Genomic DNA, 137,844 nt, shown 5'->3' on the forward strand with positions numbered 1-137,844 from the left:
TTCCATCCTAGTTGTACACAGTCTGGTAACCTTGTACCCTGCAAACACAAACAGCAACCGGGCCTTGTCAACTTTAACCTATGCCTTGAGCTGGGAGACTACTAAGCGGTAAACAAATCTGACCTCGGTCTCAGCTCATAAGGGTGATAAGAATGGTGTTGAGTCAGTATGCACTCACCCGGTAAACAACTTTAGTATAATTAGTGTAGGGAGTCCCTTGCCTGGTGAGTCTCACGAGGGACCTAGATCTTGGAGGGTGCCCTGGATTCCCCCAGCTGGAGCCACTTCCACTCTGGCCTGGTACAAGGTGACAGGAATGGGATTCCCCACAGATTGAAAGGGTGTAAGCATTTCTAAGTGCCTGTTATTCTCTTATGCATGGCTCTGCCTTTGCTTATTGATGTGTCACTTTGCAGTAGCTGTGTAACCATTTGGCAGTATTAAGCCTGTAATAGTAGTGACATAGTGAGATTAATAAAAGCAACTATCCCTAATCAACTCTGTTGTGAAGTGAATCCATAATCCTGTTTGGCTGTGCCCCTGTGAATTGACATGGATGAGGAGCCAGGGCCATATATGGGCTACCGCAGACAGATGGGGGCCAGGCCCAGGTCACCACAGCCAGATGGGGGCCATCTCCAGCCCCTCCCATGGGAGATAGAGGCCGGATCATGAGGCCTACCCTAGATAGGGGCCAGGGACAGGTCACCACAGCTAGATCAGGGCTGGGCCCAGATCAGGTCTATAGCAGCTCGACGGAGGCCCGGCTGGGCCATTGCAGTCGCATGGGGTCTGGGCCAGGATCACCATGGCTGGACAGGGGCCAGTTCCACCCCCCACTACGGCAGGAGCAGGGCTGGAGCCAGGCCACCGCAGACAGATGGGGGCCACTGCAAGCTCTTCGCAGTAGCCCAGATGGAAGTGTGTTCATGCCTCCCCTACAGCGCACCCACAGCTGACCCCTTTAACCTGCCTGCCTCCTGGCTGCTGTTGCCAGCGCCAGCCAGCCTGCAGCAGAGCAGAGTGCCTCAGCTGGCTCAAGCACCCCAGTTGGTTCTTGCTAGAGTGCAGCTGGTTCTTACCAGAACAGCGCACCAGGGCACATAGCTTTACTTTCATCTGTGCCTGCACCTTATTCTGCTCCATCCCTGAGCTCATCTCAAGTTCCAAACCCCTCAACCCCACCCCCACTGCTTGAATTTTATAAGTGCCAATACGAAGGTGCAGTGTTGCACATCACCTCCATACTGGTGCACATAAAATTCATTCTGCACATGGCAGGGGGGAAGACTGGTTGGCAAACCTAATTTTTGCATTTATCTCCCACATTTCCACTGTGAAAGTTTCCAACTATGGTTCTACAGGGACATCTTTTCGAGTGTAGACAAGGCCTGAGCGTGTCCACACGGTGATGGAGGGGAGGAGGCTGCATCGCTTTCACGCGACGTGTAGAATGCAAAGGGGGACAACGTCCGGCTGCCCCGAACGGCGAGTCCGCACCCTTAGGACTACAACTCCCGTGATGCTTGGGGCTGCCCTGGGCTCAGAGAGAGGGCGCGCAGGCGCAATGACCGGGTGGCGGAGCCTGAGGAAGCAGCTTCGCTGAGGAGCGGCGGAGGACGCTGGGTGCCTGCGGTGCCGGGGTGAGTCTGTGGGGCAGGTGGCGGCGGGCGCGGGTTGTTTGTGGGCTGGGCCCGGCCCTGGTGGGGAGGGGCCCAGCTGGGGGCAGCGGACAGAGCCCCCCGGCGCTGGAGACGCGGGGTGGGCAGCGCCGAGCCTCGGGCGCGGCTCTCGGGCGGGAGCGGCGCGCCCCGCAGGCCGGGGCAGGAGGAGCGTCTCGGGGCGTCCCCACAGGCGGGGGAAGGGTTAGGTCGGGCGGGGGAGCTGCCCCTTCGCTGGGCTCCGGCAGCGTCGCCGCTCCACGCCCCGGGGAACTTCCTCCTTCCTTTGTCAGTGCGCCCAGCCCCGCGGGGAGTCCCTGCCGCGCTGCCTTATCTGCCCCCCGGCTCCTCCGCCTGCCCCGGCCACTGGATTTCCTCTGGCGCTGGCAGCGCAGCAACGTGCCCGCTCTCTCCTCCTCCCGCCCCTGCCCAGCCCTCTGCGGCTCGCCTTGTAACTTGCTCTTGTTCGAACATGCAGCCTTGAGGAGCCCGGGGTTGTGCTGTGTGCTCGTTTCTGAAGCCACTCGGGCCCTCTCCTGGCCTCGGATGTCTTCAGGCATGGCCCCCTGGTCTGCTGCTTTCAGATCTGCTGCTGAGTTCTGTTAGCTAGTGGGAAATAAACGTCCTGTCTGCAAAGTTTCTCCAGGTTGATAAGTTTCTAGCGAGGTAGCCAGCACCGTTAGCCTTGTTTCGGCGAAAACAACAAGGAGTCTGAAGGCACCTAAAAGACTAACAAATAGTCTTTAAGATGCCACTAGATTCCTTGATGTTTCATGTTGATTATCAAATACTCAATAAACCAGGATATGTGCAAAACTGAGGGGGGGGGGGGCGGGAATCATGAAGTTCCTGTGTCATTCACACCTGCATTTTGGAAGTGTATTGCTTTTGTGTACTAGTCTTGGATGCATGTGTGTGTTACTTACAAATGTAATAAAATAATCATTACAGGTCAAAACATTAGGCTTGTGCTTGGTGTAATATTTTCCTGAGATGTAAAGAAGGCCTTGAAATGACTTTTGTGAGAGAAGTTTGTGGGGTGACTTTTAAATTTTTTTTCTTTAGAAAAATTTGAGTCCTGTTTAGCTTAACTCCTTTTTCATGGTGCTCTGAAATCTTGGTGTTTTAAAATATCTATTTAGCTTAGTAGCATTTTGAAGAAAGTAAGCCTTGGTTAAAAAATTAGGCCTCCTCCATCCCTTCAGGTCAATCATTGGAAGCTAAACAATGTCTTGAGCCACTTGTCCACCAAAACTATGGAAAGGGCATATCACAATTTTTAAAAATACTCTTTAGATTATATTTAATATATGTGAGTACCAGTACTGAAGTTAGCTTTCTTATTGTTTTGAAGACCTGAATTCAAACACTTATTTTTCTACCTTCCCAAATAGCAGGTATGTGTTACCATCAGTCGGACTACTGACAGAAAGGTATAAAATCATTACAATTTACACACCCATAGTACAGAGGTTCCAGTATCTAGGAACACCTGTAGTACGAAGGAGGAAGCAGCTCTGCCTGTTGTTGCCATCTTCCAGTTGAAGGAATAGTATGGTGCAGAGCTGCTTCTATAGTCGGGGGGGAGGGGGAGGCAGAGTGGGACAGTGCCCAGGGGTGTTGGGGGATGCAGCACCGCATCTGCCCCAGAAGCAGTGTGTCAGGTTAGCACCTTACCCCCTCAAGCTCAGACTCTGCAGTTTTCCCCTAAAGACCTGGCAAAATCTTAAATCTGGTATACTGTAGTATTTCCTTGGGTTGGCAGATTAAAGAGGTTTAAGTGTTCTTGATAAAAGTTGGCCTGCAGAATCAGAACTTTCCAAACTTGTTTTGTACATGTTCTATGATTTAAAAACTACGCTTATAGTTACTTTTTAGAAGGCTGTTTTCCAGTGAATGCTTTTCTGGAATACTCATGACTAACAAAAGGTTAGGTACTATGTAGAGTGTCAATGTAAGTCTTCCTGCAACGAAAACTTAGTCTCATGAGGCTGTGTTCAAACAGGAAATAGGTCCATTATAAAGGTATGTTTACATCAAGACAAACTTGAATGACAAGGCTCAGTGGGCCCCTTTGCTGTGTAAATGTACATGTGTGTTTCTGTATGCTCTAATATTCTCATGAACAAAATTTACTGTGTTGGCTTCCAAAAGATAAAATGTGACCTTTAATATATACTGAAACATGCTATTAAGTTTGTTAGAAAAAAATAATTCTAGAGGAAGGCAAAAATAAATATTTAAGATCTTTTTTTTAAACAATTGTCGTGTGGCAAAGTTTGATGATATTTGGGTAATCCTAGAATGTCATTTAAAGCTGGAAAAGAGAGAGTAAAAAATTCAGGTAGTAGTATTCAAACAGCTGTGTTTACAATACCTTGTTGCAATAGAAACAAGAAAAGAGTATCTGGGGAAACAAACATTATTCTAGAAGAGGTAATTTCACAATGATATGCCTTAGAGCAAATTTACTTGAATGCTGTTAATGTATCTTATACCATTACATTTTGCGAACTGTGTATATAGATTTTTGATATACGGAAGCCTTAATGGGATGGATAATTTGGCATGAGGTAGTCCTTTAGAATTTGAAAGGCATCGTCTTTTGCTTTTCATTCTGTTGTTGGGCTACTAAGCATGTAGGATGAATTTTAAATAGTTTGGTAACTGCTAAAACTTGTCTTGATATTCTAGATGAAAAGATAAAAAGGGAGCTTCTTAAAATGAATTTCCTTCCCTCCCTCCTTTTTTTTTCAGGCTGTGTGTGAATTGTCAACACTAAATAAAAAGGAAAATACAATATAATGTCTGTCCGGAGAATGAAAACTAAAGCATAGTGTCTTTTCTGTTTTTGTTAGAGGATAACATTGCTTCTGAAAATGCTACAGTATATGAGCAGGAAGTCTTTAAGTGTGTTACACACCTGTAACCTTAGCATGGGATTTCTGTCACAGGTGCTCCTACCTTCACAGGGCAGTTGGTAGCTGCAGGATTTTAGGTAGTTTTGTGTCAGGGCTTTTAAGGAAAAATTTCTGGTATGCTTATCTTTCTATTCCCCAGTTCAATGTCTGGCATTTATCTATGATCATACCTTTGCCCTTTGGCTAACAAAGGCTTACAAATCTGGAAATTTGTAGTGGGTTGTGCTGAAGAGCACAGCTCCTTCACTTGCTTTCTCCAGAAGCTGTGTGTGTGTCATTTCTATAGTGTTTTCAGCCCAATAAAGGAAACCCAGACTACGTCTAGACTGCCCCCTCTTGTGCAATAAAATGCTAATGAGGCAAAGCATGGAATATCGCCACGTCTCATTTGCATAGATAATGAGTCTCTGTTTTTGCACAGGAGGCTTTTGCGCAAAAAGGAGCCGTCTAGATGAAGTTGTGTAGATGGCTCCTTCCTGTTCAAAAGCCTCTTGCGCAAAAAAGACCCCAATTAATTATGCAAATGAGGCACGGTGATATTCTACGCTTTGCCTCATTTGCGTATTTTTTGCACTAGAGGGGGCAGTCTAGACATAGCCCCAGTGTTCTTGAAGCAGTTTTCTGTGGGACTTTTCATATCTGTAATGCTATCTGCTAGGTTATTTTGCTGTTCCGTCCTATTTATATGATTCTATGGAATGGGTGATTGCATTTTTAAGAAATAAGCGTCCAGGTATAGGATCTTATTGGACAAAATTATCTGAATTATGTAAAACAACCCAGTACTGTGCTCACTTGACATCTTTATTAATGCTGTGTATTTATGGACTGAAAACACAAGCACAAAGGCTATGTCTAGACTGGCATGATTTTCCAGAAATGCTTTTAACGGAAAACATTTCCGTTAAAAGCATTTTCGGAAAAGCACGTCTAGTTTGGCCACGGACGCTTTTCCGCAAAAAAGCCCCGATCACCATTTTCACGATTGGGGCTTTTTTGCGGAAAACAAATCTCAGCTGTTTACACTGGCCATTTTGTGCAAAAGTTTTGCGCAAAAGGGACTTTTGCCCAAACGGAAACAGCATAGTATTTCCTCAAAAAGCACTGATTTCTTACAGTAGGAAGTCAGTGCTTTTGCGGAAATTCAAGCGGCCAGTGTAGACAGCTGGCAAGTTTTTCTGGAAAAGCAGCTGATCTTCCGGGAAAAACTGGCCAGTCTAGACACAGCCAAAAAGTAAAAAGTGTTATGCTGAAGAGCCAGTAGCTCTTATTAATGCACAGAAATAAATAGCAGCTGTTGGGCAATACAGATGGTTCCAAATGTAATCTTTGGTGGAAATTAATGTGCCACAGGACTACTTGTTAGTAAAATTACAGACTGACATGGCTACCCCTCAGAGTTTTTGTAACATCTGAGTTTGCGATTACATGTGAGGGATTCCATTTGCTCACAAAGGTATCTGTTAGTTTGAACAAAGATGTATATACTCTTGCCTGAGGTCATTTGACAGGATCGATGGCATAATGTGTGTAAGTTTCATTATAAGGTGAATTGCATTTTCTTCAACTATGTCAAAATTTTGAATGAGAAAAACCCCAACTTGCACTGTAGACAAACTAGAGTGCTATAATCCAATCTGGGAATCCATCTAATGCAGGGCTACTCAACACATGGCCCATTTGTTTGCAGCCCGCAGTGTGGCTTGGGTTTACACGGCTCAAGACGCGGCCCTCAGGTGGGAGCCAAAACAAAAAAAATAGCCATTATAATGGTTTTCTGTTGACATGTGTTTTAATAGTTAAATTCCTGGACTATTATTTCCTATTAAAAGTGCAGTCATATGGGTGGAAATCAAGTAAATATTGCATTTTATTAATATAAGCAGAATTGACCTTAAATGGGGGCCTGTGTGTTGTGTAGTCTTGCCTTAATCTTTGTATTCGTGCCGGTCAGTGTGAAAGAAGCTATTTGCATGTACAGGCAGTCCCCGAGTTACGCGGATCCGACTTATGTCGGATCCGTTGTTACGAACGGGGCTTTTCTCGCCGCGGAGGACTGGAGCGGCGGGACGCCCAGATAAGCCACGGTCCTGCTGCCCGTGTCCTCCAGGGCGAGAAAAGCTGCTCCCCATCTCCCTGGTCTGCTGGTCAGCAAAGCCTCAGAGGACGCCCGCAGCGGGACAGCCGTGGCATGTCTGGGCTGTCCCGCTGCAGGCGTCCTCCGCGACTTTGCTCCGCGTCTCCCTGGTCTGCTGGGGGGGAGGGGCGCAGCTAGTGCCGCCTCACCCCCAGCAGACCAGGCTTTTCTGCCCACGACGCCTGGGGTAGAGCAGCTGGGGCGCTGCTGGGTTGGTCCCACAGCACTGCTCCTCGGCACTACTGGACCAACCCGGCAACACCCCAGCTGCTCTGCCCCAGGTGTCCTGATTCAGCCACTGCTGGTCAGTTTCAGCAGCGGCTGAATCAGGACACCTGGGGCAGAGCAGCTTGGGTGCTGCTGGGTTGCTCCAGTAGCGCCGAGGAGCGGTGCTACTGGAGCAACCCAGCGGCTATGCCCCGGGCGTCCCCAAGTCAGCCGCTGCTGAAACTGACCAGCGGCTGATTACAGGAAGCCCGAGGCAGAGTTGCTCTGCCCCCGGCTTTCTGGAATCAGCCGCTGATCAGTTTCAGCAGCAGCTGACTTGGGGATGCCTGGGGTTCTTAAGTTGAATCTGTATGTAAGTCAGAATTGGCGTCCAGATTCAGCCGCTGTTGAAACTGATCAGTTTCAGCAGCTGCTGAATCTGGATGCCGGTTCCGACTTGCATACAGATTCAACTTAGGGACTGTAGGTTTGTTCTTATCTTGTACATAACCCGGGGACTGCCTGTATATGCAACCACATTTAAGTTGCAGCCCTCGGCATGTGTTGTGAGTATCATTGAGCCCCCAGGGCTTCCAAATTTGAGTAGCCCTGATCTAATGGATATATATCTCTTCAGACCTTTAAGTGATTCTGGATTGGACTGGCAATGAAGAGAAAATGATTGCCATTTTGGGGCAGGGCACGTGAAAAACATTGGTTGACAGTTTAATTCTTAGTAATAGTAAGTGGTTCTATCACAATCATAGATTTACCATAACTCTCCAAAAAATGGCATTCTGGATGATTCAGCTGAAAGGCTAAGGCTTGAATGGCTCTAAGTAATAGTACATAGTACTATTAATGAGGGATCACACAACGAGAATCTTCAACTAAGAATGTGCTGGAATTCATATTGCCCTTATGTCACTTTAAAATAGACTTCTTGTTTCTTCTAGTTTTGCAAATGAAGAAGTTAATAAATTTTGTTTAAAGAGTTAATGTGGCGTTCATAAATGGTTATGCGTATTCGGTATTCCTATGTGTTGAGAGTTAAAGTTGCTGGTATTGTAAGATTTCCATGGGGAAAAACTTTAGATTAGGCCCCATTAAGCAGCTGGAAATTATTTCAGTCTCTGATTGATGGTGGAATGCTGATAAACTCTGCATGTGAACCTCCCTCTTCCTGGCAATTTAGATTGTCCAGGGGCTGATTTGGAAGAAGACTCTGGAGTAAAGTGAACTCTGCAAGCTTGCTGGCCAAATCCAGCCCTGTTTGTTTTTGTGTTACTTCTTCTATTTTAAAATCTGAGCTTAAAAAAAATAGTGGACTTCAGTAAAGCTTCAGATTTAATTTTCAACTCACCCTCACAAAACTCTGATTAGTTTCTCAGGGCCCTAATATTTTTCTATCTTTAAAGGTACTGGAAGTAAATTTCTCTTGTTTTTCTTTGAAGGAAAAACAAAATATAAGGTCTTGTTAAGCATTTTGTTCCAATCCACACTTAACGAGAATACACTTGAAGAATAATTCACATGTTGATGTGAAAGTGGCTGAAAGTCCTTCAGAGATTGATGACTCCACTAATTAAAGTAGTATAACAAGAATATTTCTCTCCAGTACTTATTTCTGTTGTTGCTCATCAATCTCCAGGGCTAGATTAAGGCATAGGCATGCCATCAGGTGCCCCAACCTATGGGGGGCATCTGATGGCAGTTGTAAGAGGTGCGCAGCGCCCCTTATAGCTGCCATCAGGCGCTGTGCACCCGGCGCCCGGATTGTGAGCTGCAGCGGCTCCCAGCAGCCACCCGGGGTGGGGGCTGTGTTAACCCCCTCAGCGCCGTCCAGCAGCGCCCTTCCCCACTCGACTGCAGGGCCCTGCACGGCTAGGCTTGGCCCGGCCCGCCCCAGGCTGAGCACCAGTGGCGGTAGTTGGGCCGGGCCGGGCATGTAAGTCCTGCCGCCACCAGTTCCGCGTGCCCTCCACCACATGCTAGCACGGGAGTGGGGCCGCGCATGTGCCCTCCCCCAACCCAGGGCACAATTAAACTGTCTCCCCGGGGCCGGGGCCAGGGCCACATTATGACTTTCGTGGGCCCTAGGCACTTTTGCCTTCGTGGGCCTCTCCCACCATAATAATATCAATATTAAAAATTATTTTTGATATAACATTAAATACTTCAACATTTTATTATTTTCTGTTTTAGGCAAAATTTAGTAGATTTTCGTGGGCCCTAAAAGTTTTGTTTTATTTCTGATGTGGGAAAAAAAATTAAAACATTTCCTTCAACCCTAAAAGTTCTTTTTTTTTTCTTCTTCTGATTTTAAAAGAAATTAAAACATTTTCGTGGACCTCTAAAAGTATTGTGGGCCCTAGGCACTGTGCCTAATGGATAAGTCGGCCCTGCCCAGGGCGCCGGAATGGCTCTGTCCGGCCTTGTCAATCTCCAAGGCAGTAGCAGAGTGGCCTGATTCTTCTCTCTTTCGCTCCTGTCCATAATGTTCTAACCAGTTTCACATTTTAACTCTCCTAATGCTTAGTAAATCTATGTGCAGCAGAGGAGACATTGAGAGTTGTCTAAATTGAGACTAGGACAAGCAGTATATTAATTCACATTTGAAATGTAATACTTTTAGTGATGAATGCTAAAAATTATTTTTAAATGAAAGATTTAATTTGTCAAAAATCATGCTTTGTTCCTTCTCCTCCTTCTCCACTGCCACCTCCAACTTAAGTTTCCTACTTGACTGGCAAACGGGAGAATAAATTACTCAAGTCCAGCCTGTTCTGTCTAGTATCTTAGTTATATACTTTTGGGATAGTGACCTTGCAGACTTTTACGTGCAAAGTTTAAGCTGTAAATTATAAAGTTAGATCCCTAGATAACAGGGGAACTTTGAGATGTGATCTGGAATGATTAATTTTAATAACAATGGCATTAACATTGCTGTAGTTCAGAGCTTTTGTGAAAATGAAGTTATTTACTGTAGTAAGTTTGGATGCTGCTGTGCAGAAAAGGGCACTATGTGCCCCAAAGAGCTTATAGTCTAAATACTTCTGTGATGGAGTGGGAATTTTTTGTAATATGTTGATTGAATATGGTGTGTATTTCAGTTTTCCCTATATTCTATATTGTTAACTAGATATCAGGAAAAGATTGTGTACTCTTCAGAGGTACAGGTGTGACAATGGATTCCCAGGAACAAGAACAAAGGACTGGAGATGTGGGTGGGGGCTTGTGTGTGGGCTGCTGGAACTAAGGCAAAAGAGAGGCTCTGAGCTGACTAAGATGGTACCATGTTTAACTTTCTGTTCTCCTTGCTAACTAAGGACTTTCTACACTGTGTTCCAGACAGCTAATTAGCTTTACTGCTTTTACAATGGCAGCTAAGAGTCGCTGAAGTTGGGGGTGCATTGCTCCCTTTGGCTGTTCATGCGTTCTTGTTAGTCTTTAAAGTGCTACATAGTCCTGTTTTTTGTTTTGGCTGTTCAGTCTGCTTTAACTCTGCTGCCATCAGTGTACGTGTCCAGGCTGAGAAGAGTGGATGGGCAGGGGAAAGTTATGGGCTCCTTCTGTTAAGAAGGTGGTGGAACCCAAGTGGTTTTTCCTAGTGAAAGAGTGAGACCCTAAGGGGCTCTGGAACTCTGAAGGGATTCTCTCAGGGACTGTTCCAGAGCCCTAGACTTAGGGCTCTGTGACACCTTCTCACAAAATTCTATAGTGAATCAAATAGGAATATTAGATAGCGTGTAATTGAATAGTGGTGTAACTGCATCAAATTTTAGTGGTTATACAACTATTTGATAGTTGCTGGGGGTGGAGCCAGCAGCCAGTGTGCTCCCAGCCCCACTCCCAGGGAGCCCCCTGTTATCCCGCACTGCTGCCTCTCTATCAGAAGCAGCAGTGTGGGGTGGCAGCAGCCCCTGTCTCTGGGGAGCTAGGACGCCCATGGACAGAGGCTGTTGCCACGGAGCGGTCTCTGTTCATAGTGAGCCCAGCTCCACTGTAGACAGACCCCCACCTAGCACTGGCTCCTGCATGCCCCTGCCCTGCTGCCTTTGTAGGGAGAGGGGAGGGGGGGCGGGCAGGAGGGTCCATGGAACTGGCACGTGAGAGAGCTGACTTAAAAGCTGGCTCCCATCTGCTCCCTCCCTTACCTTCCGTGTTGCTGCCTCTCTGTCAGAGGCAGCAGCGTGGATGGGGGCCTCTGGCTTCTGACCCCCTCCACATGGGGGAATGTGTATAGTAAACAGGATTGACCAGTAAACCCAGGCTTATCGGTTAATGGTGTAGTCCTCTATATGTTGACATCCCTAGAATCAAATAGCACATAAACACCTTTTCAAAAACTAGTTGGTTGTATTGAACAATGGAAAGCAAATGAGTGCTTTTAAAAGTAAATGTCTATATGTAGAAAAAAGCTTTTTCTGCCACACGACAGAATGACATCATCAGCATATATGATGCCATCAGTGTACATATCCAGGCTGAGAAGAGTGGATGGACAGGGGAAGCTAAGATGGTCCCCTCTCTTACTCAGGGGACAGCATGTGAAGTCAGCGACTCTCTCCCACAAAACCATCTTGTTAGTCTTTAAAGTGCTACATTGTCCTGCATTTTGCCACAAACCCAGACAGCGAGACTGGGCAGGGGAAGATGAGGTTTTGACACAACTCCAGGACATGCTGGGTGGCCCCATATGGAAAAGAGGTGGGTGGCTGGTCCCTTCCCCACTGATACCCCAGGTGGGCGGGGCATGTTTGACTGTGTCTCCCCTTGCCCCTCCCCCCGACCTGGGACATCCGTTCTCTGTTGGGTTCCGTGCCAGAAGCCCTCTCTTGGATCCTGCTGATACCTGTGTGCAGCAGTCCCCTGCCCCGAGCTCAGTTCGTCCTGCTCCCTCTGGCCTGGATTTGTAGCTGGGTTGGAGTCTTATCTGGGCCTTGGAGAATCTATCTGAGCCAGCCAGCAAACCAGCACCCCCTGCTGGCTGGACCACCATCGGTCTGCTCAGGCAGCCACTCAGCGTCGTTCTTCCTCTCACAGAAATAGCACTGGCAGGAGGGGAGGGGCAGGAGCAGGAAGAGTGTGGCGTGGGGGGAGAACTGAATGGTGATTGAAGGGTACAAGCAGGCAGGATGAGCCGTGAGCATTTGGATAGAGAGGCCTGTCCAGAGGTGTAGTGGGCCAGGAGCGGAGAAGGGTCCAAGTGACTTGGGGCCATGGAGAGTGCAGCCAGGTTTTGCTCTTGGCTGTAAATTACAACGCGGGAAGGGTGTCTGTAATTGTGTGTGTGTAATGATGTCATCAGTTAACTGTGCAGAATGTTTATTGAATTGAGCGGCACTATAAAATGTCTATAGACAGAGTATTATTCGATGTAATGAATGAAGACCGGGTGGAGAGTAGAAGAGGGAGAAATTGTCATCTTAATTTAATGGAGGAAGAATGAAGAGAGCAGCAGAGAGAATAATGAATGTGGTAGCAAAGGCATAGAGAACAAGTTTTGGCAAGAAAGTGTGTGGAAAACTTGGGTGAAGAACATGTGTAGTATGAATGGAAATGACGTAGTGTAGAAAACTTGAGTGAAGATCAAGTGGCTGAACGGCATGCTTCTGACAGATGGGGCAGTCAGACTGTTAATCGAGTGTAGACAAAATTTATTCCTTGGCTCAGTGTCTACTTCACTCAAAACCATTGAGATTTTTTTATATTGGTGACATATAGACAAGCATCACATAGCTGCTGTCATGGCAGTACGGTATGGCTACCCCTCTTACTGATTAATTGAAGGAGTTACAGCAATTATTCTTCCGAGCATGTGCTCTTGGCATGCATTTTTGCAGTAGTATTGATGTGTATGACAATGCTTATGCTTTCACATCATTTAATGCCAAGAACGCTGATATTACAAGAAGGAACTGTACGCCATGTGGGTCATAGGGGAAGCTTCACTTCAAGCTACTACATCTTGTTTGTTGCCTGTGTCTGATTTCAAGGTACGTCAGATCTATTTTTATAATGACGAGGCCTCTAATTACCAGTTATGAAGCAGGAAATTCAGGACATAACAAACTTCATAATGGCCACAAATCCATATATGAGAGCCTACAAACGTAGTTAGAGATACCAGGCTTTCTGGCCGCAAAAGCGGCCAGCGAGAGGGGGGTTGGCAAGTGTAGCAAGCGGGGTGTGCAGCCCCCTACTAGCTCCTTAATGTAGTTATTGAAGAGCTCTCATTTAGCAGAAATAACCGAATAGAGATGTTCTTTGGCCTGTCGTAAGAGTACTGGAAACCCTGCCAGCTTTTTGGAGCTGAATATGTTTTGTATAGATACAGATTTTCTTTTGCAGACCACATTCTTCTGCAGGCCATTATGATGGTGAGGAACTCCTTTTCTTAATTTTTCCACAGTACCTAACATGGAGTCCTAGTCCATGAGTAGTATAAACAATTAATTGTCACAACAATCAGTGTTACAGTCTTGGTAATCTTTTATTGAAGATGCCTTTTATTAAAATTAAAGCATTCTTTTAAAACTTGTCTAATACTGCTCCATAGATATTTACATAACCTCAGAACAGTTTTAAATGCTAGCTTCATCCCAAATCTTAGGCGGACTCTTACTTGTCTTAAGCAAGAGTGTGTCACTTAACATGCTGAGAGAGATTCATGATTCTACTCAAGTGTTCTACTTCCCCATTTTATTTTAGTATGTTTTTTAAGTGTATTTTATTCCAAATCCTGTATGCTAGTAGGTGCAACTATGATACTAAATCTGCAGTAGGTTGGGCAGGTGTTCTCCCACTGTGTTCTTTAATGGGTCTCTGTAGTGTTCTACAAATGGATGAAAAGTTTTACATCTCTTCCGTATGCTGAAAACCTTTTGGTCTCTCAGATGACCTACTCACTTGTGAACATTGATTGATTCAGTGATATACTAGCAATAGAGCCATCAGGCTAGCTAGAACAGTTTCTGAGATCCATATAATGATTATATAGCATCTTATATAAGACAGTGGGGTCCATGGACTGCAAGTAGAATCTTGAGACCTACTATATATTTGAGAAAGTTTGTGTGTTTTTGGCTGTTCCTCTGTCCATCTGGGAGTCTGTTAGTTCAAGAACTCCTCCTAAATGGTAAGTGCTAGAACCACCAAATTTGGTGTGCAGCTTCCTCGTAACTAAAAGTAAAGTAAGGATTTGGTTGTGTCAGGACAATGGGATGTGTGTGGAATGTGATTTTTCTCATCAAATGGAAAGGGAGGAGTGTGATAGCAGGGACACTTATACTCCAGAAAGACTGCAGGGAGCAGCCAGACAGCACTCTCTCCTCCCCTGACTTCTCCCCCCACCTCTCAGCCCCCTCCTGCCATGAAGGACCTAAACAACACCAGGTAAACCATCTCATATTACCAATATTTGTAATGATATGTGGGCATTCTGGAGTATGACTGTCCAGCTTACTTTCTCCAGGTGTAAGAATTAAACATAGTAGATAGTAGGGAATTACGAGAGACTGCTTGCAAGTATCACAAAGCCTAGAAGTGGATCACATTGTTTTGGTGGAGGAGTTAGTTACTGAGCAATGAGCACATCAGGATATTGTTTAATGGATTTGAATCAATGAGAGCATTGTAGAATATTTCAAATTATAAATTTCTTGTGATATTTGAGTAAACTTGGCACTCTGAACATGCAGCTTGTTGGCTGACAATGCTGTGGAATTAGTTGCAGGAAATGTTTTCTTTTAAGATATAATAGTTAATGGCTTAAATTGAAAGCAAGGGGGAAAGCTTTCCTGTTACAGAGACAGAAGTTTATATGCATATTGTGTGAGTTCTAAGGATGTTAAGTAATGGTTAATTTACTAGTCAAGTAGTCGATGGAATTTCCATCGACTACTTGACTAGTCAATAGGCATTTCCGCATTCCTCCTTTGAAAGGTACAAGAGCCCCAGAAAGGCCCTTTCTGGGGCTCTTGTACCTTTCAAAGGGGTAAGGCAGAACTCTGTGTGCAGCCCGAGACCAGTGGGAAGTCCCACTGACTCTGGGCTGCACACAGGTGCCAGCTTTGAAATGTACAAGAGTCCCCAGTGGGGCCTCTTGTGCGTTTCAAAGTGGCAGCTCCGCATAGACTCGGTAGGGGACTCGGAGTCCCCTGTTGTCCCTGGGCTCCATGCTGTGCTGCTGATTTGAAATGCCACACAGAGCCTGGGATCAGTGGCGGAGTCCCAGGTTCCGCTGGGCATTTCCCCAGAACCCAGGGTTAGTGGGGGAGTCCCCAGCTGATCCTGGGTTCCATGGAAATGCCGCAGGGAACCCCGGGGTTAGCAGAATAATCCCTAGCTGACCCCAGGCTCCATGTGTGGCAGCACCACACATCTGATCCTGGCTCAGCTGTGCGGTGCTGTCCCTTTCAGATGCCAAGGCAGTGTTTCAAAGGGACAGCACTGCACAGCTTATCCTGGGCTCAGCTGTGCAGTGCTGCCACTTTGAAGTCCCCTTTTTCCGCCACCTCTATCTGATAAATGCAGCAAGGGGAGGAGGCGGATCAACTAGTCGACTGACTATCTGATAAGCATTTGCTTATCGGATAGTCGACTAGTCCTTAACATCCCTAGTGAGTTCCACTATAGTTGCATTTATTTACTCTGCAAATACTATGAATCCTTTACAAAACATTTCATAAATATCATAAGGCTATGACAGTGGAAGCAGTCTGTGGTAGAATATGGATGTTAAATTTAAATTGATTAATAAAATAGTTGATGGTATTTCCATTAACTATTTGATTAGTCTATAAGGGCACCTCTGCCTTTGAACTGTAGCAGAGCCCTACTGGGCTCTTGCTACAGTTCAGAAGTGGAAGCCTCACAGGGAGCTGAGGGCTGGCCCCACACTCCCTGCTGCACATGAGCCTTTGAAAGGAAAGCCCCTGTGCTCCCTGCAGGGCTTCTCCTTTTGAAATAACTGTGGATAACATCAACTTAGGTTAATTTTGCATTACCATTTTTAAGCACATACAGACATAAACCTGTACTTTCATAGAAATATAGGGGTGGCAAGTTACCTCAAGAAATCCATTCCCTCCTCCTACACTGAGGCAGGACCAAGTAAACTTAGATGACAGGTGCTTGATTCAACCTACTCTTAAAAACCTCCACAACCTCCTTTGTTAAGCCTATTCCAGAGCTTAACTACCCTTACGTTTTTCCAAATATCAAACATAAATCTCCCTGTGGCAGATGAAGATCATTTATTTCTTGTCCTACCTTCAGTGAACCTGGAGAACAATTGATCATGGTTATCTTTAGAATAGCTCTTAATGCATTTGAAGACTGTTACTAGCAATCCCCCTCTTCACCTGTAGTCTTTTCTCAAGACTAAACATTCCCTGGGTTTTTTTAACCTTTCCTTGTAGGTCAGAATTTCTAACCATTTACCATTAGCTATGTCTATACTACATGGATGTTTTGGAAAAAGGTACACAAATTTTGCCCTCCTTTTTTTTTATAGTTCTTTCAGAAGAGGCTTTTCCAAAATTTGGCCCATCTACACTGGGCCAATTTTAATTTTAATATAGCGAGATCACTCAGAGTAGTTGTCGTAAGTATTTAAAGCAGCATGTATCTTTGTTTCATTAGACTAGGTTGGTAGCAATCAAAAAGAAAATCTGACTTAACAGAACTTGCTTGTAGTACTATTGTGGACTATTCTCTAAATATATGAAACGTACATTGAAATTTTAGCTTACATTCCCATTGTTTGCTTAGTCTGTGAGTGAAAAACAGCATACTAACAGCGACACTTGCAGTGATCAAATAGTCAGCAGGAGACTTCCCTTACTGTAGACCAGTGGTCACCAACTGTGACAGGTCACCAACCTGTCAAAGGCACCAAAGGTAAATCTTTGAGCCTTTGACAGGTGATCCTGACTGGTTTGGCCAAGAGGATATCAAATGCCAGCACTTCAGCTGCCTCTCCCTCCACTGCTGCTCATCTCCTGCCCTTTGCCTCATAGCTGCCTTTCTCCCTGGGGAGCCTCCTGTTTGCTGTGCAGGGCAGAAGAGGGAGAAGAAGGGGCACTGATGTCTGGGTGCCCCCTCCCACTCTGTATCCTTTCTCCACAGAGAAGAGATGGGGCACACCAGGACGTGGGAGGGAGTTGCTAGCTGCTTTAGGGAGTGCTCCAGGGCTAGAGTGGGGGTGAGCCTGCCTTAGTCCCACTGCATCACCACCCAGCAGCCACCTGAGGTAAGCAGTGCCCAGCTGGAGCCCACATCTTGAAACCCTACCCCAGTCATGAACCCCTTCCTCTCCCCAAGCACCCCTGTATCCAAACATGGTCCCAGAATCTGCACCTAGAACCCCCTTCTACATCCCAACCGCCTGCCCCAAGAACAGATCAGAGCCCCTCGCATACTCCAGAACCCTTAATCCAAGACCAAAGCCTGTACTCAACCCTCTGCCCCAGCCTGAGGAAAGTGAGTGAGCGGGGCAGGACCTCAGAGAAGGAGAGGAAAGGAGGAGGGGCAAGGGTATTTATATTTGAGGTAGATCTTGGATTGCACTTAAATTCAAAAAGTGATCTCGTGCTTAAAAAGGTTGGAGACCCCTGCTATAGACAAATGAGATGGAGTTCAGTAAACAGAGCTGTAGACTAGCCAGGAGAGTGGTTTGTTTTTTGTTTTTTTAATGTTGGTTAGTATCGTGTGGGGAAACAATGACATATTGGCCTGCCAAAGATCATGTGGCCTGGAAATGACTTTAATTGCAGAAATGAAATAATGAATGCAGTGTGTTATGCAAGCTCCTGCAACAACACTTTGTGCTTGCATTGGATAAATAAAACCAACATTGACAGGTTGACTCTGGTCACTTGCACAACTTGTTCATAGATCATTCCTACTAGAAGCAGCAGTGGGGTTCATGTTGGGCCAGTGGGTTTTGGTCCTATTCCCAAAGTCTGCTATGGTAGTGGTTCTCAACTAGGGGTCCAGTGCTCCCTTTGGGGATGCAAGCAAGTTTCAGGGGGTCCACCAATTAGGGCCAGCATTAGACTCCCTGTGGCTCTTGGCAGAAAGCTGAAGCCCCACTGCATGGGACTGAAGCTCAAGTTCCTGAAACCCACCACCCAGGGCGGAAGACAAAGCCTGAATAGCTTAACTTCCAGGGGTCCCTCTGGCATGAGGCCCTGGGCAATTGCTCTGCTTTTTGGTTGCTACCTTAATGCCTATCTTCCCTGGCTTTGATATGCAGAAAAGTAGTTGTTGTATCACAGAGTTTTTATAGGGTGTTGCGGGGAGGAAAGAGAAAGGTTGAGAACCCCTGTACTATCAACTCTATTGGAAAAAAATCAAGTAGAATGCCCCTTTCCTTCCACCTTCAGTTGTGTGTGCGTGCGCACAGCTGGAGCCAAGAATTTGGCCAAAAGATAGCAACATCCAGGGCATCCTTTTAGTTTATTTCCCTTTAAAAATGTTTTAATTTTACCCCTTTTATATTCCTTAATGCCCTGAAAAAAACTTGGACTCCAGAATATGTGGGTATGTCTACTTTAGAATGCTACAGGGACCCTGTTGCTGCACTGTTGTCATGTATACACTTAGTACAGAGGTAGAAAGGGTTCATCTGTCACTGTGGTTCAGCTGAGCTGTGGGGCTGTGGTGGGGAGCTGGGGACCAGTGTTTAGCTCAGCTGAGCTGCAGCAGGTGGGAGGAAGTCTGGTGGGTGGCAAAGGATGGAGCCAGAGGTGGGGGAGGAGGAAGAGGGGAATGACCATCCCGATTGGCAAAATCCCTCATCCAGGACCAGTTCAATCCTGAGGATGCCATACCAGGGAGGTGCAACCTGTAGGCTCCCACCCAACCTAGCAGTATTTACATTGAGGAGTAGGTTGGCTTTATATTGCATAAGGTATGAAATTTTCACAGCCCCGAGGGATATAGTTAAGATGACCTCATTTTGTCATGTAGACCAGACATATCTCATAAACAAGCTTTATATTTATATTTCATAAACTATGGTTCCTTATTGTATGAGGTACTCAGTAACTCTTACTAGTTAGAATGGACAGGTCTGTAGCCTGTTCAAAAAACCTCATGTTTTCAGAATATGAATAGAGAATGTCATCTCTTGTATGTAATTTGTTCAGATTATGTACTACAGGCAGTCCCCGGGTTACGTACAAGATAGGGACTATAGGTTTGTTCTTAAGTTAAATTTGTATGTAAGTCGGAACTGGCTCCAGATTCAGCCGCTGCTGCTGAAACTAACCAGGGGCTGACTTCAGGAAGCTGGAGGCAGAATTGCACTGCCCCCAGCTTCCTGGAGTCAGCCACTGATCAGTTTCAACAGCGGCTGAATCTCGAGCCTGGGACAGAACATCTGGGCTGCCAGGTAAGTCCCTGCAGGACCAACCCGGCAGCACCCCAGCTGCTCTACCCCAGGGTCCACAACAAAAGCCTGGTCTGCTGGGGGGGGCGGGGCGCACTAGCTGCGCGCCCCCCCCCCAGCAGACCAGGGACACGGGGAGCAAAGCCGCAGCGGCGGCGGGGTGCCACGCCTCTGAGGCTTTGCTCTGTCAAAGCCTCAGAGGCACGGGACCCCGCCGCCGCTGCGGCTTTGCTCCCGGTGCCTCTGGTTTGCTGGGGACCGTCTCCAGCAGACCAGGGACACGGGGAGCAAAGCCGCAGCAGCGTCGGAGTCCCGCGCCTCCCCAGCTTTGCCAGAGCAAAGCCTCAGAGGCGCGGGACCCCTCCACCTCCCCGGCTTTGCTCCAGGTGTCCCTGGTCTGCTGGAGACGGTCCCCAGCAGACCAGGGGCACCCGGAGCAGCTTTTCTCGCCCCGGAGGTCGAGGTGGCAGGACCGCTGCGCTCTGGGCGGTCCCGCTGCCTGCCAGCTCCGGGGCGAGAGAGCCCTGTTCGTAAGTGCGGATCCGACATAAGTCGGATCCACGTAACTCGGGGACTGCCTGTATATTAAAGAACATTTTTAACTGTTTTGCTGGACAGATATTTTTTTGTTTTTTACTTACTCTATTTAAACCGTTTACATTTATTTTTAACTAGGGCTTGTATTCATTCCATGGGATTTTTTTTTAATTCACAGATAACACATACTTGAATCAAAATGAAATGAGACAGTTTGTCACCGGGCCTAAATTGGCCTCTGTCAAGTTATAGGAAGTACAAAAGCTGACCCAGGGAATGCTTAATTCCTGATTCTCTCAGTCTCTGGCCTCTGGCAGACACCCAGGAAGTAAATATTGAATGGGCATCTCATGATCCAGCTACTAGTATTTAGGAACTTAAAAAGAAAAAGTTGCTAAGCATTTTGACTATGTATTTGTCTTTAATCTGACAGTCCAATGTTACTTGTCATATATAACTCGCTCAGCAGAAGCAGATGACCAATTTCCTTTGCTGTTATTGCTGACTCATCTCCTTGTTTATTACCCAATTAGTTTGCAATTTTGTGTCCTTTATATAATGCCTCTTCTAATCAAGCTGTAAATATGTCCTTGAACAAAAAAAAATAAAAGATTTAGGTCATTCCTAATGACCTACTGAACACTTTTTTGACTTTAGTTGCTTGCAAAAATTTGTCAACAGGTGGGGCTTAAACTAGAGAAATACTGTTTATAACTATTTTTGCTTTTTCCCTAATCCTTTAGTACTGTAGCTTTCAGTGTCCTATCAATGTCAATGGAATAAGTAAAATTGACACTATCAAATTTATAAGCTGAAACTTGATTTTTTCCGTGATGCAAAGTGGTTTGCTCTGGGGGTTTAGAGATCTCTTTTAAATGGATGCCGATAGCCTAGCCATGCTTAGATAGCACGGTGATGGATGCTGTATTAAAAACTTGAGAGCACTTATGATATGACCTATTGTAGAATAACAAAAATTGATCTGTTCATATGACAAAAGGGAAAATCTTTTCCTGAGGACTTGCACACATGGAAGCTTGAAAATGTGTAGTGATTTTTGAAACTGTCCTTATTTGCGCCTTTCCTTTTAAAATTCTTTTTATAGCTCGATTTAAGAACAGAAGTCAGCCTCTATTAGAAATCTGAAAAGCTTTCTACTATTCAAACCATGACACTTCCATTCCGAAAAGATTTGGACAAGTACAAGGATCTTGATGAGGATGAAATTCTTGGCAAGCTGTCAGAAGAAGAGCTAAAACAACTGGAAACTGTTTTGGATGACCTTGATCCTGAGGTGGGTATTGGGCAGACAACAGCCCTTTTTGGTGGTACTGGTTAGAAACTATGCTAACAAACTAGTGCCTTTTTACTTCATTTTGTACGTACAGAAGTTTTCTAATCTAGTAAAGACACAAAACTAACAATAAAAGAAATTGTATCTCAAAGCTGTTTTTCTTCTTTGCAACTTGAAAACAACCACTATAAAGCAAAATGACCATGAAGGTCTTTTTGGGAATGATTTGTAATTATAGGAAAAAAAATACAGTTGGTAGTGTTCCTGAAGGAAATTTTTTGTTTGAACGTATTTCTACCTTTATTATCCCGTTTGCAACATTTATTGATCACAGTCTTTTTCTGTTGCATGTTCTGATGTAATATGATGAGGGAAAGAGAAGGGGACTTCTGCCTCCCATTCCTGTTCTTTAGCTAGATATGGGTTCTAGTCCCAGTTATCAGTTTAGGTTTAAACTTGATATAATCTCTGTAGTCTTATGACACTGTCCATATTATAACACACTATATAGCAGAATATTCTTGTGAGATACTAGTAGTTAAATATATTAGGGATGTTAAATATCAGTTAATTGAGTAGTCGAATAACCTCATGAATTCTTATCGGTTACTCGACTATTCTATAGTCCCTAGGGGTGGGGCTGGCAGCCAGTGCTCTCCAGCCGCACTCCAAAGGAGCCCTCTGCCACTCTGCACTGCTGCCTCTGTATCAGAAGCAGTAGTGCGGGGTGCCAGGCAGGAGCAAGTCCAATTTAAAAACCAGCTCCCCTTGCAGAATGGCTGTCTGTACAGAGACGGGGCTGTCTGGCACAAGCCGGAACTGAGCCGGGATGCCTGCCCACTTGGCTCCTAATACACTTAAAATGCAGAGCTGCAGCGGGGGTAGATCCCGGATCTGGCGTGAGCCGGGCTGCTGGTCAGCCTTCTAAAAAATTTACTATTGGGGAGAGAAAAGGGGAAATGCATGTACTCTATAGCATTAACTGATAAGCTTTCTCAGCTATACTATTACATCCCTAAAATATATATGGTTGCTTACCTCTCACTTTGGTGATGTGCATAATTTTTAACCTTGGGAAAACTGTCAAAATAAGCTTTTAAGAAATGTCCATCAGAAATCTCCCTTTCTTATGTACTGCTTTCTAGCCACATTTTTTTCCTCCACTTTTCCTATGACTTTTCTATATTAGCAGTTGCAGTAGATCTCGAGTAAGATTAAATCTTCTGCACAAAAGTGCCTTCCATGTTGGTTGCTAACTGAGTTAGCTAGAATAGACCATTGTCTTATGAATTTGGAAAGGTCTCATCCTAACTGAGCATCCAACATGTAAGTAGGGTGAGTGTATTTTTACACTTCTCCATGCAAGTGAAGGGGGCATTAATATTGAAAAGGAAATGTGAAATAACTACTGTGTGGGTCTAGTACTACAAGCTCTGGTACTTCTCAAGCTTAATTGTTTCAGTAATTTATTTGTGTTTTTAATGCACAATATACAACCTGCTGTATGTAGATTTGGCCTCCAAAAGTATATTAAAGGAGGTTCAAGATTATCTAAAAAGTACAATAGAATGAATTTGATTTTCAAAAATACTGATTTGAAGCTGACAACTGTATATATCAGGACCCTCTTCAACTATGTTATAATTCTTTCTTTTGTTTTGTAGAATGCACTTTTGCCAGCAGGCTTCCGACAAAAGGATCAGACTACTAAAAAGTCCGCAGGCCCTTTTAACAGAGAGCAACTCCTTGCTTATTTGGAGAAGCAAGCACTGGAACATAAAGACAGGGAGGATTTTGTTCCTTTTACAGGGGAAAAGAAAGGTAAGAATGTCTTTAGCCAGCATGTTGACATTCATTCAGGAATGTACTTTACTGTTGTAATGTGTGGGCTGTTTTGTCATGCTGGCTATTCCATCAAAAGAAGAAACTCCCCTCAGCCAGTTTATTTGAAGTGTCATTCTCCCTGTCAATAGCTGGAAATGTTGCTGTTGCTTACACAACTGGTGTGCAAGTAATTGCTTCTGGCCGATTCCATTAATAATTTGATATTGCATTAGAACATGACAAAAGAGTTCCATTGAAACAACATGATGTAGTAGTTTAAGCACAGTATCGGGAGTCAGGAAGTCCTGAATTCATGTTCCAGGTCTCCCACGGAACTGCTGGGAACAGCTCTCTGCTTCCCCATCTTTAATACAGGAATGCTTAATAACCACAAAAGGGTGTCATCATTAGCTATTGTTTGTATAGTGGTCTGAAAATGTGTACCGTATTTTCCGGCGTATAAGACGACTTTTTATGCTATAAAACATCCCCCAAAAATCGGAGGTCGTCTTACACACCGGGGCTTTTCTCGCCCCGGAGGACACAGACTGCGGGACCTCGCGGTCCCGCCGCCCGTGTACTCTGGGGCGAGAAAAGCTGCTCCGCGTCTCCCTGGTCTGCAGACCAGGAAGACGCGGAGCAAAGCCGCGGAGGGGCTCCGGTAGCGGGGCAGCCCAAGCGCGGCACCCTGCCGCCGCTTCGGCTTTGCTCCCGGTGCCTCTGGTCTGCTGGGGACCGTCTTCAGCAGACCAGGGACACCGGGAGCAAAGCTGGGGAGGCAGAGGGGCGCTGGGGCGCTGCCGGTTGGCCTCTTAAGGGGGGGTAGTCTTATACGGCGAGTATAAGACAAAAACCTATCTTTTAACTAGAAAATTGGGGGTCGTCTTATACGCCCAGTCGCCTTATACGCTGGAAAATACGGTATGTATTGTAGAATAATAAAACAAACTGTATATATCACAAATAAAGCCACTCTTATAAAATCCTGGGGCTGGGACTCCCCTGCAACTGCCTGGCCCCGCTGATGCTGGGGGTTCTGGGCCAGAGTAGGGGCACCCCAGATGCCGCTTGGCCCAGCTGGGGCTCTCCAGCCCCTGCATTGGTCCAGGGCTCTTTGGTCCAGCAACATACCCAGCCCTACCAGACCACAGATGTTGCTGGACCAGAGAATCCCAGATTTGGGAGGTTCAACCTTTAGTGATAAAAGTTTTTACCTAGCTAAAACAATAGTTCTTAGTGTTTTTCATCCCTAAGTATCTACATTAGTACTATGTCTAAATTACTGCAGTAAGTTGACATAAGTTATGCAACTTCAGCTATGTGAATAACATAGCTGGGATTGATGTAGCTAGGTCGACTTACTGCAGTGTCTATACTTCACTATGTAGCACTTTAAAGACTAACAAGATGGTTTATTAGATGATGAGCTTTCGTGGGCCAGACCCACTTCCTCAGATCAAATAGTGGAAGAAAATAGTCACAACCATATATACCAAAGGATACAATTAAAAAAAATGAACACATATGAAAAGGACAAATCACTTTTCAGAACAGAAGGGGAATGTGGGGGAAGGGGGGGAAGGAAGGTAAGTGTCTGTGAGCTAATGGTATTAGAGGTGATAATTGGGGAAGCTATCTTGGTAATGGGTAAGGTAGTTGGGGTCTTTGTTCAGTTCCCCCCGGGAGAGTGTCGAATTTTAACATGAATGACAGTTCAGAGGATTCCCTTTCAAGTGCAGATGTAAAAGGTCTTTGTAGCAGAATGCAGGTGGTTAAGTCGTTGAGACAGTGTCCTTTCTGGTTGAAATGGCAAGAAATAGTTTTTTCTTTGATCTTGTCTGATATCTGTTTTGTGGGCGTTAATCCTTTGGCGAAGTGTCTGAGACGTTTGTCCAATGTACATAGCAGACGGACACTTTCGGCACATGATAGCATAAATTATATTTCTGGATGCGCAGGAATATGTGTTCTTGATCTTATAACTCACTTGGTTAGGTCCAATAATGGTATCAGCAGAATGAATATGTGGACAAAGCTGGCAATGGGGTTTGTTGCAAGGGAAGGTACCAGGGTTGGTATTAATGTGGTATGTCCTGTGGTTGTTGGTAAGAATCATCTTGAGGTTAGGTGGTTGTCTATAGGAGACTATGGGTCTGTCTCCCAGAGCCTCTTGGAGTATGGTATCCTGTTCCAGTATAGGCTGTAGTTTATTGATAATGTGTTGGACAGGTTTAAAATTGGAAAATTAAAATGGAAAATTAGACACCACTCTCTACAGAAAACCCACTGATTCATACAGTTACCTACATGCTTCCAGCTCCCATCCAGAACACACCATGCGATCCATCGTCTGTAGCCAAGCCCTTCGATACAACCGCATCTGCTCTAATCCCACTGACAGAGACCAGAAGCTTCAGGATCTCTACCAAGCATTTATAAATCTCAACTACCCACCCGGAGAAATAAAAAAGCAAATTGAAAGAGCCAGATGAATACCTAGAAACCATCTACTTCAAGATAGACCCAAGAAAACCAACAATAGAACACCACTTGTCATCACCTACAACCCCCAACTTAAACCTGTTCAACACATTATCAATAAACTACAGCCTATACTCTAATATCATTAACTCACAGACACTTACCTTCCTTCCTCCCACCCCCCCCGCATCCCCCTTCTGTTCTGAAATGTGATTTGTCCTTTTCATATGTGTTCATTTTTTTAATTGTATCCTTTGGTATATATGGTTGTGACTATTTTCTTCCACTATTGGAGCTGAGGAAGTGGGTCTGGCCCACAAAAGCTCATCATCTAATAAATCATCTTGTTAGTCTTTAAAGTGCTACATAGTCCTGCATTTTGCTTCAGCTACACCAGACTAACAGGCTACATTTCTATTACTATACTTCACTACACTTTCTAGTGTCTTTACTAGACCCACTAAATTGACCCCCCGGGGGATTGATTGCCTCAGCACTGATCTCTCAGTAAGCATAGATCTGTGCTGATTCTTCTGGTTCAAGGTGGAGTGCCAGGGTCAACTGGAGAGTGATCTGCAGTCAATTTAGCAGATCTTCACTAGACTCACTAAATTGATGCCTCCCTCCCCTTTCAGTTCATCAATTGCCAGGACATCAATCCAGCTGTAGTGTAGGCATAGCCTTGGGCTTGATCTATCAACTTACGTCAGTATAGCTACATCACTTGGGATGTGGAAAATCCATACCTTTGAGCCACATCATTGTACTAACCTAATTCCTGGTGTAGGTATTATCTTCACCATGTGCACAATAAGTGTAGGCAAGCCCTCAGAGCAATTTAGAACTTGAGTGAAGTTAGTCTGAATAAATGGAAATTAGGTGTGGGGTGGGGAGGAATGGAAATCTTGCTTTGCTGTTTAGTTAGCCCAGCTTAACAATATTTCCTGCTCATCTTTTGACAAATCATTTTTGTTTAATGTGAAGAAATTCTGATCTGAGCTGCTTCTGTTTTCCTATGTGCTGTTGTGCTATTTTGCAGGGACAGAGAATTTACTACCAAATACAATAAAATAGAAACAGGTCTGAGCCTTATGTCTAACTCTACACTGTTACATTTTTCCTTAATTATGTGGGAAATCTATGTAGCTCTGTCTCCCAAAAATACAAACCACATCTATCCTATTTTTATATACATCTCCTTTACCTTTGCCAATAAGCTGTCTTGATCATGGGAAGTTTTACAAAAAGCCTATTTTCTATGGGATGCTTATTTTGATGATGCCACCTTGTGCTGTAATCTTAGTGGCTCTTGTAGGTTAAGCAGAGAACATGTGGCCACTCAATGAAATGGTATTGGTGAACCAATCTTGAGTCAGTTCTGAACTGATTTTCAGCATGATTTTATGGGTGTGTCTGGTGATCCTGAGAATTTGAGATTATTCAAGTAGTACACAGTGCGATATGTTAAATACTATAGCTACACACAAACTCTGGTAACTTTTACATGCTGCTTGCCTAAATTCCCCTGTTGTTGGAATTGAATATGGCTCTCTCCTTCTCTTGTATCTGAAATAATTTATGGTTGTGCACGTCTAAACAACTGTGTGATTAACCCCAGGGTTGCTACGTGTTACTATCATGTTATGATTCCTCTACATCTTAGGATCTGTAATTACCTCACTTTCTTGTGAAACTCAGCTTGAAATTGAATTGTAAAATATTGTGAGTACAGAGAAAAACAGAGCTATAGATGTGTGGTGGATAACAAATCTCATGTAAAATGAGGACCGTATACTCTTTCCAGAGCTTGGCTTTGTTTCTAAAAGCATGCTATCAAATGTACACCACTTCTGAAAAAAAACAACTTTGTTTCTGACCAGTTTTAAGACCTTTAGTCACATTCTGTTCTGATTAAGTTTTGAAACATACAGTAAGCCATTGTTGCCTGAAGAAAAATTATTCAGGCAAAAGATTGATGTAATACATTCTTCTTTCATGAAATGTCACTTTAAAAAGCAGCACAAATCTGAGAGAAATTATCTGTGTGTTTCCCTCCTAAAAGGGCCTTTTGGGAAAACCAGAAGGCTGGTAGTGAGGGGATCTGGGTTTTGTTCCTGGCTCTGAAACTAGTACGTCTTTGGACAAGTCACTTAACCTCTCATTGCCTGCTTCCCTAACTATGAAATTGTGATACTTTCCTACCCTCATGGGGTAATGTGAAGATTAATTTATTAATTCTTGTAGCCCCTCTGAAATCCTCATGTAGAAGCTGCTGTGGTTTTACAAAATATTAACTAAATATTAATTAAATTAGATTTTGCGTCTCAAAGCATTACACTGTTCTAGTCCTTCTCTCCCACCCCTTCCTTCTGCATTGCATTCTTATGATGGCTTCTTCACCTTGTGGATTGGCTGTTCATAAAACATTGTTTCTGCTTTAACATAACAGTAAATGGACTAAAAACTCTATTATTATTATTTATCTGGATTGATCCAGATCATTTGGCTTATTTTAATTTAAAATGAGTGTTGGCAACAAGAGTTATCTTGCAGGAAATTCCCCCAATTGAAGTTATACTCAATTTTGCCTTTTGGACAAATGGCTGGTTTTCAGTAGAAATTTTAGGGAACCATTATGTGAAATGATAGAATAACGAGAATTGATAAGGCACGGTTGTTGGAAGGTCAAGGTATATGACTAAAGATGCTTTGAGGTTAAGAGGAGATGAAAATTTAACAAAATGATACATGGTTAAGTGCTTTTGTACATGAAAGCATCTGCATTTACGTAAAAGCATGAGAAAATAGATTTATGCAGCTATGAATTGAAAAACTGCATAAGTGTCTTTCAGAATTTTATTCTAATGAATTTTATTCTAATGAACAATAAGTAGTAAGTATTGTTTCTGAATGCCCATGGATCTGTGAGGAAGAGATTTATCACCAGTATTTTACAAAACTGGCATTCATTTATGCTCAAAAGACAAGTAAAAGAGAACACTGACAAGCCAAAGCTTTTTTCCATTATGAAAATCAAAGAAAATGGTGGATAGTCTTGAACATTGTTTTGATATATTTAATCTTGGCGGACATGAAGATATGTTCAGTTTTATAGCCCTTATTTTTCTTTGTTCTGCAAAGGAACGGGCAGAAGATAAATACTATTCAATTGTCTTCAGTTCCAAACAGATGCTTTCATCCCTGGATTAGTAGACAACAAAATTGATTTGGAGACCAATGTTCTTGATTTGCAGTTAGTGGTAATGGACAAATTTCAATGAGTTGATAATGTTTGGTGCCTTAGAGGATTGGCACTTAATGAGTGCACAAATGATAACATTTATAAACTGTTTTAATGTGGTGCACACATTTGAGTATTGATCAATACACTAGTTTAAAAAAACAGAGCAAATATAACATGTCTGGTTTTTGGCTAAGATCAAGTGTAGTCCCCTAAAACCAGGGCAATACACACTCCCTGTGTTCTATGGGTATTTCAAAAAAAAAACACCTGTTGTAATTCTCTCCCTTTCCCTCCCATCATCCACCAGAATTTGTATATGCACTTCACAAGCCAAATATGGCACTACTTGTATATTCTGGGAGATGTGGGCTTATTGTATGCGTGGGTCTCTCCCATGGGGTACATGAGGTAATGTGGCATAAAGGCATGTAATTAGCGCACTGGGCTTGGGCGTCACATTACTGAAATGTAAATTATTTACCTACCCTTCCCCCAAGCCAGAAATCTGTATACTATACTATATACTCCATTGCTGTTAAACTTGTGCTTTAAACTTGCTCACAAACATTCACTTAATAAACTTTGTCAATCTGTTCTATCAGTTTGTAAACTAGAGTATTTGCCATCATGCACACAATTATAGTACATAAAATATGATTAGGTGGCTTGGAGAAGTCTATTAAGATTGAGTTACAACTGATCCTATATGCAATAGAAGGAAACAAAGTAGATTTATTAAGACAACTTTTTATTTAATATTTTTTCAATCGTGTTCAAGTACTAACAATTTCTGTCTACTGCCTTTTTATATCATATTATTTATTAAATACAGTACTGAAGTATCCTTCTGAGTTCCAAATAAGCGAAGTCTGTCACATTTTGTCATGTGATCAAATCTTTAAAAAACAAAATGTTCCCAAACAGTAAAAGAAATGGTTTTCATAGCCCTCGTAGCTTGTGCAGATGTGTCCTTTTAAAAGTGCTTGTGTTGGTATGTGTATAAAGAAAAAATATCCCCAAAGCTCTCTTGGCAACAGTCCTCTAGTGAGATCATTGTTTCCGAAGACAGAGGTCTTATCCATGAAGTAACTGAACAAGGCACTAAATCGTTTTGAAGTATTTGTTCATTACCTGAACAAAATATAAAGCTGCTTTCACATATTGAGTGTACATGTGAACAGACATGATTACTGATCTTGGCAAGATGAGATTGTTGAAAACATTCTCATAAAGCTCAACCTACTCAAGGCTTATACTTGATTTACACCCAAAACTGTTTTTACCACAGTTAAGCCAGATGGAGTGGACTGGACCTAATGCTGAAGCATAAGGAAGAAGCCTGAGGCCTCAAGTAAAGGGCGTGAGGAGTACTGCAGATTTACATTGTTTTTGACCAGTCCAACCTGGCACATCTTTATTTATAAAAAGAGATTTTGTTTTTCACAAACATGCCCCTACTTTCCTATTCCTCCCCTGCTGTAGTAGGGCTCAAGTGGGGTACAGGAGGCATAGAGGGTCATCTTCACCCTCTGCTAGAGTGAATGCCATCATGTGAATCACAAGAGCCAAAGTTTGGGAGGTATAAGGGGAGAATTACAACACTTACTGCATTAAAGGCAGCTAAACTTCCTTTCCTTCTGTTACTCTCCATGTAATTGCTGCAGGGATATATGAAGCAAAATGCAGGACAATGTAGCACTTTAAAGACTAACAAGATGGTTTATTAGATGATGAGCTTTCGTGGGCCAGACCCACTTCCTCAGATCAAATAATGGAAGAAAACAGTCACAACCATATATACCAAAGGATACAATTTAAAAAAAAATGAACACGCATGAAAAGGACAAATCACATTACAGAACAGAAGGGGGATGTGGGGGGGGGGGGGGGGGGAAGGAAGGTGAATGCCAGTGAGTTAATGATATTAGAGGTGGGGAAGGGGAAATGTCTGTGAGTTAATAGTATTAGAGGTGATAATTGGGGAAGCTATCTTTGTAATGTGTAAGATAGTTGGGGTCTTTATTAAGTCTGGTGTGGAGGGTGTCGAATTTTAGCATGAATGCCAGTTCAGAGGATTCCCTTTCAAGTGCAGATTTGAATGTCTTCTGAAGTAGGATGCAGGTTAGCAGGTCATTAAGACATCTCTACCACTATTCTGCAGGGATATAGACATTCATGAAAGTTCAATAAAACCTGTTACTCTGTTAAAGAAATGGTCTAAACCAATGGTTTTCAAACTTTTTTTCCTTACGCCCCAGTTGAAGAAAATTTTTGGTGCTCATGACCCAGCATAATTATATCTTTAAAGTGCAGGGTCTAGAGGGGCAAGAATGATGGGACTGGGGTGCAGGAGAGGACTACAAGTGAGGGGGTCACTCAGGGCTGGGGAAAGGGGTTGATGCTTGTGATTGGGCATGAGCTTATGTCTAGTGGTTCCTGGTCAGTGGTGTAGTAGGGGTGCTAAGGCAGGCTTCCTGCCTCTCCTGGCACCACAGACCACGCTGTGCTCCGGAAGCGGTCAGCAGCTGGTCTGGCTCCTCGGCAGAGCCACACAAGCAGCTCTGCACATTCCTCTTGCCTGCAGGCACAGATTCCCCCCCTCCCCCCTGCTCCGCAGTTCCTGTAGGTTAGTGGGAGTGTGGAACTAGTGCTCAGGGTGGGGGCAGTACACGGAGCCCCATGCCACCCTGACTAAGAGCCAGACCTGCTACTGTCCATTTCTGGGATACAGAGTAGTCCCCAATGCCAAGACAGGCAGGAAGCCTGCCTTAGCACTCCTGCTAGTCGCTGTGTCACCCTACAGCAAGGTGACCTAATGTTGGGTTATGACCCATAGTTTGAAAACCACTGGTCTAAACTATGGAAGTCTAAGAAACCATGACTTAAGCGATAAGCAAACTAACCAAAGACTGGCCACACACAGGCAAGGGTGCTGGAATAGGGGGAATCAAGAGGCCAAACCTGCATCCCCCCACTTCTTACTGGTTGTGAGGGCCAGTGAGGGGGAAGAGGTGGATCATTGGTGAAGAGTGTCTCAGAGTTGGGGCCTTGGAGAGAGGGGAAGGAGTGGCACAGGGGTGGTGCCATGGCTTGGGCACCTGTTGTGGGACACCTTTAGGGCACTTCCATTGTTCCTGCATGCAGGTGCAATTTCTAGGTTTGTTCTTAAACCTAGTAACAAAAGCCGTTGTTTGTACCTTCATTTAAAAACTTTAATGAAGCATGTTTTCTGAACTTAATAGACACAGAAATGTACATTCATCCCCCCACAAAGCTATTCCATCTCACAAACCTTTGTCTGCTTTTCACCCATTTAGGTCAAATCCCTGATTTCTACCTTAAAAAGTAGATGAGAGCGCTGACTTCCAGAGTTTTGTGATAGAACCCAATGGGAAGATTGACAGAGGAACAGTCTATACTGGCAGGTTTCAGAATGTGCAGAATTAAACTTAAATAGTTTTGTAAGCTCGTTTCATATCACCTTACAGCAGGGGTGTCCAAACTTTTTTCAAAGAGGGCCAGATTTGAAGAAGTGAACATGCGTGAGGGCCGTCCCTGCACTCTCAGCCCCAAGGCGGAGGGCCCGCAGGGTCGGAGGCGGGTGGAGAGTGCAGGGCACGCCGGGGGCAGGGCGAACCCGCAGCTGAGTGGGGGAGCGGGGCTGCGGACGTGCCCTACAGGGCAGGCTCTAGGACCGCGGAGGCCATGGGCGGCGGTGGCGGCGCGGCCGGAAGCGGCGCGCTGGGCGCGCCAGTTCAAAAGAGTGCCAGGGAGCCAGGAGAGGAAGCGGGGGCCATATTAAATCGGAACACGGGCCGCAATTGGCCCGCGGGCCGGACTTTGGACATGCCTGCCTTACATCTATACCATTATGGACTTTTGCACTGATAAAACTGGCTCCAGAATTGAATGAAGTCGTGGCTAAGGATTTTAAATTTTGATTAATCAGCTAATTGGGTAGTTGACTCCACGACTAGTCGCTTACATCTCTAGTCCTGACATGCCCTGGAGATTGTGGGTTTTAGCAGGAAATCATACAGCTCACAGTAAAAACGCACTTAATGAAGGGGGAGAAATTAACAGGAAACCTGCTGACTCTGCAGATCAAATGTGACATGTTTATGCATGCAGACTTCTTTAATAGGCTTGCAGTTGCTTATAAAACAAAATCTTCCTTTTTTTCAGTTTTCACATTTTTCCTTTCTGTATTCTGAAATTCTGAGCCTTATTTACCAATCTGTCAAAGTTATCAAGTTGTGTAATATTAATAAATATTTATGTGAAACAACTGCAAGAGTAGGTATCAGATGCTCTACAAAATCTAGCATATCCTACCCTGGAGGCTCCAGAGGTTACTTAAAGTGTGAACAGGTAAGTGACGCTTGTTTCCATATATCAACATTTATTAGTAGACCAGTACTAACAAACAGTCATTTTGGTTCTCACCATGTGATTCTGACAAAAATCAAATCAGGGGTTTTCCAATATCTAATATCCCTAATCCCCCAAATCTCCTATTCATTCAAAGATTCTGTTCAATATGAATCAGGAATATAACATCACTTTTTGTTGATTGCTCTGTGGGCATCAAGGATCACATGACATCTGTTAGGAGCCAGGAGGAGTGTGTTGCCAGTTTCCATCGTGATTATATTCAGTACAGCAATGTAACATGGGTTTGCTTTCTGCTTTCAGATGGGCACAGAACTTACCCTATTGCTCAACTCTCTAAAATGAAGATACTTATGAAAATGCTTCATGATACTGGCATTACAGGTTGGACCTCCCTAATCCAGCACCCTCAGGACCTGATTGGTCCCAGATGAGGGATTTTGCCAGTCCACTGTAGGTCATATTCTCTCCCCCCCTTCATCCCCAATGTTATCAGCCCTCCAGCCCTTGCCCCACCGCAGGCCCACCCTGCTCTATCAGTCTCCATCCCCCCCTTGCCTGCCATGCTGTGCAGCCCTGCTGGGACGTTCCAGGCAGCCCCACCAGCCAGCCCTGCTGTGGCACTGGCAGCCCTGGAGGGGGGTTCCGGGCCTGGCGAGCAGCCCTGCTGGGGCATGCCTGCCTCCTAGCTCTGTTGGGCAGCCCTGCTGGCCTGCCAGCCCACAGAGCGCTCCACTGGTACTCTCTGGTCCTGGAATATGCATGGTCCTCCTGGATGCTTACAGAGGCTCAACCTGTAGATTGTGTTTTACACCAACTGCAGGTCAGTGGAGGAGAAGCAAAAATAGACAGACTGCTCTTTAACATGTTGCTGTTGTGGTGTATGAATGCATTGTAGAGAGCACAGGAAACAACCATTATTGTCTGTGGCAGTTTTATTGCTGCCCGTGTAGTCTGTGGGTTCAGTAATCATGCATTAGATTCTGAACTTTAAAATCAAGATTTTTTTTAAATCCCAAAATTCAAAACAAAATTGCCCTAATAATTCCTATGACATTATGTGGTATTTAAAAATTCTAACCATAGCTTTCAACTCAAACAAATTACAAATATTTGAGGAAAATATCTCAGATGTTTGGCTTGTTGACCTAGCTAGCCTGCTGGTGGTGCTCAAAGTGCTGTCATAGTGAAACTGGGACTAGCTAGCATGATTGAGGAATCTGAAAAAAATAACAGATTGAATTAGGCACATATTGCTGATGTAGAATTGAGATCTTTACGGTGGACCATCTAAAACGTATAATCACTGTTTGCAGAAAGGAATTTAGCAGAAAGGCTCCCAATCTTTTTCAGCATATGGACCCCTTTGCAATCTATTAACATTTTACAGACCCCCAAACAATATAGCTGTGCCTGCAGCTTGCATGTCCCTCAGCCCGCGCTACTTCCCAAGCTGTATCCCTCAGCCCGCTTGGGAAACAGCTCTGCCTATCCGCTCCCAACTTTCTGCAAACCCCTAAAGCACTTCTCATCCTAAAGCAATGAAGATACACCTTTAAGATGGAAGGTGGCAACTGTTAAATGCATCATAGCGACTCTACACAAGAGTTTACAACTAGTGAAGAACCATAGTATTTAATCCTGCCAGCAAAGAATATTTTGCAATAGGCAGAATTTAGGCAATTAATCAGCATCTTTTGTCATTCATAAGTGCTTAATTCTCATTTCCTCCTCCCTTGCCTTCAACAACACAAGTTTTGCTACAGCAGATCTGAATGCTGCTTTGTCAGCAGGAGCACTCTCCTGACAAAGCAAAAGCCACGCATGGGGGCTAAAAGTAATCTGTGGACAGAAAATGGCTGTGTTGACGCAGTCTATTGCTAAAAGCTGCATAGTGTAGACGTAGCCTTAGTAATCCAAATAGGAATGTGGCCAAGACATTAGAGCTTTCTCTCTCCTCTTTCTGTGATATGAGGAAAATTCCAAAATCATTATTTCTGTTTTATCGGCAAGGAGTCCTGTGGCACCTTCTAGACTAACCGAAGTGTTGGAGCATAAGCTTTCGTGGGCAAAGACCTACTTCAGACGAAAGCTTATGCTCCAACACTTCGGTTAGTCTAGAAGGTGCCACAGGACTCCTCGCCGCTTTTGCAGATTCAGACTAACACGGCTACCCCTCTGATACTCGATTTCTGTTTTATGTCTCTCCTGGAAAAACTACAGCAGCACACTGCCCCCGTTCATTTTGCTTAGACATTGATTCAGTAGTGACTCGGGTGGAAGAATGCCACCAGCTCACTTATGCTACCGTGTTATGGTAAAGAGCCACACATTTAAATTCATAACTTTGCTTGTCACGAAAAATAATGGACTGAATAGAGAGATGCTAGAGTTATGGCATATTACAATAGACTGGGAATGGCTCATTACAATAAATTTTCCACTTCAGGTAAATTCACTTTCTTATCCACATCAACCCTGATGAAATAGCTTTGATGTAACACTCTTGTCTCTGTATCCCTGTTTCTTTCTCTGTTTCTTTTTCTTTCACTTCATCTGATGTAGTGAGTTGTAGCTTATGAAAACTTATACCATAGTAAAATTGTTAGTCTTTAGAATATCACCGGACTCCTTGTTTTTGCTGAAACAGAAGTGTCTACCTCTGAAACCTTACAACAGTCTGCAACCCACTATCAGCTTACCTCCCTGCCCCCTTCCTTTTCTGCTTGTGACTGGAGATGTTAATGGGCCACTTCACCTTGAATGATCCCTTGAAATATGTGTGAACTACTTATGCTGAACAATTGATTCCAAATTGTAGCTAAAAGGTTAATTTTTGTCAGTTATTTTTAGTAAAAGTCACACAGGGGTCATGGGCAATAAACAAATTTATAGAGCAGTGACCAACATGTCCCTGACTATTATGAAAACAGTCGTGGGAGAGAGGGGGGGAAAGGCAGAATTATGGGAAAAAGAAAAATGATAGTCCATGCTCCATGGGAAGGGGGGGAACGGATAGCCCCAGCCCCACTGCTGGGGGGAGGGAGAACTAGGGTGCACATCCCTTGCCAAAGTGGCTGAGAGGGAACAAAAGCTGCTGTTCTGGCTGAAGCTGCAGAATGGGGATGCACTGGCAGTTTCTGGCTGAAGCTGAGAGGTAGGTGAAGCCACAGGATTGGGACGCATGGCTGCTGCTGATAGCTGAAGTCAGTCATGGAGGTCCATGTCCTCCACGACCAAATTATAACCTTAAAAAAACAGTCCCACATAATCAACCCTCCTTTGCGCTGAAAGGAGGGGAATGGGTGGTCAGAACTTGCTGTATTCTACCAGTTTTTTCCACATTATGATGGTTAATGGTTTTTTTTCCATTAATATTTCGGTGGTAAGGAAATATACTCTTGCTAAGTTGTAAAAATAAAGTTTTATATAAATGTTAGAGATGTCCACTCTAGGATTAGTTTTTAAGAATGATTTCAGGTTGGTTAGAAGGAAAAAAATGTCACTGAAGACATAAATCACTATATGTGTTCAAGTTACGTTTGTTTCCTTTTTCATTTAGCTCCAGAAAATTAAATGAACGTCTATATTAAATATTGGCGAGTTGCATTAGGTATATTAATGAGCACTTTAGCCTTTGCACCCTCAAATGTCATGTTCCAAAGAGACTCATTCCTTTTAGGTGTGTGTTTCTTGCTCGGTGTTCTGAAACTGATTAATTCAGTGAAAAGCAATTCAGGCTTAATTTAATGAATGAACAGGTTTGTTTTTTAGTTTGTTTTTTGGTAAAAGCAAAAACAAAGATTTCCAGCATTTTAAGAAAAATTGTGTTTTAACTCTGAAAATATTAACTGGCGTTTAGAACTGTACAGTGACCATTTGTGGGTGAGAGCCAACTTCCTTCCAACAAAAAAATGGCTTTTAGATATTATCCTAGTGAATATAAATGACAGCTGCAAGTTGGCGGTAACTTTGTTCAGCACTATCCCATCTTATTTTTTTCTGTCTTGCTATGTATGCAGGAAACAGTGGGAATGACCATACTCTGCTGTTGACTGTACAAAGTAAACAAACTGAAAAATGAGTGTCTTGCGCAATTAGTCATTTTAGGTGTAACTTGAAACAAGAGTAGAAAGGCTCAACATAGAAATTCCTTTTCATTTAAAATTGAATGTCTGTTTAAGCATGAACTCTTATAATATATTGTGTGTTTTCCGTAAAGAAACCTTATGGCTGTTAAAGAATATCAACTTTTGCTTACAGTATCCATTTGTGCCTGCTGTCCTGGTTGTCAGGAACTGAGCCCCTTACTTGTCTCTCTAATGTGATAAGCACTGGGTGCCTATAACTCCATCAGAAATCAAGTCCTAAAACTTTGATAAATGTTAGATAAATGTTAGAATAAGATTTGCTGCATTCTTTGATTTCTTAGTTTGACTTGTCAATTACTGATATATTCAAAATGCTGTGTGTACTACCCAGAGTACTAGTTATATTGCATGTCCTCTAAAAATAACTTCTGCCATCTTCTGTCTGCAATAACTGAGAGACTGCGCTATCAGTAGTTGCTTATTTTAACTCCAGTGTATTTTCATTGACTGTGCTACAATGCCTACCTCGGCTTAGAAAAGAGCATCCTTGGGTATGCAAATATCTAACAAATATAGTTTGCCTTTTCTCTTTCTTCGGAAGCTATTCACGTACATTCCACTTGGTTTGGATAGCTTTTTTTCATTTTAAAGCCCTTCATCCAAAACTGGAAGCAGAATGTATATCACTAAAAATGAAAATGAAAACATTTTAATCCGAATCCTCAAAGAATTGTTTGGTATCTCTCCAACCTGAGGAGTCCAAGTTAGAACTCTTCCAGTAGTGGTGTCTCGTAGTGCAGTTAGTGACCTCAGTCACTGTATATCCTGAAGCACAGAAAAGTGCATGTAGAGAAAATTTAATATAAATGGATATGTTTACAAAATATTTATCTTGCTTTAAGAGATGAATATTGAGGGTTGGAATACCATATTTCTTACAGACTACTTACCAGATCTTCACATTTGTACATTCTTCAATGCACACCCTCTTTTTCACCTCCAACCCTCTAAAAACAAATTAGGCAGAAATTAATTCCACCATACTTGACAAAACCAGTCCCTTTGCTATTAGCATTTTTGGATTTGGTGGGCTGATTTCAGTCTCCTAGCTAGTGGTGGCTCATGGTTGGGGGGGATGTTCCAGCTGGAGAGCTAAACCTGTATTTGTATATATGTAATACAGTGAGGTGAGTGAAACTGAATATATAATACAAAGGAATTTCAGACTCTTTATTTCCTTTCTACACAGGGAAAATATTTATCCCCAAGCAGAAGCCTGTACAGTCTTTCATAGAAGAAAAAGTCTCTCTTGATCCAGAACTGGAGGAAGCTTTAACAAGTGCTACAGATACAGAACTGTGTGATCTTGCAGGTTAGTTTTTAAAGCATGGGTGTGTTTGTGCATATTCATAAATACATTGTAATTCTGTAGTAACTATTACTATATCTTTGTCACCTGAAAACTGGCAAAGCCTGAAGGTCTAGTTGTTTTAGAAAGTGAACCATGTCACGTTACACATTTTTGGAGGTTTGCAGAAAAAGCATTGTACAAATTATCTCCCCCATACAAAATTATTCACCATTTTATTGTTCTTGGATGTAAATAAGTAAGAAATGTGTTAAGAGCTCCCCTAAACGGGCTGCCCTTTTTTTATTATTATTGTTTAAGTAAATGTGTGCTACATCCCTTCCTCAACTGTAGAGATGTGACATTGCGTGCCTTGTAAAACTAGCTTCAGACTGACAAAGCAGCAAAGGGTATGGTTTACACAGGTTGAAACTCTGTAATCCAGGCTTCCCTACTCCAGCAACTCCGTGGGTGCTCTGTGGCTGTAGAACTCATGGAAGAAAAAACAGCAGGGTGAGGTAGGAGCATTGCCAGACTGGGAAAGACTGAAGCCCCGGACACTGGAGCAGCGGTGACCTGGTGTCCCAGGGGCCAGGGATGAAGCTGGCATTGATGTCCTCTGGTCTGGCAGATTCCCTGGCTTGGGACTGGTGGATTGTGGAATATGGTTTAAACTGCACACTTGACTCTGGGTCATGGTGTCTATTGGTGGGGTTTTGATGATGGTTTTGGAAAAGGGCAGGCTAAATAGAACATTAATTACTTTAATGTTATTAGAATTAGTACACAAATGGTGAATGCTTTTCATTAAACAACTGACATTTTCCAGCCAGATGCAATTATTCATCTCTCAAATATTCTTCAACGTCTGAATTTAAAGAGCAGGGAACAGTAAAATTCTTCTCTTACAGCTATCCTGGGAATGCACAACTTGATACCCAACTCTCAGTTCTGTGATGTAGTAGGAAGCAGTAATGGTGTCAGCAATGAAAGCTTCACAGGTGAGTATAGTCCAGATCCAAATGAAAGCCTGTGTACAATTTCAAGTGTCCAGTCATTTTGCTACTGCAACATGAACTATGTAATATGTTACATTTATATTCTTGATACAGAAAAAGCATTTAGTTTCCTAGTCAAAATTAAGATTTTTACATCAAATAATAAATTAGATGAGCCGTGGAAAGAGTGGAAATTAATAAAAAGAGATTAAATATATTCACTTTATATAATAGGAGAATGAGTGAACATGGGTGTTTGTGATTGAGTCTGGGTTTTAATATTTCTTCTTTGAGTGCTTGTTCATGGCGATTCCAATCAGGTGTATGCACACCATGTGCCTGAGCATCAGAAACTTTTTCCCCCTAGCAACTCCCATTGGGTTGGCTGTGGAGACCCCTAGAATAGCACTGCCATATCAGGGCACATATACCACTGCTGACCCAACCCCTCCCTCAGTTCCTTCTTATCTGTTGCGGCATTAGAACTTTCAAGCCTCTAGTCCCTAGCAGTTGATTGTTGATTTTATTTTTTCTTCCTAATGGCATTTTTCTTTAAAGAATTCATAGGAGGTGGGCAGTTGCCTACAGAGAGTTAGCCCCTCTGGGCTCTGGGGCATGCCTAATGTCCTAGGGTTTAGGTCGTGCACCAAGTAGAAACAGCCTGTGCCCAACAACTATCCACATGGTACATGTCTCTGTTGCTTAGGTGAAGAACATCACACTGAAAAGTGTGAAATCTTTATTGGTTTTAAGCCCTGTACAAGAAAAGACCAGTAGTACCAACTCCAGCAGCTTCTTATGGAGGCAGCATTGAGACCTCCCCAGACAGAGAAGATGGAACCAGGTGCAAGCCTGATGCAGAGTGCCCTGGCCTCTGTGTGCGAGACCACACCAAAAGCAGGTGCTGCTTAAGACTCTTGGTGCCATAGCCCACTGGCTCTGATTGACTTCGCTGACACTGCATAGACTTCAAGAGAGCAGAGGCAGATCACCCCACAAGACATGACCGTGGCAAGACCCGGCACAGCACAGGCAAACCCCCATGTATGAGGCCTAGGACTTGCCATCGACTCTGGCCCCAGAAGCGGTGCCTACCTTAACACTTGTAATAGATGCCTCGGGCCTGGAGTGGGGCTCCCACTTGGGGAACCTAAGGACCCAGGGTTTATGATCCTCTATGGACGTGGCTGTTGACATCAATCTGAAGGAGCTAAGGGCAGTCAGACTGGCCTGCCTGGTATTCTACCTTCAGATGGAGGGTCTCTACATGTTGGTGTGCACAGAAAATACAACCCTGATGTTTATATTAACAAGCAAGGGAGTACAGTGTGTCTCACCTTTTGCCTCGAAGCCCAAAACAGGCACAAGATCCACTTGGAGGCTCAGTACCTCCCCGGCCTGCAGAATACGCTTGTAGATGCCTTCAGCAGGACCTTTGTGGTCCACAAGTGGTCAGTCAGAAGAGATGTTTTACACTCAATTTTCTGCGGGTGGGAGACTCCCTGTCTAGACCTATTTACCACATGGAAGAAGAATTGCAAAGACTTCCGCTTCTTCCAGAATCGCAGTCCAGGTTCCACAGTGAATGCATTTGCAATCCATTGGGGGAGGAGGCAACTATTGTATGTATTTCCCCCGATCCTCCTACTACATCAGGTTCTGCTCAAGGCACACCTGGACAAGGCGTGCATGATCCTACTTGTGCCGGCATGGCCATGTCAGAATTGCTTCTCCATCCTTCTCACCCTGTCAGTGGAGGCCCCAATACCCTTTCCCCTGTACCCAGACCTCCTCGTACAACACCAGGGGCATCTCAGACACCCAGACCTGCACTCACTCAATCTCATGGCATGGAAGCTGGATGGCTCAATCCATTAGAGCTTCAATGCACAACCCAAGTTTGGGAAGTTCTTTTGAGAAGCAGAAAACCCTCTACTAGGAGAGCGTGCTTGGCCAAGTGGAGGGGATTTTCCTTCTGGTACACAGAGCAGGATGCTTCCCCAAGGAAGGCACCCATTCCAGTGGTACTTGATTACCTGTTGCACTTATGAACACAGGGCCTACCACCCTCCTCTGTTAAGGTCCATTTAGTGTCTGTGTCCGCTTTCCACCGAGAGTGCTCCCAATGTTCCCTTTTTTTCACCCAATGGTAACCCATTTTAGGAAAAGGCTGGAAGGGTTGTAGCCATACTCACCTGTATCCGCATGAGAGATTAACTTAGTGCTCAATTTATGGGACCCTCTTTGAATCAATGGCTGAGTGTTCATTGCTTCGTCTGTCCATGAAGGTGGCTTTCCTGGTGGCCATCATGTTGGCAAAGAGGGTATCCAAACTATGAGCTCTTTGATCGGAGCCCCCATACACGGTGTTCCACGAGGACCAAGTGCAGCTGACCTTTTTACCAAAGGTGGTCTCCCAATTCCACCTTGGTCAAGGTATCTTCTTCTCGGTTTTCTACCCAAAACTGCACTCTAGCACTAGGCAATGGGTGTTACACACATTAGATGTGAGAAGGACCCTAGCTTTCTACATAGCCCGCATGAGATCATTTAAAAAAAATGCACTCAGTTCGTAGCAATAGCAGAGCGGATGAAAAGAGATCCAGTCTCCGCGAAGTGTATATCTTCGTGGATAGTATGGTGCATACACACCTGGTATGATCTGGCAGGGGTGGTGCCCTCTCCAGTGATGGATCATTCGACTAGGGCACATGCCTCGTCCACTGCGTTTGTAGCACAGGTTCCACTCCAAGAAATATGTAGGGTGGCTGTGTGGTCCTCCATACATACATACATTGATGGCACACTATGCCATTGATAGGCTGTCTAGGGAGGATGCAGCTGTCGGTAGAGCAGTGCTCCATCTGTGATTCCTAACTAACCTCACCTCAATGGGGTAGTGGCTTTGGAGTCACCTGTTTGCAATCGCTGTGAACTAGTACTCAAAGAAGAAAAGACTGTTTTCTGTTCTTGTAACTGGTGTTCTTCGAGATGTGTTGTTCATGTCCATTCCAATACTCACCCTCCTTCCCCACTGTTGAAACCGAGGGAGGGATAGGGTCAGCGGTAGTATAAAAGCACTGATAGTGGTATAAAACCACTCTAGGCATATCCACAGCTTACTCTACGGGAGCTGCTAAGGGAAAAATTTTCCAGTGTTCATACACATGGTGCACATACACCTGATTGGAATGGACGTGAGCAACACATCTTGAAGAACACCAGTTAGGAGAACAGGTAACTGTTTCTTTTGTAATCCAATTCCCCCTTTTTTTTTTGAACAGCTGTGGATGTGACCAAAGGAGTTATTTTTAAAAAGTTGCTGAGTGAAAGCATGGCTGGAAAAGGACAGCATCTTTTTTTTTTTTTTTTTTTTTTTTGCTTTTTGGCAGGATGGGCAGAGGACAAGTTGACTAGATGTGGCAGATGACTAGATGTAATAACTTAATATATCTGATGGGTTCTCTTGATTCGTGTTCCTCCTCTTATATTTCAGATATTGTAAAAGGTGAAAGGATTATACCAGTTTTAGATGAACCACCAAATCCCACAAATGTGGAGGAGAGTTTGCAAAGAATTAAAGTTAATGACTCTCGCCTTGGTGAAGTTAATCTGAACAATATCAAGGTAACTGTTGGGAAACTACAATAAGTGCATTGTTTTTCTCACCTAAAAATAACTTTTCAGTGTGTCTTTTGTACAGGTTAAACCTCTGTGGTCTGGCAACATCAGTTGTCTGGCAAGACCACGGATGTCGCTAGACTAGAGAGTCCCAGTCATAGAAGTTCCTGGCAGCTGGGAGCTCAGCCGGCAGGCAGCCTGGAGGGAGGAAACCCACCCAGGCAGCGGCTAGCAGCCAGAGCAGGGCCAGGCAGGGAGCTCCACCAGCTGGGGGGACAGAGCCCCTGTCAGGTGGGGGACATGGATTCGCTGTCAGACGGGGGCAGAGAAGACCCTGCCAGCTGGGAGCGTGGAGCTACCACTGGCCAGACCCTGCTGTCTGGGGGAGTGGAGCTATCACTGGCATGGGGGCAAGGAAGCCTCTGTCAGTTGGGAGTGCAGAACTGCTGCCAGCCAGGGGCAGGGAGACCCTGCAGCCAGAGAAGCAGAGCCCACTGGCTGCTGGAGGAAGGGAACCCCATGGACCAGAGCGAGGCGGCAGCTGAGAAGCCCCACTTTTTACAGATAACTATTCTAGTCTAAATCTAATGTGGCACAGGTTTGAGTACAGTAAAGACATTGTATAGGATAGGTGATTTGAACAGACAGTCGAGGATACAGTTTTGCCCTTCATCCACATCCAACCCTGTGCTGTGGGACTTGGTTATTGATATCAGTAAGGTAGACCTGGTATCCCATTATATTTCTATGTAGAATAGGGAGGAGCTTAGTAGAGAAAAAATCACTATAATGTATAAAGTGTAATGTTCAAAAAGTGCACATTTCATCTTTAATTCAAGAACATCCCAATTCCAACGCTGAAAGAATTTGCCAAGGCTTTGGAAACCAACACTCATGTGAAGAATTTCAGCCTTGCAGCCACTAGAAGTAATGACCCTGTTGCTGTTGTAAGTAAGCTCCTCTTTTGGGTTTGGAAGTGGGTTAATTTGAACTGAAAGCTGTTTAAACACCCTTGTAATCCAGATCATGAAAACAGGATGTAAGGGTTAAAAATGAAGTTAAAGAAGCTTTCTGAAAACACTTACTGGAGGACAAGGTGGGTGAGGCAATATATTTTATTGGACCAACTTCTTTAAAAGATAATGCCTCACCCACCTTGCCTCTCTAATATCCTGGACAGACCTAGCTACAGTAACACTGTTTTAAAACTACTAGGTGAATGGGAAGTGGTTCTTCAACTATTTCATTTTAGACCACTTTGAGAGAGAAAGCATGGAGACCTCCTCCCTTCCAAAAAAAAAAAAGTCTACTGCTGAATAGTTGTCAGTTTCATTCCATCAGTTTCATTTCCTGTATATACCACAGGTTCAAGAACCATTTTATTAAGATGTCTTAGTTCAGGACAACTATACTTTTCCTTGGTCCACCAAGAACTCCCACTCTACGCTTCAGGTTGGCTGCCATCAATCTTGCATTTTCTTCAGGCACTAATAATAAAGTAATTATCCACAGTTATAAGGTACCATACAGCACTTCCAATGCAAGCCTTTTATTTTTAAGGTAAAAACAGTACAGAAAAAAATGTTAAAAAAAATAAGCTGTAGGTAAGCTTACCAAGATCATTCCCTCCAACATGGCCTTTTGTAGGAGCAGTTCTTCAGAAATTCATCAAAGGGGTTTCCTTGTGGTTTCAAAGTTCATCACAGCTTCAACTCAGAACAAGCATACAAGTCTTATGGGGCCCCAGTCAGCCCAGTCATTCCAGCTCTTCACTAAGGATTTGGGACCCTCATGGACCAAGCAGTTCTGTCCGTTTACTGGACCAAGAAAGCCTGTCCTTGCTATTTGTCCAAATCCTCTTTTTTTTGTGTGTGGTCTATCCAGTCCCTGGACAATCCAGTTTGAACTAGTATATGCCTTTTTCTGGGAGGAGGTAGCTTCAAAGGACTGATAACTGGAGGGATTACCTTAGCACCCCTTCTTAGAGGAATTGCATACAATTACATCATAACACATACACATCTGCATTTTTAATACAATGGGCTCCAAAGCTCCTAATACACGAAGGTTTAACTTAATGTAATGTTTTGACCTAAATGAAATTCTGTTCCAATTTTTTCTACTTGAAATGTTGTCAAAATAGATGCATTCCTATGGAAAGTTTAATTTTGACAAAATGGCATTTTCCAACCAGCCATCATTTTGTGTACTTCATTGACAGTTGGTGGCTAAAAGCAAGTCTCTTGTATTTTACTGTCTGATCAAATGGACAGAAATTATTGGTATTTTGGAAGTCAAATCTGGCTATACATCACCAAAAACTAATTTCACAGGCAAACAAGAAGTCAATTAGTTACCTTTTTAATTTTTACTATTGTATGCTGTGAAGGGTTTTCTGCAAAGGCTTATAAAGTGGATTTGGGCCAGTGTGCTAATTAAAGACAATTTACATTCTATGAAGGTTTTTAGTTTGCAGCAATGTAAGACGCAGGCAGTTTCCTAATTGTGTACTACAGAAATGAAACTTTTTTGCATTAGAAAAGTCTGTCAAATTACATTAAGCATCTATAAAGTGTTGCCAATTTTGGGCCACATTCACAGATGTTATAAATTTGGTAGAGCGCTGTCTGGTCCTGTTTAAGTTTATGGTAGTATAATTTGCTCTTTCATTTTAATTATTTTTTTCCTGATTTCAAGGCTTTTGCAGACATGCTGAGAGTGAACAAAACATTGAAAAGTCTAAATATAGAATCCAATTTCATCACCGGAGTTGGCATTCTGACAATGATCGATGCTCTAAAAGAGAATGAAACCCTAACAGAGGTCAAAATCGATAACCAGGTGAGGCTATAATAGAATTATAGCGGAATTACTGTATTCTCATTCTAACTAATTGAACAAACAGATCCACCTTTGAGAAAACAGTTGCTGATTAGTGACAATTTCAAAAATAATAAAAACAAACCAATTTTGTACCTAAATAAATTTGAATGTTAATCTTTTCCCAATCTTTCCTATCCTGGTCACTTACTTCCATTAAAAAAAAAAGCAGACAAAATGCCTCTTGGGACATGATGGGCTGCTTTTTTTGTCACTTATTCATTATTTTTTGTCATTCAGATAATTTCCCCAGCAAGCAGGAAGAGATGAACTCACGAAAAATAAATCTTCCATTGCTATTTAGTGCATATAATGATAAAGGATGGGGAAAGAGGAAAAATAGAATGTAGACATTAATTTATGTACAATTTTTAAAAAACTGTCTGGAGGTCAGGGCTAGCTAGGTAGAAATCTCCCTGATCACCCAAAATAAAAAGATTAAAGGGAGGCGGGGAATTAGCAATACTTAAAGAAGCTGAGAGATGCTTTTTAAACATAGATGAAATGGAAGAAGTCTGGCATGATCATGGCACACAGCTTCCCTTTCTACATTCCAGTGGGGCTGGTCAAGGTACTTCAGATGGCCATCTCACTGGAGCCAAAGCCTGTTTTTTAACATGTATTAACTGGTCAGGGTAAACACTAGAGGCTGGAGTAGTTTGAATCTGTGATTTTCTCTGACCAGCTAAGACTTGTTAAAGTGGTTTTTCTTTCTGTGTTTTTTTTTTTTTTTAACCAGACCTTTTTATCCTCCTCTGAGAGGTCCTTGGATATCAGAGCAAGAGATGGGGCTTATTCCTTTTCTGAGGCACAATTTCCTAGGAACTCTTAACCTCTCCAAAACAGGTTACCCAAGAAGGTTCTGGAATCCCTATCATTGGTAATCTTTTAAGAACAGGTTAGATAGAATAGTAATGTATCTGTGTTAGTCTGGTCTAGCTGAAACAAAAAACAGGAATATGTAGCACTTTAAAGACTAACGATGGTTTATTAGGTGATGAGCTTTCGTGGGCCAGACCCACTTCCTCAGATTAAATTGTGGAAGAAAATTGGCATGACCATATGTACCAAAGGATACAAACAAAAAAATGAACACATATGAAAAGAACAAATCAAATTTCAGAACAGAAGGGGGATGAGGCGGGGAGGTAAATGTCTGTGAGCTAATGATATTAGAGGTGATAATTGGGGAAGCTATCTTTGTAATGGGTAAGGTAATTAGCGTCCTTGTCAAGACCTATGTGTAAAGTGTCAAATTTAAGCATGAATGACAGTTCAGAGAATCCCTAGGGTTGCCTTATGACTGGTAGACCAGTACTTGGTGCCTTCTGCCTTTTTTTTTTCTCTCCCTCAACAAACAATCTGGGAACCCTATGTGGTCCTGAAAGCTATCGGTTTTCATTTGTGTGGCCCTTAGTAGGCTTCAAGTTTGACATCCCTGGACTAGATGATCTGTTGAGGCCTCTTCTGGCTTTACATGTCTATGATTTCTGTATTGTTCTATTCATTTAAGAATATACTTCCTTTTCAGGTAACTGCTGAGCTTGACATCCTCAAGTGAGGATCATGGAAAATTGTGGTTAACTGCCCTGTAGATTCCATTGCTTTGAATAAAAAGAACCAAATATTTTTAAATATTTTAGTTTAGAATGTGTTGATGGACTTGTAAACAAGCTTGTATAACTAATAAGCAATATAAAGACTTTAACCATGAAATCTATTCTTCAGTTCCTATATGAAGAGTTTTAGTCCAGAACTGTCCATGTGCCTACGCGGTCTTATAATTTAAATGTTATTACAGCAGAAAAACATAATTTGATATATGCCTCTTTATTTTCATTAAGATGCAAAAACAAAGTCTTTTTTGCTGCTTAAAATTTTGTTGGCATTCTTTCTTGCCAGATTTGCTTAGCATTCTACATAAACAATGAGAGATTCTGACAGAATTTGTTAAATATTGTTAATAATTATGCTCTTACTCAGTGGTGGCAAAGGGAGAAAACTTGCTTTTAATGGGTGAGACTATATAAAACCCTTTAACTGAATTTTCATGCTGATTTAAGTAAGGGATTTTTTAATGTTCCAGTTTACCTTTAAAATGTTAGTCCAGCAGGTCCAGAAATGTCTCTGGCCATTAGTATCAAGCAGACTTGATAGTATTCTGGGGCTGTCCTATTTGCTGTGCTCTAGGATGCACAGTACCTTTTAGGAAACCCAAGAGTGTGGGGAAACTTGCAAGAGTGCTACCATTAGAGACATCAGATAGGCCACACACAATAAAATATACAGGGAACCAACAATGGGGAGGAGGAAAAAAGCATATAACTGAAAGGTATGAAGATGGGTGTTTCAAAGGTTCAATATAATATTCCGGTAGGTAACCACGTGACATTGGTGCCAGGTTAATTTTTGATGATTGGTGCTTTTAAAATAGAAACCAGCCAGTACTCTGAATTTGTCATGTCTTTCAAATCAGTGTTGTAATGTTTGTTAACAGAGGCAGCAGTTGGGAACAGCTGTAGAAATGGAAATTGCCAAAATGCTTGAGGAGAACACAAATATCCTTAAATTTGGATACCATTTCACACAACAGGGACCACGAACCAGGGCAGCTGCAGCTATCACAAAAAACAATGATTTGGGTAAGACCTCTCTGTAGACTGTTCAATGGCACAGCTAATGTTTTTGCTTTGTGTTTTAATTGTGAGATGAAACATGATTAGTGCTCTTTCAGTTTTCTCCTTTACATGAGTCCTATTCTACTTTTTTTCCCCTCTTTTAATTTCCTTCTTTTATTCAATTTTCACAGATTTTTCCATGTTGCCAAGCTAGAGTCTAGAATTCTTCAGTACCCTTTAAAATAGATGTTGAGAACCTGCAACCTGCTGCTTCATTTCATCTGGCATGCAGCATATCTCCCCACGGTGGGCTGGAAGTCCCAAGCCTTTTTCCCCCTCTCACCCATCCCCGGCTGGAGCAGTGAGTGCTTGCTCATCAGCATGTCCCTGAAGGCCCCCAGGCAGAAGGGTAATCAGGGAAATGCCATGTGCTGCTCCCCACTCCCAGACTGGCTCTGCAGCTTCCATTTACTGGGAATTACAGCCAATAGGATCTGTGGGGGCAGTGCTTGTTGGTTATGCGCAGCTTGCCTATGAGCCTGACCTGGCAGATGCTTCTGGGAGCAGAGCAGAAGCAGGAAAGGTGGGGAGCCTGCCTAGCCTTGCTGTGTCATTGACCAGTAGACATCTGAGGTAAGCATCACCTTCCTGCTCCTTAATCCCCTGCTTCAGGTTGGAACCCCCTCGCAAGCTCAATTCCCTTCCAGATCCTGCACCCTCACCCCAACCCTGAGCCCCTTTCTGAACCCAAACTCCCTCCCAGAGCCCACATCCCATGACATACCCCAGTCCTGAGCCTGTTCTACACTCCAAACCCCTGGACCTCAGCCAAGAGCCCCTTCTTGCACCCTGAACCCCTCATTTCAACCCCTGCCCCAGAGCCCATAATACCAGCCCAGAGCCCTCATGCACTCCTGCACCTTCCACCCCTCATTTCTGGCCCCAAACCAGAATCTAGGGAGAAGCCCCAATATGGTGCACACTCTCCCCCACAGGTCTCTATGTGGCCCATGACGCGTGTGCGTGTGCGTGCGTGTGCGTGCGCGTGCGTGTGCGTGCGCGCGTGCGCGTGTGTGAGAGAGAGAGAGGATGGAGATATATATATATATATATATATATATAATCTCCATCCCTGATGGGGGGGGGGGAAAGGATCCTACCACTCCCCTGCTCTAAAACTAGAAAGAATAATAAAGAGATGGGAAATAACGAGCAGACTATGCCTAATAAGTTTCAATATAGATCTGGCTTTGACTTGCATAAGATTCAGTATTTCTTTTAAAAGGATACATTAAAATTATGAATTTTTAAAATAGTCAAATTACCTTGTCTCTTAGTAGATGTTAATTCCCGGATTCCAAAAGGATTAAGAATATTTGGTGGTTTTGCTTTGATGTACAGAAAGGAAAAATCTACCAGAATCTTGTTACTGTATCATCCCAATCAATTGACTTGATATAATGGATAGTTGCTTAAATTCAAGTGAAGGGCATATCCCTTATCTTGCAGCCAGTGTGAGATGGGAGGCCAGCCAGTCCACCTGCTGATTAGTACTCCAATGGAGAGACTAAATTAATCCACACTGCCAGTACACAGTACCACAGATGCAGCTAACTGAAATAATGAGGCAACTTGAAGCCTAGTTATGAGTGTAACTAGAAGATTTACTCAGCGTTGCTTGGGTCCTTAACTCAAATACGATTTTTGTTTTTCTTCATATAAATCATTGTTCTGGGATTGGGGCTTGGGACGAGGGTTCAGCACGTAGGCTGCCCTGGGAAGAGAAGATTGCCCAAGCTCTGTCACCACAGCAGCTTGGGATCAGATGCAGCTGCAGTGGGCACAGCGGGGGCAAAGGTGTATGACCCCAGCTGGGTGACAGACAAACTTTGTGAAATATATAGTAGATAGCTGTCCCTTTCTCCATCCTTGCCCCCTGCTGGCCCAGTGTGGTTATAGCTGTTCCAGTTCCCATCTCTGCCCCCCCACTCCAGTCATTTTACAGGCAGTCCCCGGGTTACGTATAAGATAGGGACTGTAGGTTTGTTCTTAGGTCGAATCTGTATGTAAGTCGGAACTGGCATCCAGATTCAGCTGCTGCTGAAACTGACCAGCAGCTGACTACAGGAAGCCCGAGGCAGAGTTGCCCTGCCCCGGGCTTCCTGGAATCAGCCGCTGGTCAGTTTCAACAGGCTGAATCTGGATGCCAGTTCTTACATACAGATTCAACTTAAGAACCCCAGGCGTCCCCAAGTCAGCTGCTGCTGAAACTGATCAGCAGCTGATTCCAGGAAGCCCCGGGCAGAGCAACTCTGCTTCGGGCTTCCTGTAGTCAGTGCTGGTCAGTTTCAGCAGTGGCTGACTTGGGGACACCTGGGGCAGAGCAGCTTGGGTGCTGCTGGGTTGCTCCAGTAGCGCCGCTCCTCCCCAGCAGACCAGGGAGACGTGGAGCAGCTTTTCTCGCCCCGGAGGATGGGGGCGGCGGGACTGCAGCGCATCTGGGCGTCCCGCCGCTCCAGTCCTCCGGGGCGAGAAAAGCCCCGTTCGTAACTGCGGATCCGACATAAGTCTGCCTGTAGTTCATTAAGCCTTCAGCTAAATAACAATAGTTAATTTCTCCATATTAAACAGTTAGGTTTTTAAAGTTGGTTTTTTTCCCCTCACTATGTTGTTCCTTTTTCTGGTTATGCATAGATATACCCACTCTGTGGTGTAAGAGGGGCATCTCTTCAGGACTGGAAGCAAAGCAGGTGCTTGCCAGAATAGTTTCCAAGGGACCAAAGAAACTTAGTGGATGTAACCTGTTGAAAGCAGAGGGCTGAGGTTTGAGCAGCTGTTGACAGGTCCAAAGGTTCTCATTGACGAAAGCTCTTTGTGGGGAAGATGAGAGCTGTGAAAATCCAGGGAGAGAGGAACAGGAGGAAAGAAATTGTCATTTGAAGGGAATAGGAAGCCACCTGACATACTACATAACTACCTCTGAAATGGCCTACATTTGAGAACAATTGACTCGATCTTTTCTCTTGCATCATCATATTTCAAGCACTTCTCTGCTTGTTGTGACCTTTCCTGTTTTGACCTGTTCTGATTTTAGCATTTAATTGCTGAAAATCTATTTCTATGTTTTTCTATTGATATCTTGCCTTTTTTTCTTGCTTTCTTAGTCTGGAGTATACGAGTAAAATTTTCTGCAAATGCCTTTTCATCTCTCCAGCCCTGACGCTACAGAGACAGGTTATTGTGAATACCCAGTTGGGTATTGAGCACTGAAATGGAAATGTTTAGTCTCGCATCACTGTCTTTGTACGTTTCTCCTGACAAATTGTTTACAACTTTTCTCCCCTTGCTTCTCTCATGCTGTCCTGCACCCCTGTACTTGTTTGCCCAAGACCCTGTGCCAGTTTATTTCTAACTGTGTGATTGGATTACAGTGAGAAGGCCCAGTAGATAAAGTATGAACCACTTTATCTACTTTTGCAATCAAACTTAAAAAAAAATTAGTGAGTGAGAGAGTCTAAGCATGTAACTGTTTAAAGATCTGTAGGTTACTACTCATTTGAGAAGTAACATTTTAGGCTTTGATGGTAGGTGTCTATAAGACTTGTCAACTCCAAATCAGAGCATCAGTGGAGTATCATTTCTAGCAGTGAAAAACAATTATCCCACTCTGATTGTACAAAATAGCATTAAAATTTTAAAGTCCGTTTATTTGAACAAAGCAGAAGACAGGCAACTTAATTTATGTAGAACTAACAGATACTTAATCACATGATATAGCAATATAAATTATAAATGTATTTAAACTACTGTTAATATTGGGTTTGTTTTTTGCAAATATATAGTAACTTCTAATTTAAAAAATGTGGAAACATCTTATCTAACTTGAGGCTTTTAAACTCGTAATCCACTTTCAAATTTCTGTATGTGCTCAGAAAAGAAGTTAATTTGCACGTGAAAGAGACCACAAGAAAAACTCATTATTTTATTTGTACATTAAACATGAAGTGTACTCCAGTCATTCAGTCACTATTACATATTCTTTTAATTGTAAACAGCATGTGAGTTTCAGTAACTTTATTCACCAATCTTTGGTTCATTCCTTCTGTAATTTAGTCTTTTAAGAGATCTGAAAATGTATTCATTCTAATAATAGAAGATTATCATATTATAATATTAACACATGTTCAGTGCAATTTTTTACTATTACTTAAAGTGTTCTGAAGCTTTTTGTATATTCCTAATTAACTATAATTAAGCACAGTGATAGAGAATGGTATATATGAAGTCAAGAATAACTGTTAAATCTGTTCACCAAATTTCAACTCATATGACATCATATATTCTTTAATTCTTGCCATATAAATCTTAAATTCTTCATGAGTACAGGCAGTCCCCGGGTTACGTACAAGATAAGGACTATAGGTTTGTTCTTAAGTTGAATTTATACGTAACTCGGAACTGGCTCCAGATTCAGCCGCTGCTGCTGAAACTGACCAGGGGCTGACTACAGGAAGCCCGAGGCAGAGTTGCTCTGCCCCCAGCTTCCTGGAATCAGCCACTGATCAGTTTCAACAGCGGCTGATTCTGGAGCCTGGGACAGAACAGCTGGGGCGCTGCCGAGTAGGTCCCCCCAGGACCAACCCGGCAGCACCCCAGCTGCTCTTCCCCAGGCATCCACAACAAAAGCCTGGTCTGCTGGGGGGGGGGGCACTAGCTGCGCCCCCCCCTCCCCCCAGCAGACCAGGGAGACCCGGAGCAAAGCCGCAGAGGCGGCGGGGTCCCGTGCCTCTGCGGCTTTGCTCCTGTCTCCCTGCTGTGCTGGGAGGCAGTCCCCCCCAGCACAGCAGGGAGACCCGAGCAAAGCCGCACAGGCAGCGGGACCCCGCTGCCCGTGCGGCTTTGCTCCTTTGCCCCGGAGCAAAGCCGCACAGGTGGCGGGGTCCCCCGCCTCTGCGGCTTTGCTCCTGTTTCCCTGCTGTGCTGGGGAGTCCCCTCCAGCACACCAGGGAGACCCGGAGCGGCTTTTCTCACCCGGAGGACGCGGTGGCGGGACCGCTGCACTCTGGGCGGTCCCGCTGCCCGCGACGTCCGGGGCGAGAAAAGCCCCATTCGTAAGTGCGGATCCGGCATAAGTCGGATCCGCGTAAGTCGGGGACTGCCTGTATTGGAATAAGTTACTCAGTTACTAATGAGCACATTTGAAATTATGAACAGAATTAAATGTTAATTAACTGCTTTTCTTGGAATTAAATGGTTAAAAAGTTAATGACTATTAATTGTCCCATTAGCTATTACGATATTGTGCAGATTCTTAAGACAGTCATTACAGTTTTTATAATTGTATTTTCTCTTTCCTTATGAACACAGTTCGCAAGAGAAGGGTTGAAGGAGACTACCACTAAACTTTGTGGCTGCTAGAATTGTATTGTGTGAAGATTTCAAAAGTCCTCAAGGCTCATTGTGGACGTTGGCAATCTCAGACTTCATTTACCTGGGTAGAAGGGAAAAGACTGGAAACCCCATTCCTTTTTAGTAAAGTTATATTTAGATCTGTATGATATGCATCACATTTTTCAGTTTGAGACATAGTAACAGCACCAGACTGCAAAATCAGTTTGAGAACTTTTTTGTATTTCAAAACTTTAGGTATACTTTCCACTAAAATAATGTAAATTGTGAAATCAGTGTAATTCTTGTCTATATTCAAAGAATGACTCATGAAGGGATCAGTGAGCAAACAGTGGAGTATGTTTCTGATAGGAAAGCTGGGGATGTTTATTTAAATGGAGGGATTTATATATTTTTGGGAACAATGTTTCAGAGAAAAGGGATTCTTCACACAGAACAATTGGACTCTTATTTTGTAGCTATTACTTGAGCTCTCTTGTTCACATACACTGAACATAAATCTTTCACAGCTGTCAGTTGCAGTTCTTCCTTTTAAATTTTTTTATTGATTGATTGGCTAATATGCTTTCTTGATACTTCAATAAAGCTTAAAAGTCATCTCTTTTTTTATGTAAACAGGAATTGAATAAGGGCTCCATTATATTTTGGAGAGCTAATTAAAATACGAGGATGTGTGTCCTGAAAAATCTACATCTGTACTAAACTAAACAAAAAAAAAGAGAAAAAGCGTCCAAAGTAGCTTACCTTTCTGAATAGTTAGAGACAGTACTTTGTTCTGATGTCTCTTAACTGGACTTCAGATTGATTTGGTATGTTCATCAGCATTGTTTATATTCTTGTATAAAAATTTGTATCTAAATACCTTAAGTGACATAGGTGTTTTCTAGCAGTAGTGGACATGCATTCTTTAAGAAATGCTGGTAGTGTGCATAGGAAAAGCAGTTTCATGCATTTTAAATCAGGCTCCTGTGGCAGCTTGCAACTAAGAAATCCTGTTTTAAAGCTAGTAAACTGAAAATAGCTGTCAACCATACTTTCTGTGAAATAGTGACCACTGTGTTAGATGGATCTTTACCTTCCACTGTGAAAAAAGGTCCTCTTGTCCCATCATCACAACAAACTTTACAGAAACTTAAAAAAGGTAGTGTTTAATCCGCAGGGGGTACATTCTTGCTGTTATTTCGAGCCATTTGTTTTAAAAAGAAATATTTAGAGCTCTGTTTCTAGGAAAACAAATTAGTGAACAAAAGTCACTTCTGTTTCTGTACATAACAGCATAGACTCTTAGGTTTTATTTGTGCTACTTTTGAATTGCACTATACTTGATTACACAGTATTGACCATTAGACCATAGCAGAACATGTTCCAAGGAATTGGACAGTTTATTTACAGTAACTTTTATAATTCAACTAATGTAACTTTCCAGTGTCCATAAAATGAACATAATTACAGTATATTTTTGTAAAAGCCATATAGGTGATGTGGAGAAAAAATGGGATTTTTGCATCATGTTTAAGTAGAGTCTTAATTGTAAAACTTGTTCTTTAGAAAGGTCCCCTATTGTGTCTATTTCTGTGTTACTCCAAATCACATTTTAGGTCTTTAGAAAGTACAGACTTCAGTCTGAAAATGAATTAAAATTGTACGGCAAATACAGTGCAACTTTTACACTATATATAGCACCTTCAATGAAGAGATAACTAAGTTTTATAAGGGTGGAAAAATGAATTACCATTTCAAAAGTGGAAATGTTGTGATTAATTCTGAATAAACATCAGTGTATTGTGGCCTAAAAGACATGGATGTAACCATGTGAAAATGAAAGGAAGTTGAAATGAATGTTATTGAAAAACCAAAGATTTCCTACTCTGCACATTTTTTAATAGACAGAAATGTGAATTGTTGGTCATAAGAGATTCCTTTTGCCTTAGTTTACAATATTTAATTTTTTACATAATTTAAGCAGTCTTTGTGAGAATGCTATCCTAAAGTTTAAGTTCTTGTACATGTACATGCAAACTCATTTTAAAAGCTAAATGTCTTTTCAAGAGATGGTGCTATAGAGGTGTGGCCAAAGCATGGTATACAATTGAGTTTTCTGAAGCTATTTTACGGTGCCTAATGTTTAAAACACCAGGTAATAATTTTGTGTCAAATCAGCAAAAAGCAGAAAAACCTTCTCTTCCTTCTGTTGTCTAAAGTGTGCATATTTACAAAATCTCATTTTTGTAATACCTGTTTTATCTGCATCTAGGCATATTAGCCGGTTGCTTTATACTTGTAATTGAAGATAGAGGAGGAAAGTGAAATGCAATGATGTGGGGGGAGAATTGGTAACGAAAAGCATTTCTTGTTCTCTATGCTACTTGTTTGAATTCTGTCCGGCTCATCAGTGGCGTAAGTGGAAATCAATGGTTGGTTGAAGACACTGTGGTCAGGAGTCCTGTCACAGTTGAAAGTTGTGCCAGATTCTTAATGGCATAGCACCAGTGAAATCAGTTTGATAGTTCTGTTATGAACGGCTGAGGGGCCACATGGCGGCAGCAACCTTAGCAAAGAAATCAGACAGAGTGAACATAGAGAATGAACCATTCAGGCTTGTTCCCTCCAACTTAGGTTTGAGATACATTTGGAAGACCAATATAAAGATGCTTTAATAATTGCTGCTTTTGTGTGTGGATAAATAAAGGAATCCAGTCTCCAGAACTGTCAAGTTACCGTAATCAAACTCAGCAAGCAAAGCTGACTTCTTGATTTATGGACTTCAAATATATAGTAAGCTCTTGGATATGATGAGCTCATATTTTATCAGTGGTATTTCTATAGCAATAAATGACTATAAAAAACAGGGTACTTTTCCAAAAAAGGTGGTGATTATGTGCTTTCTTTAGTCTAATTGATTCATAGTTAAATCACTTTGCTTTTTAAAATATGCATTAAATCTGGAAATCAAGTAACCACACACTTTGATAGTTTGGGGTTCCATTTTTAATATACAGAATCATAGACTAAATATGTACCCCAAACATTCTACAAATTATCTACTTACAATTATACTCTAGAAAAATGTCCTCATCATCTCCACAGCTTTTAAGTATGAATAATGCTGATTGTAAGCTATGAATTACAGAGTCTGTTAAATTTAAGTTTCTGTTGAGGAAACATGAACTGAGTATTTTAGCATATCAGCACTGTAGGCTGTCAAGTTGCATTACATTAAATTTTCTGAAACATATATTGCTTGCTTGTTTTTAACAGAGCATTATTTAGCAGAAAGACTAAGCTGGTGTACACTTTGTGCTCCTGCTTGTATTTTTGTATTTTGAGAATGTTTATGCCCAAGCAGCTCTTCTGGGAATCAACAGCTGTCATTGGCTAGGATTTAATTTTCCCGGGGGGGGGGGAGCCGTAAGCACATGGCAGAAAATAACTAATAGTATCAAACTGTTGTCAGTCCAGTTCCATGCACACAGCCATTTAAGCCTATAAACTAGATTTGTTTTAGCTTCTGCTCATTCTGGTTAAAAGGGGTTAAAAAACAAGCATGGTGTCATGCTAAGAGTCTACTATAGACTACCTACCCAGGCAGAAGAGGTGGATGAGGCTTTTTTATAAAATAACTAACAAAATCATCCAAAGTGCAGGATTTGGTGGTGATGGGAAAATTCAGCTATCCAGACATATGTTGGAAAACTAACACAGCAGGGCACAGATTATCTAATAAGTTCTTGGACTGCTTTGGAGACAATTTTTTATTTCAGAAGATAGAGAGAACTACTGGGGGGAAGCTGTTCTAGATGTGATTTTAACAAATAGGGAGGAACTGGTTGAGAATTTGAAAGTGGAAGGCAGCTTGGGTGAAAGTGATCACGAAATCATAGAATTCATGATTCTAAGGCGTGATAAAAGGGAGAATAGCAAAATAGAGACAATGGATTTCAGAAAGGCAGATTTTAGTAAACTCAGAGCTAGTAGGTAAGGTCCCACAGGTAGCAAGGCTAAAAGGAAAAACAACTGAAGAGTTGGCTGTTTTTCAAAGGGACATTAAGGGCCCAAAAGCAAACAATACCACTGCATAGAAAAGATAGAAAGTATGGCAAGAGACCACCTTGGCTTAACCAGGAGATCTTACATGATCTAAAAATCAAGAAGGAGTTATATAAAAAGTGGAAACTAGATCAAATTGCGAAGGCTGAATATAAGCAAATAACACAATTATACAGGGGTAAGATTAGAATGGTGAAGCACAAAACGAGCTCAGTCTAGCTAGTGACTATCACGGCTCACACATCGGACTCCAGGCAGAACTTCCCCCTTCAGTGTGACAGCCCCTTATCAGGGAACCCACTCCAGTATAATAGCAGTGTGACTCCTTTCTCAGGGAGTCCACTCCAGTGCGACAGCCCTTTCTCAGGGAGTCCTCTTTCCGCCACTCTGCCTTCAAGATGGTGCCTCTCAGGACCTGTCTCTGCCATGAGCCCCTAGGAGAGTCCACTTCCTCTGGACTTTCAGGGCCTCCTCTCCCAGAGGAAATAGTGCAACTCTGTTCTCCATACCAGAGCATCTCTCAGCCAGCACAAAACAGGAGGGTTCATTGAGCTTTGATTGCAGCAAAGGATCTCTCAGGCCTGTAGGCTTGCCACTCCCCCCCTCAGCCCAGCACATCTGAATCTCCCCTGCAGCCAAGTGGGCTCTGCCTGCTCTCTCCCTGTTCTGTTCAGAACCCCCCTACAGCAGCCCCTCCCCTTTCCATTGTTTTCTATCCAGGTAAACAGGGTCACCTGGGCCCCTCTCTTCTTGCCTCTCCTCTCCATCCATTGTTCTCCCCTGGCTGAAACCAGCGGGGCATATCACCAAGGTCTCCTATCTGCAGCCCATTGTTCTCCCTCTGGCCAGAACCAGCTGTGTCATCCGAGCAAGGGTCTCCCAGTCATCAGTCTCTGGAGCTCCAGGTGTGTGCTGTTCCCTGCAACAACTTCTCCCTTTCCCCTTACCACATTAAACTAGTAACACCCAGGGACACTGAGTGCCCTCCTGCATGCAATCTCCCTACCTTTCAACACCCAAAACTCCCCCACTTCACAGAGACATAGTGACAAGAAGACATTCTATACATATTAGAAGCAAGAAGAAGACCAAGGACAAGGTAGGTCCATTGTTCAATGAAGAGGGGGAAACAATAACAGGAAATTTGGAAATGGCAGAGGTGCTTAATGACTTACGTGTTTTGGTTTTTGTCAAGAAGTTTGATGGTGATGGGATGCCTAACATAGTGAATGCAAGTGGGAATGGGATGGGTTTAGAAGTTAAAATAAAAAAAGACAAGTTAAAAATCACTTAGAGAAGTTAGATGTCTTTGAGTGTGCATCTACACACTTCATTTAAATTTACATGGCTGCCATGCTGAGCCGATCAGCTGTTTGTCGGCTCAGCGCGGTAGTCTGGACGCTCCTCGGTCGACATCAAAGGCATTTGTCGACCTCACAGGTAATGCCTTTGATGTCAATCGCGGAACGTCCAGACTACCGCGCTGAGCTGACAAACAGCTAATCGGCTCAGTGCGGCAGCCATGTAAATTTAAACGAAGCGGCGATTATTTAAATTGCCGCTTCATTTTCCTATGCCGGGTAGTCTAATCTACATGCCTCTGTCGCCAGAGGCATGTAGTCTAGACGTACCCTAAGAGTTTCTTCCCATGAGCAGAACGAATTTTGTGTTGTGCACCAGTACTGGGTTCATGTCGCTTGTTTGGATGTGCCACTGTGGCACTCAAGTTATTAATAAATATTTTATAAACCTCTACCCTTTCCCTCTGCTGCCATGTCTCCTCACCTTGCTCCATCAGCTCCCCTTGTGCCTGCTGCCTCCCAACCCCTCACCTTCCTCTGCTGTCCTGACTCGGACTCCTGCCCTTCTCACTGCTCTCATCCCTTCTGAGACCTGCCCCCCTCCACCAGCCCTTCTCTCCCCCCGTGCCCACTCCTCCAGTAGCCCCACTCTGATCATGTGAGCCACACCACCTCATCCCCTCTCCTAGCACCTTCCTCTACACATCTGCCCTGCCTCTCTCCTCTGATGCTGATCCCTCCCCTGCAGGTGTCTGCTCTTCTGCTTCACCCCGAGAATCCTCTGGCACCTGCACCTTCCCTTACCCCCGCACCCTCCTGGTGCCCCCCTTTGCCCTCTTTTTCCCTGATGCCCATCCCCTCACCACCCTCTGCCCCCGTTCCTCACATACCTCTGTGCCCTCACACGACTTGCTCCATCCCTGGCTTCTTCATGCCCATCCCTTCTTTCAAGTCTTCTTCCAGCACCTCTCCCCTTTAGCCCCCAATGCCCTTACCCTCTCCTCTCCCAGCATCACCCTGTCCCACCTCCCACTGATACCTCCCCTCCTGCCCTTTTCCTCAGTCTCCACTTGGCTGCCTGGCTAGGGTTGCCAGATGGTTGAAACAAAAATACTGAAACCTCCCCCCCCCCCCCCCAAAACACACACACCACCACCACCACACTGGGAAAAAATTCTGTTGAAGGAAAAAAAGGGGGCCGGGGAGACCAAAGTTGTTGAGCAAAAAAAAAAAAAAAATTAAAATGGAACAGCATTAAAACAGCATGTCCTCTTTAAGAGTGAGTGCCGGGATATGAACAGGGGAGAAGTTGAGCACTAAGACCCAGGGGAAGCATTGCTTCCCCTAGGTCTTTTGGCCAGCAGCCATTTTGTGCCGGCAGCCTTGGGGAACCAGGTAAGCATGGGGGCTGGAGTTGGGGGACGGGGGGTGGTGGGAGGCAGGGTGCTGAGTGTTTGTAGGGTTGCCAGGTGCCAGGCATTTTTGCCTCCTGGCTGGGGAAAAAATCAGAAGATACCGGACATCTCAGGTGTCTGGTATTCTCTGAAATTTTTTTTTAACCAGACAGGAAGCGAAAATGCTAGACTGTCTGGGTGAATACTGGACACCTGGCAACCCTACACCTGGCATTTGTCTCTCCTCCACCCTGTACCTTGGTACCTTCCCCTTTCTTCTCCTGACCTGCCCCCTTCCCCTCAGTACAAGCCCCTTCCTCTCCCACCCCTTCCCCCATTTTCCTCCAAACCCCCACCCTACCTTACCTTCTTCCTTCCAGTTTGCTGTGCTGGAGTCCGTGATCGGGCCCCAGCTGCTTCCAGAGCTCCTGACCACTTGCCGGGCCTGGAGCTGGGTCGCACGGTTTTAAAGTCCTGGGCTGAGAGGTCATGCCACGCCCAGGCATCTCCCTCTCAGCTATTGCGCAGCGTTTCAGCACGCCGCGCATGCACTCCGGGGTCAGGGAGGACATTCTGGGGCCGGGGGGGGGGGGAGAAGGATGCGTGGGAGGGGAGGCCAGGGCTGGGGCCTGCTCCAGGCAGGGCTGCGGGAGAGACCCAGCTCCAAATATTGGTGGAGCAGGACCCCCAGCTCTGATATTCCTGGAGCATGGGCACCACGAGCCCATATAACTCACCGCCTATGAATATGATTACAGAAATTACACCAAACTGAGCAAGTTTGTTGCAGACATCCTTGAGGCTGAGGAAACAGTACAAAACACTGACGCCTGAGGGTCACACGACTGCAAGAACGGCATTGCAGGCCGCCTTAGATGCCACTGAAATAGCTGCACGTTCTACAGCAACAGCAGTAGTAACAAGGAGGGCATCATGGTTTAGCTCCACTCCATTCCCCCAGGGAGATTCAATCTACAGTAGATGATCTACCTTTCAACAACCAGAAGTTGTTTGCAGCTAACACCAACAAAATTCTCCACTCTGTGAAAGATTCCAGAGTGATGCTTCAGTCTTTGGGGATCCCCAACCAAGTACCAAGAAGAAGGCACTATAGTTATCAGCCCTACCCAAGACCTGGATACCCCCATATACACGACACTACAATAGACAAGACCAGCAGCAATAGAACAAAGGCAGAGGCAGAAATCAATGACGATGCCCTTCCTCTATTCCCAACAGTCACACTAGTCCAACAAGCAAGGTTGGTCATCAGAGCGAGGGTCTGGAGAGCCTCTCTCCTATTCCCACCCCATCGACGCAAGCAAATCTCTTCCAGCATCCATTATTGCCTTCTTCAACAACTGGCAACGTATAATCCTTGATTGATGGCTCCTGCAGATAATCGATAAAGGCTACCTTATTCCCTGTGTGTCCATACCACCTTTCCCTGTTCTTTTTCAGGGACCACTATCACGCAATCCTTCTTCAACAAGAAGTAGAGCATCTCATACACATAGGGGTGATTGAACCAGTCCCCACACAGTTTAGGGCAGTGATAGAAATGTAGCCATGTTAGTCTGGGGTAGCTGAAACAAAATGCAGGACAATGTAGCACTTTAAAGACTAACAAGATGGTTTATTAGATGATGAGCTTTTGTGGGCCAGACCCACTTCCTCAGATCAAATAGTGGAAGAAAATAGTCACAACCATATATACCAAAGGATACAATTAAAAAAATGAACACATATGGCAGGGATCTCCAACCTTTTTAGGCACAAGATCACTTTGAATTTAAGTGCAATTCAAGATCTACCTCAAACCCAAATACGCTTGCCCTGCCTCTTTTGTGCCCCTTCTCCAAGATCCCTCCCCCATCCTCCCTCACTTTCACCAGGCTGGGGCAGAGGGTTGGGGTGCAGGCTCTGGTCTTGGATTAAGGGATTTGGGGCTCTGAGCTGAGTTTGGGGGAAGACAGGGTGCCAGAGGGGGTTCTAGGTGCAGGCTCTGGGAGGGTGTTTGGATGCAGGAGTGCTTGGGGATAGGGCAGGGATCTGGGGTGCAGGAGGGGGTTCATGACTGGGGTAGGGTTTCAGGATGTGGGCTCCGACTGGGCCCTGCTTACCTCAGGTGGTTCCTGGGTGGTGGTGCAGTGGGGCTAAGGCAGGCTCACCCCTGCCCTGTCCCTGCACCACTCCCTAAAGTAGCCAGCAGACTCCATCCCAAGTCCTGTTGTGCCCCCTCTGTGCTCTGTGTAGATGGGATACAAGGTGGGAGAGGGGGCACATTGACATCAGCACCCCTCTTCTCCCTCTCCTGTCCTGCACAGCAAGCAGGAGGCTCCTAGTGCTGGGGAGAGGCAGCTCCAAGGCAAAGGGCAGGCAGTGAGCAGCAGGAAAGGGGAAGGGCAGCTGAACTGCTGGCATTTGATAGCCTCATGGCCAAACCAGTCAAAATCACCTGTCAGAGGTTCCAAGATCTACCAGTAGATCCTGATCTACTGGTTGGTGACCACTGGTTTAGGGGGAAAGGGTTCTACTCCCATTACTTCTTGACTGAAAAAAAGGCCCATTCTAGGCCTTTGAGCCCTCAATAAATCCATTCAGAAACAAAAATTCAAGGTGGTAACACTTGCTACTATATTACTGGTGTAGAAACAGGATGATTGGTTCTCCTCCCTCGACTTGCAAGATGCATACTTTCACGTTGCCATCCACCCTACTCAAAGGTGTTTTGTTTTCTTTGTTTCGTTGTAGCACTACCAATACAAAGTGCTTCCATTTGGATTCTCTATGGCCTTGAGGGTCTTCCCAAAGGTGCTGGTGGTTGTCATAGCATACCCGAGGAAACAGAGTTATCGTATTTCCTTACCTAGATGACTGCCTCCTCAAACTTTGCTCACACAACGATACCTGCCGTTCTCTATCAGTCACGAGACACCTATTCCGACACCTGGGTTTTCAGGTAAACAAAAGGAAATCATGCTCTCTCCTATACAAAACATAGAGTTTATAGGCGCATGCCTTGATTTAACAACGGCCACTACATCCCTGCCTACAGACCATTTCTAAAAAATTGTGGCCTCGATAAATACCTTACAATCCAGCCCCTGCACTGCAGCACTTGAATGCCTTCAGCTGGTGGGGCACAAGGCAGTGTGTAACTTCGTAGTCTGCACGTGAGATGTTTACATAGCTAGCTATCCATCCTCGATCCAAATCCCTGACCCCTCCAGAAATAGCAAAGGAATCCTTACGCTTGTGGCTGAGCCTATGGAATCTTAGTTCTGGAGTCCCCTTCCACCCACCAGAAGCATCTGCCTCCATGACAACAGATGCCTCTCGTACAGGATGGTGCACTCACAATGACATACCTGCCAGGACCTGCAGTCCAGCACCGACAAGAACTTGCACATAAATATCCTAGAACTGCGGGCAGTCAGGAATGCATGCATCAAATTCCTCCCATTCATCACCAACTGGCACATCAGACTGTACATAGACAATGTAGCAGCAATGTTTTTACATTAATCGTCACAGCAGAGCCCGATCTCGAGCACTTTGCACAGAGGCCATAGCACTTATGAACTGGTGCCTGAAATACAACACCATTATCACCGCAGTGCATCTTCTAGGTGCCCTGACTACAACTGCAGTGGAGTTCTCCCTGTTGAATATCAGTGGCAAAGGAACCTGTACATATTGGCGGACATCTTCTGCCAGTGGGGTCACCCTACCAACAGCCAATGCCCCCTATTGTGTTCCAGGGTGGGAATAGGCAAGGGATCAGTGGGAGGTGCCTTCCTTAGCACATGGACATCTCACCTATTCTATGTGTTTCCTCCTATATCCCTATTGAACAGAGTAGTTCACAAGATAAGGAGGAAAAGGGCTCATCTCACACTTATAGCACCGACATGACCATGCCAGCCATGGTTTCCCTTCCTAGTGGCAACATCCTGCGCCCCACCGATCCACTTTCCTTGCGGGAGTGATCTTCTCACGATGGCCATTTGACCCTCCACTCTCTACACCTGAGGGCGTGGCTTCTGGATGGTTCTCTGACCTAGAGTTGACCTGCTCACAGCAAGTACCAACAGTCCTTTTACACAATAGGGTGCAGAGCATCCTCAAGACTTACCTTCAGAAATGGACAAGATTCTCAACGTGGTGTGCTCATCACCAGCTGGTTCCTTCAACATCCTCCTTACTTACCATCCTTGACCATCTTCTGCACCTTAACCAAATGGTCCTCGGAATAAGCTCAATTAAAGTTCACATTGTGGCTGTTACTACGTTCCACTCTAAGATAGATGACTCGTCCATATTTACTTATCCGCTCACCAAGAGTTTCTCAAAGGGCCTACAGGCATTTTATCCGGATATCATTTCACCAATGCAACCGGGAGACCTGCATTTAGTATTGAATGCTCTAACTAGGTCGCCCTTCAAACCAATGGTGACCATCTCATTATTACACTTGTCCATGAAAACTGTTTTTTACTCGTAGCTATTACCTCAGCCAGATAGCTAGCAGAGATCACAGCCCTAATTGTGGATCTCCCATACATGGCCCCTTCCCCCCCCTTTTTTTTTAAACGACAAGGTCACGTTGCGTATCCATCTTAAATACCTCCCCCTGAGTACACTTATCCTGCCACATCAACCGGACAATACACCTTCCCACCACCTTCCCCAAACCACACGCCAACTCTTTTGAGATAAAAATGTATGCTCCTGACCTGCACAGAGTGCTTTCCTTTTACCTACAGTGAACAAGACCATTCCGAGCATTTCCCAGACTATTTGTTTCAGTAGCAAACCGCAATAAGGGCCGTGCTGTCTCCTCATAGAAACTCTCCCATTGGATCTCAGATTGCATCAAACTTTGCTGCACACAGACGTGCTGCCTCCAGAGAGCATAAGGGCACACTCAACCAGAGCCGTGGCTACCTTGATAGCATTCCTCCGTAAAGTACCCATTAGAGACATCCGCGCAGCTGCCATGTGGTCCTCCAACCACACATTTGCAAAGCACTGCGCACTTACGCAAGGACTTTTTCCAACCTGAAACTAGCTAAGGCAGTTGTTTCCACCGCTTTTCTGCCAGATCCAAAGTCCCTACCTCCCTTGAGGGAAATTGCTTTGTAGTCACCTAATGTAAAGCACCCACAGGCACATCTCTCTCTCGAAGAGGCGATTACTTACCTCAATAGTAACTGACATTCTTCGAGATGAGTGTCCCTGTGGGTGCTCCACAACCCTCCCTCCCTCCCCTCTACTTCGGGATGCTGGCCTTCTCAACCCATCGTTTTGGGGTAGAGAAGGAACTGAGGTGAGGGAGGAGGGGCTTGCGCATGCACGATGCCTGCAGCCTAAAAGTGCATGACTGCTGGTGCGCAAGTGCATGGCCCCAGGGACACTGCTACAAAATCTCTGCTCTGAAGCTCAGCAGCAGTGCGCCGACCTAATGTGAAGCGCCCATGGGAAAACTCATCTCAAAGAACATCAGTTACTATTGAGGTACTTAAGCTTTTCTTCTGCTCTACTCTGCACTGATTAGGCCTCAGTTGGAGTTTTGTGTCCAGTTCTGGGCACCACATTTCAAGACAGATGTGGAAAAATTGGAGAAGGTCCAGAAAAGGGGAAAAAAATTATTGAAGGCCTAGAAAACATGAGCTATGATGGAAGACTGAAAGAACTGGGCTTGTTTAGGTTAGAAAAGAGAAGACTGCAGGGGGACATGATAGCAATTTTCAAGTATCAAAAAGGGTTACCGGGGGAGGGAGAAAAATTGTTCTCCTTGGCCTCTGATAATAGGACAAGAAGCAATAGGCTTAAATTGCAGCAAGGGAGGTTTAGGATGGATGTTAGGAAAAACTTGCTAACTGTCAAGGTGGTTAAACACTGGAATAAATTGTCTATGGAGGTTGTGGAATCTCCATCACTTGAGCTATTTAAGAGTAGGTTGGATAGACATCTATCCGGGATGATCTAGACAGTTCTTGGTCTTGCTGTGAGGGCAGGGAAATGGACTGGATGACCTTGTGGTCCCTTCCAATTCTAATATTCTGTGATTCTGTAGACTGAAGGTTCCTGGCAACACAAAATCTGCAGCCCTGCTTGAGAAAAAAAAAAGTTACCTCCCCTTTGGGGATCTGAGAACTGTGAGTTGTGCTAGCCAACAAATGGAGCTTGGCCTGGGACAGTAATGATCTAGAAACCCAAGACATGCAATATTTCCAATACATTCCTTAGAAAAAACTATTGGCAGTCTTCTGTGGATCTCCAGATGAGATAAAACTCCCTCTCCAGGACAGCTGCCCCCTTAGACATGTTGGAATCAGAATTTGCAAATCTGTAACCTTACCCCAGGAGTTATCTGCTAAAATACAGCCTCTGAAAGTCTAAATAATTAAGAAGCAATCTGTTCCATAAAACTCTAGTCTTGTATGGTACTCATGGGAACACTTAGGCAATCTTGGTTGGGGTCAGTTCATGAAAGCAAATTGGGTAATAAGCACATTAAGAATGGTTTATAGTGAAACAATTTATGTTCCAAAATTAGTACTTGGAAACATCTGTCTCTTTTCCAACCAAATTTCCTTTGAACTCTTGAGTCATATTAATAAACATATTACGTAATTTTGCCAAGTAAAAGGAAAAGCTGTCCTTGCATTTCTCCTGATATGCTGTAGTGGGAAATACTTCTCATGAGTTACATTTCTAATACTTTCCACTTCACCAGTGCACAGGCCTTGAGACATATACCAGACACCAAGTCAGGAACAGATTAGAAACATTGGGAGGAAAAGGGCTCTATTAACAAATTCTCCAGTGAGAGTGTCTGCTTCCCTACCTCCAGCCTTAAACAGCTGAAGGAGTCCTACTACAGGCCTGTCCTAAGCCTTGCTTGTGTGGAGTGTATTCTCTTATATCAACTACTTAATACATTCAAAGTCATCAACCACAAAATACAACTGTGTTAATCTCAAAAGTGCTACAGGACTACTCACAGTTTCCAGTGTTCCTCATGGGGCTATTATGAGAATTTGTTTAGAAGTGCTTTTCACCCTCAAGGATACTACAGAGTGCTAATGCATCCAGGAAGGGAAGGGGTCATGCAATGACTGGATGGCTACGTCTACACTGGCCCCTTTTCCGGAAGGAGCATGTAAATTTCACCAGTCGTCGTAGGGAAATCCGCGGGGGATTTAAATATCCCCCGCGGCATTTAAATAAAAATGTCCGCCGCTTTTTTCCGGCTTTTAAAAAAGCCGGAAAAGAGCGTCTACACTGGCCCCGATCCTCCGGAAAAAGTGCCCTTTTCCGGAGGGTCTTATTCCTACTTCAAAGTGGGAATAAGACCCTCCGGAAAAGGGCACTTTTTCCGGAGGATCGGGGCCAGTGTAGACGCTCTTTTCCGGCTTTTTTAAAAGCCGGAAAAAAGCGGCGGACATTTTTATTTAAATGCCGCGGGGGATATTTAAATCCCCCGCGGATTTCCCTACGACGACTGGTGAAATTTACATGCCCCTTCCGGAAAAGGGGCCAGTGTAGACGAGCCCAATGTGTTTTTTAAAAGCCCATCATAACAAACTGTTACATTGCTGTAGTGAGAGAGAAAAGGAATGAATAAAACTCTTGGGAAAATCTGGTGACTCTGAATGTTGCCAGTCACTGAAAGCTCCTCTTATGTCGCATGTGTTATGTAAGCCAGTAGAAGAAAAGCCAACCTATTTAAAAAAGTAACATTTCTAATAGCTCTGACAGTACTTTTTATCAGTAGATCTCAAAGCACTTCACAAAGGAGGTGTAGGTCATTATCCCCATTTAACAAACATGTAAATCATTTAAATGCCTGTGTGAACTTGAAGCCATATCTTCTCCCCAGCCTCTGATTTTCCCTGTAGAAATGTGATTGCACAGAGGCAGTTGTAAAACGGGCTAAAAACTTAAGTCCATATGGATTATCTATTCCTATTCTTTTCCATCATCATTTTAAATTTCCCACAGGGTTTCATGCTAGCAGTACTTGGGGAGGAGAGGGTAAGAAAAAAAATTTGGAGACAAATTAGTTACTTGGTGTTTTCAGTTTGTAAACTGAATCTGAAGGAGGAGTTCTCATGCCAAATTATTTGGTGGCCTCAGTGCAGCTCCCAACTCTTGCTGATGGCTATTCTGACAATGTTTCCTAAAATACTTCTATAACTTAGGAGAAAACAGATCAATATGGACAAATACATGTCTAAATCAGTGTAATTTAGTTGTGTAGTAGGAAGATGGTAAGAAGTAGAGCTCTCCATTCAGTGCTTGTGGACTGTGCTCCTATTTTGTGCTCTGTATATGTTATGGCATGAGAGCCCCTCATACGGTCAGGGAGCTGCCATGCCCTGCAGCAGCCTGAAGTCATTGAGCAGCTGCAGTAGCTAAAGCGACTGTAAACAGCAAGTGTGGCCCCTGGTGGGGAAAGCATTGATCCATCTCTGTCCTTGCCACCTGTGGACCTTCAGTGAGCGCCTGCTCTGGGGAAGATGGGCTGGAAACTGCAGAGTCCCAGGCTCCCTGTGCTCCGGCTACACAGGAACTGGGGGAGCTGCCCCAGGGAGCATCCTGACTACCAAACACTCTGCAGCTTCTTTCATTGGCAAGTGGTGCTTCCGGCCCCATGTGTCTCCAGAGGCACTGCTTGGAGCCCCTGAGGAGGCTGCCTGGTGCAGTACACCAATCTCTTCCCACAGCACAAGCACAAACACACATTAAAAATGTTCTATTTTAACTTCCATTTTTTTCTGGGTCCATAGCATACAAAAAGCTCAATGCTTTGCCATAGATTTTATGCTAATATTTTTGAAAGTTATTGGAAATACCAAAAACAGTGACAAAGAGCAAGTGCAAGAGCATGAATTGTTAAGGTGGATTTGTTAGGGTGGATTCCAGGAAAAAATAAAATCCCCAAATACATCTTTTTTTCTGTCCCTTCCATTAATGCACATTTTGTGTATGTTTCCTCACATGCCAGTGTGTCTCCAATAATAAATTTTCAAATAGCACCTAAACTCATCATCTTGCTTTTGCTCTGATCAGAGAATTTTTCATACCCTAGGGCTGTGTCTACATTGGCAAGATTTTGCGCAAAATCTTGCCACCTATCTACACTGGCCGCGAGTACTTGCGCAAGAACACTGACGTTCTAATGTATAAAATCAGTGCTGCTTGCGCAAATACTCTGATGCTCCCGCTCAGGGATAAGCCCTCTTGTGCAACTGTTCTTGCACAAGAGGCCAGTGTAGACAGGCAACGTTAATTTCTTGCGCAAGAAAGCCCGATGACTAAGATGGCCATCGGAGCTTTCTTGCGCAAGAGAGCATCTACACTGGCACGGATGCTTTTGCGCAAAAGCACATCTCTTGCGCAAAGGCACATGCCAGTGTAGACACTCTCTTGTGCAAATACTTTAACGCAAAAACTCTTGCGTTAAAAGTATTTGCGTAAAATAGCCTAGAAGTTTATGGGAGAAACTTATAGCACAGCTGTTTGCAGTTACTATTGCTCCTTATTTGACAAATCATTTTAGCTGGGGATTAAAACACAAAAAGCTGTTTAATATTATGACTTGCTGTGATAAACCTGATAATATTATTAGTATGAAGATGGCACATGGGTCTTCATGTTCATAGTTGGTTAATTGCTATGGAGTTGGATCAAAAGGGATTTTTGAAGAAATGAAACAGGAAAAGTAAAACAATAGTCATTTATACAGCTGTGATGTAGAGAGCGATCAAAGGCAGCAATAGACTATAGTGGGTCTGAGGACCTAGAAAAAAAAAGATTGAGGGAGGCTGTCTATTACTGACTGAAAGACACAGAGTGAAGCTTGCTGTATGAACATCCAGCTACCCTCCAGGCTGGGACAGTGGTCTGGTGAGCTAAGCAAGGACAAGCTGACACATTAGAGTTGTGTTTAGGTGTTATCTTCTTTTTAAACCAGTGTACCTAAAGATAGTGTTCCTGTTGTCTAATAAATAGCCTGTTTTGAAGAGGCTGGCTCATATCACTACAAACATCTGCTGGTTGAAGTTCTCCCAAGGTTTCCAAGAGGTGTGTAAGCTCATTTGGGCTGGCAAGAGTAGTCCGGGTGAGAAACAGAGGTGCTGACACCAGTGCCCCACTTACAAACTTCCTCTTGAGCAGAATGGAGACTCAAGGCCTACCACAAAGGGTGCACTTGTAAGAAAAGATTGTATACGGGTCAGAGTGCCTGTACACACCCTGCAGATTTGTCATCTTCCAAAAGCTATTGAAAGTTAACCACCTGCTCTGTCCTTAACTCACCTTCACTCAGTTCAATCACAAACATGCTATTGCTGCTGTAAATAACAAGCCCTGCTTTATTCTGAGATTGTAGAACAGGTTTTTCATGTTTGCATGATAGAATTCTAAGGCTGCGTATCCTATCAGTGCTGGACAACTTGTATGTGATTCTAAAACAAACGTTAGACATCTGAATAAAAATGTACATTACCTTTAGGTTCAAAAGTGCATATGTGCAGTTTAATTCTAAGCATTTAAAAACCCAAGTATATTAACTCTTCAAGTGGCCCTTATATTGAAAATGATGGTAGGGAAATTTCTTATTTTGGAGTCCACAGTTCTTGCCCTCTCTGATAGGGTTGCCAACTCTTCTGGACCAGATGCCTTGCCACAAATGGCTTCTGGCCCGTCCCATGGGGAGAGTTGGCAATCCTGCTCTCTGGTGATAGCATAGTCTCTAGCAATATGCCACAAACTGACTAGTATATATTTTAATGCCAGCTGTGTTTTATACGATATGTCTGCTTTCAGTTAGATCACTCTTACCTCTGGCAAAAAGATTGTATTTAATTCCTATGCCAGACCTTGTACTAGCAAAATGCTAACACAGCATTTTGGGTAGGAGATGTTATGATGTTTCTTTTGCCTATTAAAATACAACTTAGGTCAGCGAGATTAGTCCTCCCAGGGGTCCAATCCTGTGCACACTTAATACAGTAGGCAGTTCTTATGAGTGTTTTTGCTGACATTATTTGAGCTACCTTACTGTTAAGCAATAAAGGATGGCCATATTTGCCTAATTACTCACTGCTCTACAAGTTTAAAGAAAGACACTAATGTAAATTGCTTTATGTACTACTTCTAACCAAAGATATTCAAAATTGAATTCTACTTTTAAATTAATGAAAATATGGCAGAGAATGAGCCTATAATACTCACTGCCAAAATTGAATTTTCTATGTAATTTTAGTATAGGCCAGACAATGTCACAGAATGATTGATTTTATAATCTTCACAAGTGACAGACTTGCTTGCTCATCTACCTGCACAGATGTGGCTAATAAAAATTAGAGAAGAGATCTATTCTGTCATCTAACATTTCCTGCTGTTGTTGCAAATTTTTTCATTTTACTAGAAATTCTGTGTATTCCAAGAGTTAGTGGCTTTAGAATTATATTCAGTAGCCTTAGAATCTGGTCCCTCACCACAACCCTCTGATTAAGAATCTCCACTTTCATTATAAGAAATGAATTTGTTTCTAGCCCTCAGGTTGTGAAGAAAAGCAGGAAACATGCACTGAATATCAACTGATGTGAGGCTATTTGCCTGAGCTGGCAAACTGCCCAAAACAATGCTGAGATGTCAGAACTCATTTTATTGGATTGTTGGCTCTGAAACCTAAAGCATCTGCAGGATATTGTACAATGAAAATGTGAACTGCAATGAAAAATGTAAGTAATTTAATGCCAAAGTAAAGGTCACATGGATGACTGGTATTCTGTATATTCATTATTTTGTTCACAACTTAACAAGATAAATGGAGCAAAATAGATGAAAAGCAGAATTTTTTAATATCTTTTTAAAAGGTTGACTGTCGCTGAGAAAAGCATACTGAGCTTTAGCAAAACACACAGATCATCCTTCCAGAACACGAAGTATCTTGGCAGCTTTGTTCCAAGTGATTTATTAGAGGATTAGCAAGTGTTGTGGGGGAATTTCAGCAGAACATTACATAAATGGGAAATGCCTCAGTAACAAAGCAAGAGAAGAAAGTGGCCAGAAAATCTAAACCGAGCAGCCCGCCCGTGCGCTGCTGTCTGATCACACGTGTCCAGTCGGCTGGAAAATCCCAGAGCTTCGGTTACAGCCACAGGCGTGTGAGGACAAGGGGAGCGGATGCCTGAGCTTCGGCCATACGCCCTGACCCCCATTCGCAAGCCAGGAGGCGGGCGGGCCCCGTGAGGGATGCAGACGATTCATTCGGTCGGGGCTGGAGCAGCACCCTGCCTGCCTCGGGGACGCTGCCCCTTTAAGACCCCCCCCCCCAACCAACCATCCACTGCCTGGGCGGGTCAGCACAGGCGACCCATCCCCCTCTCCGCTGAATCCCTACAGAGCCCGTCGCGCGTCACTGGCTGGCGTCGCGTGAGCCGACCCAGCGCCTGGCGTTGCGGCAGCGTCGGAAAGAAGGCGAGGCCTGCACTTTACGGCAGCGCCGTGTTCGCCGAGCCCGCGCCATGGCGGATATGGAGGATCTGTTCGGGAGCGATGCCGACTCCGAGCCCGAGCAGAAAGGTACCGGCGCGGGGTCGATCCTCCCCTCGTCTCCCCTATTTAACCTGCTCTGCCCCTTCCTCCGCGCTGCGCCCCTCACGGGTCGCCCCCCCCCCCACCCCTGGGGCTTCCCCTCCCTTTGTCCGTTCCCGGGCTGGGGGCCCCTCTTGGCCTTGCCACTTGGTGTCACGTGATGGCCGGGCCGGGTGGGCTTTGCGCCCTGCCCCTTTGGGGCTGGATTTCTGCCTTCCGCGGCGATTGTCCCCTGCCAGGCGCTGAGGCCTGCGAGAGGGGGAGTGTGTCTGGCCCCTGCTCTAGACCGGAAGGATTGTATTGCTAATAACAAGGCCTGCCAGGCAGTAAAATGCGATTATTTGTGCAATTCATAATATAATGTCATTTGTTTACATAGTTTGGATATTTTCTACGTTTTTAAATATACTGATTTGCATTTTAATACAATCCAGAGTGTACAGTGCTCACTGTATTTTGATCACAAATAGTTGCACAATGAAAAACAAAAGACAGTGTTTCTATTCACCTAATACACCTAAGCACTGTAGTGCAATCTCTTTATCATCAAACGTGAACTTACAAGTGTATGCACAAAAATAACTACAGTCAAACACAAAACAATGTAGAACTTTAGAGCCTAAAGTCCATTCAGTTCTACTACTTGTTCATCCCATTGCTCAGACAGATAAGTTGGTTACAATTTGTAGGAAATAATGCTGCCTGCTTCTTGTTTACTATGTAACCTGGAAGTGAGAACAGACGTTTACATAGCACTGTTGTTGCATCACAAGATAGTTACATGCCAGATGTGCTAAAGATTCATATAACCCTTTATGCTTCAACCAGCCATTCAAGAGTACATACTTCCATGCTGATTATGAGTTCTGCTCAATAATGATCCAAAGCAATGAAGTCTGATGCATGTTCCCTTTCATCATCTGAGTTGGATGCCACCAGCAGAAGGTGGATTTTTTTTTGATGATTTGGATTCTGTAGTTTTTGCATTGGAGTGTTTGCTATTTTAAGACTTATGAAAGTACGCTCAGATTTTGGCTGACACTTAAGATTCTTAAACCTTAAATCCAGTGCTATAGCTGTTTTTAGAAATCTCACATTGTTATCTTCCTTGCATTTTGTCAAATTTGCTGTGAAAGTGTTCTCAAAACAAACGTGTGAGGTCATCATCTGAGACTGTTATAACTTGAAATATATAGCAGAATGCTGGTAAAACAGATCAGGAGCCACAATTCTCCACCAAAGAGTTCAGTCACAAATTTAATTAATACTTTTTAAACAAACATAATCAACATGGAAGCATATCCTCTGTAATAGTGGAAGCACAAAGGGGCATACAAACATCATATCTGACACACAAACACCTTGCAACAAAAGTTACAAAAATGTCATGCGAACGCCTGGTCTCATTTTCAGGTGACATTGTAAACAAGAAGCAGGCAGCATTACTTTCTGCAAATTGTAACTAAACTTGTTTGCCTTAGGGATTGGCTGAACAAGAAGTAGGATTCAATGGACTTGTGGGCTCTAAAGCAGTGGTCTCAAACTTCTGGATCACGGGCCATCCCTGGCCAGAGTAGTTGCCTAATCTGACCTGGGGGGCCTGCCACTGCCATGGGGAGTGTTGGCGCACTGACCTTTGCTGCAGCCCTAGACCAGGTACCCCCAGTAATCCCCAAAGCTGTGTCATTGGGGACCAGGTGCCATGGGGGGAGGAGGGGAAGGACAGGGAAGAGATAGGGGTTGGGAAACAGGTACGGACAGGTCAACTTCCCCTGGCCTGCCCAGGCTCCTTCGTCATATAGGGCAACTGCTGTGGCCAGGGATGGCCTGCTATCTGGAAGTTTGAAATCCCATGCTCAGAAGTTTTACATTGTTTAGTTTTTTAGTCCAGATATGTAACAAAAAAAATCTAAATTTGTAAGTTAAGCTTCCATAATAAAGAGATTGCACTACAATACAATAATTCTATGAAGTGAATTGAAAACTACAATTTATTTTATTATTTTTACAGTGCAAATATTTGTAATAAAAGTAATATAGGACTGTATACTTTGTATTCTAAGTTTTAATAAAAAGCAATATATTTGAAAATGTAGAAGACATCCAAAATATTTGATAAATCTTCAACTGGTATTCTGTTATTTAACAGGGCAGTTACATTTTATTAGCCTTTTATTCTTTGAGTACTTGTATATTTAGTGATGTTGCATTTCATGAGTTTCTTGTTTGTTCCTTTTTATCTGGAAAAATAACCTGTTAAGACTGTACTTTCAGTGATCATTTCTATAACTTTCTCTTTTTATATTAGTGATGGTCACTATTTTTAACATAATTCACACCTCACAATTGTCATTAGAATTCCAAGAAAATGTTGAAATTATTTCTTTAAGGATATTGTCCAGATTGGCTTGTCTAAAATTTGAGCTTCTGCATGTTTTATAAGTCTTTGTCATTTTATGTAATTTACTCTTCAAAACAAATGCTAGATTTTTTCATGAATAAAAATAAGTGCTACAAACCCAGCACTTATGAGCAGTTCTACTTTAACAAATCTGACTTTGGACATGTGTTCGGGAAGGACAAGCAAATTGGATTTGAAAACAATTTCCGTTTTGATCTCTTGAGATGTTATACACAGAATAAAATGTTAGTTAATCCCTTTTTATTCTTTTGAATTTATCTTTGATGTCTTGATTATTCATATAAATGTCTAATTTTTCTTTGGCTCCTAATAAACTCTTGGCTTAAATGATGACTTGTGGCAGTTAGGATCACAAATTAGTTATCTGTCCTTTTTAAAAAAAAAATTCTTTTAATGCCACATCTTAGTTAGCTACTCTTGTATTCTTATAATCATTTGCATAAGCCCATCCACTTTACTTTCATTATTTAAGTGCATCTCTCTTGTCTCCTCATTTTTTTCCCCATTGTGTTTTAAGAAGTGCTAATCTTTTTGGTGTCTCCTCATCTGGCATTCTGTCACCTTAATAATTTTTAAGTGGATAGTATTTATTTTGCAGATTCTGACTCTGGATCTGACTCTGACTCTGATCAGGAGAATGCTGGGTCAGGCAGTAATGTTTCTGGAAGTGAGAGTGACGGTGATGATGACAGAGAGGCAATAAAGCCCAGCAATAAAGAGTTATTTGGAGATGATAGTGAGGATGAGGGAGCATCCCACCATACTGGGAGTGACATTCGGTCTGAAAGATCATACAATCACTCTGAAGCTTCGGGACATTCTGAACATGAAGATAATGACCAGTCAGATATTGATCAGCATAGTGGTTCAGAAGCTGCTGATGACGATGATGCCAGAGGACACGGATCAGACGAAGGTAGCCATCGCTCAGATGCTGATGGATCTGAAAAAGCACATTCGGAGGATGAAAAATGGGGCAAAGAGGACAAAAGTGATCAGTCAGATGATGATGAGAAGTTACAGAATTCTGATGATGATGAAAGGCCGCAAAACTCTGATGATGAAGAGAAGGTGCAGAACTCTGATGATGATGAAAGGCCTCAGGTTTCTGATGATGAGGAAAGACTACAAAACTCTGATGAGGAGAAAATGCAGAACTCAGATGAAGAAGACAGGCTGCAGATCTCTGATGAGGAAAAGATCCAGAACTCCGATGATGAAAGGGCTCAGCATTCTGATGAAGAGAAGATGCAGAACTCTGAGGATGATGAAAGGGCTCAGCATTCTGATGAGGAGGAGAAGATGCAGAACTCTGAGGATGATGAAAGGGCCCAGCATTCTGATGAAGATCACAGGCGTTCCGATGATGAAGAGGAACAGGAACATAAATCTGGTAGGATTGAATACAGTGTTAATGATTTCACTATAAATAGACAAATGAAAATATTGTAATTGTTGACTGCCTTGGGTTCTTCTAGTGGTCTCCCAGTTGAGAAAATTAATCCTCATGTTGGGTGACCTTTTCTCAAAAAATTGATTCTAGTGTATTTTCATGAACAAAACCAAGTTGATTTTTTATTTAGATCGTGATTTTGAATAGACTGAACTGTCACCATTACAACGAGGACCCAAAGTCATGAGTTTTCTTGTTGACCGGTCCATAACAATATCCCTTTGTTGTCCTGGCTTGAAATTATTTAGATTTGGTTACAAAATTAATTATCAATTTCAGTTGACTTTTAATGATAATAGAGTATTTTTAATAAAGCCTGATTCAGACTACATTAATTATTTTTTCATTGGTTGAATTAGTTTACTTATTAATACAAGCTATGGATAATGTGAGATGTAAAAAGATGCAGAATGAAACAGTTAATTTGAGGATCTACTCTTTGATAGAATCTGCAAGAGGCAGTGACAGTGAAGATGAAATTTTGCGAATGAAACGTAAAAAAACAATTACATCGGATTCAGAAATGGACAGTGATGTAGAAGGACAAAAAGGTAACTAGCTGTTTTTTTTCAAATCCCTTCTACTTTATCTGACATTAAGTGTCTGTCACAAAACCAGTTTAAAACTGTGTATTATTGGTATGAGAAGAAAACTAATGTTGGATTATCTGAGAGACGCAGATCATAACGTCTAAGGTGCCCAATAAATTGTAGCAATAGAGTTGTGTGGAGAAGCATGCACAATTCTAAGTCATCTGTACCCATTGCTATCAGTTGTTCACTTTCCTGGGCAACAATTGAATTTTATGAAAAAAATATAACATCATTGTATCCTAATTTCTTGTTGGAAGACTCTAGAAATTAGTGAATCTGTGATAGGAGACTCAGAGGATGTATGTTATCTGCCGCACTTCACTAGAATGGATGGAGGTATCAGATCTGCCTTTGTCTAATATGCTAAATTGGTTTTTACTTCATGATTGAAAGTTTAAATAATCTAATCTAAAATCTGTTCCTCTCAGTTGCTAAGTTTTCACTCTTGGTCCTTATGATGTTATTGTTTCAGTAGTATTCCTGTCTTTATAGAGTTCTTCCAATGTAGATGTGACCTGAATTTGTAAGTTTAAAACATTTCTCTGTGGGAGAAGAGACAAAATCAACTTTTCAAGTCCTCTTTGAACTTTCTAGAGCAATGCACAAAATAGGAAATCTTTTTTTTCTCCTTTGCAGGTCCCTTTTAATGATGTCGTAGATGATATCCAGTGGTAGAATGTAACAATTTCTCTCTCGTATTCTATTCAAGGTCACAGGGATGCAATAGATCTATTTGGAGGTGCAGATGACATTTCTTCAGGGAGCGATGGGGAAGACAAGCCACCAACTCCAGGGCAACCTATTGTAAGACTTTTGACTAAAATTGCCTGCTGTGTCTTACACCTGTCCCAGTAGTCTAGTATAAAGTTTTAAATCCTAGAGGAGTGAGAGGATTATTCCAGGAGTGGGTGGGTATGATTCTGTGGCCTGCATTGTGCGGGGGATCAGACTAGATGATCATAATGATCCCTTCTGACCTTAAAGTCTATGAGTTTTAGCACATTTTAATGAAAGATTGACAGTTTAGTGAGAATTCATAAATGATTTGCACAAGCAGAAAGAATTACTATTAACAGTTCTTCCTGGTATATATGGCAATGCAAGATAGGCTGACATTTGTTTTTCTACTGTTGTAATTATGGATATATGTTTTGAGTACTTTCTGCTGATATCAGCACGTATAATATAGCACTATAACAATTCTTGATACTTGTAGTAGGGCCTGTTAGAAAAGTGTTTTTCTTTTGGCAATAGATGACTATGGATTCAAAGACCTTTACATCTAAAGGCCAGTTTTTATCTAGGCAAAATTGACATCATCTTCTTGTTTCCTGTAAGAGGCTGATTATTTGAATCAATCCCATGGTTTTTTTTTTTTTTTTTTTTTTTTTTTAAATGTTCATTCTCTCTGGTATCTTGAGCTAACATTCAAAACTGAAATCACTTGAGATGGCATGCTTGAGTACAGTGATAATTTTGTCTCAGTAGTATGTACTTTGTACAGTCCAATTACATGTTAGGTGGAAGGGGTGGGAAAGAGATTTTTTTCCATATGTTTCAGAGTAGGGATGTAATAGTGTAGTCAATTAACTGATAAGCAAAAGCTTATAGGTTAATGCTATAGACTACACACATTTCTTCTCTCTCCTCCCTGCCCCCGGCCAGTAAATTTTTTAGCAGACTGGCCAACAGCTCGGCTTAGTCCTGGCTTGCGACAGGTCCAGGACCTACACCTGCTGTGGCTCTGCATTTAAAGTGTATTATGAGCTAGACAGGCAGGCAGGCAGCCCAGCTCAGTCCTGGCTCACTCTGGGTCTGGGAGCTCAGACCCGCCCCAGACAAGGGCTGCTCTCACCCCTTTATCAGAGGCAATAGTACAGGGTGACAGGCAGCCAGTCTGTGAGGGGAGCTGGTTTTTAAACTGGCTCCCCTCGTAGACCAGCTCCTGCCTGGTATCCCACGCTGCTGCCTCGGATACAGAGGCAACAGCATGAAGTGGCAGGGGACTTCTTGGTTCCATCCCCAGGGACTATAGAATAGTCAACTAACCGATAAGAATTCATGAGGTTACTCGACTATCCAGTTAACTGATATTTAAAATCCGTATTTCAGAGCAAAAATTAAGAGGTCAGTGGAATATCCCAAAGAGTCGCCTTTTTCACCTAAATCATATAATATGGTTTTGCTACTCTGTCCATTAGGATGAGAATGGACTCAATCAGGAGCAGCCGGAGGAAGAACCTATTCCAGAAACACGAATAGAAGTAGAAATACCAAAAGTAAACACTGATTTAGGAAATGACTTATATTTTGTGAAGTTGCCCAACTTCCTCAGCGTGGAGCCCAGGTAATTATATTGGAGTCTGGAGTAAAGGTTTTTATTTCCCTGTATTGCTTTTGTTCTAGTAAATAACTCCTTTTATTTTGTACTAATTTGACCTTGTGAAATTTTTACTTGGTCTACCTTAAAAATTCATCTCATTCTTGTCTAAACCAATAAAAGAACTAGTGATCTTTTGTAGACTTGGCATACAACTCAAATGAGTAATTCTGTCCTTTTTAATATTTTGTAATTGCCTGTGGCTGCATTGCACCATCTCCTGAATTTATAGTGGTCTTCCTTTCTTCAGCACTGTGTTAGTTTTTGGTAAATGTTGATACTTTCATTCTGTGTTTTTAAAACAAATTATCTTTCTTTAAAATTTAATTCAGAGTACACAGACTATTCAGGGGACCTGAGTATTTCCTTACTACAGAAAATCTGTTTTTATTTTATTAATTTTATATGTATGACTTTTCTCTCAAGACATTGCTGTGTTTCAGATCTAAAAATCAAGTACTGAATATCATGTAAAAAGTCAACTAGAAAGATTTTAGGTCTCCTAGTGGTTATGTATCTTGTTTTTGAGATTAATACACAACAAAAAATGATATAGGTTTCAGTGGACTGACTTAACAATGCATTTATGTAACTTGCAAAGAATTGCTAGAATTGTCTATGCTTTTCATATTTTTAGCCTACTATGTACAGTAAAACTCCATTAGTCCAGCATCCAATGGTCCGGCACTCCTGATGGTCCAGCACCATCAGGAACCCGGAAGTGTTCGTGGCAGCCGGACAATTGGAGCTGTTCTGCGTCCGGCTTCCCCGATTCAGCCGCTGCTGAAACTGACCAGCAGCTGAATTGGGGAAGCCGGGCTGGTCCTGTAGCGTTGCCCGTTGGCACTACGAGACCAACCCCACAGCACCCCAGCTGCTCTGCCGCAGGCGTCCCCAATTCAGCCGCTGCTGAAACTGACCAGCAGCAGCTGAATTGGGGACGCCTGGGGCAGAACCGGACTATCGGAAGGGGGGGTTATGAGGGGTCTGGGGTGGCATCCCCCCACCCCACCCCAGACCCCCTCATAGCCCCGCCTCTGATAGTCCGGCATATTTGATAATCTGGCACCCCCTGGGTCCTAAAGGTGCCGGATTATCGGAAGTTTACTGTATCTTCACAAAATATCAGTTTTAAAAATACAGTGAATTGAAACAGTAGCATGTTCCTAATGAGTTCATAGTATTATAAAGACTGGTTTTTAAAAGATTATCAGTTGAGTTCAAAACAAGTAGTTTTCATATTTTTTCCAATTTGAGACCATTTAATCTAGCCAAATGTAATTGCTATTAAAATGTACTTTTGAATAATAGCAGCACTACTTTGGATTTTAAAACAAGTTTCACCTCATCTGTTTGCTAGGTGACTATTTTTTATCCATTGAAGCCAGAAAAAAATATTATGATTATTCAAAGCCAGAAGAAAGCATTATGATTATTCAGACTGATCATTTGTATAATACAGATCATAGAATTTTTTTCCAAATTTTATAAAAAAAATAAATAAATGTGTATAGCTTCTTATAGTACTGCTCCAACTGCACATCAACCAGTTATAAAAAAGTTTTGAGTTTTGCCTTTTTCTAAACATACCACTGATTTAGGATTTGTGTTACCGGACCTTATAAAAGGTATCACTATCCCTGTATAAGTTGGGTTGTTCCTGACCCATTCTAGTTTGGTGATTCTCCTGCTGCAGACCACTTTGAAAGAGAACTCTTCTTTTGGACCACTTCTATCCTGATGCATCATTGCTTGGTTTTCAAAATGTTGTGTGTCAGGATATACAGACTTGGAAAATATTCAGACAGATTACTGCAGCCATTGATGGCTTTCTCAAAGAGTAGAAAAGTGCATCTGACAACTTTGGTCACTTTTGCTGCTTCTCCTTCCATCACTCTTTGCAGCCATAATCCATAGCAGGTGCAAATGGAGATACTAATGATCAGTTACATAAATGGAAACCAAGAGCTTGTTGACACTTGAAACACTACAACAGCATAAACAGCATTGCTGTTGCATTTCAATGTAGATGCTCTTTCTGCTAATGGAAGGGATTGTTCCCACTGGCATATGTAATCTACCTCCCTGAGGCAGTGGCTAGGTTGACAGAAGAGTTCTTCTGTAGAACTTGAATGGTCTACATGGGTACTTAGGTTGGCTGAATATCCCTGCTTGGTGGTAAGGATTTTTCGTACTCTTGACCAATATAAACAAACCTAATTTTCAAGCACACCAAGCTCAAATAGCAGTAGTTTAGAAGATTAACAGCTTTTCCCTTTTCACTTTCTGTTCCTTTACAACATCAGGGAGACGAGTTGAGGGATGAGACTCCTCCAGATATCAGACTGGGTGGGAAGAAAATTTTTTCTGCCTCTCCCTAGTGATGTTAGATAGTGATTAACTGAATAGTCATGTAACTGCATCAAATTTTATGGGTTACATGACTATTCGATAGTCCCTAGGGGCGGGGCCAGCAGCCAGTGCGCTCTGAGCCCCACTACTGGGGATCCTCCTGCCACCCCACGCTTCTAGCTCCCTGCGGACAGAGCTGGTGCTGGGGGAGAACCAGCTTTTAAGCCAACTTTCCCTCTCCTCCACCCTGCATCAGCTATTGCTTACCCCTCTCCCCCCTGCCTCTGGGAGGCAGAAGTCTGGGGCAGGTGACTCCATAGAACTGGCTGCCCCTCCCCGCCCCACGCTGCTGCCTCTGCTAGAGAGGCAGCAGCACTGGGGGAGGGGGAGGGGAGTAAGCTGCTCACGTGGGCCAATATGTGCGTGGGCAGTTTTGAAGGCAGGCTTCCCTCATGTACTGGCTCTTGCCTGCCCCCCTCACCCTCTTCGCAGCTGCCTCTCTATCAGGCTTATTGGTTAATCATGCAGGTGACTACACAGTTACATCCCCACCTCTCCCTTCTGTCAGATGGGTTAGTGTGGGACTGTGTGGGACAAACCTGACACCTGTTAGGCTCAGATGAAAGATGGTTCATCCAAATGTTGTTCTGGCAGGAATTTGTGCATCTGAACCTTGATAATTGACAAAGTCTTTATCATATTTTTAAAACTCACTTTACCATATCAAGTCCTAGAGCTTCTGGTGCACTGGCCGCACATGGTTTGTCAGGGTTAGCTGCTGGCGGACCACTAGACAGTTTAACTGAGCATCTGCAGGTATGGCTGCTTGTAGCTCCCAGTGCTGCAGTTTGCCATTCCCAACCAATAAGGGTTGCGGGAAGTTCCTACCAGAAGTGCCAATTGACTAAAACGGCAAACTGTGGCCACTGGTAGCTGTGGGGCTTTGTTCCTGCAGACACTCAGGTAAACAAACCACTTGGCAACCCTCCAGTGACTAATCCTGATAACCCGCAGGTCAGAGGTTTGCCACTTCTGTCCTAAAGTCAGGCTTGACCTCTTTGCCACAATGGGACACTGGGGGGAAGACATCACATTTGAGGTAGACTTTGTCTTTACAAAAAGCTATTTAGAGGTGTAAAATCTTAGAATTGGTTGCAGCTGATATTATTAGAGACTTTATATTGTCTGTGGTTTTAAACCTCTCCAGTTTATTACATGGTTACAGAAATAAATGCATATATACCATGGTAGTGATGTCTACAGTTATGTGTAATGTATAATTTAGCTGAATCGCAAATGCATTTTAGCAGTCCTAGATTAACCTGCATTTGCTTTTCTAGAGGATGGGTGAATAAAGAATACATTGTCTAATTTATTACAGACCATTTGATCCTCAGTATTATGAGGATGAATTTGAAGATGAGGAGATGCTTGATGAAGAGGGTAGAACAAGATTAAAACTAAAGGTATATCTGTAATTTTCTTTCTGCATTTCCCCTCTTCCCTGTTAGGTTCATTCAAACTACTGTACAAAACAAAAAACCTAGGAGATTCAAAGGCGATACATACTTACAGGCTTTCTGTTCCAGGTGGAAAATACTATACGTTGGCGGATGCGAAGAGATGAAGAAGGAAATGAGATTCGAGAAAGCAATGCACGGATAGTCAAGTGGTCAGATGGAAGGTTAGTTTAGGCTTGTCTGTATTTTCTAATCTAGACTAGGAAAACATAACTGTAAGATGTGCTTGCATAGAAAAGTGTGTGGGGGTGGCGTTTGAAGCTTTCACAATTGATAACTATTGTTTTCTCAGATCTTTGAGTGTAGGCTGTATTATTTAACTATTTCAATCTACATTGTACATAAAAAAGAGGAAAAGGTTTTCTCCACTTATGTATGAGGTAAATCCAGAATGAGTCACTAAATATCAAACTAAATGATATATACATCTTTTTTTCAGCATGTCACTGCATTTGGGCAATGAAGTATTTGATGTGTACAAGGCACCGTTACAGGGAGATCACAACCATCTGTTTATCCGACAAGGAACTGGTCTACAGGGCCAGGCTGTGTTCAAGACTAAATTAACTTTCAGGTAAACATACAGTTAATTAACAGAACATTAAGTCAAAGTACAACATTTTGGTATGAAATGTTTTGAGTATTGAAAGGTGGAGATGAATTGGTGAAGAAATGATTAATGAGTTTTTATTTTACTACACTTGGTATGGAAGAGGGTTTTTTTTTTTTTTAATAAAAAATCCCCCCAAACTATTTTAAATTTTTTTTCTGGCTCTTGAAAACTGAGGCTGCTATGCACATAACTGTGGCTCAGTCATGAGTTTTATAGGCTACCATTTGACTTCAGTGGTGACCAGTGTTCCCTCTAATTTTTTTCCATCCATGTGCAAACTAAATTTTGTCATGTGCACCGAGGCACATGTATGTGCACCACTATAGAAAAACATGCTGCGAGCACCATAGGTGCTCTGCTAATCAGCTGGGCAGCCCCTGAATCTCTCTTGAGCAATCGCCCAAGCACTTGACTTACAGGAAACACTAGTGCTTACCACTGGTATTGGGATCTGAGTATCAGTTGTACAGAGACTTCCAAATTGTATGAGTTTATACTCTCGATGAAGAGTAAGACTAGCTTGAAGCTAGCTAGTTATGCTTGAAAGCTACAGTACATGTCTCTAAAAAGTGATCCTGAAGTGGCATCTTGGGGCAGCTGTCTGTGCCTCATTTTTTTACAAGCATAATTGAGATCGGAATATGGTCCTGCAATTGAGACTGAGTTAAAATTTCCATTGATAAGTGGCCCAGATACCAGCCAGCACCCTGTCCTTCCCCATAGCATAACTGTAATACTATATGAACAATAAAACAAGCTAAATACTGTTTCACTGTCACTGAATACTGTACAGAGGAAATTGAGCTGTTTAGTAAGAAGATGCCATTTTTCAATATTCACTTTCAGAGTAGATCTGAAGGTAATTAGGTCTGAGACCAAATCTCCAGGGTTGGAAGGCCAGTATGCTATTTATTACACTATCTAGACCACCTATATTTTTATCTGTAATTTTAATACTTAATTTACATTTTACTATGATAAATGGTGTAAATCAGGAGGGGTATTGATCTTGGAAAAAAGATCTCTACACAATACTTCACTGTTACGAAGATGGTGATAATGATCAGAAGCATAAATCTGAAGTAGAAGGAGGAATATGTCAGTGTAAAGAGGATGTGAAGGATTTCTTAGGGGAAGGGTGATTTTGTTAAATATTTTATTAGATAATTGTGTGTGTTGTACATATTATCTGTTGTGGGTTTTTTTTGGTTTTGCACAAATGAGTCTTTGATTTTCCCTGTTGTTTTTGTGGCATGTTTGTGATTGTTCTTGGATAGCAAAGGTATCCTTATAAGATGTATTTAACCTGTAGCAATTTTCTAACAGGCCTCACTCTACAGACAGCGCCACCCACAGGAAGATGACTTTGTCTCTTGCAGATAGATGTTCAAAGACCCAAAAAATTCGTATTTTGCCAATGGCTGGTCGTGATCCAGAATCTCAGCGCACAGAAATGATTAAGGTGTTAATTGTGATAAGGAATTTTATTGTTTTATGACGTAAATTTAGAACTAACTTTGTTCCTCTCAAATTGTAAATATTGTGACTTGCTTTTAGAAAAATGAATTAAGATTTACCCAGTATAGCTTAGTAATATATTCTACCAATGTAACATCCATTTTTATGATTGGTGGATATAGCCCCTGATACAGTGATTGCCTTATAAACTAAGAGCAGAAATTGTTAACAAGAATATTTCAGAAATAACAATTTAAAAACAAATATTAAGAATACAACAAATGAAGCTCTGGGAAGTAAAATTGAAAAAAAATTGTTTTTAAGATGAAAATAAGGTGATGTGTTTGTTTTTATAGCAGTTGCCAAATGATCCTGACACTTTACTCTACGTCATGTTTATCTGGCCTGTATACACTTAATTTGCACTTTCAAAATTATAGCCCAAATTAATCTCCCTTGTTCTACAGGGCCCAGCACAGTGGAGCCCCAGTCCTGACTGGAATGCCTAGCTATCTCTGTATTGTAATATGGAAATTATTGTGTATTTTTCAGTGGAAGTTTTTACTTGTTGACTTGTATAGGAACTTCCTCTATGCAAGAACAGGAAGAATGTGTTGCTTTGTCAGTTTTCTGTGCAGTTTTCCCTTCTTGATAAATAGCAATATTGCTATTCTCCACCCTTTTGGCTGAGAAGGCAAACAGACTTCCATGGCTTCTTTGATGTTTAGAAAGCAGAGGTGCCAATGTAAGGGTGAGTGTAGACTACATCCCTCTTTCAACTGAGGGATGTAAATTAGGCACTTCAAAACTGCAAACGAAGTCAGGATTTGAATTTCCCATGCTTCATTTGCATAATGGCATCATGGCACTATTTCGAAAGTAAAAAAAAAAAAGTAAAAAAAAGAGAAGGCTTTTTCAAAAGATCCTGTAAACCTCAAAAAATGAGGTTTACAGGATCTTTCGAAAAAGGCTTCCATTTTCGAAAGAACCGCGTCTAGTCTGCGGTTTTACTTTCAAAATAGCGCTTTTTCGAAAGAGCATCATGATGCCATTATGCAAATGAAGTGCAGGAAATTCAAATCCTGGCTTCATTTGCAGTTTTGATGTGCCTAATTTACATCCCTCTGTCGAAAGAGGGATGTAGTCTAGATGTACCCAATGTGTTTAACCTGAAACAATTTTCTAACAGGCCTCACTCTACAGACAATGCCAGCCACAGGAAGATCACTTTGTCTTTTTTCAGATAGATGTTCGAACACCCAAATGCAGACATTTTTAATGTATATTCTGTGAAGTTGGTTGCCAACTATACAAGAATAGCAGCCAGTTGTATAATACTCACAGTAATGTTTGCCTGTATTTTGTGTCAGAATTAATTCCTATGTCTGCCATTCCTGGATTGGCATGCGAAGGGGACTAATCCTTCTATTGAGACAGAACAAATCAGCAAAGGGCTGATGGATAACCTTCCACATGAAATGCTGTGTTTCCTGTACAACATGCTAGAGCCAGTTGTAATTTCATTTTTAAAGAAACTAGCCCCTTTTATTTGCCTTCCCATATCTGCCTTTCACTATTCCAACTAATCTTTTGGCCTGAAAATTCCCATGCTTTAAACAGAGGAGCTAATGGTTGTGGAATTTTTGGAAATAAATCAGTCAAACTTCTTTATTTTATTAGTTTTTTACTTTTAACCAAAAGTAACCTTTTTGTATGTAAGTTATCTGTTTGTGCTGCAACTAGATTTCTCATGCACTGCAGGACCAGTACATAGGCACTGTGCAAAAGATTTCACTTCAGAGTATATGTTTATTAAAAGCTTGATTGAATATTGATTGGTTATGTGTCACTAGTGCCAGTAAAGATTACAATTGCTATCAAGGTGTAGCTGTCATAAAATAAACCTTGTGAATGGAGTATTTGCTGTAATCTATAGAAACAACCCTGCCAAACAATTCTGAGGTACTCCACAGGCAACTGTGAAGGAAGTGCTGGGCCCTCTACTGAAAAGTGAAGTTTTTTCCAATCCTTCAGTAGTGGGGGGAAAATTCGTAGTGTTTGCTGCAAACCATGGTCTCTGTGTTGCTTCTGAGATTCCATTATTGCTTTGGTGTTACCTCTGTAAATGTTATTTTAAATTTTAGTAAGAAAATAAAAATCTAGAGATTGAACATATTTATTCAAACATTAATTTAAGTATGTTGCTACAGATATAAATATTAGTTTTTCAAAATTTTGTATTCATTGACAATACAATGTTCCAGGAAAAGTAGTGCTAATTGAAAATAGCATTTTTGGCATAGTGCGATGAACAAATCAATGTTTATCACACATGTTCTGTATAGGAAAGGTAAAACAGACACAGCAATCCAGAAACAAGTAATGGTTAAATTTAAGTTGCTTTTTTTTTCCCTGCATGTTATCTGATTGTAAATAATTTATATTTCATCATGGGTATGTTTTGTTGTCTCTATTTTTAAGCTGTTTAAATTCTTAGAATATTCCAAAATCTGATTTGCAATATTGGAAGCTAAGCCTTTGACTCTGGTCTGCATTAAAGAAAATAAATAAAGACGCTTAAAGCTATAAATGTTTCTATCAAGAGAAATGTCAAATATAAAAACGACTTGCCTGATTCTCCATAGTCCTGCCCTGTGTGTAGTCATTCGCATCAGTGCAAAGTGATCATCAAGCTATGTGAAATGACTATACTAGGTGTGCAGCATTGGAGAAAGATGCTCTCTGGGTGTAATTCTCCGTGGATCTTACATGCTGCTGCTTTTCCTGGTCAGAAAGAAGAGGAGAGATTAAGAGCTTCTATTCGTAGAGAATCCCAGCAGCGGAGAATGCGGGAGAAGCAGCACCAGCGGGGCCTTAGTGCAAATTATTTAGAACCTGATCGTTACGATGAGGAGGATGAAGGAGAAGAGGCAATCAGTCTGGCAGCTATTAAAAACCGCTACAAAGGTGGTATAAGAGGTACAAATAAAATCTGAATGTAACTTTTTTGTTAGTATCTGATGAGTGCAGTCTTATTCATATTGACCCATTTCACAGGATAGTCCTGATGAAATAACAGATTTCTCAGAGTAGTATATAATGAACATGGAAACTATAAAGAACGTTAAGTCTGTTTAATTATATTTTGTGAATTCATGTATAGTGTGTCACTATGGGTGTGTCTACACTGCACCAAAGTTTGAAATCAGATATGCAATTTGAGCTACGCAAATTGCGCATCTTATTTTGATGCTATTTCAGAATAGCGTATTTCATCATTTGGCGCTCTCTACACAGCACCAGATTTCAGAATAAAGCGCTGTTCCCAAACTTTCCTTACTCCTCGTAGAATGAGGTTTACAGGGAGGTTGGAAGAGCGAGCCCGAAATAATGAGCTTGCTCTTAACATGCAGGAGAGCTATTTCAAGGTACTCTGGTATCCCGAAATAGCGTTGCAGTGTAGACGTAGCCTAAGATGGTGAGATATTGGCACATTATTGTGTGAAATATAAGGAAATGGTATAGTTCAGGGTGGCTTGGAAGGGATTGGCATTTGCAGACCAGTCTTTACTAGGGTTAATTTCTCATTTTCAGAGGAACGTGCTAGAATCTATTCTTCAGACAGTGACGAGGGATCAGATGAAGACAGAACACAGAGACTACTCAAGGCAAAGAAACTAACTAGTGATGAGGTGAGAGAAGCATTTTACTATATGATGAAATTTGTATTCTTCTGAGTATTACTGTGAAAAACAAATTCTCCTCTCTCCTTGTGGGACTGGATATAACATATTTATCTAGTCAAGTTCTTGTAATATGAGATTTTTCAAGATTTTGTGGCCCCAAAGATTGAGGAACGGGGGGAAGCAGTGGAAGTGCCAGAATAGAACCCAAATATCAAGAGTCCCAGTCCAGTGCTCTATTGACCACTCTTTACTGTCCCCTTCCCTCCAGTTGCTCCCATAAACTTCTGACAAGACTGTTGGGGGAGAGCAGAAAACTGTTTTAAGGTGCCACTATTTGTAGATCACTGCTTTTTAAAGGGAAGAGTTAAATGCTGGTCTGTTATTAATCCTTTGATAAAAGGAGAGTCGGGGCACGTATGGCTCATGTATAGACTTAGACATGAAGGGAAATATTGGCATCAGTGTTAAGGTTTCTGCCTCTTTTATTCCCCCTAAAATTCCCTGCCTCTAAACAATGTGATTCCATCTAATATTACACTTGCAGTCTCATAATTTATTTAGAGTCAAAATGCTGGATTCAAACCTAAAACATCTTGACCTAGTAAGAGTGCTACTGATACTTACATAATGCCCACCTTGACTTTGTGGATCAGAGAATATGTATTTCTAGCTAGGGCTGGCCTGACTATATAGGTGAGGGGTGGCTAACCAGTTAGAGACGAAGAGCCAAAATAGCTGTGGATAGAGTGCAAAGATCCACATTTTATAGATAGATAACAATAAATATATCTAGTACACACAATGTAGTGATTAAAAATAACATTACAGGATATTTTGGACAAAAACCAATAAAAAAAACTAATCACTTAAAAAATTCACGTCCAGCCATAGATCTTTAGAGAACTTGACAAAAAACAAACATCAAATTTTAAAAAAACCCTTTAAAAATACACGAATATTCTCTCACAAATACATAAATATTCTCACAAAACAAGCATCCCCACCATATATTTTAAATTTAATACTGCTGCCCTATTAGGTCCTGTGAGTTTTTTAAAATTAAACTGAACTGAGAAGTAAATTAGCATAATTTGAAGTGCCTGATTCACTCCGGCTTGTTGATCTCTGGTATGGTGTCTCCCCCCCCCCCCCCCCCATGGCTTTTTTTATAGTTCTAAAAATTCAGGTCTGTCCCAGACTGCAAATATGAGAGGTTCAAAAACAATAAGGAAGAGACTCATATCTCAGAAAAATTTCTTCAGCCTGGCAAACAATAGCTTTTGAATTTTCTTTAAGGGAACACAATGTAAACCAGGTATATGCTGATTCTTTTTTTGCCCTGGAATTTAAATATGACATCTGTGTTGGCTGCCTTATTCTGCATCCATGAAGACTTTGAGTTTAAGGTGCTTCGCCTCCCCCAGAGCTAGGCACTCCCCAGCCCGCCCCCCACTCTAACCCAGTGCCTGGGTCTCACCGGAGCCGCCATCGCCACACACTTCTCCCTCCAGACGCTGGGGCGTGTGCACAGAGCACCAGCCATGAGTAGTCCAGGCACGCAGCTCAGAACTAGCAAGAGCCGTGGGTTGGCCACCCCAATATAGCTGAACTAGGTGGTCACCTAAGGCGCCGAGCTCTAAGGGGCTCCAAAAACCCAGCCAATGGGAGTGGCGAGAGAGAAGCCTGCAGGTGAATGCTTTCTTGTGCTGCTGTTCCCCCAGCCGGGGGGAGGAGAGAAGGGGAAATGGTAGCACACAGCGCCTCTTCCTTCTCCCACCAGACAGAGCTGGCCGTGCAGGGGCGTTAGTGCCATCTCCCCTACTGCTCCCCCCTAATTATTGAGTGGGGGGTAAGGCAAAGTCATAGTTTGTGTAGGATGCCAAAAAACCCTTGGGTTGGCTCTGTCTTTAGCACACCTTTTATTAATGTTTTTTCAGGTTAGTTGCTTAGAGGAAAAGGTGATTTTTGCATTTGAATGAAATGTTGCTTAATTTTATGTTCCTATTTTCCTGTTGATATCCTTTAATGTAAATCACATTTTACAGTCTATACAGCAGCATAATCTGTGGAAATTAAAAATGAAAGACCTAGTAGGTCAATTTAAGATTTCTGCCTATAAAATATTTTCCAGGGATTTGTTCAGTTCTGATTTTGAACATGTCAAAACAGTTTCACTTGAGCTGATTTTACCATTTAAAATTCTTTCGAATATTGTTTCACATTTTTTTCAACTGAATTTCTTCTCATCAGTCCTTGTTTGTCCCTCTCATATACTCTAATAAATTATGTGACAAATAAAGTAGCTATGTCAGTGTAAATTCCTAGGCTCTCATATAAAACGTTGTATTTTTTCTTTAATAGTCTTTTTTAGACGTGTTGATTTATGCTCATTAAAGTGAAACAAATGCTACAATTCTGCAGTTTCACTTACTGAAACATCAAAATTACTCTTTGTATACAGTTTAGTTTGGAGTGTGGTTATTTGTGAGCTTATAATATGGAAAACCTTCCATGCATTGATAACTTTTGAAGGAATAAAAAATTAATTTGAATACAGGCAGTCCCCGAGTTACGCGGATCCGACTTTTGTCGGATCCGCAGTTACGAATGGGGATTTTGTCACCCTGGAGGACTGGAGCGGCGGGACGCCTGGTCCCGCCGCCCGCCTCCTCCGGGGCGAGAAAAGCTGCTCCCCATCTCCCTGGTCTGCTGGGGGAGCCAGCAGACCAGGGAGACGGGGAGCAAAGCGGCGGAGGACCCGGGCCGGACCCGCGGCGCTGATCTGGAAGCGCCACGGGTCCGGCCCCGGGTCCTCCGCCGCTTTGCTCAGCATCTCCCTGGTCTGCAGACCAGGGAGACGCTGAGCAAAGCGGCGGAGGACCCGGGGCCGGACTGTGGCGCTGATCTGGAAGCGCCGCGGTCCGGCCCAGGTCTTCCACTGCTTTGCTCTGCGTCTCCCTGGTCTGCTGGGGGGGGACGCAGCTAGTGCCCCCCCCCCCCAGCAGACCAGGGAGACGTGGAGCAAAGCCCGGGGCCTGTGGTAGAACAGGTGGGGCGCTGCCAGTTGGTCCCACAGCACTGCTCCTTGGCGCTACTGGACCAACCCGGCAGCACCCCGGCTGCTCTGCCCCAGGAGTCCTGATTCAGCCGCTGCTCATCAGTTTCAGCAGCGGCTGAATCAGGACGCCTGGGGCAGAGCAGCTGGGGTGCTGCTGGGTTGGTCCAGTAGCGCCGAGGAGCGGCCGTGCTACTGGACCAACCCAGCAGCACCCGAGCTGCTGTGCCCCAGGCGTCCCCAAGTCAGCTGCTGCTGAAACTGACCAGCGGCTGACTACAGGAAGCCCAAGGCAGAGTTGCTCTGCCCCGGGCTTCCTGGAATCAGCTGCTGATCAGTTTCAGCCACTGTTGAATCTGGATGCCAGTTCCGACTTACATACAGATTCAACTTAAGAACAAACCTACAGTCCCTATCTTGTACGTAACCCGGGGACTGCCTGTATGTGTTTTGCACATATAGACAGTGTACCATGATGTGTATATATAGCTTGAATCGGTAAAATCCTCATCAGGAGTATTTTTGTTTCCCAATCTTGTCCAAACCCAATGGCTAAAACAGGGAAGTTGATTAGGATTCCATTTTGTGTTGCTGTGTCTGAGACTCTGCTTATGGGAATAGAGGCATTTGTATGAAATAACTAAAAAAGAACTGGGGTATGTGAAATAACTGAAAGCAAAGCACTGAAACTTTGTCTGTTAAAAATATTCCAATAGTGTGTATTTGTTAATTTATTGAGTAAATTTGGTGCTCAGGAAGGTGAGGCGCTGTAAAATCCTTGTCCTTAGTTACACATCATAGCTGTGTCTAGACTGGCAAGTTTTTCCGCAAAAGTAGCTGCTTTTGCGGAAAAACTTGCCAGCTGTCTACACTGGTCGCTTGATTTTCCGCAAGAACACTGATGATCTCATGTAAGATTGTCAGTGTTCTTGTGGAAATACTATGCTGCTCCCATTCAGGCAAAAGCCCTCTTGCGCAAATGCTTTTGCGCAAGAGGGCCAGTGTAGACAACGTGGTATTGTTTTGCGCAAAAAAGCCCCGATCACGAAAATGGCGATCGGGGCTTTCCTGCGCAAAACCACGTCTAGATTGGCACTGATGCTTTTCCGCAAAAAGTGGTTTTGCGGAAAAGCATCCGTGCCAATCCAGACGCTCTTTTCCGCAAATGCTTTTAATGGAAAAACTTATCCGTTAAAAGCATTTGCGGAAAATCATGCCAGTCTAGACGTAGCCACTCTGTATTGCAAGAAACCCTATTTAATTATGCTAGTGCCCTTACTCCTGTACTAGAATTCAGGCCTTTTTCTACCTTAAGCAGATGTTAGCAGTTGTTTCTTTTGTGATATGTGAACACCAAACTCATTTTCATTTAGAATCTCAGGTAGGCTTTGATTCTGGTTTCTCAGAAGTGGAAGAATGGTGAACTAATCTCCTGTGCTGTTTTAAGCTACATCACCATCCATTTTAAAACAATTTCATTGTAAGGCTGAAGTTTGTAACATTGCCACACGGGGGTGCTCAAGCACTTAAAATATGAGGTAATGGTGACTAGCAATGCACCCTCTGAATGTTTATCAACAGAGACTTGGAGGCATTTACTGATAAATATTTTCATAAAAAAGCACTACGCTCATCTCTCAAACAGGGTAATATCTTATTAATTTGCACCGTGCCGTCGGCTACCTAGTAAAATACACAAACAAAAAGTATTTTTTGATGCTGAAGTGCTTTGTGCAGCATCAAAACATCAAATTATCAAGAGGATAAAGCATATTTTTGAAGAGCAAGTAGTATTCCCATTGGTGTAACTTAGGGAAATTTTGTTGTACAATGAAGTGAGCATTTTCAAAATACAGTAAACTTCCGATAATCTGGCACCTTTAGGACCCAGGGGGTGCTGGATTATCAGATATGCCCGACTATCGAAAGTGGGGGCTATGAGAGGTCTGACTCCAGGAAGCTGGGGTAGAGCAGCTCTACCTCGGGCTTCCTGTAGTCAGCCGCTGGTCAGTTTCAGCAGTGGCTGAATCGGGGACAGCTGGGGTGCTGCTGGGTTGGTCCCGCAGCGCCGAGGGGCAGCGCTACGGGACCTACCCGGCAGCACTCCAGCTGCTCTGCTCCCAGCTTCCCCGATTCAGCCCCTGGTCAGTTTTAGCAGCGGCTGAATCAGGGAAGCTGGGGGCAGAGCAGCTCCAACGGTCTGGCTGCCCGGAGCACTTCCGGGTTCCTGATGGTGCCGGACCATCAGGAGTGCTGGACCATCGGAGTTTTACTGTAATTGTACTAGATAGATGTCTTTTCAGATGCCTAGAGCAAATAGGGACTTCACTGGGTTTCTAGATTATAACTATGTCATTGTGGATAAAAATTAAGCAGAAATGAGCCTTAATAGAATTCTTAAATCCAATGTTAGCTTTCACTGTTTTTTAAACAATTTTTAAAGAGCAATGACTCTTAAGTATAGTGGAAGAGAAGGCTAATGTTACTGCCTAGACTTGAAGATATCTATTTAAGTAAGAAATTCAGTTACTTACTACTTTGTTCATTATATCAAAATTGATTAGGCTCCAATGTAAAATGTCTGCCATGATAGAAAATTCATTTTTTTTAAACTGTTCATACCAAAGCAGTGAACGTCATAAGAACAAGGAAAACGCTCAGGACTGATCTTACAGGGAAATTAACTGGTAGTAACAATGTTATGTAGTTTTCTGTTGGACTCAATCCTGCATTTTTTTTTTTTTTTTAGCCAGGCAAAAATTCTCTGGTTAAAATGAGTTTCGACTAGCTGAAGACTGCAAAGATAGATACTCTCATTTGTCTAGCTAGTACACTAAACTTACTCTCTATGGCAGTGTTTTTGTTGTTCTGTATCTTGTTAATTGTGGTGTTAAATATGTTCATAGGAAATTAAAATGAGATGATGTCTGGAGAGCTGACTTTAAACTGAATCAGATCTGAAATACTGAAAGTCAAAACCCAGCTTCAGCTTTATGTTAGGATACTAAAAAATTGGACATCCAACCTCTAGCAAGACATTATTTTGTCACTTAGCAAACAGACAAAAAGGAGATGTGAAATGACAAATCAGATAGCGTAACCATACTGTATATGGAACAGATATTATTTAAGACAGCCTGTAGGATAAACTAGGAAACAGGGAAAAATACGGGGAGTTGCTTTAGTAATCAAAATTCATGCTCTCTTTTCCAGTGTAAGATTTAAAAATACAGGTGGGACCTCCCTGGTCAGGCACCCTGGGGACCTGAGTGGTCCTGAACTAAGGAGTTTGCTGGGTGAGGGAAGATAAAGGCTTCTCTCTGGGCTGTGGGCAGCCTTGGAGCCTGGGCTTTCCTCCCCACTGCTGGCCCCATGCTGGGGCTCCCAGAGTCAGCTTCCAGCTGCTGCTGGCCCCTCTGTGCTAGGGTTCCTGGCCAGGCTGGGGCTTCTCACTGGCCCCGCTTGCACCTGGGATCCTGGCAGGGGGTTCTTCACACCCACCAGGGGCTGGGGATTCCTCCCTGCCGGCTGGTGCCAGCCCTGCTGCCGCTGGGGTTCCCACCTATGACTGGGGATTCCTGGCAGCCGCTGCAGAGGCTCTGCGGCGTGGGTGGGTAGTTTGAGCCCAGGTTTGGACTCCCCACCCACTGCTGGACCAGCCCCTGCCAGCCCAGCAGAGGCTCCCCAGCACCCGTGGGACTCTCAGCTGGCTCATGCTCTCGCCTCCAGGGCTCTCTTGTCCAGCAACTTCCATTGTTCTTCCTTCCCAGACCACGGATGTTGCTGGATCAGAGAGTCCTGGATTTGGGAGGTTCGACCTGTACTTTTAATTTTTCATAAATAAATCCAATTTTTGCCTTGCAGTCCCATGCTCGAAGTCATTTTGCACATTTGATAGTACACATTTTTTACTTTTTAAAGAGAAATTAATTTAGAGAACTAAATGTTTACATATGTGCAGAGCTTTCATTTAATGTGCTTCAGAAGCTGGCATAATGGCAACTTTCAGCTTAATGGTGATTTACCATATTTCAGACAAAGAAATGTAGTGATTTACTCTTAGTAATTCTGTCTGATGGCTTAGAACATCTTGTTGCATGGTAACTTCTTATTTGTAAAGGTGTTTCCCTTCTGTATCCCCCGCGGTCTCTCCTCTTCCCCCAGCAGCCTCTATCCTTGAGGAGCTTGGACCCCTCAGACAGGGGCTGCTGTATCAGAGGCAGCAGCATAGGGTGACAGGCAGCCAGTCCACAAGGGGAACTGGTTTTAAAATTGGCTCCCTTTGTGGACTGGTTCCCACCTGGCACCCCAAGCGGCTGCCTCTGATACAGTAGTAAGGGGCAGGGGGCTTCCTGGGAGTGGGGCTGGCATTCACTGACTGCTAGCCGTACTCTGGTACTATAGAATAGTCGACTAACTGCTAAGAATTCATGTGGTTAGTCATTTGTTCTGTTACTCACTATCTAACATCCCTAGTCCGGTGGTATCTTAGAGATTAACACAATTATTAGGCCATAAACTGTTAGTCCCTAAGGTGCCACAAGACTCCTTGTTGCTTTTGCAGATACAGATTAACATGGCTAGCCCTCTGGAAATACTGTGTTTTAGCGACTGAACCCAAAGACTTGATAGATTTGAAAATTAATCAGTTTATAAAGTTAGATATTTATTTGTATGGTGTTAGCCTTGCGCCATAGGGACAAGCATTTAAATCTCCAGGTCAAATACATAAACATAAAGTAGGATCTATATAAAATATAAAGGACATTGTAAAATAAACATAGTAAGAAAATACTGTAGGAATCCCATAAATCAGTCACCTTACCTGTTAAATCCAAAGCTAGTTATTTCATGCGTATCAGATCCTAAACATATACAATAAATACATAGCACACTGAATCTATTATTCATGTAAATCACATGGTATTTGTACACAGTAGCCCTCACTTTGGTGTGGTAGGACTCACTCCGCTACAAATTATTTTAAAAAACTTTAATGTTTAGCAACTTAACCATTTTAGGCCTATAGTTAAAGGCAACATGGATAAATAATGTATCCGCAAACTGGATAATAAATCAGTCCAGTGGTCAGGAATAGCAAATCTTTGTATTATTATGAGTAGCAACTATTTATTTCACAGTAGATTGAAGAGACCTTGATCATTAATGAGCATAGTTTTTGATTTGACGAAAACTCGAAAAACGCACTTGCTATTGATGAACAGGATAACTGTGACCAGTAAATTAAAACAGGAGGGAAGAGAGTTAGTTTCATTGGTCCTGGCTAATACTTTCTTATCACTATCTTAGAAGCCCACCATATTCTTGTCAGTTTTAGGAGACAGGGACTTGGGCATTCTCTAAACAGAAGTTCTACTGATTTCACTTGTGTATACATTCTTTAATTGGTTTGAGTGCTTTGCATCAACTTTGCTTAGCTTGATTCCTTAGTCACTTAACATTTAAATTGATTCTGTAAGGTACTCTTAAACTGATAAAAGATGGTTTCCCCCAAGGAGGCTGTGCTGATTAACTGCATCTGTTTCTAAACAGATTTAGTTAAATTGATACACTTCCTTTGTGTTGGGTGGGATCTCTTCCTGTGCTTTTGTCCCACCTTCGCCCAACCCAACAGTGTCCAGTTCTTTATGGATCAAATCACAATTCAAATGATTTGAGCCTTCTTGTAACCATCTGTACTGAAGTTTTCCAGAATCTACTATAGCTGCATTATTTAAACAGGTATTTAAGTATTGGTTTTTGGCCATCAATAGTAATGATTTCCTTGCGAAACAGAAAAAAAAAACCTTGGAAAATAGTGCTACCTCTAATATTCCTCCACATTTTGGTTCATCATCCAAACTAATTAATTTAAAAGTGGACCAACCTGATTGTCACTCTCTACAGATTTGCAAGAGATGTCCTTATCTATCTCATAGCAGAATTTTTTTTATTTCAGTTCCTTATACTCTCTCATGTGCTGTTTAACTTAGACCTTTTATTAAAGGATCTCACCATTTTATAATCTCATTATGTGATTATCTATTTTATCTATCATGAAAATAAGACAGACAGGGTTGTCCCCTTCATAATTCATGATTCTTATGCAATCTCATTAATTTTGATGATGTGATTATACATTCTCTGATTTGCTAAAACACTTGGCATTTATTAAATTAGCACTATTTCCCAAGTATTTTGAAGAGACTTTTTATACAATATCTCAGTAAATACTGTAGTATTCCCATGTTATGGCTGGGTAAACAGTCTGAGAATTGTTACAACTTGCTCAAAGACAGTGTCAGGATTAGAGATAAGTTAGACCTTAGGCATAGTGTTTTGGTCCCAGACCTGTGGCCAGGCCATATTTTTGGGAAAGGACTGAATACAGTGGTCATCTTGCCATTTGCCATAAATTATAGTCTCTAATCCAGTGTTCAGCCTTCTGTTTTCCCCCATTGATTTGATCTTTTGATTTTTGTCCAGCTACATCTCTTATGAGACTTGAAGCTCTGTTTCAGAGTTTTTCTCAAAACGTTAGTTCTAACAGTATACTGCAGAGCGCGTACGCGTGTGTGTATAAAAATGTCCTGTGGGACAACAAAATGACTTCATCATGTCATTGGCATCCACATGTGGCCATTGCGACCCACCTCTGCCTTCAGCCATTTGTTGTGGTCAGCTCTGGCCCCTCTGCCATCCAAGCCCAACCCCTACCCTCCCCAGGTCACGCCGCGTCCCCTCTGCCAGCCAACCCTGACCCTTCCTCCCAAAAACCCCTCACTCCTTCTGCTGAGACCCTGCACCCCAGCCTGCTACTGCCAGACAGCTGCCCCCAGAGAGGGGGTTGGCGAGCACAGCAAGCAGGGGGCACAGCCCCCTAGTCTTTTTTAATAAACATTTCCATGCAGTTATTTTGAAGTGCTTTCTCCTTTTGCTCATTGGGTATGTGTTAAGAATAGAAACTAATTTATAGACCGCACATGATAAAATCATAATATCATTTCTCTGGGTGGCTGCAAAATTGTCAAGACAAAATTTCAAACATGCTGGTTGTTTGTTGCTGTTCTCTGGTGGGTATATTGGCTAGGGATGTTAAGTTTCAATCAGCTAATCGAGAAGTCAATGGAATTTCCATCGACTACTTTATTAGTCGATAAGGGATGGGGTGGGACGCTCACTATCCTGCACCTCTGCCTTTTAAATGTAGTAAGAGCCGTGGGTGGCTCTTATTACATTTAAAAGGCAGAGGCACAGCAGGGACTCAAGTGGGGACTGCCAGGCTCTGCCTACATTTAAAAGGCAGAAGGGCAGTAGTCGGGACCCAGCATGAGTGGGGACTGCTTCATCCCTGCTCTTGCTGTTTCTCCTGCTGTGCCTGTGCCTCTGCCTCTCCTGCCCCTCTGCGGAGACGGTGCTGGGTGGGACCGGTTTTTAAACTGGCTCTTGCTCCCCCTCCTCCCGCTACCTCTGATACAGACACAGCAATGGGGGGAAGTGACTAGTTGAGTAGTGACTTGACTAGTCTCTTACAACCCTAATATTGGCTAGGGATGTTAGATAGGGTGTAATTGAATAGTTGTGTAACCGTGTCAAAATTTAGCTGTTATATGACTATTCAGTTGTCCTTGGGAGCAAAGTGGTAGCCAGGGAGCTTCGGGCCCCACTCCTGAGGAGCCTTCTACCATCTTGTGCTACAGCAGCCCCTGGCTGCAGGGAGCTTGGACCCCTATGGACAGGGGCTACTGCTGCAGGAGCAGCAGGAGTGAGCTCAGGCCCACTGCTGACAGAGGCTGCTTCGCGTGGCAGCTTCTGCTCCCCCACCCTCCGCCCTGCTTGTACCTCTGGTAGAGGCAGCCGCATGGGGGGGGGGGGGGGGGGGGGAAGGGGGAGAGGCAGAGGCAGCTCCGTGCAGCTGGTGCTTTTAAGCTGGCTCTGCCCAGCACCAGTTCCTTCCCCTCCTGTTGGCTTCTCTCTGCCCCCCTCACCCTCTGTGCTGCTTCCTCTCTATCAAGGCAGCAGCATTGGGGTGGGGGGCAGGTAGATCCAGTGCTCATGGGGAACCAGCATCAGCTTCTGCCCCCCCCTCCCCCACTCCCTTTGCTGCCTCTGATACAGAGGCAGCAAAGTGGAGGGGGGCAGAATGTGTGTAGTTGACAGGATTAATTGATAAGCCCAGGCGTAGTTCTCTACACACTGACATTCCTAATATTGGCTGTTGAGAGATGGAGAGAACAGTCGGTCAGCTATTAGTGTATAACTTCCCCTGCAGTATTAAGGCTGGTAGTTACAAATGCCTAGCAGAAATTGCTCTCCCTGTCTAACTGCAAGACTAAAACTTTCACCTAGAGAAGAGCAAATTTCTCAGTGTACCCTTTGAAATGGGAGGTAGACCAATGACACACCTTTCTTATATCAGGATATTTGTGGGACTCCATGGCCGTGCTCAGACTTTTTTTTGTTGGTGTTTTCTACTGCTGTCTATGGCATTGTGGTGTATTAATGGCAAGCTCTGCTAATGAGCAATAGTTTATTCTACAGCCATTGTAGATAGGGATGTTAAATTTCAATTAATTGACTAATCAAATAGTCGATGCAATTTGCATCGACTATTTGATTAGTCGATAGAGCACCACTGCCTTTGAAGTGTAGCAACAGCTGTATGCCCCCACTGGCCCCGTGCTCCCCACAGCGTTTCAAAGCGGCAGCACCGCATGGAGCCTAGGATCAGCTGGGGACTCCCCCGCTGGCCCCAGGCTTCATGCGGCGATGTTACTTAGAAACTCCCTTTCCTCTCCCCCCGACTCCTGCTGCCTCTTTCTGATATAGGCGGGGCGGCAGAGGGGGGCGGGAGGGAGGGAGAAGTCAACTAGTCAACTAGCCTGTCGACTATCCGATAAGCATTTGCTTATTGGATAGTTAACTAGTTGTTCACATCCCTAATTGTAGAGAAACACTTTGCCATGAATTATCAGTAGCCTTTGTAGTCACGTAACAGGGTCATGTGACCTGTCTATGTGAGAGGAGTCCCAGGGCCATTTGTTTTGGCATTATTGTTAGCACTTTCTGAGGAAATAAGTTTTTGGTGTGCATCTTAAAATACCCAGTGTATAACTTTAGGTGCTGCTTTGTAATGTATATGTTTAATTTTTAAATGTGGAAAATGAAATTCAGCACACCAAGAGCCCATGTTATGCGTGACTACTTTTTTGCCTGGCCCAGGTTTGGTCCAGAAAGCAGTGTAATTGCACAAATGCAAGATAGCTGCATCTTCAGTATGATCCTGTAAGATTGGCAGGGCTCACCAAGCGGCGGCGAGCTTTGCTTGCCAGCCACACGGAAGCGCACGCTGCACATGCGCAGAGCGCGCTGCGTGGCCCCACCGGGCTTAAATCTACTCTCCACGTGCCTAATTAGATTGCCTAATTTGTCGAGCCCTGAAGATTGGAGAGTGTGGTGGGGGGATTGGGTGTGATGTCAGGAGTACTCTGAGTACTATATAAAAATAAATCATAAGTCTCAGTCCCCCAGAAGGGGACCAAAAGTTTTGCTTTTCCTTATCAAATTAAACTCAGTGAATTTTTCCTATTAGCTTAAAATATGTTGTGTTTTGCCCTCAGGAAGGTGAACCTTCTGGAAAGAGGAAAGCAGAGGATGATGACAAAGCAAGTAAAAAGCACAAAAAATATGTGATCAGCGATGAAGAGGAAGATGATTAAAACTGGGGAAAGATGAAAGCTGATGACTTTTTGTGTATATATATTGTACAGTTCTTTTACAGCAATGATGTAAGTAAACATAATGAGGTTATTTTGATAAAGAAAACTTCCACTGAGATCTGTAAGTCAGGTGTGAATAAATTTTTTTGAATTGACTTTTAAAAAGCTATTTCAATTTGATGGGTATGTTTGTGTGCCCCAACACTCTCTACACTGGGGTGCTTAATACATTTCCTGGTATAATACATTTCCATTTTTAGAATATTATGATAACCAATTCTTTTATTTTTTTGCATTATGGATAGTAAAGACGTATGCTGGCATATTTTGATGAATTATTTTAAGGCAGGTCTAGTAATCTATTAAAATACTGTAATTGTAAGCAGGATTTATCCCTGGACGTAAAATCTATACATTGAAACATTGAGATTTTGTGAATTAATGGATATAGCAAAAATCTCTTTTATGAGAGCAAAAAGTCCATTCATTGGTATGGTGGAGGAGAGATACCATTTTAATAGAATTCCTACATGTTTATATGTAGAGGTTAATGTTTTCTAAACTTTAGATCTAACTACAAGTTAGAAGGCACAAGAGTGAAAAGACAATAATGTATGTTGGACAAAATAGTTGTTTTGTTCTGTAAGCTCGTATGGTCTTTGGGTAAGTTAGTGATTATTGTTCATGCCTGTTTTTTAGAGGGAGCGAGCTGCATGTAGCTATGAAACAGGAGAATGGGTGCCTTGGATGGAGCAATTAAAGACTTCAGGTGTTAATCATGACCTCTAAATACCTTTTTCCTTTCTTTTTTTAACCACACAATACCAATTATTGAGCCACAAAACGATACAAACAGAAGGACCATCTAGAAGTTTTATCACTTCAGTTTTATAATTGGGTACTTCAGAACAGTTGCCTGTTATTAGGGTAGCTGATTGCTGTACAGCAGGGCTACTCAACATGTGGTCCGCAGGACACATACAGCCCACGGCCTGTTTGTTTGTGACCCATGCTTCAGTTTGAGTTTACACAGGGTTCAACATGCAGCCCACAAGTGGGATACTTTGAACATGACCTCCACTGAGAACACGCTCCACAATGGCGAGGCATCTTCCAGGCGGAGTGAGCATTGAAAGGCTCAAATGGACGGGCGGGCTGGTACAGACGGGTACAGGGTGTCAGTGTTTCTAGCCCCCAGGGAAGAGGTGCTGGGAGCACCGAGGCATTGTGTGAAAGAATCTATTTGCATTTATTTGCATGTATATGCAACCGCACTTAAGTTGTGGCCCTCGGCATGTGCTGTGAGTATCATTGTGGCCCCCGGGGCTTCCAAAGTTGAGAAGCCCTGCTGTACTGAATGTGATTTTCCTAGTGTATAAAATGATGGTAGATATTATCTATGTGTGTTACTTTTTCTTAATTGACTTGTCATGGAGTCTGGTAAATGTTGAATGTGATTGGAAGAGAAAACACGGGGGAAAAGGACTTGCTTAAATCCTTTCTGAACCAAAATCCATTAAATAATAAACCTCTCATAGCAGCAGGCAATCTTTTTATTACATAAATCCACCTAGTTAAAGAAGGCAAAGAGAATCTGTTAGGCCGCATCTACACTGCAACGCTATTTTGGGATACTGGAATATCCTGAAATAGCTATCCTGCGTCTTCTCAGCAAGCCCATTATTTCAGGCTCACTGTTCTAACGTCTCTGTAAATCTCATTCCATGAGGAGTAAGGGACATTTTAGAATAGTGGGTTATTTCAAAATTTGATGCTGTGCTGAGAGAGCTTATTTCGTAATTTGGCAATTTCAAAATGAGATCAAAATAAGATACGCAATTTGCAAGGCTCAAATTGCATATCTTATTTTGAACTCCGGTGCAGTATAGACGTAGCCTTAGTAATTTGCATCTTATTCAGTGAGATTCTGAGTTGGTATATAAAGCAATAGAAGGAAGAAGGTACTGTCTAAGTAACATTGTGCTTCTTGAAATAATTCGATGCCGTCTTAACCAGTCTAGCACTCTGAAAGGCTTCTGTCACTTTGAGTGTTCAGTGCTTTTGCTTCTTAAGTTAAAAAGACATACTAAAATGTTACTTTACATGCCAGCTTTTGAGCATTTAAGACAGAGTAATCCCTTTACTTTGTAATTGCAGTGCTACTTATGAGTTAATATGTTCCCTTAGGATTTTTCAGAATGAGACATCTTTACATCTGCTATAATTTTGACCTGGTAATCCTTTTAGCTGTATGACCTCAGCAGAGAGATTGAGTTTCTCCATCAAGTTACCTAGCTTTCACTTGTTCCTTTCTCAAAATAGAAGCCAGCTGTAAAGAAGCAGGGGCTTAATTACATAATATAGATGTAACATATGTTATCCCTGCACTGTCATAAAACTTCCCAATACGCTTTCTCAATCGAGTGCCATTTCACTGATGTAATTTTGTCTTACATTTACATTAAATTGGTAGTAACTCCTTAAAAGTGTGAATTTCTTTATTCAGTCACAGTCTAAATCACAGACGAAATGTTGACAAGGCTTTTCGTTGTAATGTGGTCGACTTCAGTTTCCAAAAGTGCTCTTTCTTATGGTTTATTGTATTTTAAATATAGGGATTTTTTAACAATAAATCTCATAACCTTACTTTCTATTGCTTTTTCATGCATTTCTCCTTTATAGACTTTAAGCTTCATTATCTCTGTTCTGCTTAGATTTTAATATCCACTTGTAATTAAGGCACTTTTATTATGTTAATCTTGTTCAGAATGGTCATTAGTTGTAAGTCTTCTGTTAGCTTATGTGGAGGCAATCTTTTCCCATTCTTGCCTCTTATTTGGGAATAATCGGAGAGGAAGAGTTTTTCATTATCATAAAGGAAATGTTCTGATATTTGCTATGCAGACAGTGCTGAGATCATGTGGTTTTTTGCATGTAGGACCATGTGACTTTAATACCTAATGTTGCCTAGTGATGCCCTTCGACTTGAGCCATTTTTTTTATACTTGTTCAGACTTGAGAGGCTTACAGAAAAGTTGCAGACCATTATTGGTCATTAGCCTAAGTCTTCATTGCTTTAAAATTCCTGGACATTCTGGACAGTTATGTAAGCCAAGTTAACAGAAAACAATGTAAAATCAGTTCGTTACTAAAATGCTCTACCAGAAAGTTACAGGTTTTAATTTGCCTTTAAAAATAATTTAAAAAAAAACCCAAACTGTGATGGGGCTGATATTTTGCAGCAAGCCTGTCTTTCAATCTCATGGGGCCACATAGGGACAAATAGTCATCAAAAGCAGAGGCTTATATTTTCTTGTATTATAAATTAATGTTTAAATGTAGGGATGGAAAATTAAAGGCATTTTACCACTAAAGGTAATTTCCTTCCATGTCTCTTGGATATGGGTCAAAATTCCATGGATGAGATGGCATTAATGTTGTTATTAAGGCTATTAGATTACCTGACTTCATTTTATAACTTGGCATGGTAAATATAAAATATCTTGTTATTTAAGGCCATGGGACTACAGTACTATGTTAGTGAAGTATTCTATGTCCAATGTTGACTGAATCAGATTAAATATATATTTAGTTTCACACTTTTCCTGCTCCTCTGTCAAATTTCATTTCAGAATTTTAATTGTTGTGTTTAGGAAAGCCATTTAAATAATCCTGGATAAAGCAGAATATTTTCAGGGTTTTTTTTTTGTCTGCTACTATGTAAAGAGATGAGGAAAACAGTCTTCCACCGAAGGGCTACTTCTGTAATAGAAAAACTTAGTAATCCGTAAATTCAGGCTATTTGGAGGTCTAGGGAAAATTGCTGGTGGATGGGGAATGCATGCCTTTATTTTCAATAAGTATAAAAATTTTATAATTTAAAGCTTTTTGCACCTGAAAACTAAAGGTTGGAATTTAAGTCTTTAATGCATTTGTATTAATGCATGGAAATCCCAAAGGACTGGCATGTCTGAGACTGAAAATCCTTCTGTAGCAACTACTCTACTCTGAACACAAGTGTTCGGTTTTTTTCCCCATCACTTATTCAGCAAACAACTGGATTTTTATTTGAACAAAAGGCATATAAGGTGATGATCTGATTTAAATTGTGTGAACTTGCTTATCTCCCTCTTCTATTTTTATAGATTATAACAACGTGCTATTTGGGTCACGTTACACTTTATATGAAGAGAGGTGTATCTTCAGAGAAGGGAATGAGGGACCAAGCCAAAAGGGCAGGGCTCCAACATTTATTTTTTCACAACATTGCCAGGAAAAAATGCCAAAAATGAAGTTGTGTAACTCTAAAACTGATCCTAGGCAGTTCTTGCTTGCACGTTCCCCTATTTGTAGCTGATAATGCTGTAGAAAGTCTTTGTTTTCTTATAAACAGGCCAATCCTTATTAGTTTAAGGGACATGGTTGACCTCCCACATTTGCCATTGTTAAATGGAAGAAAAATTCCATGCAGTTTTCTTGGAGAAGGCCTTATTTTTATACATATAATTAGCATAGTGGCCAAAAAGCCCTTCCCTTATACTCCATATTTACATGCTTATAAATTTATGAAATTTACATCTTGGACTGATATTTTCCATGCTCAAGTCTTTGCTGATAGTGAACTTTTGGATGGCGTAGGGAAACAGGCAGGTTTTTTTTCCCCCCATTTGGACAAAAGGAGGAATTTGTGCAGAACACTGGCAGCCTTTGTTGGAGTATTATGGATGATTAAAATACTGTTTCTGCACATGTCCTGTCTTCTGGAAAGTGAAATTAGATTCCAAATGAGCAATAGTAACAATAATTGAGTAGTTTCAGTCAGCATGCCAACTTCTATTTGTAATTCTTCCCAGGGATTCTGTGAACAAACTTTTGGCTACACTTGCTATTGTTTAATTTCTATGAAGAGAGAACCATTTCTTTGAAGAACAATGGAACTTCGGTGTAATAAATGTATGATATTATAGTATTGCATTGAACTAGAAATCTTGGCCTAAATGTTTGACAGACTGAGTCCATTGGTAGCACAAACATAGACGCAAACTTAGATGTGTCTCTAAAGAAGTGAACATTACTGGAGAAAAGTCATTATATTTTAAATGTCACAGATGAAACTTCAGTCATTCTGTAAACTATATTTCAAGTTGTAATGGGCATAAAAATCGACTTTGAGATTATAGTTTTAAAAAAATACCATTAGCCTTTTTCTAGTCAAGACATGTATGAAAGCTTTTGTGAAAATCTAATAGTGGGACACATTTTAGTGGTTTAGGTTTGAGTGGATAGCACCTTCAATGGACAGTGTCACAATTTTGAGGTCAGTCTCAGAAAATAGGAGCTGAGGAAGCATCTTTCTGTTATTGCTAATGGATTCACTGATGGACTCTTTGAGGTGTCTAGTACGTGTGGGTAAGGATGTGTGCCAACCCAAGGTACAGTTTTGTAGTGAACTACCATAATATATATGTGATATTCCTAACTCCTTGAACTTATGGCATTGTTTAGTATGTAGGTGGTATCCTGGAACAAAATGTGGGTACATCTTATCTTATGAGCTTGTAAAACATATTACACCGTCTAGTGAAATTTTATGGCAGTGTTGTATAAGGCTCAAAAATGTGATTTTATTTTATTTTATTTTTTTGTATGTAAACACCAACTTAACCTTGATTTGTTACTGTGTGCCTAGGCAAAGCTATAAAAATGATAGGTTTGCTTTAGATAACAGGATATATAAGTTATTTTGAAACATAGAAGAAAAGAGTTTATCCTCTTATGTGTGATCTAAGGATAGAACTAAGGATATGTGGAAGATAGAAAAACCAATAGTCCTTTCAGTGGAAAATATGGAAATGCTAACCCTTGTAAGCTGAAGTGTGTTGGTACAAATCAATGCTTTCCATTTGCCTTTTCTCTAAATCTGTGAAAGCAAATGGATCTTCATTTCAGCTTCAGTTTTCTGTGTGTGTATTATCACTTACGCTGCTTATTATCATATTCTCATTAATAGGCAACAGATTTAAATGAACAAAAGGTAGTATGTTTCACCCAATGCACAATCAACATGTGGAACTCTTTGCCATAGGATGTTGTGAAGGCCAAGACTTTAACAAGGTTCAATAAATTAATGGAAGATAGGTCTATCAGTGGCCATTAGCCAGAAGGGGCATGGATGATGATCCTAGCCTTGGTTTTGTCTCAAGCTGGGAATGGGCAACAGGGCATGGATCAGAACCTGTTCTGTCCATTCTCTTGGAAGTACCTGGCATTGGCTGAGGTCGGAATAAAGGTTACTGGGCCTTTATAAATAAAGGACCATTGGTCTGATCCATTATGGCCATTTTTATGTTCTTATCTAAAGGCAACCCTATCAGAAATCCTGACCAGACAGAGAAACTAGAATGTAAGATGCATGTCTGCGTTCTCAGCAAGTTATGGTATTCCGATCTGGGCAAATGTAAGGTAAACACTTAAAGTTAAATTAAGCATTTGTATGATCTGATTCATCCTGAAAAACAGATAAATTACACCATGAACACAATTCTGGGTACCACTACAGCCCATTAACACAGTCCTGAATGTTCTATAGAATATAGAGGTGCAACCTGTAGTTACTAAACAGGCACTCTCTGGTACAGCAATATTCATGGTCCAACAGGACCACAGATGTTCCAGAATCAGAGTCCCGACGTGCTTCAGTGGGACCGGCAGCCTGGCACGATGCAGGGGAGGGGGGAAGCGGGAACAGGAGCTTGGTGTGCGGCCCAGCTGGGCTTTCTGGGGAGCCGGAAAGCTGCTGGGGGAGGGGGAAACCTGGTGCATGGGTCAGCTGGGTAGAGGGAGCCAGGAAGCCCAGAGTGCAGCTCAGCTGGTGGAGGGGAACAGAAGCCAGTGGGGAAGATGGCAGAATAGGCAGTGGGGCTGGCAGCAGGAGGGCCAGAAATGACCTCCCTTGGTGCTTCAAAATCCCTTATCCTGGACCAGTTGGGTCCCCAGGGTGCCAGACCAGGGAGGTCCAACCTGTAGCTGTAAATAGAGAAGTGTATTTTGGCAGTTATTGAAATCTACAGAGCTCAGATATTGAGTTGTAACCCACATGGGGGCAATGAGACACATTCTCCTATAGTCTATACTATTTATTTGCTATTTTAATAATGGGCATAATTAATTTATATATAGAAAAATAATAAAATAGTTAAGGTTGAAGCAGGTGTTAAGAAATAAAATCAGATATCCTTTGCAGGCCAGTAAAGGATTTTCTCCCATTCGTGGACAGTACTGCTCTATGTTGGCAGTATGTGATCCAGCATTTTTCATACGTCTAGTAGTCATTGCTTCAATAACAACAATACTTTTCTATCCATCTATGTTAGTGGTGCTGCTGTGACTAGTGTGTGCAGGGCCATAGAGGTAGCACTGTCCAAGACAGCCACTTGTGGGTTTCTGCTCTGGGAATGGAATAGGGGTGAGAGTGTAGCAGGTGATGCTGTCAGTACCGAAAAAGAGGTTTACAGTGGTTGGTGACAACTTGCACATCATCTCTCTGGCCAAAGGCTAGTGTTGACTAATATTTTAATGGATTGGGTTTGCTCTCCAAACAGAAAGCTTGGAACTGTTGCACTCACAAGTCAGTTGAGAAGAAGTTATTCCCTTTGTGAAATAAATTATACAGGTATTCCCAGGGGATAGATTAACAACTGCCAGGCTCCCTTGAAGTTAAATGCCTAAGAGTGAAGCTCTTAAACTCTCACGTACGCCATGCTTTCTTAGAGAATGCTGTATGAATGTAGAGTTAATTGCTGTAATTATATTCTCATGTTAGGCATGCAACTTCATGCCCATTTTTCCAGAATCTCTTGCCATTGTGTTGCAGATAATGAAAACTGACCAATTGCATGGTTTTAGGTTAAATATGTACACCATGTAGATAATATAAGTGTGAACTTAGCTGAATAATCAACAGGCTGACCAACATCTTTAAGCATTTTGTTTTTGCAGTGTTAGTCCAGCACCTTCATGTTCTAAAAGACAGTTATGGAAAATCTCCCTTGCTTGAGTGAGAAATCCTGTGTCCCATCCCGACTAATGTTTTGCTGATGCATTTATTTTCCGGCAGTGGCTTTTGTTACTGGGACCTTGGCCTTCCAACCTCAGTGAAGTCACTTAAATTATGAGGAGGAGAAGGCAGAAGTGTGAATGGTGTTCTCTCCTCCACCCCCACACACCTTGCTGCCTCGATTAGAGGCAAGGTGGGGAGGGACGGGGGACGGGATGAGAACTGGTGCTGAGGCGAGCCAGCTTAAAAGCTAGTTCCCCTTGATACTGTCTCCACGGGGCTGGGGTAGGGGAGGCAAAGCCACAGTGCAAGTCCCAGCCTATGTTGGGTCCGTACTGCAGCGACTCTGCCTTTTAAATGTAGTAAGAGCCGCCTGGCTCTTACTACATTTAAAAGGCAGAGGTGCAGCCAGTGGCCTCTTACTGTATTTAAACTGAAGATCCACAGCTGCCCCTTATCAACTAAGGCTGTGTCCAGACTCAAGGGTTTTTTCAAAAAAAGTAGACCTTTTTTTGTAAAAACTTCACCTGCATCTAGACTACAGCCGTGTTCTTTCAAAATTAAATCGAAAGAACGCGGCTTTTCTTTCGACGGCGGAAAACCTCATTTCACGAGGAAGAACGTCTTTTTTCGAAAGTGCTCTTTCAAAAAAAGGCGTTCTTGAATGCAAACAGGGCTTTTTCGAAAGAGAGCATCCAGACTGCCTGGGTGCTTTCTTTCGAAAAAGCGGCTTGCTTTTTCGAAAGTACTGCTTGCAGTCTAGACGCTCTTCTTCAAAAGAGGCTTGAAGTCTAGACGTAGCCTGTGTGTGTACTCCATACAAATTGTACGGAGTACATGATTAGTCATTTATTCAATATTTAACTCCTTAATTTGACCCAGATAAGTGTGATTGTGTTCCCCGAGTGATTGGTAATGTTAGCTACCAGTATGGTGTGAGGTGTAAGCCCTCTTTGTTTCATGCTGAAATACTTGATGTGAGACTTGAGTTATTTGGTGATTAAACATTTTAGAATGCATGTGAGGCTAACCATTTCTCACAGAGGCCTTTTGCTCCCTTGGCTCCTATGTAGTACAACTTGCTTTAATCATAGTTCACTATTCTCCCTCACAGCCGCTGTAGTAGTGTTCTGAGAGGTAGGACAACATGAGCTGCTCTAAAAACGATTTGATCTGAGAACAAATGGCTATTTTTTCAAGTTTGCTTAACATATTTTTGGATTCACTACATGCTGAACATGTAAATGCATACAGTTGCACCTTGATACTACAGCAGTACATGCATTAGAAATATTTACAGGTATAAATAGCAGAGACTTCACCGCCTAGATGTTCAGCACAGACAACTAATGTTTTCCATATGATATCATATTATATAAATGTGTCTCATGCATACAAACTTCACCATCCACATACATTTAATATGACATGAAACATCACTTTTGCAATTTAAACCACAGTATGTTAAATGTTGTACAGTAGATATAACACCAAGTCTCTGTGATGGGGGTACAAAGAACTTTCAGAGTTAAAAGGAAAAATCCATCTGGGTTGTAAACACCCCTTTTTCCATACCTCCTACACTTTGTGAAAATAAACTCCTCTACCTGTGTTATCTCTCTGTCCTCTGGCCCATCAGGGTAAAGGAGTAGTGAAGGTCGATGAGTTCAAAGAACCAAACCAAAAGCCTTCATAAAATACTTTTGTAAAAGTCAGGAATAATTGGGAGTTGCTTTAGTTGACTTTTTTTCATTTCTGTAGTTGGTACATGATGGAAGGAGCATTTGATCTGTGACCCTGCTAATGTAGGGCTTGGTTGATTATCCTGGTTTTACTGAACATCAATAACCAAAATGCCCAATAGAGAGGGGGGGGGAACTTGAATTTTGTGAACAAGTTTTGATATGTGCTTGGTAAGCCCTTTTTGGTCCAACCTTTATCTGTGTTTTGTCTTGGTTTCCCAAAATATCTTACTTCGTCGGATTTTCTAAGGTTACATTTATTTTCATTGAAACTTTTCTGTTCATGTAGAAAACAGTAATTAATGCAAAATTAATGCAACAAGTTGCTTTTAAAAACCTCCTGGTTAATGTTGGTTTTTTTCCCCTTTTGAATGAATTGTAATGTGGGAAGTCAAGTAGGACAGTTCCCTTCTCTCCCGCTATTAATGCTGATTTAACAATCAGAAGATAAAACTGAGATGCTAAATTTCTGAAATACTGTGTTTTTGGATCCCATTGATTTCACCTGCAGTTGCAAATTGTCAGTGCTTCTCATACCTTGAGGCTTAAGTGGAACTTAAATTATGCATAGCCTCTTGTACTGGCCCTTTGTACAAGGATGAATTTCATAGGCAGTATTTGTAAGCATGACGGAATAAGGGTGTATTCGTTGCTACACAGAAAAAATGAGGTCATTTGGTTTTGGGGTGGGACACATGAAATGTCTTTACACTTTTGACCTGACCCAGGTTAATGGTGTTGGCAGGGTTTTATGGGCAAAAGCTGAGATTACTGCCTTGGGCTGCTTGCAGCTAGTCCATGCCATTGTTAACCGGCTTCAGAAAGGAACAGGGCAGATTAATTTAGCTATAACCACTCGAGAAACAGATCTTGCAGTCATTGTGGAAAGTTCTCTGAAAACATCCACTTAATGTTCAGCGGCAGTCAAAAAAGCAAACAATGTTAGGAATCACAAAAAACAGGATAGAGAATAAGACAGAGACCTCTGTATAAATCTTATTGCCTCTGTATAAATCCATGGTATCCATCTTGAATGCTGCATATAGGTGTGGTCACCTCATCTCAAAAAAGATATATTGGCATTTGAAAAGGTTCAGAAAAGTGTAACAAAAATATTCAGGGGTTTGAAATGGGTCCCATATGAAGAGAGACTAAAAAGACTGGGACTTTTCAGCTTAGAAAAGAGGAGACTAAGGGGGGATATCATGGAGGTCCATAAAATCAATACATGTATGGAGAAAGTGAATAAGGAAAAGTTATTTACTTATTCCTATGACATAAGAACTATGGGGTCACCAAATGAAATTAATACGTAGCAGGTTTAAAACAAACAAAGGGAAGTATTTCTTCATTCAGAGCACAGTCAACCTGTGGAATCCTTGCCAGAGAAAGTCGTGAAGACTGGGACTTTAATGAAGTTTAAAAAAGAACTAAATAAATTCATGAAGATCAGGTCCAGCAATACTTATTAACCAGCATCAGTAAGGAATAGCTCCTGTTTGTCAGGAGCTAGAAATGGATGACAGGAGAGAGGGATCACTTGATGACTACCTGTTCTGTTCATTCCCTCTGGGGCATCTGGCATTGGCCACTGTTGGGAGACACAATACTGGGCTAGATGGACCTTTGGACTGTCCCAGTATGGCCATTCTTATTAGGAGAAGCTTTTAACACAGCTTGTCTTTGTACAGCTTTTTGGTTCTTGTGACCAGTCTCTATAGCAGGAAGCTATGCAGCTTTTGTTAAACCGTTTATATGTGACTTTATTATTGTATGTTAGAATAGTTTCTGCAATAGCAGCAGAGCTAAGCGGTGTGAAATCTGCTGTTGTCAGATACCAAGCTGGTGCTGTGCCAGCTTGTTCATGCATTCGGGAGCTGTTCCTGCAGCTGAACAGCAGCTGGCAGCTTTCCTGCCTTGTCATGTGTGCTACAGCATTCTCTGACTGCCCAGCGTACTGATTCATAAGAGCAAAATAATATGCAGGGTTTATTAAGGACACGGTTGATATATTGATATGATCATGGGGTACAGAGAAATCACTTTCTACATGCAGCTCTTGAGCTGGGAGTCAAATGTTCAAGCTATATGTGAAGGAAATGTATATTGTGATTAAGAGCTCTGGAAACAATATATTAGACTCTCTACTGAAACAATGATTGTCAAATGTCATCTTTGAACGAGCTGGGTAGACAGTGGGTTTCAGCCAACATTTAACAGGGGGATCACACAAGATGTATTTCCTGTAATGGATGTCAAAGTGCTGGGGAACCTAATGTGTGGAGTGGGGAGGTGAAGAAATGAGAAATCTCTATATATATTTGTTTTTCCATTTTAGTACAAACCAGCCTCTGTTCTTCTGCACTTTTGTTGGGAATATTTACACTTTGTTCTGAAAAAATTGGAGTATGCAGCATTGGGAGTGACCCACTGTTTATAATTGAAGATGGCCAGTGGGTGAGGGAAAAGAGATGTAAGGTTCTTGGGGGTTCAGGAATATTCTCTTCTTGGAATATGTGACAGTTTGGTTTTTGTGAGTTCCCCTCCCCCTAAGTTTTACCCTGTTGTCTATAGTGAACTACAGTACTTTCCATAACAGGATATGTCCTACAAACCCGCCTTCCATGCTAGACCTGTCAAACTGTTTCTGAATGTTTGTTACTTACAAAGTTAGCTCCTTTTTTATCTATTGAATCATTCCTGAATCAGTCTTTTTCTCAAAATCTATTTATTCATAAGCATTTGTTGAAGAGTTTGGATGACTAACTTCCAACCTGTAGTTTTAGAAGTTCCAGCTTTGGCTGTTCGATGCTCAGGATGTGTGGTAGTTGCCTAAATCAGATGGCATGGTTTCCACTCCCAGTTTAGGTGACTGAAACATTTTTAAGCAGGAGAATAATGAATAGGAAATAACACTCATTCAGTATGTATTTGTGGATGAATTAATCATTTGTATTACATTCATGAAACTTCAGAGACACTTTCACAAACACCAAACAGTTGTCCAGACACTTACAAATAATTAATCTTATCATGAGTCATAGTGGAAAATAAATGCTGACTTGGGAATATTTTTGTGAACAAAACTGCTGTTGCCTAACCTCTTCTCCTCAAACCCCCAGCACCTATGCATGCTTTTATAAAATAGAAGGATATTGCTGCACTCTGCCTTTAGCCTTATGTTTCTCGACACCTGGTAAGTGCACTGCTAGCTGGCTAACATATACCATGTTAACGGTTCCCGGAAGTCACAGATAGATCTGTTCAGCTTTAGAACTCTTTACATTATCCAGTGCAGTTTCTTCCTTGCCTCGGTTTTCTTTGGTGTGTGTGCATTTCTTTGACATTTGATTCCCCCAAATTTATAATGGGATTAAAACTGTTGTCGGCCTTTTCACACTAGGTATTAGCTTTTGGTCTAAGTGTGTATTCACCAAAGGGTTTGATCACATCAGTTCATTCCCGAATCATAACAACATAGAAATGTAGGGCTGGAAGATAGTCCATCCTCCCTCTCTGAGGAAGAACTGAGTAAACCTAAAGCATTTCTGATACGTGTTTGCCCAACCTGTTCTGGTAATCCTCCAATGTCAGGGATTCCACAGCCTCCTTGGAAACCTGCTCCAGTGTACAACTACCTTTATAGTTCAAAGGTTTTTCCTAATATCTAACCTGAATCTCCCTTGCTGCACACTAAGCCAGTTACTTTGTCTGTCTTCAACTGTTTCCCCTCTTTCCATTTTTTCCTAACCTTTTTTCCTTCCACCGTGTCCCACCCATCCTGGCCTCAATAGGTCAAGGGTTAACATGATCCCGAGTCTCACTATTAATGCCTGTCATTAAGGGTGTGTCTATACTGCTGGCTTTTGCCAGCAGAGAGTATGCAAATGAAGTGCTGATTAGCATTTTGTCACACTTCATTTGCATAATCTATGCGAGCCGTTTTTGCACAAGGGGGTTGACTAGATTATGCAAATGAAGCGTGACAAAATGCTAATCAGTGCTTCTTTGCATACTCTCTGCCGGCAAAAGCCAGCAGTGTAGACAGCCTAACTGCTTGTATTTAGAGTGGCAGCCTTTTGCAACGTGGACTATGATCCTTTCCTTGCTCTTCTGCTAGTCTAGCCTGTTCTCTTTCATTTTGATTTATAACCGTACATAAGGGTAAGTTAATGGAAAAAACCTGGAAGGGACAGATTGTGTATGCATGGACAGCAGCATTCAGGAAGAGTATGCATTTAGCTGCTTAGGTTTCCATATACGGATTGCATAAGGGCTTAGAGGAGCAAGTGGGGCATGTGTTTAATTTAGTAAATGTCCTTTCTAACCCATGACAATGTTGCTTGCTCTCTATGGAGAATATGCCCTCAAGGGGCCCATTGACTCAACAAAAATAGTGGTGGTCATCAACGCTGATCACATACTCCAAAAGTAATCCATCAAATAAATTATTCAGTGAAAGTTGCTGTTGCTCATCACATAACAAATCGGACCAGTTTTGCTGGCTGCTATTATTTAGAAACTTGCTGAAGAGGGGACTTTAAGATTGGCTTCTCTTAAATAACAGCTGTGGCAGAATGCTAGATGCCTTGCCTGAACACCAGCCAGCAGAGTTAAATCTCCAGGTACATCTCTCTCAGATGTACAGAGTGGAACAGCAGGTTGAGAGCACCAGAATAGTGTCTGCCTGGCTGTCACAGTAGATAGGAGCTGGTAGAGGCAGGGCATCCCAACCAGTCGATTAGCGATAAGGTTGTAGCCAAAGACAGGGAGGGTTGGGTGCACCTTTGTCTTTTCCATTTGTTATGAATGGCTCACACTTGCTTCAGAGGCATGGAGAGGAAAGCTTTCATGATGAAATAGTGTTTTGTTGTTGCTGGTCAAGCAAGCCCACAGAAGAAGAGCCACGTGTTTGCCTATCAAAGTGAAGCAGTTATATCAAAGGACTCTCTGTAGCAATACACTTAAGAGTCAAACACTTGTGTTCTCTTTCACTATGTGCAAAGGCTCTAGTTGACTTCATAAAGAGCAGGCCTAGGCACATAGAAAGAAAGGCAGACCTGAATCCTCTCCTGCCTTGGCCATATGTAGTCATTTGCATCTGCAAAATGAATACAGAATGCGTTCATTCTGAGCTAACTGCAATTTACACTTGTGTCATCCAGAGGTAAATGTCAATACAAGGTGCATGCAGTGTTGCTGCAGTGGAAGTCCCAGGATATTAGAGAGACAAGGAGGGTGAGGTAATATCTTTTTTTTGGGTCAACTTCTATTGGTAAGTGGGACGAGCTTTCAAGCCATGCAGAGCTCTTCTTCAGACCTGGGGAAGGTATCACCATTATATACAAGCAGGGCTCGACAAATAATACAATCTATATGCCCGTGGCGAGTAGATTGCAACCCGGAAGAGCCAGGTTCGGGCGATCTGTGCGTGCACAGACAGCCGGACAGCGCGGCTGGCGAGCAGGGTTTGCCGCGGTTCAGTAAGCCCTGAATACAAGGCAGAACAGATTGTTTAGCATAAGTTGTTAGCATGTATGTCAAGGTGAAGTGGCCCATTAATGCACCTCCAGTCATAGGAGAGAAAGAAGGGATAGAAGTGAAAAGGCAGGTAGGGGAGGAGACTTGGTGAGTTATAGATTCTTGTAATAAGTCGTAAATCAGTGTTTCTGTTTAATCCCTGATTTTTAGTGTCTACCAAAGTTAGGAATTTAAGCGTTCAGGCTCATCTTTTGAAAGTGGTGGGTGGGTTTTCCTTGAGGAACCGGACTGTTGGCTCAGATATAGAGTGAGCACTTTGTGAAAGGTGTTCTCCCATGTGTGTTGTTGTGTGTTCGTCTTTTATCATTTGCCTGTGCAACGTCATTGGAAACCATGATTGTGTGGTTTCACTCACATAGATATTACTGCAGGGCTACTCAACTTTGGAAGCCTTGGAGGCCACAGTATTCACAGCACATGCCTAGGGCTGCAACATAAGTGTGGTTGCATATACATGCAAATGTATGCAAATAGCTTCTTTCACATTGATGGGCACGAATACAAAGATTAAGGCAACACTACACAACACACAGGCCCTAATTAAGTCCATTCTGCTGATATTAATAAAATGCAAAATATATCTGATTTCCACCCACACAGCACTTTTAATGAGCAATGACAGTCCAGGAATGTAACTACTAAAACACATATTAAAAGAAGACCATTATATTGACTACTTTTTTGTTTTGGTTCCCACCCGGGGGCTGCGTGTTGAGCCTCATGTAAACCCAAACCACATTGCAGGCTGCATGTTGGGTAGCTCTGCATTAATTAATCATTTAGGCTGAATCTGCATTTGCTGGCTGGCTAAGTTAAAGCAGGCCTTAGTTAGATCCAGCCTACCCGATTTGTGCAGCTTTCTGGGTATCTGTAGATTGGATGTGGGACGCGAACCCGAAGTTAATTTGGAAGATCCAAAGGAAATTTTGCAGAGAATCTGCACAGATGTCAGTCTTCCCTGTGTATCACTGGCTCGGAAGTTTTGTGTCTGAAAACCTTGATCATGTATGTTGAATTGCAGGGACCCAGTGTACATTTGTGTACTTGAAAATCCCTTATCTGCCATTCACCCTTGTGATAAGGACTGGGTTTTCCATAGTAGCAGCATTTGGCCTTCTATGGTGCTGAAGTCACAGAGTGCTCACAGATACATAATGTCCTATACTGGGTTCTTCTTAGTGCTCCTGAGTATTTACCTAAGAGGCAGTTAAACAATGGTGTAGACATATTCTCAGTTTTTAAATCCTTAAAATAGAACTCTTTGTCTCAAACACGATTTCTGCTGAATAGACAAAAGGATTAGGCATGGCCCATGTGATTGTGATGTAGGATTAACTTTTTGGATTGGGCCCTGGTAGAAGCTGCTGAGTAGTTTTCCCCACTCCTTTTTTAGCACCTGAGTAATTTATTCTCTAAAGTGGATAAAATAACCCAGCTGTGGCTTTGCTAGTCTGGAGAAGCAGTGTTAAAAGCAAAGCCAGGCATTTCATTGCCTTTCTTAAAGCATCTCTGTGTCGTGAATGAAAACCTGCCACGTCCCCACCCTGATCTTCGAACAGTACTGATAGCATGACCAAATGATATTGAGATGCCAGACCAAATAGGTTAGTTACAGGTAACCTAATCCCGCAATAGTGAAAGGGAACGGACTTGAAAATGAGAAGGTCATGCTGAATTGCTTCTCTGGTTTCCCAGCCTTTTGAAAAGGAGTTTTAACCTCAGAGGTTGAGTCCCAGTGTGCATCCTTTTTAGCAACCAAAGCTAAAATTAAGACACACTGGTAAATATTTATAGTAGACAGTGTCAGATTCTAATCCTCACCAGGTCCTATTGCTCTCACTTCTCTCATTGCTCCACTCTGTGCTCTGAAATGGCTAGGTGCCTTTCCTTCACAGAAGGGAGAAAGAATAATAGAACTGTAAATAGAATCAGCTGTAGTTAGGTCACTGCTTCAGAGTGTTTGTGAAGTTTCACTCCTGACTAAAGCTGAATCAAAAACAAGCTGACAGGGAAACGAAAAGCTAGTGGAAGGTAATCCCTGTCGAAGGGATACCTGCATTGTGCAGTGAGTTATTATTGTAGCAGCAATCAGGTTTAAATCCTTGTGCGTGCCATTCATTTTGGTAACAGATGCAGGCTTTGTACAGCTAATTATGCAGTTGTGCCAGAGCTTTCCTCCAAGGGGTCTGGGTCCTGGGCTCCTACGTAGCAATGCTAACTTTCCCCCTGCATGAAAAAACAAAGCTGCAAGATATAAACATTCAAAATGAATTGTTAGTTTGTGTACGTTAGTTGGCTCCGAAACATACTGAACAAACTCTACTAATCTTTCATTTGTGTCAGGTGACTGTACAGACAGAGAAAAACAGGGCTTTCTCACTGTTGACTTTTGGGGGCATTTTGCTTTGATGATGGTAAGGAAGCTGAAAGAACAAAAATCTGCTCCTTTCCCGTAGTAGCACAAGGCATGTGCTGCTTCTGTAACAGGCAACAGCAATTCTGAGAGCATGTGGAAAGGTGGCTGCATATGGGAAGAGAGCACAGAAAACCAAGGGGTCACAATTTCATTGGCATAGAAAAGCAGTAGGGAAAATTTGCCATCTCTTGGGCTGGAAGGATGGTTCATGTAATTACTTTGCTGTATCCAAATGAAAACCAGAAACCATCTGTTAAGTGGTGTGATCCTTCCCTGGACAGTGGAGGGGAAACCAAGTTGGGCACGTCTAGGGTCAGGAATGCATAAGGAGGGAGCAGCAGCTTTTGACCGTGCCCCATTAGTAGATCCAGCAGAAGCCCTGTCCTTCTGTACATTGAGGTTCAGGGTAGGTGGAGCTATTGTCCAAGCAGAACAAAGAGGAGGACACTGCCAGTTACCTCATTTTATTTTTCCACATGGGGTTTTTACACACAAGAGGATGCAAGTTTCTCGCTAAAGCCTCATGTCTGGGGGAAACTGACTCACTTCTGATTGTACAGGTCGGACCTCCTTATCTGGCATCCTTAGGACCTTAGTGGTCCTGAACAATGGAGTTTGCTGGTCAATGGGAGGTCCAGGCTCCATACCAAGCTCTAGGCTCTGCTTGTGGGGTGTGGGGCTGTGCTCCCTGCCGTTCCCCACCGTGCCAGGCCCCAGCAGTGGCTGTGCCCTCCCCCCTTTGCCACGGCGCTGGACCAGGCTGCGTATCCCGCTGCCTCCAGCCCCAGCAGTGGCTGTGCCCTTCCCCCTTTGCCACGGCGCTGGTTCAGGCTGCGTGCCCCGCTGACTCCAGCCCCAGCTGGGGTTGAGCTCCCCACCACCAGCCCTGGCCAGGAGGGCACTCCTGCACTGCACCAGCCCTGACTGAGGCTGTGCTGCTCTCACAGACCCAACTGAGGCTGTGCGGCTGCTTGCTCAGCCCTGGCCAGGGCTATGCTTTCCCCCGCACTGGGGCTGAGCCCCCCCACTGCCAGCTGAGCCTGGGCTATGATTCTGAATCTGGCCAGCCAGACTTCTCTGGGCTGGAGCATGGATGTTGCCAGACCAGAGAGTCATGGATTTTAGAGGCTCAACCTTAATAAGCTAAATACATGAACAAAAGATGATGTGGGGCCTCTCGTCCTGGTATAAATCAGAAGCAACTCCCCTTTAATCAATGGTATTTAATTGGTTGTGCGAGACTGGAGCAAGGCGTGTGTCAGGCCTGTCATTTGTCCTGTTGGTCCTGTGCTACTCTAGTTGGGCTTCTGTACCCTCATTCATCAGCTAACCCCCTGGCTTTCATAAGCCAAAGGAACATTCCAACATCCCAAGATGTAAGGTACCCAGCTATTAGAAATGCCACTGAGCCAGTATTTAACAAAGTAACAAAAATTGCCTTGGTGTAAAAGCAAAATTAAAACCAGAGCACATTGAGTTAATCCTGAGGCCCTTCCTCAGACAAATTCCCTTCCACTGGGAGTGGTATTAGGAAACTAACCTGACACCTTGCTCTCCTGCTGACAACCTTGTGCATAATTTTTTATCTAGAAATATATTTAGCAAGGATCATGTCCCTTAAGTAGCAAACAAAGCTGAAAGGTTTGCTATGTCAGAGCTGATGTTCTTCTGACATTAAGGACACACAGTTTGCTGTCACGCTGGCAAAAAAACAAAATACAAAAACCTAGCAGTGAGAGAGAGCACAGCAAAGGAGAACTACAGCAAAAGCTTCCTTTCCTCTTTTATAAACAAATCCTGTTTACTAGTTAGCCTAGAAGGGGGGACAGGAAGATGAGTTAACTTTGCAATAGGGCCTCAATATTTCATTTGCTTTGAATGACAATAGCCAAGACTCGCCCTTTCTTCATGTTTTTAGATGCTTGGGTTTCCTGCAGCCGTATGTGCCTCGTCTCAAGTTGGAAGGTTGTTGTGTGCTTTCTCTTTTCATGAGTGTCCTGAATTGGTTTTGTTTTTAAAAATAAACCCATCTCTGCATTTGGCAGCCCAAATGTCATTACAAGCAGCAGTTATGCTGTAGGCTTTGATGGGGCAGCCAGTGGACTATTGCATGAAACATAGCAAGGGGCAAGAAAATGGAATTTCTGAGATGAGTCAGCAAAGAGAATTTGCCGAGAGTTTGGTAAAATCTTGAGGGGCTCTTTTTCTTCCTCCCTTTCCATCTCTCTTGTCCTCCTTTATGGCTCCTTTCTCAGTTGGATCCTGTTTTCACTTTACATGTTAGTCCCAGGCAACCTCATTTCTTTACCTCCCATTTCTAAGAGATCTCACGTCTTTCTTTGCAGTCCTGACTTCTCTATTTCTTCAGGAGTTAAACTGCTTTTCCAGCATATCAGGCTGGATGTCCAACCACAACTCAAAGTCCTACTGACTTTAAGTGGAACTTAGGAGCTTTTGAAAATTATACCCTTGATCACGTTACCTGCTAAATGCATATGTAGTCTCATCAGTCACGTAGAAAGGGATTACTTCCTCTCTGCTCTGTGATGTGATACTTCTGTTCAAAATTATACTGGTTTTTTTCCTGCTGTCAATTAAAAATTCATCGCATTTGCTGCCCATTGACACTTCTAGGCCTCCTTTGGCATTAGTTCTTTCTAGCTATTCTGTTGAATAACCTTTTCTTTCAAGATGCGTGGTATTAGCTTGCTTGTTTGTTTTTGCCTGTGATGACACTCATTTGATTTCCTGCCCTGTGTCTAACCACAGTCCCCAATGTATTATTCTCTTGTTGTTCATGTTACCTTCTGTTTTTGTATCATCTGAGGATCTTTAAAGGGGTGAGGGCTTGTTAACTTGCAACATCAGAAGAATGTCTCATGTTCACTGAGAGAGTATAATTCTTCCAACAACTCTTCAGTGCATCTGAAAGATTTTTGTGATGCTTGGTTGAACTAGTAAATAGGGAAACAAATATTTGAGCATCCTGTCTTCTCCTCTCCGGATTTTTAGGCCAAAGTCTGTTAGCAAAAGTCCCCATGGCTAATCTCAACTGTCACGATAAGGGAAAGGGAGAACTGATCTCTCAGGTAGCCAGGACTCAAACTGCCAGAGGGCTAAGTAGTTTAATGACAACTTCTTCAGTTGGTCCTGGAAGAAGAAGGGAAGGGAGTGCAGCCTTTGGAAAATTAGGCTGATGTGTTTCTGCAGCTAGCCCCTTCAAGCAGGTGTGTAGCTGGGTCCTACACCAAAAGCAGGAACATTAACCAAGCTTTTTGGTAACAGATTCATTAGACTGATTCTAAGAGTGAGTCTACACAGCAAATATGGTGCATAGACTACTCCACCTGAGCTAGCTTGAATCCAGCTAGCATGGGTAACAATAGCACTGAAGACTGCCCAGAGAGGATTTCAGAGCAGTCTAGCAAGCTGAGCATGTATCCAGAGACCAGGCTAGATGTACACTGTCTGTGTTGCTCTGCTGTCACTGTTAATCTATGGCAAGCTTGTGCACAGTACCTGCTGTGTAGATGGACCCTAACAAGTATACCTAGCCACTATTAAGGCCTAAGAGAGACCTGCATAGTTAGATTTCCTTTGGGTCAGAATATTTCACTGGCCAAAATAATCCAATGCTGAAGTAAACCATCTAGCAGATTTGATTTCTGCTTTACTCTGTGCGCATAGTAAATGGGATCTATTTAGGGTGATGACTATATTTATACTTAAAGATTTGACTCCCAAAAGGCCTGAGTTGCCAGGGTTTTGTCTGGCTTTAGGGAGTACCACTAAGAGACTACAACTGCACCCTAAATCTTTCTCTTCTGTAACCTGTGTTTGGGCTATATGAACAAAGAGGGATTGTTTCCATTGGCATTTGTCATCATCATTCTCTCTTTAATGCTTTTCTTTTGTTTTCCTTCTGTAATATCGTGAGCTCTTTGAGACGAGAGAGGAAACAACTTTCCTTTCTTGCAAACCTAGAGAAGCACCAATCATATGGGGAATCAAACAGACAAAAGGAAACTCTGAAATATGTTCTGTTATGAATACCCAGCAAAAGCCAAGGGACTTTGCCCAGTTCAGTGAGTTTGACTGCAGTTCAGTGAGTCAGTCATATATAATAATATACATTGACACCCAGAGTCTTTGGATCACTTTGGAGTTTATTTTTATGCTACTTTCCTCTCCATATGTAGGGACACTGCCTAGTATCCCTTGAATTGTCTCTTGATTTTTTCCCCAATCTGCTAGCAACATGATATGTGCTAGCTGCAACATGCCACATGGTTACTAGAGCCGGCTAAAATTTGAAGTTTCTGTTTTGTGGGGCATTCTGAGATTCTGAAAAAATTTTCTTTCCAGTTTACAACAAAACCCAGAAATAGAAAGGAAATTCAGAGAATCCCAAATCAAACCCATGTGCTGGGACTTGGCTGGGCAGAAACAAAATTCCTTTTTCTGTTGTTTTTTGTCTTTGCCAGATGGATAGTAAAATCTCTGCATAGGAAGGAATGAGCTATCGAACCAAACCCTCTAGTCCTTACAACAGCAGAACTCCCACTGAAGTCCATGTAACTTTGCCAGAGAACAAAGGTTGTGTAAGGACGTTGTGACTTGGCCTCTAGTTAATAAAATATAGCAGCATTTGGATAAAATAAATGGGATCCTCTACTAAACCAAAGTAGTTACATTTTTAGTGTCTGAAGGCTGCATTTACCTGATCGCAAGCAGCAAAACAGATTTTCATTGGCTTTTCTTCCACTATAAGGTAATCTGGACGCTGTTGCCAGTGACACATAGACTCCACTGAGCTCTGCGTGCCCGTTCTGGCAAAGATCAACAGTGCTGTCTGCCAGCTAGCCAAATGTCTGGGGGCATCGACACCTGGATGAAGAGCAGCTGGCTAAAACTAAATTGGGCCAAGGGGGAAGTTCTGTTGGTGGCATTGGATTAGCAATCTGGAGAATTTGCGGCCTCTCTCTGGGCGAGGAGACCGCAGGAAACCGGACAGTGTGCAGGAAACGATCGACCTTGAAAAGATTCCAACCAATTCCCAATGCAACGTTCCACCTGCTTAGCTCATTAGCCTGGTGGTGTGCTCCTATGCTGGCTTCCTGCTGAATCAGATTTTAGGCTTCAATCCTGACCTAACAATTTCCCAAAGTTCTCCACCATCTCTGTAAACCTTGTTTAGCCATGTTGTGTGCTCCTCTGCTCCTGGATCCCTCACTTCTCACCTCAAGCAACTCCTGTACTTTCTGTGCTGCAAATCTGCTGCTGCCACCTCTTCTGCTGTCTTGTTTTCTGTTGTTGTTTTCCGTTCACTTCCCCCACCATTTTATTTCTACGGTTTCCTGATTTTTTGGCCAGTTGGGGGAGTTTCCTCACTTAACTAATCATTGCATTTAGAACCATCATGATGTCCACTTTGACCATAGACAGGATATGCTATTTGTTCTATTGTGTCAGTAGTTTACTGCCCCACTTCACAATGTAATATTGACTAGTAGTTACTTTATAATTAAACCATAAAACAAGGCAGGTTATGTGCTTCTAAATAATTAGAATATGGCTCTGGTGATGGTAGTTGGAAGACACAGAGATAGTGATTTTAACCATAATGATTGTTCATGCAGAAATGTGTTGCTACAGCTTGTGGTGTTTTAGTTATAATAATACTTAATGCTGAGCACTTAGCACTTTACAAACATTAACCAATTAATCTGCACAATTTTCCTGTAAAGGAAATGAGATTAGACAGGAAAGTTAAGGCTAGGTAATATTTATTAGACTGGCATATCATCACTGTTTTACAACATGAAATAGAATTTTGTATGCATTTACTGAGCATTCTGAATTGGTATGACATGACCTGCGGCCAGTCAATAAGCTCCAACTGCGTCTTGAATTTTACACCATTTCATAATGTTCTCACGTTCTCCTGTAACATGATGTTCACAGCCTGTTATTATGGGGATGCTTGTACTTGTTCAGCTCCATTTTACAATTCCTTATGAGCATCAAAGAAAGTCAGGATTCAGACCTGTGCTTGGAAAATGCCCCAACAGCACATAAAACCAGGGTGTGACAGCCTGGTACAGGTCCAAAATAGTTCTTTTTCTTCTGTTTGAGCAAATACCATGTGGTGTCCGGTAAACGGTCTGTACTCAGCCATACTCAGCATCTGAGGCAGCTTGACTGTCCATTTTTCTCTACTAATTAGAAATAATTTAGCCTGCCTACCCTTGCAAAATAAACTTTCTTTAAAAGGCAGTTTACTATTTTCCCCCTGAAACTCTGCTAAAACATAGAATCATAGAATCATAGAATAATAGGACTGGAAGGGACCTTGAGAGGTCATCGAGTCCAGCCCCCCGCCCTCAAGGCAGGATCAAGCTCCGTCTACACCATCCCTGACAGATGTCTATCTAACCTGTTCTTAAATATCTCCAGAGAGGGAGATTCCACCACCTCCCTTGGCAATTTATTCCAATATTTGACCACCCTGACAGTTTGGACATTAGGAAAAAATTCCTATCTAAACCTCCCCTGCTGCACTTTAAGCCCATTACTCCTTGTCCTGTCCTCAGAAACCAAGAGGAACAAATTTTCGCCTTCCTCCTTGTGACACCTTAACATATTCATGGTTAAAGTCTATCCAACTATTTAAAATTATCTTCAGCTTAAGCCTAGGTTTGGTTTTACATGGAATTATGTTAATTTAATTAATTTCTTTATATGACAAATGCATGCTAAAATACAGCATGTTTTTTCAGTAATAGCAGGAGGAAACCCATTTGTTAACCTAACAGAGAACAAAAGTGCATCTTTGGTTTTATAATTTATGCCTAATTAATTTTGACACCAAGTTATCAATTACTAACCAAAATCATTTCCTGTTAGTTCTGTACACCTGAATCAATTATTTCCAAACTCCTTCCACTCACATTGAAAAATCATTATGCATTAAATGACTAAAGCATAGGCATATGCTTACTGCATGTTTTATTGGATCACCTGCCATGATATTCATTATTACTGCTGAAGATTAATTTGTGTTGCCAAACCTGTGGGTATCTAGCACTAAATGTGTATAAGCATCCAAAATGTCAAGTTCTTATCCAGACCTTTGGGAGCAATGTAAACATTCCTCTAAATTAAGCATCCTTGGTTGGTCAGTCCCCTTGTACAGATACACTTTCATGTGCTATCTTGACACATCTGCTTCTCATCCCCTATTATGTACATCTAAAAACGCACCCCAAGTCAAAACAAAGTAGTTCCCTTTTGAGAGTGTTTCACCACTTGTCATATGGTAGCAAATTTTAGCACAAAAGTCTTGATGAGGTTGTTGATTTTGGCAGGCATGTAAAGATGACTTGAAAATTACTGAGGTCTGAAGAGAGCAATGCAGCGATACAATGCAGCTGGTTCAGAGGCATCCAAGTGGGTGTACAGCCCAAAGCTGCGGGGGGGGGCTCGGGCAGCGAGGCAGCCCAGGCGCGCCTGGGCTGCTCCGCTGCCGGCTTCCCCGCAGCTTTGCAAAGCCGGGAGGGGGGGGGTGGGGGCTCAGGCAGTGGGGCACCCCAGGCGTGCCTGGGCTGCTCCGCTGCCAGCTTCCCCGTGGCTTTGCAAAGCCGCGGGGGAAGCCGGCAGCGGGACAGCCCTGACGCCCCGCGGCTGTCCCGCTGCCGGCGTCCTCAGAGGCTTTGCTCCCCGTCTCCCTGGTCTGCTGGTCTCCAGCAGACCAGGGAGACGAGGAGCAAAGCCGCGGAGGACCCAGGCGGCGGGACCGCGGTGCGTCTCGGTCCGCCGCCCGTGTCTTCCTGGTCTGCTGGGGTGGGGGGGTGCGCAGCTAGTACGCCCCCCCCCCCAGCAGACTAGGCTTTTCTCCGGACGCCTGTGGCAGAGCAGCTGGGGTGCTGCTGGTTGGTCCCGCAGCGCCGCTCTGGGCGCTACTGGTCCAACCCAGGAGCACCCCAGCTGCTCTGGTCCTGATTCAGCCGCTGCTGGTCAGTTTCAGCAGCGGCTGAATCAGGACGCCTGGGGCAAAGCAGATGGGGTGCTGCTGGGTTGGTCCAGTAGTGCCGAGGAGTGGCGCTACTGGAGCAACCCAGCAGCACCCCAGCTGCTCTGCCCCAGGCGTCCTGATTTAGCCGCTGCTGAAACTGACCAGCGCTGACTACAGGAAGCCCGAGGCAGAGTTGCTCTGCCCCGGGCTTCCTGGAATCAGCTGCTGATCAGTTTCAGCAGCAGCTGACTTGGGGACGCTTGGGGTTCTTAAGTTGATTCTGTATGTAAGTCAGAACTGGAGGTCAGTTTCAGCAGCGGCTGAATCTGGACGCCAGTTCCGACTTACATACAGATTCAACTTAAGAACAAACCTACAGTCCCTATCTTGTACGTAACCCGGGGACTGCCTGTAGAATAAGAAGAATAAAACCATTTTTGCATTATTTTCTTGGGAACAGTCCCCTTCCCTTGTTGCAGTGCAACCATAGCTTACTCTTTATTGTCTTGAAAAGTATTTCAGTGGCTCGTGAGTCAATATGTAAATACAGGCAGTCCCCGGGTTACATGGATCCGACTTACATCGGATCCCTACTTACAAATGGGGTGAGGCAATGCCGCACTAGCTGCTTCCCCCCAACAGACCAGGGAGACGCGAAGCTAGCCCTCTCCCCCCGCCCCCCCAGCAGACCACGTTGATGCGGAGCGGCTTTTCTCAGCAGATACCTCAGCTTGAGAATAAAGGACTGAGGGAAGTGAGGTGTGGGAGAATAAAACTGAGCTCTGGAGAAATGTTTGGCTGGAGTTTCCCCTACAATATGTACCAGTTCCGACTTACATACAAATTCAACTTAAGAACAAACCTACAGTCCCTATCTTGTATGTAACCCGGGAACTGCCTGTACGGTGAAGGATTTTCTCTCTTGCAGGATGGTAGAGCCAGGTCATGAAGAGGATTGTTCACTTATGGCCAGACTTTCTAAAGAGGTCAGTATCCAGGAGCTCTCCCTGAGAACGCTAGGATGTTGAGCTCTTTGGAAAATGTGACCTTTTTTCTTTTTTTCTTTTTCTTTTTAAATGTACAGTCTAGGCCAGGCCTGGGAAAAATATGGCCTGCGGGCTGAATCCAGCCCACCAAGCCACCGGATCCAGCCCACAGGCGCTGCAGAGACCCCTAGACAGGCTCCCCGGTTGCTTTGCCCCACCCACACACCACTCAGAAACGCAGCTGTGGGCGGTTTTTCTTTAAAAACTGAGAGTCTGGAGTGGAGGGGGGCTGCTCCCACCCCCAGCACATTCCCATTGGCTGGTTACTGGCCAGAAACTGGCCAATGGGAGCTGCCTGTTTCAATAACAGGCAGCCATGAAGCACAAGGGCTCCAGAGCACATGGCTGCAGCCTGCTGGAGGGCAGGAAGGCTGATTCAGGAACTGTTTCTGGCTGGTAAGTCTCCTGACAGACCCTACCTTTGGCACCCGAGGCCCTCCCTTCCCCAACCCTCTGCCCACCACTCCTTCCCCCCCCACTCCGTGTACTCAAATCCTCTGCCCCCCTCCTGTACCCATACCCCCTCTGAGATCCAGCACCCCAATCCTCTGCTCCAGATCAGAGCCTCCTTCTGCGCTAGCTCACAACCCAAATCCCTACCCCCTCCTGTACCCCAATTCTCTACCCCTAGGTTACAATCCAACCCCCTCTACCCCAGTCCAGTGCCCCAGGTCACAACTGCCTCCTTCACCCAAACTCCCTCCCTTACCGCAAGCTCCCTTCTGCATCCAACCTCTATCCCAGACCCTGCACCTCCTCTATTAATATAATGAAAGAGTGCGACCCTCGACCACTTTCCAAATTCGTGGAGTGGCCCCCTATCAAAAATTATTGCCCACCCCAGGTCTAGGCAGCGATATCTCTGTTTCTTTTACTGTCAGTAATTTTCACTACTTTCAGTGCCTGGTGTAGTTTGTCTTTCAGTGTGCGTCAATAGACATTCAGTTTGTTCTCTAAACTCAGACACTATGTAAACTGGAAGGGCAAATACTCAGTAGATGATCTGGTGACCTATGACAATCTGGTGTCCACACTGATATAGTTAATCCTGCTTTCAGTACTGCTGATCATTAGGTGCGGGTGATCCTTCTGCAGACTTTCTTTAGTCAATGGGTTCGTTCTTATAGTATATCTACACTGGAGCTGGAAGACTTAATTTCTAGTGTGATGGGGCTATAACAGCATTAGTGCTGACTGAGCTAACATACTAAAAATAGAAGAGCAGCCGCGGCAACATAAATGGCAGGAGAAGCTAGCTACCCGAATACCTCCTGAGTGCCTCACAAGGGTATGGACATGGGGCAGCTATCTCCTCCTGCCACTTGCACTGCGGAGACTAAACTCAGTGGGGTCTAGCACAGATAAATCTCTTTAAGTTGGAATTCATACCTCCAGCTCCAAGTGTAGATGCGGCCTTAAATAGTGCTGTCCTTTTTATATCTGAGAGATCCCAGAGGGTGGTTTTGGACAGTTGCCCTTCCCAACTGAGCAGCCATCCCATGTGAGGGACCAAAAGATCTGTCTTGCCACCTCTCTTGCTTAATGTGTAGCTAAGAGTTATGAGGAGAGTGAGTTAGGAGACATGAGTTTTGGTGCCTTCAACCAGCTTTTTGTGTCCCTCTCTCCCCACCCACCTGGAATGGGCGAGTGTTTTGCCCAGTGTCAGAGAGACTGGAGCATGGATGAGAAGAATGATCCTGTGGTGAGGGTATTCACCTAAAACTTGAGAGATTTGGGCTCAATTTCCTTCATCATCACCATTACCATTACCTACCCTCTGTGCCTCCATTCCTTCTCTGTTAAATGGGGGTAAATCCCTGCTTCACCGGAGTGTTGAGAGGATACATACATGGAAAACTGTGAGGTATACAGATATGAGAGGGAGGAGGGGCCATGTAATTGCCTCATATAGATGAGACCTAGTTTGGTGAAGGTCATGCTAGAGAAAACTGAGATGCTGCGGGCTGGAAGATACAGGGCGGATTATGTCCTGCCCACCTGCAAGCTGTCACTCAGGTGTACAGCTGAAGGGCCCAGCTGCTGAGGGCTATTTATTTAACCTTACGGTCATTGTTTGTATTTGTATTACATCAGTCAGAATCAGAGCCACGTTGTGCTGGAAGCTGCACAACCACAAATTCATAGCCCTTGCCCTGAAAAATGGACATTTGTGCCTCACTATGGTGTTGCAACCTCTTCTGAAAGCAGGTCATGGAAATGCCGTTCAGCCTTTGACACCAAGAGTAAGCTATTACCACGCACATCACGGTGGGTATGTCTACACTGCCCCCCCTTGCGCAAAAAATATGCAAATGAGGCAAAGCGTGGAATATCGCCACACCTCATTGGCATAATTAATGAGGCTCCGTTTTTGCACAAGAGGCTTTCCTGAAAAAGAGGAAGAGCGGCTCTTGTGCAAAAGCAGGGTTTTGTGCAAAAATGGAGCCTCGTTAATTATGCAAATGAGATGTGGCAATATTCCATGCTTTGCCTCATTTGCATATTTTTTGAGCAGGTGTAGACATAGCCATAGAGCTATCTCATAGTTCACTGGAAGCTGCAACTGGTGTGGAGTACTGCTTCCTGCTTGCTGAGCACGTGACTCTAGAGCTGTGGCGTCTCCACCGGCTGGCTGTTGAGTTTAGGGTGGAGTTTAAAGGTGTGGGGGTTTTACCTCAAACAAAGACACACTTAAAATGCCTGGGACTAGCCTTCAGAGGGCATGTCTACACAAGGTAATTATTTCAAAATAACTATATTCGACTTAACTCCCAATTTTACAAAATCGAAATAGCGTGTCCCTACTACAGGGAAGCTTCAAAATTAGTCTGGGGCAGACTCAGTTAATGTGGACGCGCTACCTCGACTTAGAGCCCCAGGAAGCACTGGGGAGTAATTAGTGCGAATGGCTCTGAGGAGTAGTTATTTCAAAATAGCAGCACCGGAGCATCCACACTACCGCTATTTCGAAATAACTATGTTGAAATTAGCGTTATTCCCTGAAAAAAGCAGGAGTACAGATTTCAAACTGAGTGACCCATTTCAAAATAACGGGCTTGGCAGTGTGGATGCTCTACTTGTAAATTCGACCTAAGGGGTGTTGTTTTGAAATAACCAGGGCAGAGAGACCAGAACTTCAGCCTCAATCTCACCCATGTGATTCTGCCATAGGCAGGGGGTGCTGAAACCACGTGTACAGCAGGGCTGCTAAGCGTCAGTGAACCAAACTGAACCCTGTATATCAGCAGTTCCCAACTGTTGGTCCGCCATGAACTGCTGGCTGCCAGGCCACGGCGGTTGCTGGAGATTTTACCCAGTGGCGCCGCTGGGGCTGAGGTGGTGGCAGGAGAAGGCGGAGCAGGAGGCAACTCCCTCCTTTTTCCCCCTCCTGCTTAGGTAAGATGGTGGCTTGGCCAGGGCATCACCTTCCCCTCCCCTCGCCACCTCTACTGCAGAGGAACACACGGTCACAAGCACAGAGGTGACTGAGGAGTGTAAGTTATTGAGAGTCAATAGGTCAGAGGCTGCTAAAAGCACTTCTGAAAATCCTAAGGACACTCAGGAAGTTTGTGGCAATCCAGGGAATCCAACTTCATGGGAATCTTTCTGCTGACTGGACGGGGAGTTGGATGCGCTTAGGGAGAGAGGGGGTGCAAAGCAAGAGGAAGTGCGCACCATACACCAATGGCTGCTCCCCCTGCCCACGCAGCAGTCACGGTCTCTAGAGGGGGCAATCTCGCTCTAGGAAGTGTGGGGGTGGGGACAAATGGGTGTTGAGTGAGGGTGTGGTGGGGTTATGGGGCAAGAGGGTGTTGACATGGGCTGTAGGTGTCAGATTAAAGGGGCACAGGGCACGGGTGTTGGGGTGGGGCTCAAAGGGCGTTAGGTACTTGGAAGCAAGGGGCTGGGTTGAAACTAGGTGGACAGGCAACATTTTCAACATTTTATTTGCGTATTCATTTTTTCTGTAATGACTATGCAAATACATGTTACCAGTCCACCAAAAGTTTGTGATAGGTTTGCTATAAAAGAGGTTGTGAACCACTGGTGTACATGATGGAAACTGCTTCTGCTGCACCCTTTGGCTTGAACTCCTGCTTCCAGCATCTTAAGCACCTTAGGCAGTGATCATGGAAGGTGCCTGAACTGGATCCACTTCTGTGTAGGTGGAAGTTACTGGCAGGGCTTTTCTATGAGGGGCACACATCTTTGAATTCATTGCCCTCCTTGACAGATCCTGAATCTCTAGCCTGCAGGACATGCTATAAAAGCCGTTTCTATGCTTAGGCTTCTGAGGAGCAGGAATGGAACAAGGCCTAGTAAGTAGGGGAGAACATAGGATAGTATTTTAGGAAGGCTTGTCTTTCTGGTTGGTTGGTTTTTTTTCTGTGCTGGTAATTTTTTTGCTTGACTGTTTTTAAAGATTTACTAAGAGCACCGTGAACTAGAAATGGATGCCCTTTTATTTTACAGTTAAAATAAAAAAATACTATCCTGCCATGTGCTGCAGCTGTTGCACACTTTGTACTTCCCTGGTACTTTCTGTCTGAAGATCTCAAAGTGCTTTTTAAAAACAAATGAGTTTGCCTCTTAGCGCCTTGGAGGGAGGTATTGGTATTTCCACATTTTATGGCCACGGGAATGCCCAAGTGATTTTCTCACTCTGCCAGGAAATCCATGGCAAAGCTTGGAGTATATCCAAGATCTCCTGATCACTAGTTCTGCCCCTTAACCACAGATCATCCTTGGAAGGAGCATATTAACCATTCCACCTTAGTTTTGGATTCTCATATCCAACACTGATGTAATGAAGCTATTAGACTAAAGTAGGATTTATCTAGACATCTGATTCCTACCAGCCTGAGTTCTGGGAACAAACAGAAGGGGTCAAACGGAACTTGGGGATGTCCACATGCCTTCCTGAATGCTTTTCAAGCCAGAATTGTGCAAGGCTTACTCTACTTTACTATTGGAGGAGAGATGGGGTGTGAAGAGAGGAGGAAAAAATATGGACGTCAGTGTCAGTCATCTCTCTTCAGTCGTGTGTTTGGCTGCACAAATACTCCCTTTGTGACTCAGCATTAGTAAACTCTGTCTCCTGATGTGGAATGGTTTGCATTAGCCTGTTGATAGAGGAGAAAAAAGTATGTTGTCATATGCAGGAGGTGAAATAGCCTCTGACATTTCAGTTAACTTGTTTAAACAAATACATTTTAAATCCAGTTTTCTTTCAGAGGGCAATGCCCAAGGCTTTAACTCTGTGTGCGGTTGAGCAACACACTGCAGGGGTTCAAGTTGCCCAAACTAGCATACATATAATTCAGTTGAGTTTGAATCTCAGGCGTGGTAAACTCAGGCTTTGATTGTTTTGTCCACCACGGATCAGTCACAATTAGAGGGAACAATATTTTGTTTTTGGTGACCTCTGTACTTCAGCCACAGGATGAAAATGCAATTTGAGTAGACAGATCTGAGCTAGGTTTAATTGAGCTAGCTTGGGTGCTAGAACAGTGCAGCCTTATCAGCCTGCACTTCAGCAAGGTCTAGTTCTGCAAATAATTACCCAGGGATTTAGGCAGGCTTGTACAGTCTGTGCAGAAGCATATGCTACTTCAGTTTTACTGCTCTGGGACCTTTTGTTAGATTAAAGCTTGCTCGGGTATGTCTAATCAAATTGCATTTATATCCTTTAATTGCAGTATAGACATTCACTTCAATAGCTGTGGGGTTGAGCCTGCTCTTTCTTGTTTCTGCAGACCAGTATAATGTTAACACTCGACATTGCTATCAGTCTTTCCACCTGAAAATCTCAAAGTGCATTCCTACACTAACTGTGTTTGAGAACAGAAAAAAAATGAACCAATCGGGGTGCAAGTGATTGTGTCACGCAAGTGAATCGCGAAATGGATTCACTTGCATGCATTGTGGACACCCTTCACATTCATGCAAGGGATTATGTCAGAACAAGTGAATGACAAGAGGACACTGAACAGAGAACCCTAGTCAGTAGTAATAGTTCTCAGACGAGGTTCAGTGAGTCAGTGAATATGACCTAGAGAAACTCAGCCCAGATGGATGCATAGACAGAGGACCAGAAAAAGGCCCACAGTCACAGAGGACTCCATCAGCAGCCCTCTTCCATCAAGCTTTCTCCTGACAGAAGCTGTACTTCCCTTTCTATCCACAGAATAGGTCTGGAGTGGCAACAGCTACTTCTGCCATTGACCTTGTGTTTACACCTTCCCTTTAAAAGGATTTCTTTAGTATTAGTCATGTCATATTCAAAGCCCTTCTGAGCCTGGGCCTCTCCACTGAAGCTACGACCAAGAGGGCTGGTTGTGACAGACACTGGGGTCTGGACTGAATACACTGAACAGGGATCCGAAGGAACAATAATCATCCCCTGCCAACAAGGTTGCACTTGGCTTTTGCATCTTGATCCAGATGGTCAAAAGAGCCACATTTTCAAGCTCCTCACCCAGCTGCTCCCATTGTCGTGCTTATGGTCAGCTTTTTCTGAAGAGCTTAGTAGATACGATGTTCTGTCCCTCTGAAGGTCTGGCTATTTAATTTGGTGCCTAAATGGGAGATGAGCATGCTTGAAAATCAGACCATTAGGGTGGAAAGGTTCTAGATTATATACCAATCCACTCAGGGCTCTGTTGTCATTACTTTTACCCAGAACCTGTACCTCTTCCTTTGCCAATTCATAAATTCCCATGCGGAATAATCCTAAATTCCACACTTAACAATGCTCTGTGGCTTTGATCCAGCTACTGTGGATATTTATTTCTATGATAATTAATTGAATTGGTGTGGCTTTGAAGGATCTTGAAAGGGGAGGAAAGTTTTGTGCCACTGGCTGTCTTGCGTGCAGGAGTTGTGCACGGTAAGCAACTCAGAGGTATAAGATTAAAAAGAGAGAGAGAGTCTGTGAGAGGAACCTTCACACATATGACACAAATGAATTCATTTCTGTCCAATGAATTGCTGCAGGAAGAGCCAAAAGGCTTACAAAGCAAGCTGTGTGCCAGAACGTGCCTGCATGATGGTGACTGATTTCAGAGCAGCCAGCCCCTCCCAGCCTGCCTGCTCTGTTATAATTCAGACTGATGCAGTTAATCAATCCCCAGGTCCCTTGTTTTATGGAGAACTTCATCAAAACTATGAGCTTTGCACAGTTAAGCTGATAGGAGACAAACCTTGCCTGAAACCAGGCATTCCAAATCTATAATTAGCATTAATTGTTAATGGATTTTCCATGTGTGAGAACCCCAACTACTTAAAACTGTCCCTACAGTTAGAATGAATTCTCCAGTGAACATACAAATATCCATACTGGGTCAGACCAAAAGTCCATCTAGCCCAGTATCCTGTCTTCCAGCAGTGTCCAATGCCAAATGCTCCAGAGGGAGTGAACAGAACAGGTAATCATCAAGTGATCCCTCTCCTGTTATGTATTTCCAGCCTCTCACAAACAGACACCACTCCTTAATAGCCATTGATGGACCTAACCTACATGAATTCATCTAGTTCTTTTTTAAACCCTATTAAAGTCCTGGTCTTCACAACATCCTCTGGCAAGGAGTTCCACAGATTGACTGTGCTCAAGAATGAAGAAAAACTTCCTTTTGTTTTTTTTAAATCTGATACTTAATCATTTCATTTGATGACCCCTAGTTTTTATGTTATGGGAAGAAGTAAATAACTTTACCTTATTCATTTTTCCACATCAGTCATGGTTTTATAGACCTCTATCATATCCCCCCCTTAGTCTCTTTTTTCTAAGATGAAAAGTCCCAGTCTTTTTAATCTCTCTTCATATGGGACCTGTTCCAGACCCCTAAACACTGTTTCCCTTTTCTAAACCTTTTCCAATGCCAGTATATTTTTTGGAGATGAGGCAACCATAACTGTATGAAGTATTCAAAATGTGGATGTATCATGGACTTATACAGAGGCAGTAAGATATTCTCTGTCTTCTTCTCTATCCCTTTTTTAATGATTCCTAATATTCTGCTTACTTTTTTTTGGGGGGGGGGGGGACGACTGGTGCTGCACATTAAGTAGATGTTTTCAGAGAACTCTATCCACAATGACTCCAAGGTCTTGCTCTTAAGTGGTAGTAGCTACATTGGTCCCCATATTTTGTATGTATAGATGGGATTATTTTTTCCTGTATGTATTACTTTACATTTATCAACATTAAATTTCATTTGCCATTTTGTTGCCCAATCGCTTAGTTTTAGGAGATCTTTTTGAAGCTCTTCACAGTTTGCTTTGGTCTTAACTATCTTGAGCAGTTTAGTATCATCTGCAAATTTTGCCACCTCACTGTTTACCCCTTTCTCTAGA

General features: G+C 43.0%; 2 protein-coding genes across 6 annotated transcripts; both read left to right on the forward strand.

Annotated features, from left to right (window-relative positions):
- The first annotated feature begins 1,494 nt into the window (after positions 1 to 1,494).
- LOC102444907 (tropomodulin-3) lies at positions 1,495 to 57,298 on the forward strand. Of its 2 annotated transcripts, none has more exons than XM_075897250.1 (10): positions 1,495 to 1,635; positions 20,969 to 21,157; positions 22,822 to 22,978; positions 38,439 to 38,561; positions 39,449 to 39,538; positions 43,032 to 43,162; positions 43,996 to 44,103; positions 45,854 to 45,997; positions 48,534 to 48,678; positions 54,022 to 57,298. In XM_075897250.1, exons 2-10 carry the CDS (start codon positions 21,032 to 21,034, stop codon positions 54,054 to 54,056), a joined length of 1,059 nt encoding a protein of 352 aa, XP_075753365.1. In that variant the 5' UTR covers positions 1,495 to 1,635; positions 20,969 to 21,031; the 3' UTR covers positions 54,057 to 57,298. The 2 variants fall into 2 exon arrangements, with proteins under 2 accessions (XP_075753365.1, XP_075753364.1); XM_075897249.1 differs by having other exon boundaries at positions 1,508 to 1,643.
- A 15,922-nt stretch (positions 57,299 to 73,220) lies between these two features.
- LEO1 (LEO1 component of Paf1/RNA polymerase II complex) lies at positions 73,221 to 137,333 on the forward strand. Of its 4 annotated transcripts, XR_012895762.1 has the most exons (14): positions 73,221 to 73,411; positions 76,444 to 77,238; positions 77,745 to 77,849; positions 78,601 to 78,695; positions 80,093 to 80,238; positions 84,005 to 84,089; positions 84,213 to 84,307; positions 84,583 to 84,717; positions 86,083 to 86,218; positions 89,007 to 89,193; positions 89,809 to 89,906; positions 102,576 to 102,743; positions 129,372 to 129,429; positions 129,528 to 137,333. XR_012895762.1 is itself a non-coding variant. In XM_075897251.1 (12 exons), exons 1-12 carry the CDS (start codon positions 73,354 to 73,356, stop codon positions 102,672 to 102,674), a joined length of 2,034 nt encoding a protein of 677 aa, XP_075753366.1. In that variant the 5' UTR covers positions 73,221 to 73,353; the 3' UTR covers positions 102,675 to 102,829. The 4 variants fall into 4 exon arrangements, 1 of the variants encoding a protein (XP_075753366.1); XR_012895761.1 differs by having other exon boundaries at positions 129,372 to 137,333; XR_012895763.1 differs by lacking the exons at positions 129,372 to 129,429; positions 129,528 to 137,333 and adding an exon at positions 103,374 to 105,160.
- Positions 137,334 to 137,844: the final 511 nt, after the last annotated feature.

This window comes from Pelodiscus sinensis, chromosome 14, assembly GCF_049634645.1.
Source record: "Pelodiscus sinensis isolate JC-2024 chromosome 14, ASM4963464v1, whole genome shotgun sequence".
NCBI classification, from domain to species: domain Eukaryota; kingdom Metazoa; phylum Chordata; order Testudines; family Trionychidae; genus Pelodiscus; species Pelodiscus sinensis.

Excerpts from the sequence above, each read along its gene's own strand:
- LOC102444907 (XM_075897250.1), top strand. The coding sequence starts at position 21,032 with ATGACACTTCCATTCCGAAAAGATTTGGACAAGTACAAGGATCTTGAT. Across the intron at positions 44,104-45,853 it reads GTAATGACCCTGTTGCTGTT|GCTTTTGCAGACATGCTGAG; the intron begins GTAAGTAAGCTC and ends CCTGATTTCAAG. Across the intron at positions 48,679-54,021 it reads CACAAAAAACAATGATTTGG|TTCGCAAGAGAAGGGTTGAA; the intron begins GTAAGACCTCTC and ends TTATGAACACAG.
- LEO1 (XM_075897251.1), top strand. The coding sequence starts at position 73,354 with ATGGCGGATATGGAGGATCTGTTCGGGAGCGATGCCGACTCCGAGCCC. Across the intron at positions 80,239-84,004 it reads TTCCTCAGCGTGGAGCCCAG|ACCATTTGATCCTCAGTATT; the intron begins GTAATTATATTG and ends AATTTATTACAG. Across the intron at positions 89,907-102,575 it reads AGAAACTAACTAGTGATGAG|GAAGGTGAACCTTCTGGAAA; the intron begins GTGAGAGAAGCA and ends TTTTGCCCTCAG.